The 121896-nt window shown below is 49.7% G+C and overlaps 8 protein-coding genes and 1 non-coding gene across 12 annotated transcripts; 6 read left to right on the forward strand and 3 right to left on the reverse strand.

The window, feature by feature from the left end:
- The first annotated feature begins 5095 nt into the window (after positions 1 to 5095).
- Positions 5096 to 17211, forward strand: BAHD1 (bromo adjacent homology domain containing 1). The gene is made up of 6 exons (XM_086613537.1): positions 5096 to 6731; positions 9982 to 10343; positions 12305 to 12464; positions 13529 to 13605; positions 15967 to 16058; positions 17022 to 17211. The coding sequence occupies exons 1-6, from the start codon at positions 5096 to 5098 to the stop codon at positions 17209 to 17211; spliced, it is 2517 nt and encodes an 838-aa protein (XP_086469663.1).
- Positions 17212 to 33724: 16513 nt separating this feature from the next.
- CHST14 (carbohydrate sulfotransferase 14) lies at positions 33725 to 34816 on the forward strand. The gene has a single exon (XM_086613927.1). It carries the CDS (start codon positions 33725 to 33727, stop codon positions 34814 to 34816), a length of 1092 nt encoding a protein of 363 aa, XP_086470053.1.
- A 13337-nt stretch (positions 34817 to 48153) lies between these two features.
- Positions 48154 to 76245, forward strand: LOC104371082 (protein-L-isoaspartate(D-aspartate) O-methyltransferase). 4 transcript variants are annotated; one of them, XM_086613035.1, is made up of 9 exons: positions 48154 to 48161; positions 71182 to 71317; positions 72176 to 72280; positions 72945 to 72976; positions 73481 to 73585; positions 74264 to 74384; positions 75024 to 75109; positions 75330 to 75499; positions 75823 to 76245. In XM_086613035.1, exons 2-9 carry the CDS (start codon positions 71203 to 71205, stop codon positions 75833 to 75835), a joined length of 747 nt encoding a protein of 248 aa, XP_086469161.1. In that variant the 5' UTR covers positions 48154 to 48161; positions 71182 to 71202; the 3' UTR covers positions 75836 to 76245. The 4 variants fall into 4 exon arrangements, with proteins under 4 accessions (XP_086469161.1, XP_086469160.1, XP_086469162.1 ...); XM_086613034.1 differs by lacking the exon at positions 48154 to 48161 and adding an exon at positions 71015 to 71042; XM_086613036.1 differs by lacking the exons at positions 48154 to 48161; positions 75823 to 76245 and adding an exon at positions 71015 to 71042 and having other exon boundaries at positions 75330 to 75503.
- On the reverse strand, positions 53763 to 54854 carry LOC104377304 (prolactin-releasing peptide receptor-like). The gene has a single exon (XM_009984078.2). The coding sequence runs from the start codon at positions 54852 to 54854 to the stop codon at positions 53763 to 53765; it is 1092 nt and encodes a 363-aa protein (XP_009982380.2).
- CCDC32 (coiled-coil domain containing 32) lies at positions 64642 to 70634 on the reverse strand. The gene is made up of 4 exons (XM_086613455.1): positions 70603 to 70634; positions 70008 to 70257; positions 67770 to 67926; positions 64642 to 66042 (listed from the first exon to the last, which is right to left on the reverse strand). Exons 2-4 carry the CDS (start codon positions 70246 to 70248, stop codon positions 65904 to 65906), a joined length of 537 nt encoding a protein of 178 aa, XP_086469581.1. The 5' UTR covers positions 70249 to 70257; positions 70603 to 70634; the 3' UTR covers positions 64642 to 65903.
- Positions 76246 to 76692: 447 nt separating the features above from the next.
- RPUSD2 (RNA pseudouridine synthase domain containing 2) lies at positions 76693 to 79624 on the forward strand. The gene is made up of 3 exons (XM_086612828.1): positions 76693 to 77253; positions 77746 to 78042; positions 78723 to 79624. Exons 1-3 carry the CDS (start codon positions 76693 to 76695, stop codon positions 79512 to 79514), a joined length of 1650 nt encoding a protein of 549 aa, XP_086468954.1. The 3' UTR covers positions 79515 to 79624.
- A 3443-nt stretch (positions 79625 to 83067) lies between these two features.
- On the reverse strand, positions 83068 to 83149 carry TRNAS-GCU (transfer RNA serine (anticodon GCU)). The gene has a single exon. It is a non-coding gene; the product is annotated as a tRNA-Ser (tRNA).
- A 2184-nt stretch (positions 83150 to 85333) lies between these two features.
- On the forward strand, positions 85334 to 111082 carry KNL1 (kinetochore scaffold 1). Its single transcript, XM_086613409.1, has 25 exons — positions 85334 to 85391; positions 85822 to 85861; positions 86104 to 86163; positions 87704 to 87765; positions 88257 to 88312; positions 88780 to 88819; positions 89939 to 89976; positions 90291 to 90343; positions 91834 to 96987; positions 97772 to 97916; positions 98894 to 98961; positions 99075 to 99173; positions 101650 to 101765; positions 102601 to 102691; positions 104246 to 104362; positions 104996 to 105083; positions 105653 to 105721; positions 106135 to 106174; positions 106292 to 106393; positions 106834 to 106934; positions 107232 to 107300; positions 107450 to 107559; positions 108146 to 108264; positions 109587 to 109709; positions 109819 to 111082. Exons 1-25 carry the CDS (start codon positions 85357 to 85359, stop codon positions 109922 to 109924), a joined length of 7101 nt encoding a protein of 2366 aa, XP_086469535.1. The 5' UTR covers positions 85334 to 85356; the 3' UTR covers positions 109925 to 111082.
- A 2736-nt stretch (positions 111083 to 113818) lies between these two features.
- On the forward strand, positions 113819 to 121263 carry RAD51 (RAD51 recombinase). Its single transcript, XM_009985134.2, has 9 exons — positions 113819 to 113913; positions 114872 to 115009; positions 116178 to 116295; positions 116831 to 116922; positions 117822 to 117916; positions 119117 to 119230; positions 119897 to 120026; positions 120290 to 120411; positions 120697 to 121263. The coding sequence occupies exons 1-9, from the start codon at positions 113827 to 113829 to the stop codon at positions 120818 to 120820; spliced, it is 1020 nt and encodes a 339-aa protein (XP_009983436.1). The 5' UTR covers positions 113819 to 113826; the 3' UTR covers positions 120821 to 121263.
- Positions 121264 to 121896: the final 633 nt, after the last annotated feature.

Below are 121896 nucleotides of genomic sequence, written 5' to 3' on the forward strand. Positions count from 1 at the left end.
TTGAGGAAGGAGACAGCGATTCCAACTAGCTTTAAAATACTCGGTGGGCTCTAGGTGTAGCTGGGTAGACTAAGCTGCTTTGTTGAACTTGTTTCGTTTCTGACAGTTAACATCTAAATGTCTTCTCACCATTAATCCAGTTCCTCAGCTGCAAGCAGTGCAATGGATAGTTCTGGCGTAACTACCCATTAGGTACTTCAGCTTTCTGGCTGAAACCAGGACAAGTATCTTCACTTTCAGTTCTTCAGATTAGTTTGTGATTTCTTGGAGGCTCCTGGGCACAGGTGGTTTTTCTTCTTTGCTTTGAGAAGCAATATGAAGGTGGAAGGAGGATGAAGAGTGCCGAGACTCTCCCTTCCCAGCTGGAATGAGTGTGGTACTCCAGTTTCCAGGCATGAGACACTTGACTGCCCGATGGTTTTGTTTTGAGCGGCGTTCAAAAGCTCCGCTTCTGCGTTAGGCTGGGAGAAGGAAAGGGATTGCCAGATCACAGGTAGGTCAGTAGCCTTAGCTGCTCTGCACCTTTTGCCAAGAAGGGAATGAAGCAGGAACATCCCTCTAGCAGAGCAATCCGTGCAATACAGGCGATTTTGTAGGCATGGAAAGTTCTTGGTAGGCCAGCGTGCTACAGATGACTTTTTTGTTCAACAGAGCGATCTAGGAAGACTGTTTGGTGCCTGTTGCTGGATGCGTGCCTGCCGTGTGGATGAGTTGCTGGTTTAGTAGGGGTTTTCCTTCATGCCTATCACAACATCTCTCCAAAACTGGCGGTGGGATCACTAGAGCAGTCTTGTAGCAAGCCCTTCTCAGCGCAAGGCGTGGGGTGGCTCATTCTGCACCTCTTTGTGACAAATCACAGAGAAGAGAAAAATGCACAAAATTCTGCAGGCTAAGAGTGACTTCTGTGGAGAGGTGGGAGAGTTTCTCCAAAGAGATGTTGAGGAACTGACCTAAAACATTGCTTTTGGCTTCTGTGGGGTATGGAGCCAACTGTGGGACCTTTTTTTGCCTTATCGGTCACAATGGTTTGTGATAAATTCTTGTTGAGTATGACTCCAGGATTCCTTACGGATGCTGAACCTGGTCATTCCCACCTCTGTTAGAGAGTATTATGTCAGAACAAGGACTTGGGAGAATAAACAACGCTCCAGCTTCTGCAAACCCCTCTGGGGTTGTGGCAGTTGTTTTGTCGTGATGATATCGTGTATAGAGACTGAATCTTTTTCACCATGCTTTGTGACTGATCCACTCAACATCAGTTTGTTTCTACCAGTAATACACTGGTAGTACTGAGCCAGCGCAGGGCAAATGGGGTTCAGTCGTGCGTTTGAAGACAAACAGAATTCACCTGACTTTGGACTTCAGGCTTTTAGCGGGGTGTGATCTGGAAGAAGGACCTTCCCTCGGTCTCCAGACTGAGTAGGTCAGGGAGAAACCTGGCTGAGGTTGTTTTTTGGGCATTTGTTTGTTTGTTTGCTTGTTTTTAGACAAAGAATCCATTGTGGAAATTTTTGAAAGTGCAAATCAGAAATTGCATTTCTGCATGTTGTCCTGTATTTCCACAGTAAACCTGGATTTCAGAAGGTTTGCAGTCCTGTGGAAGGGTTGCTGAGTGGTACTGGTGTTTCCCGTGGTGGCACTTAAAGGATTGACTTGACAATAATGCCAAAATGTGTGGGGTTGGCTTATTTTGTTTTTCCATAAGTTTCCAGATATTTAGTTCTTCATCTTTAGATAAGTGCTTCGTGGTACTAGAGCAGCTGACCTCAGAGCATGGGGACGAGAACGTAGAGACCCGATGCCAAGAAGGAAATCTATGCAGACGTAACCTTTTATTAAAAACCAATAAATAAAAAACCCCAGCTGCCCGCGATCGCTTGATTAGCGTTGAGCTTAAGAACTTGTCGTGTCAAAGGACTTGCACATCAAACGGATCGCATGGAATCTCGGTGCTCTTCCCGCTTTAATGTGTCTCTAACTCCATATCTCTGTTGTCATCTTCATGCGTTCAACCGGAGCGTTTCTCTCGACGTTCCCAGTTGCAGCCTGGGTCGGAGCGCTGGCTGTAAACGCGTTACGGCACGGCAAGACCTTGCTACCTGTTCCCATCTGGAAGATGGGTCTCACGTCCGGGCTTCGGAGAAGGAGGTGGATTCCTCACAGGTGTAGGAAACGTATGTAGAAAAAAAGAAAAAACAAAACCACAACCAAACCACAAACCCAGCAGTTTTCATTTCGGGTGGTGTAACTTAAAGCATTCCTATGGCTATTTCATTTAAGCGACTGTTTGTCTTGACGTTCCCTATGGGGTCAAACAGGGAAGACGGTCGCTGTGCTGTTAATGACTCTGCTCTTCTGTTGGAAAAATCCCCTTCAACCTCTAGCAGACTTTTTTTAACTTGACAGCAGATGTGGTGTGAACAGAGCTGTGCTTCAGGTATTGGATTTTTAATAGATGCTCTAACTCATTCGGCTACTGCGGGGCTCCAAAGCCCCAGCAAGCGATGGATGTGCAGCAAGTGGTGGAAGGTCACACTGCTGCGTTGGGAGAGCTGGAGGAGATGGGGATGGCTCATGCTGGGGTTTAAGGCAAGCCAGGACTCTGTATTTTGGGTTTGTCCCTCTCTGCTGAGCACTTCTGCCAGAGGCTCAATCTCTCGACAGGGACAACAGAAAATGGGATGAGAGTTGCGAGGAAAACACTGGTCCATGTAGCCTGGGAAGAGTTGTCCTCCCCAGGGCAGGGTTATACAGGATGCCTGGTCTGCCACTGCCAAACCCTGCCCTGTCTGATTTGTTTTTTAAATTATAGCTCTCTTGCAAACTCCAGAGGTGGTGTGTGGTCAGTTTGGCCTCTTGTGCAAGAAGAATTCCGATTTTTTGGGGGAAATTGTCTGTCTCGCTTGATAATCATCTTCCTAATTTCCAGAACCTGTTTTTTTTTATCAGAAAAACATGGTTATACATAAACGTTTGCTCCCCGCAGAGCACTCCCATTTGGGCACTAGCCGTGGGGGAGATCCCGGGTGTAACGGGGTGTAAGGGCTGTTACCCCAAAACGTGTCAGCGAGAGTCTGACATCTAGAAGAGCAACGTGCAAACCCCAGTGGTTTTCAGTTCCTAAGTTTCTTTTAGTTAATGCATATACAAGCAAGTCAATTAAAACACATTGGGCTTATTTCAAATAGATAATCTAATTATCAGCTTGATTAAACCATAGCAAATGAACAGTCCTTGTAATTCGCTAGCTTTGTTCTAATCACTGCAAAAGCAGGAGTAGCTGTAATTAAGAGCCTCAGGAGTGGCAGACCAGCGTCAATCGTGTCGGTTGAGGGGTGTTCCAGCAAACACCGGATTGCGGGGAAGATCGGATCGCTCCTAGGTTGCTAACACAAAGACCGACTCTTTGGTGCCAATAAAGGGAGTCTGACTAATTAATAAATGCCATTAAATGCAAGTAACTGTCCTTTTCTGCTGCTTCCAGTGCTCTGATACAGGCTTAATTGAATCTATTCTAACATCACTCAATTAGGCTGACTTTTTTTTTTACTGTTTATAGGTTAGTATCACCTACCTGTTGCCTTTCTTAGCGCTAGACCTACAGCTTCTCGTGGGAACGTGTGCTCCTTCAGACAGCAAAACTGGTTTCTCAGATGGCTGACACAAGCCTGTTGCAGGTCGCTTGCTGAAGTTGCAATGTAGGAGCGCAAAGGCACGGTTAGCCTTGTGCTGAAAATGGAACCGGAACACTAAAAATCAGGTGTGGTTTGCTGGATGAGTGGGGCAGCCAGCACGTGGCTGGAGGGGCTCTCTGGATGGTGCTACTCATCTTCTGTCGCTTGCTTACCAACTACTTGGAGGCCATTGAGTAGTAAGCTCCTACTCGTGCTGTGGTCAGAAAGCCTCAGATGGACTCGTTGCTCGACTAGGTGAGCGGACAACCTCGGTTACTGATTTTGAGGGTGAAGGCAATCCGTGGTTTTCTCCATTTCTTCTGGTTTTGATGCTTCCTGGCCCTGGAGACCTCTTGCAATGCGTTGCTTGGAGGGAGCCATCCTCCTCCTGGGGCTGTGCCTTGTGCCTTTGCAGGAAAAGTTTCCTCTTACGATAAATCGGAGCCGGACCATTTCTCTAACGTTCTCCCTGACTGGGAAAGTCCAGATGTGCTGAAGCTATCCAGTCTGCCAGCAGCTTTGTTGGGGCGCTGGGGCTTGGTTTGCTCAGCTGTGCCTTCAGTGAGGCTGTTCCTGTCCTGGGTGCAAATTCTTATTGCTTTTTTTTTTCTATTTTAGTGATTTGTGTTGGCTTTGGACAGTGACTTGACACAGCATTTAAGTGAAAAGTAGGAATAACATACAGATGAGTAGTTCTTTTTCCTCCCACAAAGGTATTTTTAGGGTGTCTCTGCCGAACGTGATGATTTGGTGGTTTAATGTCCACAACGTTTGTAAAATGCAACTGTAGGGAACTGCAGACAACAGCAGCGGGTAGCCAGGTCCTAACCTGCACAGGGATTTGCATGTATTTAATTTATTAACGTTGGCAGATCTCTGCTTAGTAGACCAAGTTTACTTTTCACATGGGTAGGTGGACTTTTTGTTTTTCTTTTGTCTAACTGGTTCAGAAAACGACACTGAAACAGCCTGCCTGTATCGACACGCAAGCAGTCAAATACCTGGCATTTCTCTCTGCCATGTGCCCTGGACCAGTGTCCAGGTCGGCTTTAGTAGGTTTGGTGAGAATTTTTAAGGTGTTAGAAACAGCATCGATGTAACAGGGAGAGTATGTGGAGCGGGAGCTGGGCAAAGCTTTCTGACCATACGCTGGTTTTCCCAGCTGCTGTGACATTGGCCATCACTGTCTTGCTTTTAGCTACTGTTGTGTTCTATGGCTTAACGTTAAACCACGTCTCATGGCATCCTGTCTCTTCATTGGCTTAACTGGCCGTCGCCCAAAAAGGCTCTACTGTGTATAGAAAGAAGCTTCCCCAAATATTTCCTAATTGGCAGTTGGTGCTTTGTGAGGAGCTGGGTCCCTCTCAGCGATATTGATAGATGTTTTCTTCTGTTCGTTCGCAGGATTGGACATTGATCCTATGACGCATGCCCGGAAGAAACAACTTTTCCTTCTGAAACATCCAGCTGGTTCTGCTGGCCGAGCTTCGTCGCCAACGGGCAGCGGGAGGATGGACAGGCCCGAGGCAGAGTGCGGCGAGCAGAGAGACGGAGATGCCACCGAGGCTCCGAACGGTCCGAGTGGGTTTGTAGGGACGAGCAAAAGCAAGAATTTGCACGAGGTGCGAAAGACGTACCCGCTGCGGAGGCGGCTGCTCCCCTCGGTGAACAAAAAGACCTGCAAGGTGCTCCTCACCAGGCTGGAGGATGTGGCCGGGTCTCTGTCGAAACAGACCCAGAGCTGTAAAAAAAAGGACCTTCCCAGTTGGATGGAGGGTTTGGGATCTACTTTGTTCTCCGAGCAAGTTCAGCCTGTGGGAGCAGGTAAGAGTGATTCATCTGGGGAAAAGTGCACAATAACTTATCCGGGGACAGAGCCAGACCTTGACGCTGCGCCGTCGGAGCCCAGGAAACGGCGGCTGGCCTCGCTGAACGCCGAGGCCGTCAACAATCTGCTTTTTGAGCGGGATGATGGCTTGTTATCCGGCAGGCGGTTCCGGAGGGACTCCGTTAAAACCGGTGGAGACTGTGCCGTTAAGAGCTTGCATTGCAAAGCTGGTGACAACTGTCCTGCGCTGGAAAAAAACGCTGTGAAAACAGGTAAAGGGAAAAACCGGCACGAGCCCGGCCAGAAATGCAATAGCTGTGACCATTCACTGGATGAGGTCTTTGACGATGGGACAAAGAGGGAGGACGGTGCCGTCTCCTATCATCCCACCCCAAAGAGACTGGCCAGCCTGAATGCCGTGGCCTTTCTGAAGCTGACCCATGAGAAGGACCAACCCCTGAAGCAGAGGAGTAAATCGGACGGAGAGGGCAAGTCCGAGAACCACTGTTCAAAATCCACGCTCAAGTGGGCCAAAGCCGGTCGGAAGAACTGCGTCAAATCCAAGAAGGAAACGGCTAGCTTGAAAATGGAAGGGCAGCACGGCTGGCGAGGACTTTCTCTGGGTGCTTTTGGGAAGGGGGAGCAGCGGGACTCCTCTCGACTCTACGGGGCGACAGAACCCGTCCCGTACGAGTCGCTGTCGAGCTCCTACGCTAGCACCGAGGGTTTCTACCACAGACTGCCTTTGCTCATGGGTGGACAAGCTTCCATGAAGCCGGAGTACGGAAGACCAGGAGAGAAATCCCCGACCCCCAAACAGGAATTTCATCAGCCCTCCTTTCCCGTGCAGCAGTTCCCTCCCTTGCCTGTGCCCGGAAATCACACGGATTGTGGATGTCTCTACGAATCCTCGGATCTGACTCCGCTGAACGGGTTTTACGTTTATTATGGCCAAAGTGGATACAGTGGCTACTCTCACTGCTCCGTTTACCCCAAGGACGAGCTTTCGCAATCCGCTACCTGCGAGGGGCTCTTGGTATCGCCCGGTTCCTTGCCGTCAGGCGCTCACTTCCAGCCACTCCACTGGTGTAACTCTCCGTACTGCTGCGGAGAAGGAACGGCGATTAACAGCTACAGCATCTGCGGAGTCGTGCGCGTGCCGGAGGGCAGGATGGGCAGCGTGCACGCAGGGCGGAACAGCTACCCCTACAAAATGCCTTTTGCAGCAGGTAAGGTGCAAAGTGCGAGCAGATGTCGTTCGGCGTTCCTAGGAGAGGAGGGCCGGTTCGGCGCGGCGGCTAACGAAGGTATCCGGTTGCCGGGAGGCGAGCTCCCTCTGCGCGTGGCGCGGATCCGCTCAGCAGCCCGGCTGCAGCTCGGAAAGAATCCGCCATCCACCTCCCTTTCCCCCCCCTCCCTGTTTTTAGCCCTGAGGGTTTTTCCCACTGGAAAGGTCTTATTGGTGCGGAAAGCGCAGAATGGATGGAAGGACTTGGGCAGTGAGAAGGTGACTCACGACTTGTCGTGCCGAAGCTCACCGCTTGGCTTTGATCCGCGTAAAACGGGCGGGTTGGAGTTCCTACGAGCTCTGCGAGGTTTCTCGCTGTGCCGCTCTGAGCAGAGGGTCTAAAGCACGTGGGGCCGAGTTACTCCCCCGTTCCCAAAAGCTCGCTCTGGGGACCACAGCATCCTTGCGGGATGAAGAAGCCGGCGTCGCCTCGCTCGGTAGGCTCTCACCGGTGCAGGCGGTCGGGGGGCCGCGGGCTTTCAAGGCGGTGGTGGTGAGACGTGGAGGTGTCACGGGTCCCTTCGAGTCTGCTCTTCGGACAGACGCTTGAGTTTCACCGCGGCGATAAGAGTGCCGGGTGTGATGCTGGTCTGGCCAGTGGTGGTCCCAGCTTTGATCCGAACCAGCACCTGAAAACGAGAACAAGTGGCGGCGTAAGAGGCGATGCAGTTGTTTGCCTGGCTGTCTCCTGTCCGCTGCCGGTGTTCAGTCTCTGTCCTCCAGCGCGCTTCGTCCCAGAGCTTTGCCTTTGCTATTGAAAAATATCTGTTGAGATATTTAAAACTGGATTGTGGTGTGGGGATCGTCAGACACCGGTTCCTTGTAGGAAAGCTGTGCTGCGCTGCCGTTTGCGAACGGCACGGTCTGCAGAGGAGGCTGCTGCTTCGGCTGTCGGGAGCGTGAGCATCGGTGTTTCCCTTCGCCGCGTGCTCGAGCCAAAAGGAGCCGTGACTTACCCAGTAAGACAGATTTCCAGGGAGATGGATGAGGTTTGGGTTCAGCCCTCGGTTTGAGCGAGGCTTTGTCATCTTCTGTTGTAGGAAACTGCCGAAACTCAGGAGCGTTTGGTTGAAGTATAATTTCCGTTTTCCCGAAATATCCCGCTGCCACGGTGCCGCTTCCTGCAGCAGCAGCTGGACGGTGTTCGCTGGTGGCTTCCAGCTTGCAACCGGTTCGTGTCTGAGTTTTCCGTGCGGTGCCCTGAGGCCACGTCAGTCTGCTTTGTTCCTGAAATTTTGCACGCTGGTGCCTCTGGCTCCCCGAAACCAGAAGGATGCAGGTGATGCAAACGTTTTTTGGGGAGCTCAGCCCTCCCTGCCAGCTTGGCCTGGCAGGGGCAGGTATTTACTAGCAGCGTGTCACCCCGCTGCTGATCCGATTCCCATCCTGTGAGCAACCTTGATTTACAAGCCGACAACACCGGAATGATTTAGACTTTTTGAGGATTGAAGCGTGTAAGGAAGTCTCCTGGAACATCAGTGGGGACTTATGCTTAGGAGTTGGTGTTTGCATATGTGTGTGCCTCTGAAATCCCATCCTTCCCTAGGATGGGTTATTTTAGGGAATTAAAGGCATGCTCTGGCTGCAAGCAGCAGGCTGCCATCGGAGAGCACCGGGATCCAGCTCGCTGCATCGTGTGTCTCCCGTTGTATCTGCCCTAGTTGGTGTGTTCGAGGCGTTCCTATGGAAATACCAGTGTTTGGTAGAAATCCAGGGATCAGGCTGTAGCCTCGGGCAGCCGTGCTCTGCCGTGCGCAGGAAAGGGGCATCGCTTTCCCCGTCCCGTTCGCAGCGTGCCATGTGAAAGCAGGGCAGCGGGGACGAGGTCGGAGGGGCTGCAAGGGATGCTTGCGAGGGCAGCTCTGCACCACCTTCCCAAACTTGAGTGGATACTTTTGCAAAGCTTCATCCTGCTTTAGCTCAAGCTTGAAAACTGCTTTTGTAAGCAAAATACTCGGGAGGTGATTCATGGCTCCGTGGGTCCTGCACTTGCCAAGCCAGGCAGGATACCTGAACTCGCATCCCGATGCCCGGCTCGCGGCGGGAGCTGCTGCGGCGTTGGCTGCTCGGGGTCAGCGATGCCTGCGACGGTCCGTCGCTTTGCCGCAGCCCTCTCGGGGAGGGTCAAGTGGGAGACAGGAGGCAATAATTTCCTGTTACTGCCGGGGGATCGCAGCAATTATTCAGCTGGAGCTTGGTGACTTCAGATGTTTTTTCACTTTTAGATTGATTTATTTTTTTTTTAGCAGCTCTGCAGCAGCGCAGTCCCACAGACGTGCTGGGACGTGCTCCACTCTGGAGGCATCTCCTGCAGGTTGCCCGAAGCTGCCCACTCGGTCACCCCGGAAAGCCCACTGTCAGATTTAGGGAGGAGGGATGTGTTGTGTGTTGGTCTGGGAGCTTTCCTGCTGCTCACGGTAGGTGATTCAGATCCCACTTGCTCTTGTGGGACACGTGGGCCTGGGTCGAGGGCTTGTTTCGTGACTCCCGGAGTGGTGCGAGATGTTCTGGGACGCTTTTGAGATGTTCTGGGACGCTTTTGAGATGTTCTGGGACGCTTTTGAGATGTTCTGGGACGCTTTTGAGATGTTCTGGGACGCTTTTGAGATGTTCTGGGACGCTTTTGAGAGGTGTCAGTGACTGGCTAACGTGTCGTGGTTACCGCGTCTGCTGTAGGGACGCGGTTTTGCTGAAGGCAGCAGCGTGCATCATCTTACATAGTTTTGCTCCACGTCGTTTCGTGTTTCTGGAGTTAATTCAGAGAATCTTCTTAATTTTCCCTGATTAGCAGAATTTGGCTTTTTGAAAGAAGCTGGCTGCTTCTGCTGGTGTGGTTTAATCCTTCCCGTCGTTTTGATAAGCCTTTTATTTCTTTTATACATATTGACAGGCTGGAACCGCTTTGGACACCGGCCAGCCTTGTGCGTGTTACTGGCTGGCACGACTTCGGGGGATTTCAGATGGGTTTGTTGTAGTGCGGTGTCGTCGGCAGCAGCATGTTGGAGCATCACAGGCTGAGAAATGTCTTTGCTTTCAGAATCCAGCGACGGCGCAAAACGAAGCGTCTTTACTGCTATAACACAATAAAGGGAATTTCGGGGGAAAGCGGTGGTAGTTTAGGACAGTCTTGATTGCGTAGTCATCTTGTATTCCAAATGACGTACGTGCCTCTCTTCTTCTCTTCCCGTTAGAAGGCTGCAAGTCTCTGGACCAGCTGAACCTCACAATCCCTGTGGCAGGGCACCCCGCGTCGCCTGCCCACCCGCTCTCAGGATGTCCTGTACCCAGCGTGCCACCGGCTGCAGAACCCGTTCCTCATCTGCAGACCCCCAACTCTGACCCTCAGACCATGGCCCGAGAATGTCCGCAGAGCTCGAAGCCTCCCAGCGGCTCCAAATCCGGTCTGCGAAATACTACGGGCTGTCTCCACGCCTCCGACAGCAAAGCGGCGGGAGGTCATTCCCACCCGAAGCAGCAACGCATCAGCAGGCGAAGAGCTACCAACGGCTGGATCCCCGTGGGCGCAGCCTGCGAGAAGGCTGTCTACGTCGTGGTAGGTGTCTGGGGAGTCCTGGTTTTCCTGGGTGTAGGGCTGTACCCGTTTGTGCATCTCCAGGGCACTGAGATCATGGAGGTTTGAGGGTGGTTTGGGTCTTGCTTCAAGGCGGAGATGGTCACTAGATGCCATCTAGAACCTCTTGGACAAACGAGTAGTGCCTTTTGGCTGCGCTTCGAGGCCGAGCTGCCGTTGGCTTTGTTTTTTCTCGCCTGCCTTGGTGTTGCCTTGCACAGCGTGACAGGTGGTTTGGAAAGGAAGGAGAACCTGCTGCTCCGGTGCTAGCGTCAGCTGAAACGCCGCGATGACGAACGCTTCTGGCTCCGGCGTTTGCGAGGGTGGCACCTGTTGAGCGCGCGAGAGAGAGTGTCCTCCAGCTTCTCCCAGCTGAGTTGGGGCAAACCTGTTTGAGCAAACGAGGGAGATTGCAGCCTCGTTACACGGAGCCGTTGTCTAAAGGTGGTTCTTCTCTCTCAGAGTGTCTGTAGCCCAGCAGGCATCTCCTGGAGAGCACAGAGGACTGAGGCAGTATCCTGGCTCCCAGCTGGAATTTTTCTAGCACCCAGTAACGTATGTGGTGGCAGGGCCAGTCACTTCTTCAACGATTTCTTGTCTGTACTTTCCTGTTAGTTGTCTTCAGGGGCAGAGACTGGCTCCTGCGAGATGGGAGATTTCCTGCCAGAAAATTCAATTAGCTGCAATAAAGTCCACTTCAATTGAGAGAGAAGGCAACATCCTTCGTGTTATTAAAACAAAAGAGCTGTGGACTTGAAATCTGGACCCACATGCCGTCTGGGAAGGTGGGACAGGGTGTTGAGCTGCGCGCAGTGAATGTTGGCAGCGAGGGGAGCCGTGGTCCGAGCGGTCCCTGTGCCGTCGCTCGATGCGGTGGTATAACCTGGAGCTGCCAAGAGCATTGGCCAGGACAGGTTTTGTAGCTTCAGCGCTGAGGGTTGTGCCCAGCACCAAGGGCTGTGCCAGGATGAAGCCCCTGAAAGCCAGAACAGGGTCTCTTGGGTCCGTCACTCAGACCGTGGCACTCTGGAAGGAGCAGCCCACCGTTAATCTCCTTAAGTCGCAGCGCTCCCGATTTTGCCTGGGAGATCTGGCAGGAGGTTAAACCCATCCTGGTCCGACATTCTGAAATGAGTTTGCAGAGCAAAAATAAAATAAAATAAAAATTCCCGGTTCATAGTCCAAAAAGCGATCATTTTGTGATGTTAGGGGGTACGAAGGAAACGTTGGCAATCTCATTAAGGAAAGCTTTATGCACGGCCTCCCTGCCTCTCCCTGCCCTGTTCATGTGAAATATTTCATGTTTTATTTGTTTTCTTACAATGTTTGTATTGGAGAAGCTCTTAGTATTCAAAACATGCCTAGTTTTCCGTGTCTTTGAGTATGAAGGAAATACACACCTACGGGGAGGCAGATAAAATGCTGATTTTTCTGAAGGTTGTTTTTTTTTTTGCATGCAGCATTGAAGGAGCAGTTGTTTCTTAATTCAAAATAAGGGTATTAATTGCAGAAATACGTGCTTTTGTGAGACTTGCTGTCCCGCTGGTGAGCTCCTCCTTACTGCCAGCTCTACGTAGGAGACGTAGTTGTGGTTTTCTTCATTTGAAAGCCATGGCCGCGTGCGACCTGCGAGCGCTTGGATGCTGTTCCGCAGTGAACTCCCTTTACCTGTGAATGCCCCGCGCGTAGAAAAAGTAATTTGTTTGATCTTTGTTCTTATGAACCAGCCTGGTGGGAATAGAGATGCCACGAGTGGTCTTATGCTGTATGACTTCTCCTGCGGAGCTGTTGGAGCAGAAGATCTTGGGTCTGAGTAGGCTGAGGCTGGTTTTCAGTTGGCAGTGGGACCGAAGGGGTCTAGGATTGGGGTTGCAAACAAGAAACTGTCTCTTTGCCCGTACGCTCAGGTCGCTTTGCTCTTTGTGTCTGTTCTGATGGCACAGAACGAACCAGAGCCGGCCGTTCGCAAGAGCTATCAGGCTGTGGAGAGGGACGGGGAGATCATCCGGGTACGAGACACCGTCCTCTTGAAATCGGGGCCCCGGAAGAAGTCCATGCCCTACGTTGCGAAGATATCGGCGCTGTGGGAAGACCCCAAAACAGGTACTGTGCCAAAGAGAACGTATCGCCTCTGTGCTCAACAGGGGAGGGTGAGCTGGAACCAGGGGAGTGATGGATCTCGGGAGAGCCGCGAGCTTGTTAGGGCACTCCACTGCTGCCAGGGCGGGTGATGAAGGGGAAGGGAATAGCTCCATGGTTGTCATCCAGATTGTTCCAGGAACTGAAATACTCTTTAATCACTAGCCTGGGATTGGTAATCAAAATCTTCCTGGTCGTGAAAGCACGTAATGTCTGCCAAGTGCCCATCTAAGCAACAGTCTCCTTTATTATTTCATTGGAGCAGACATCTCAGGAGCTGCTGTTTACACAAACGCTCTGTCCGACATCTGGGCTGGGAGCGGGTATGGAGCACCTGCAGGAGCTCTTGGTGGGACCCGAGTAGAGGCACTGACTGGAGGAATGTGGGTTTGATGTTAAGGTCTCGTGTCTGACTAGTGATACCTGAGCTGAGGAAGCTGTGCCAAACATTGCAAAGTACAGGTCTTGCTTAAAAATGAAAAGTTATGCATAAAAGAAGTGATCAGCACGTGGTGAGGCCCGTCTTGGTCGTGTCATCCTGTGGCAGCAGCTCTGGCATTAGCCTGGGAGTTAATGCTGCGAGTACCGAGCTTGGGGTGAGCATCTCTTCCAGCTCCCGGTCTGAACAGAGACTTTTCAGATGGAAACGTTCAGTTTTGTATTTTTTTTAGGTTTTGGGGTTTGTTTTTTTTTTTTTGGTGCCTCACTGACCTCTTTGTGAAGGTGTAACACCACCAGTAGAAGGGGGTGAAGGTGTAACACCACCACTAGAAGGGGGTGAAGGTGTAACACCACCAGTAGAAGGGGGTGAAGGTGTAACGGAATAGCAGCACGACCGCCTCCGTACAGCTTCGTGCTGTAACAAAAGGACACCTCGTCCAGCATGAAATATTTATCACGGCACAGCTGCCCCTGCGGGAACACCACGGGAGTGAAAGGGATGAAGCGGGAGGAGGAAGCTGCCCATCAGTGGGAAAACACTGCGAGAAAACCAAGACTTGACATAATTTTAATAAATCTTCTTGCAGGGGAGCTGATGATGAGCCTCCTGTGGTATTACAGACCGGAGCACACTCAGGGAGGCCGCAATCCCAGTATGCACCAGGTGAGCATCCGGATGCGAAACGCGGGGCGAGGGTATCCTGGTGCGTCCGTGTTTCTGCAGGAATTGGGGCTTAGCCTGAGTATCTCCCTGCGCTCCTGGGTGGCCTCGAGCTCAGGGAGCTGAGCTTCTGTTTTGAGTAAAACGGAGCTGTCTCTTGGCTGCGATGCAGCTGTTGCCAGATGTGTTGAGCGGTGGTGTCCTGTGTATGGGCTTTCCCCCAGTTTATTGTCACGTGCAGAAACTCCGGGCTGTAACAGAAGCTGCTGCGTTCTTTATGCGGCCGCCTCTGTTAAGCTTTAATGTTCCTCCCTTTAATCTGAGAAAAGCCTGGGCATTAAGTGGGAAAATGTTTTGACTGCTGCCTTAGGAGTGAGGAAGAGGGAGTTTGTACTGAATCAAGACCAGACGCCTTTCCAGGTGAACTGGAAAGAGCTCCATGCAAAAGCTCCCGCTGCAATTCTGCAGGACGTCAGAGTACCTATATCACCTGCTGCCTTTTTGTCATCCGTCCCTCAATCTGCCCCTGAAACTCCACAGACTTGCTTAATTGGCTGCATCATCCTTGCCCTGTATAGATTTACGCTGAGAATTAAGGGCTGGCTGGAGGATGTTGTGCCACTCTGACAGAGTTCGCTTTTTAAAAGGGAAAACGTGTGAATCATTACGGCTCCACGCCTTGGGCTGCTTCGCATGGGCTTGCGTGGGGTGACAGAACAAGCTGTTTTTAAACTGAGAATGGAGGATTTACTGCTGTTTTCAACTCCCTAAAATACTTGGTGCCTTTTTCTTTTTTTTTTTTTTTTTACCTTTTTTTAAGTAAAGGGGTGGGGTGGAGGGGTGAGAGCAGGACTAGGGAGCAGCCAGGGAGTTGCACCTGCCTGACTTGCAGTTTCTAACCCACCATGTGGTGCCTTACAGCTTTCTGGTCCGTAAGTGGAGGGTGACTGTATCTTTCGGTGTAGAGAGTGCCAGTCATCTGGCCAGGAGGAATTAAGACAGTTTTTTGCACACCTGCTTAATTACACAAGACCTCAAATGAGAGGGTGCTGTTTGGGCTGAGTAGCTGGGAAGGACTTGCCAAAGATGACTCAGATAGTTTTGATGTAAGGAGTGTAAGAGGAAAACCCCAACGTGCAGAAGCAAGGTGTGGCCTTCTCAGTTTCTCTGGTTAAGCATGTCCCCAAACGGTGACCCTTTTTTTGAGTCTTTCCTTCCAGCCTCCTTCCCCGGGGCTGTGAGCAGAACCAAAGCCTGCAGGTGACACTTCCACACTTGTGCAGAGCATCCTTATTCCCAGAGATCATCTCTGCTGATCTAACCACACCTGAAATTCTTCCAAATGGCTCCGTCTGGGTTGCCCCATATCTAACCAATCCTGCCTGCTGCAGAGCCAAATTTTCTAAATTACTCTGGGGAAAAAAGGCTATTGCTACTTCCCTCCCGAAACCAGCCTTTGTAATTGGATTGGGATGAGGAAAGGTTGGAGAAGGGATTCCTTTAGCTTTCATAGAGAGACAGATGAGAGAGACTGGTCGTGTGTCACAGGGTAGCAGTGAAGACAGCAAAGTGCTGTTCAACCTGCATTTAAATTCGTAGCTGTACAAATGAATTGGAAGGGTTTCCAGCACAGGAAAGGGAAAATGAATGAAGAACTTCCCGAGGAGCTCGGAGGAACGCGTGGGTGGGGAGTGCTCCGACCTGCTGCCTGCCGGAGCATCGCTCACTGGGTTTTACGGGTGCTGTCTGAAGGCTCCTTCCACACGGAGCCTGTGCACAAAGCCAGGTTTTGGATAAGCTGGAGCAAAGGCACCTCTTGCAGGGCTTTTCCTCTTTCTGAGCCTGATGAGCCCAGCCTTCCTCCCTCTCACCTGTCCCGTTGTCATTCCCAGGCATTGCAATAGTGCTTCCAAAATGCTGCTTTTATTTTTTTTTTTTCCAGCGTAGCTTTGCAAAAGCTCATCTCCTGGGATGCTTCCTAGCGGTGGCCCCGAGCTGTGTGTCATCCCCAGGAGCAAAGAGGAGGCTGAGTGGTGTAGCTGCCGAAGCACTTTTGTAACGTTGGCAGCACGTGTGGGGTTTGGACGCTTTGGCCTCACGAAGCGTGCTGGGCAGGGTTAAACAATGGGAGAACTCATAACACTTTGCTCACATGTTGCTGGATAAAATTCTGGTGCACGCTATAAATAGGTCTGAAAACACCTGCAAGGTGTCTGGGTTGTATGTTAGTGGCTCTCAAGAGTATCTGCTACGAGCATGCTTTGCTAGAGTCCTCTCTAAGGTGACTGGTGAAGGTGTGGAGCTGACCCTCCCTCCCTGGGGCTCCTGGCCAGCCGGGTGACCTCTTCCTCCCTTCTCTTGCAGAATGAGATCTTTGCGTCCCGGCATCAGGACGAAAACAGCGTTGCCTGCATCGAGGAGAAGTGCTACGTGCTGACCTTTGCAGAGTACTGCAGGTAGGTGGTGCTCTCAACTCGCTGCTGCTCCCCAGACCTCGGCTGGCTCCAGCTCTGGGCACTCTTTCCACTTCCAGCCATCACCCAGCAGAACCATCCCAGCCCTACAGACTTTGGTCTAGCTTTTGCTGTTAAGCTCTCACTGATGGAATTGAAGCTTCGTCAGTAAGAACTTCCCAGCATCCCTATTCAAGACCGCCATCCTTTGATGGATGGATGTGCAGGGCAGGATGAAGACAGGGGTTGAATGGACACACAAATCCATTGTGCAAAATAGTGCTTTAAATCTCTCATTCTTCCTGGCCCTCCTGCTCCTCGCCTGGGGCTCTGCTGTTTGAATTTCGAAAACCAAACTGGTTTACAAACTCTTTATAAGCTGAATTTTGCTCTTTCTTTTGAAAACTCAAAAAAAACCACCCCTCCAAAAAAACAAAACAAAAACAAAAACCCCATAACAACAAACAAAAATCCCCAAACCAAAAACCCACCAACCAAAGCTTTGGATTCAAACAGCTCATTTCCTTTCTAACAGCCCAGTCCTCTGGAAGTGTTATTGGCAGGAATTTTTTCGTGCTGTTGTGGGTCAGGTCACCTTTGAAGGATGTTCCCTGACGGCATCCCGAATTCTTTGTTTGCCTAAAAACCAGCCTGATGCATAAGCCTTTTCTGGGGCTAATTAAGAAAAAGGAGGCCAAAGCAGTGAAAGCGAGGTGGATTAATTGCCGTCGTCTTTTGTACTGTACGGAATCCACCGGTACAGAAATATAAACCTGTGCTGCTTCCCACAGCTCGGGGTGGGATCAAAGCAGCAGCTACTTCTGAGTTCTCCTCCACACTCCTCCTCTTCCCCTTCCCCCCCGATCCTGGGGCAGCCGTGGTTGTGCTTCCAGTGAGACAGACGGACACCAACAGCGGGAGGTGAGTCGAGTCCGCGCTGACCCTTGTCATGTAATTGCCTTGCAGATTTTGTGCCTTGGCAAAGCGTCGAGTCGAAGGGATCCCAGGCAGGAAAACCATTATGGTTCCTCCCTCGGAAGAGTACTCCACACCCCTGCACCGCAAGGTGCCCGAGGACACTGACCCCGAGCTGGTTTTCCTCTGTCGTCACGTCTACGACTTCAGACACGGGCGCATCTTGAAGAACCCGCAGTAGCACCGTTCCTCCGTCGGAGCGCGGCGAGGACGAGCGGCGGCGGCGAGCCGACGGCGGGTGGACGCTCCGGGACATCTGTGCGCTCCTGACGGCTTCCCTCGTGCTGCTCGGACTGCAGGGCGCGTGCAGGAGCAGATCCCTGCGGAGGAAGGCAGCCCTTGAAAGCACAGCACTTCATTAAAAGCATAAATGAAAATATATACGTATAAAATAAATATATGTATATAGATATAGGTACTTGCATATGTAAATCTATATCTATATATGTATCTAGAGATGCATATATTGGGAGGGTTTGCAGGGGATAAAAGCCAGTAAACTGAATGCAGAGCCATGGCTGGCGGGGGTGGCGGATGGGTGCAGGAGGGGTGCCCCTGGTGCATCGCACGAGCCGAGCCGTGACCGTCCCGTGGCGTCGGCGCCCTGATGTGAAGCGTGAGGACGGAGCCCGGTTCCTTGGCAGAGCGCAGGAGAGTCTCCTTTGTCCCGCGGGACAGACTGCGAGGGGTCCCGGTGGGTGAGAGCTGCTCCGGACCGCAGCCGTTGCGTTGGGAGCTGCCCGGAGGAGGAGGTGATCCCTGTTTTCCCTCATCCCGCTCTTCACCTTGCCCCACCATTCCGTGGTTTGCTGCCTGGACTGGGGCTCGGAGATGGCTCCGTGGCGGAGGCAGAGGGGGGCTGGAGGCTCTCTGCGACACGGAGCGCCGCGTGCCCATCGCGGGTGCCCCGGCTGGGCTCATGGCCCGGAAAGCACAGGAGCGCACAGAGTGGGCTCCGCTGGCGAGAATCCTGGTTTCCTTCTTTCCCGAGCGTTGCTCTTCCTCTCGTGGCTTAGGGGCCATAGGGATAGAAGTGGGTTTACTCTTTCCTCCCAGTTTGTTTTCCTGTAACGTCGTTTACAGTCGCTGTTTAATCCCGTGCATCTTCAGCGCGCAGAAGCTGGAGGCTGGGTGATGAAACGGCAAACCCTTTTCTGGAGTGTTTTTGGCCTTTTTTTTTTTTTTAAATTTTACCCCCCCTCTCCCTTTACGGGACCGTCCTGACCCCGGGCGTACTGTTGAAGCCATCAGCAGTGCCTTGCAGCCTCTTCCTCCTCCTGACTCATCCCAGCCACCTGGCAAGCTCACCAAAGTGGCTTGGCGGCTCCCGAAAGGAACGGAGCGTTGGGAAAGGTTTGCATGGCCTTTCGAGCCCCATGGATCTCGCCTCTTGCCTTACGCGTATCGATCCGAGATTTCACACCGGCCCTTCAGGTTCATCCCGAAGCAAACCAAAGGACAGCGTCGCGGTCCGCGGAGCGCCTCGCTCCGAGCTGGGAGCCCCTTTCTCCATTGCACTAACGTAAAGAAGGAGCATCGACGCCGTCTCGGCCCCCGTTCCTGCTGCCCGGAGTCGCTCGTTGAAACTCGGGATCTGCGGTTTTCCCATTTTTCGGGGCTTCTGAACTCGTGTTAAACGGTGGAAGCGTTCGTACTGCTTTAACGTTGTCCCGCGCTCCCCGCCGGCACGGTGGGAACGGAGCGCGTGTCGGCTCGCTCCGACGGCCGCGCACCCGCCTGGGCTGGAGAGGAAACCCCACGGCATCAAATCCGTTCTGTGGAAAGTTTGTGAAGGCAGGAGTTCTCCAGAGATCTGCTCTACGTACCAAAGAGGGGAACGTGTCCGGAAGACGATGGCTTGAGAGGAGCTGGTGACATCCGGCACCGCCGCGGTGGGCGATTCCTGCCACCGGCGGGTGATCCCGGCACGGCGTTGCAGAGGATGCTGGAAAAGCCGGAGTTATCCTTGCCTGCCCAGCCCAGGGGAGAGCACCCACCTCCGGGAGCTTCGACCCGAGGTGTGCAAGCAAGAGCTTGCGGGTGAAGCGTCTTATCTCATTTATACCTCAAGATGCTGTTGGTGTCAGAGCGGTTGCTCCGCGTTCTCCGTAACGGTCAGCTCGGGCACTGGGGGTCTCTTGGAGCGAGGCGGTCGGGCTGCTGGGCAGGTGGTGCCGTGTCGGGACGGGAGTCGGGAGCGCTTCTGGGGCTCTCGGAGGAAGGTGCAGGGAGGTGTCGGAGAAGGTGTTCTCTGTGCCCAGGAGGGGGTACGGAGTGGCCACCCTTGAGCAGGGAGGGAGGGCGCCGGAGAAGTGGGGCTGCGCCTACCTGGTGCCAAAGAGGGGCTTGGGCAGGGCAGTGCTGGAGGGGAGCGGATCAGCTCCAGCCTGCGGAACGGAAGGGGACGGGGAAGCCCTAAATGCCCACGTCTGACTCGGCAGGACCTCCCTGGGCACCCAGCCTGGCACAGGCGAGCTGCCCGCAGCCACTGCCTCCAGCCAAAGCGCCATCAGATACGGGATGCTTTGAGACCCACCCACCGGGCACACCCTGAACGTCGCTGCACATCAGGGAAGGGTTTGAGAAACCCACCACCCAGCCTTGGAACCCACAGGAAGGCGCTGACAGTCCTCCTTGTGCCCCCTCTCCCCCCAGCTCCCACCTTTGTCCTGGCTCCTCTCCGGGTAGAAGCGAAATCCTACTTGCCCTGGGTCCGGAGGGGACAAATCCCGACTCTTCCCGTGTTAGAATCTGCTTCAGGCCAAGAACATTGTTGGAGATTCCCGTGGTCGCTTATGCTGTTGTGCAGACAGCATGTAAATGAATCGAAATGTCTTATCCATAATGAAAATATTTCATGCTTTTTTAATCTATTAGATATGGAAATATTTTTTGAAACTGAAAATGCAGTCGGTAGAATTTAAATTGAAACGTAATACATGTAAAATATATTTTAGTTGATAATTTTGTAAAATGCACTTTTTTTGTGTCTCTTCCCTGGTTTCCCAGATCTGTATTTCAGTGTTTACAGATGGAATGAGAACATTCCCTATACCCTCCTTCTGTGAGAAAGATATATTAGAAGTAATTCTTAAAAAATAAATTTGAAAAATCGTATTGATTTAGAAAACCAGCCAGCGCTGCGCTCTTCTTCTCTTCCTCACCTGAACTTCCCGTTGGGGTGCAGGAATCAAAAGTGGTCGGAAGGTGCTGATGTGGGAGTGGAGTTGGGTGCATGGGGTGCCAGGGCGAGCGCTGCTCCAGCCTCCGGAGACAACGGAGGAGGTGGAAGGAGGATCGGTGGGGGGGAGGTGGCTTTTATTCTTTTCCAGTCTGCTCTTGACAGCTGTCGTCATGGGAATATTGAAGTCTGTGCCTTTCGGGCAGGGAAGCGTTTTGGAACGTCGCTTTTGGAAAAGCACCTCTCTTGGAGCGCTGTCCCTGGGAGCAGCTGGCAGCTCCCTTGGTGCCATTGGCACTGACGTCGGAGCGGCCCCGTGGCACCCAGCGCTGCGCACGCGCCCCGAGGATGGGTCCGGTGGCTGTGCGGTCTCCATGGACATCCCAAAAAGGTGAGGGGGAGCGGAGAGGTGTACAGTCACCGGCTTGAAAGGGTGCGGTGGGGCCAGGGGCTCCGTGAGGAGCGGGATCCGGGTTCCTCGATGGAAACGTCTGCGTTTGAGCTCGGGGTGCACGGCGGGTCTTGGGGTGCGCGGCCAAAGCCGCTGGCGCGTGCGAGCGGTGCAGAAGGATGGAAGCGCTCCGTGTGCTCGGCGAGGACGGCGTGCCCGCTCCCCATCCGGCGGCAGAGCCCTTTCCCACGTGGCAACGGCTCCTCCGGAGCCAGCCGGTGCTGCGCCGCTGCTCCCTCGGCAAAAAGGCTCTTCCGAGGTTTCCTCCGCGGCACGGAGCGAACCCGGGGAGCTCACCGCCTGCCAGGGAATCCGTCCTGCTCCGAACGGTGAAACGATTCCCATAAAGCTCCCCGCGTGCCTGGGAACCGTCCGCTCCAGCCTCGCTCCCTCGGCTGTAGTTCACTTTGTGTTTCGACGCCTGGTCTGTTCCTGCAGCGCTCGCCGAACGCTTAACGCCTTCTGGCTGCTTCCCAGCTGCTGGGAGAGGCTCCTCTCGGGCTTGCGTGATTCCCGGTCCCTGCTGAGATGGCGTTTGCCTTCCTGGGGCTGTGGCCTCCCTGCTGGCGGTGCCGGGGATGCTCGGCCAGGGAAGGGTCCCGCTGCCGGCTGCTCCGCTGGGGCATTGGGAGTTCACCCCGAAACCGCGGTGACCTCAGGAAGGGCTCGGTGCCCTCCTGTGCTGAGCATCCACGCATGGTGGGCACCGAGGGGTGGGGAGGGGCACGGCTCAGCTCCCAGCTGGCACTCGGAACGGGCCGTTTCTTTCCATAAGGCTGTGTGTTAATTAGAGCCAGACCCTCACACGCCTGCAGTGGGATAGGAGTTCTGGGGACAAAACCAGCAGGGAGGAAAAAGTAACGGCTGTTACTGGTGCTGAATTGGCTCCTGATTGTAGAGGGGGGGAGCGAGCGGCAAGCGCGGCTCGAGGGAGGGATGCGGGTGGGCTCGGCACGGCAACCGCATCCTTCCCGCGGCGCTCGCGTCCCAGCCTGTCGTCTGCTCGGCCCGGGAGCAGTTCTGCAGCAGTGGGCGCCGTTTTCCCGACCCCACAGCCTTGGATTTTTGCTGAAGAATCAATTTGAAATTTTCCAGTTGTATGTAACGCGACTCGGCTGCCCGGAGGCATCGGTAACGTGGGTGCCAGAAACGGAGCGGGAACGCGTGCCCGCTGCCTCTGGCTGGCTCCGGGATGTGCTCCCGTAAGGTTCAACTGAAAACAAATCCAAGAAAAAAACTTCTCTGTCCCAGCCCTTCCCACGTGGCGAGCATCGTCGGAAGGATAATCTGTGGCGGGCTGAAAAGTTGGGATTAACGTCAAACAAAATTGGATTTACTGTTGAAATGCGCTCCCCGAGGGAGCTGCGCTGAGTTGTATCCAGCTCTCCTGTAGCTGATGTTCGACAAACTCCGGCTCTCCTGCCGCACGGACCTTCTGCTGCCGCGCCGGCAGAGCCCCGCCGGCCACCCTCGGAGGTGCCACGCGCCGGCGGGCTCTCCCAGCTCCATCACCGACCTCAATCCCGCACCTCTTTGGCCGGCTGAGGGTCTCGTGGTGGCTCCAGGTCTGGTTTTGATGACCCCGCGGTCATCGCTAAGGTACTGGTAGAGCCGACCTGCTGCGTCGCCTCTCCCCTCGGTTCCGCGTGCAATTCCCGGGGGTGACGGTGCATGGATGGTCCTGCTGGATTCGCGGGGGGAAGGCGACACTTCGGGTGCTGGGACGGAGCAGTTGGGGCTGCAGGCACCTCCAGAGGCTTTGGAGAAAGTTTGGGCACTGGGACGAGCACCCTGGATGGGGGCAGATGTTCAAAAGCGCATCCAGAGCTTTGGGAATTCATTCCTTCGAGAAGCACCATCCGGTTTGTCCGCGTTATTGCCGGGGTTTCCCGCAGCCCGGAGTGCTGGTGTGGCTCTTCGTCCTGCGGCTCGATGCTTTATTTTGGAGTGGCTCCTATCTCCGGGGAAGATGCCAGCTGGGCTGCTGGCACGCGCTGCTGCGGGGGCTTTGCCAGCCTGGCTCCCCGCGTCCCCCAGCCCAGCACACCCGGAGCAGCCTTTGGGGCTGCCCCCCGGTTCCCGAAGCATCTTCCCACCCGGAGCAAAAGCCATGAGCTCCGGGTCACATTTAACTGCTGCTTTAATGCTGCTAATTGTAATTGGCCGTAATTGTGCCAAAATTCATCCTGGCCAAGATTTCACATGACGGAGCGCTCGGTCACTCTCCCATCTTGGTCCCTTCGGAGCGGCTGCCGGAAAGTGGCAGTGCCAGAGGAGGAGCACGTGTCCGCCCGAGGCTCAGCGCATCGGAGGGGCAGGATCAGCCCTGGGCAGAGCCGGTGCCACCAGAGAAAGGGACACGTGTCCCACATCAACCTGGTGTCCCCGCGGACCCAAAGGGTGGGCGATTCCCCTTCTCCATGGAAGGGCGATTGCCCTTCTCCACCCATGGATACGGGGAAAAGGCTTGGCCCACCGAGTTGGGGGTTTGGAGGGAAAATAACAGAGCAGATGCTTTCTCATCCCTCCGCGCCGATGTCGGCTCTGCCACCGCGAGGTAAGTGCCCTCCCAACGCTTCAGCCGCGTACCAGCAGCGACAGCGAGACACCAGCTCCGCTCGGCGCAGGCTCCATCCGACGGGAATGTGTCCCCAGCCTCCCAAAGCTGCTTTCCCTATTGCTCCCGCGCTGGCTGGTTTCGTTTGAAGCTGAATAAAAACGAGGTTAAGCTTTTAACCTCCATCTGCAGCTGCTGCTTCTGCCGGCTGCTGCATCCCTGTGCCTGCGCTGCCGGGACCGGAGCCTGAAACGTTTCCTCACCGCAGCCTCGGGATGTGGGAGCAGCAGAAAGCCACCGGTCACTTCGCACAGCGCCCTTTTTTTCCCAAAAACATCTAGATGTACGTTCCCAGAGACCATCTCCTGCCATAAAAGCCATCAGGAAGGTGATTCGCTCCCAGCCCCGGGGAAGGGAGCCGTGCTGGGAGCCAGTGTGGCGGGGCAGCTGGGATCACACTGCTCCAGCCTCCTGCACACCCTGGGAATTCAGCTCAACCAGCCCTTTGGAGGTGAATTCTCCCCATAACATCACCAGGGTGTTTCACCACAGGTCGATGGTCCATCCTTCCCAACAGCAGCCTGGAATGTGGGTCGGGAGCTCTGCTTGAAACCCCCCACCCCCTGCAAAGCTCTGGGGATGGCCACCAGCACCGGCGACTCTGGGGGCCACCGTGCTGCTTGCTGGCGCGAGCCGCTGCCAGGCAGCATGGGAAAACCGAGGATGGTGTGGAGGAAAAGGTGAGCAACGAGCCCAAAATCGGGGGCAGGGAGGAGAAACGGGGCCTCGCCGGGAAAGGCGCACAGCCGCGATCCGTACGTTCCATATGGGATGGGGAGCGCCGGTGAGACGTGATGGGTACCGACCCCGGGTACCAACCCCGGGTACCGGCCTCGGGGAGGTGATTAATGGCAGGAAATGCCGTAATGGTGATGTTGGGAAGGGGCCGACGTGCCGGCTCGTACGGAGCAGCCCAGTCGCTGGTGTGGGAGCGAGGGGCGCGTTCGTGGGACTTGTTGCTATAGAGATGAGATGGCTTTTCCGTCAGAGCCTCCAGTGAGAGCAGTTAATCCATTTTTAAGAGGAAAGGATATTTAATAAAGGAAACAATTTAAACTGGATTTACAAGATACGCTGAATGGAAGCACCATTTATTCTGTGGCTTCATATTTAATTTTAATATCTCTATAAACCTCTCCAGAGTGTTCTGCAAAAACAAGCTGGAGTTGGAGCGGGTTTGACCGCCCAGTAATTCTTAAAAGCAAATCAATTTAACAATGCTAGGGGAAAAAAAAAAAAAAAAAAAAGCACCTGCATCTCAGTGAATATTTTTTCGCTCTCCATAGCGGCAGGAGCACTGGAATATGCGTGTTAGAAATGGACAAACTGTTCTAATGGAGAGGTGTTTTGGAAAGGGTATCGAGCAAAAGCTTGGCAAAACAGGGTTGGCAGTGCCCAGCTCCAGCAGCAGCCGGTGCCTACGTCCCTGCAAACTCCATCCTATGTTAGTTGTGCAGGATTTTGGAGGAGAAGCAGCACGACAGCAAGAGATGATGCTCTGTGCAGGGCAGCCACCGTCCCTGGGGTCTCTGCAAATCCCTGGCAAAGGGCGGCCGCACATTCCCGCCACTGCCCAGTTGCCAGCCACGTTCTGCGGACGCAGCACGATCCCATCAAAAAGCCTTCAGAGCGTGAAGCCGGGAGGGATTTTTTTTTCATGCTCTTCGTTTGTTGATTTGTGTTTACCCAACAGGGGAAGCATCTGCCTACGGTGCTTAACAAATAAACCTGGAATACCAGGGTGAAATAGCTGTTACCTGGGTCCCAGCCGGCTCTGGTGTAGGATTAATCCGGTGTTTTGGCTGTCCGAGGCGTGTGCCACAAAGCCCAGCGCTGGCGACGCGGTGCTTTTCTGCACAGCCTTCCCAGTGAGCTGGCAGAGCAAAGGCGAAAAGAAACTGGTCCCACTGCAAACATCTGTTAAACATCGGCCGATTTGTTGGAAAGTTTTCTTCGTTGCTCTGAGTTTTCTCTGCACCCATCAATAATGTGGTTCATAATATCATAATTTCATCAATAATCCAGGTTTTTTTTCCATAGCCGTGCTCACTGCTATTCCCATGCTGCTGTTTGAGCAGGGCCGGGGCGACGGGGCTGGTTCTGTGCTGGGATGAGGGCAGGCACCTGCACGGAGAAGCCCGTAGGGAGCCGGGACGGGGGCGGCAGGTCCGGGGATGCGGCACCGGGCAGCATATCACCCTCGATAAATGAGATTACAGAAACTCAGCAGGATATTTTTCCCTTGGGCAGCGGTTTGTGACTCTTCCCAGAGTGTTACCACTTCACATGCTGGGAACGCCGTGGTTTTGAGAGCATCCAGTGCTCTGGGAAGAGCTGGTGAGAAAACTGCCGAAGCGCAGTGAAGGAGCAGGGCTGAATTCTTACTGCGCCGTGTAACCACAGGCTATAAAAAGGGGATTATGTGGCATATTAGTGCCAGTTATTTTACCATATGAGCCCTTTCCATGCGTGCAAAGGAGCACAGTCGGGTTTTGTTCTCGCCTCCCTGCGAGACGGAAGCTGGGCTGCGCCGTGGGGATCGATCTCCCAAAGGGATCTCCCTGCCTGGGGAACACGGGAATCACTTTAGTGTCCTCTGACAGCCACCCCGCGGGCACGGTGGGTCTGGAAACGGGGATCCGGGGTGGCAGCAGGGCTGTCTGTGCACCCACCCCCTTCCCAGAGATGTCATCCGGCTGCAGGGAGACACCGCTTGCTCCCAACTGATTGATTTGGGTTTTTCCTAATGTTCCAGGAAGTTGACTTGTAATGTAATTTTCCTCCTTTGCAAAGGGTGTCGTCAGAAACTGGGGAGGAGGAGAGGATTTCTTTGTTAAAGGGTCAAAACCACAGTCCTTAATCACCAAGTGTGAGAATTGCCACACCGGGATCAGATTCCTAACTAGTTTTCTTCTAAAACGTGGAAGGAATGGAACATTATTTATAGATGGGGGGGGTCCCTTTCCAGTGCTTCTCTGCAGAAAGATTCCTTCCTCCACGTTAAGGAAGCAAGAGGAGGCAAACTTACTTATTTTATTTCTCTTGATGTTTAAATTAATCCCTTTGGGACAGCTGTCAGGCTGGAATTCTTGCTCGAGTCGCTTCTGTTAGTTGATCTAATTAGCAACGGTGCATGTTTTATAATAATTTTTCGTGAAATTTGCTTACTCTTCCCTGTTTCCCTTTACCTAGATCCTGAGTTTCTTCCCTGATTTTCTTCTCTTGCTTTCAAAACCCACCCATATGCTGACACATTTAAGGCCTGAAAACATTGGAAATACCTTTCCAAATAAGCTGGATTTATGGAAACAGTTAATATTAATCATACATGTTTGTCATGTGTGATTATCGTACATAATCATCCCTGGAAGTGTTCAAGGCCAGGTTGGATGGGGCTTTGAGCAACCTGGTGTAGTGGAGGGTGTCCCTGCCCATGGCAGGGGGGTTGGAACTGGATGATCTTGAAGGTCCCTTCCGACCCAAACCATCCCATGATTCCTTTAAAAACAAAACCCACAAGAATCAACCTTTGCTTGCAGCATCTCGTTTTGGACCTAGACTCATCCTGTAGCCCTTTTTGGGGCAGTTCTTTGTGTCTCACCCCGCGGTGACAGCGACGTGGCTCTTCCCAGCGCTCCGAGGACGTAAGTGGAATGCTGCAGCCCAGGACTGGCTCGCTGGTCCAGGTTGGGCTGCGGTGGAGACGGGGATCTGCATTGCAAATGTTCAGTTACAGCTGCCATCTGGTGCTGGTTCCCTCCTTGCTTCAGCTGCCACCCTCCCCAGCCCCCCACACAGCACCCATAACACACCCATCACCTCTGAGACCTCGGGATTCCTTCAGGTGATCCCCGAGGAGCCGGAGCGGACGTGCCTGGGACCGCAGGAGTTCACAGCACTAATACTGCACTTAATGGAAACAAGCCCAGGTGAAACAGGTGGGTTGGGGGCTCATTTTGGGTGTTTTTCCTTTGCTTTCCAGGGCTCCTGCACGTGCCTCCCGCCGCGCTCAGGGATTGTCCTTGCAGCAGGTCAGGGAATGGCTCCTCTCCACGGGCTTGGTTGGGGTGACGGAGTGTTGCAGGGGGGACGGTGGAATCACGTGTGCGGCGTGATGCCCTGCCAAGACGACACTATTATTTTGGGATCTGCCAGACCGGACCCCACGCGGCCGGCACCGCTCCTCCAGGCAACCCCCTCTGATGCTGGACTGTCCTCTCGAGGCCAAGTTCCTCCTTATTTCCAGCCTCCGACCTCCCCCTCGAACGAACATCCCGGGACAAAGCATGGAGGATATTGCAAATCTAAACAGGGCTGAGTCAAACAGGTAATTAATTATCAGTCCCTTTCCACACACTGATTGGTGTCTTGTTTTGGGGTTTTTTTTGGGGGTTTTTTTTGCCTTGTAATGATGATTTCTGGTGTCAAGGACGCGATGCTGCATCAGAGCAGCTTCAGTCCTTGTTCTGCTGCCTGTGAAATTAAGTAAAAACCAGTCAGACAAATTCAGTAAACCAAAACTCAAAGATTTGTTGGTGCTGAGGAGAGGTCGTACGGAGAAGACAGGGCATGGTGCGGGGACCTGGGCTTCGGCTCCATCTGCTTTGCTGGAAAGAAGTTGCTTTACTTATCCTGGTGTTTGATTTTGTTTTATTAAGGAATGTAAATAATTCACTTCTGCTCAGACCTGGAAAAGCATTATTAGGAGCTGTGTAGCATCGCCCGTCCTTAATGGTTGTTTCTGCCAGCTCGTTGAGGCTTGGGAAGAATACTGGTAACGAAGGAGGGGTATTTCCAACCCTCCACCATGCTCGCATCAGTGAAAATAACGTGTTTCCATGGGACAGTCAACCCTTCCAAAATGATTTTCCTGGTGGAAACAACGCCTTGTCCAGCACACATACACTGGATCGCTAATCCAGTCCCGTCAGCTATGTAGGATGTGGCAAAGCCTAAACCCTGCAGCAATTCCCGTTTCCACGGATCAGTCCTGGCACCGCAGCACCTCCGCCGTGCGCGGGGAGTCGGTTACTGCTACCGCTCGCGCAGATCACTGCGACACCCCATCCCTGGAAGTGTTCAAGGCCAGGTTGGATGAGGCTTTGGGCAACCTGGTGTAGTGGAGGGTGTCCCTGCCCATGGCAGGGGGGTTGGAACTGGGTGATCTTTGAGGTCCCTTCCAACCCAAACCATTCTGTGATTCTATCACTGCCCAGAGCTTTCCGCGTTGTTTAGGGGTGCGAGGGGGTGATGAGGCTGGTGGGGATCCCCGGGAAGGACCTGCAGGACTCACAACTTCGTTACAGCCTCGCGGGAGCCGTTTGGGAGCCGCAGGCAACTGCTTGTTGTAAAGAGTAGCAGATATTCCTGGAATGTGTTAAGAGACTTGGAGACTCTCTTGCAACGCGGGTTTCATAGCTGTGTTGGATTCAACATGTGTCCGTATGGGAAAACGATGGGAAAACCGCAGCTGGCTGCCGACGCCGCTGGTGTTCGATGGCTGCAAATCCAGCAGCCAGAGGTAGCCCTGCTCGGAACGGGTTCGAAGGAATTAGAGGTTGGTCCGTGGATTTGCAGAGGATGAAGGGCAGAAGAAGGGACTCGTGGTTGTTACTGACTTATAAAACTGAATATGCTCAGCCTGGGAACGGCTTCTGCACGTTGACCTGGTTGTCTTGGGAAGACCTGGGAGCAGCTGCCGGCGGCAGCACCAGGAAAGCTCTGACTGATGGGACACTGTTAGCCGAACGCCGGCGCCTGCAGGATTTCTGAACTGTCTGTGACCTCCTGCCCAGCTGGAGCCCATCTGAGCGTGCACGGCTGGCTCCGGTGTGCCACGCGTAGTCCTCAGGGGGGTATAGCCGTGCAGCTTCTGCCAGCCATGCCAGCTGCCTTCCTGGCAAGCTCCGGGCAGCCTCTGTGCCGTGTCCCGCAGACTCGCCATCCTCACGATCCCCAGAGAGCTCCCCTTCTCCTCCCGGGCTTCAACATCCCACCCCCGTGCCAGGAAGGTGGGCAAAGCCAAGGTGGGATGAGCTGCTACGGCTTCCACGGGCCACGTAGGTGTGCAGCAGTTTTCCTTGCACCGAGGAACTGAAATTCCCGGAACGGCTTGGTTCCAAAGCAATTTCATAGTTATGCACAACGGAGCAGGGAAAAATGGCACCAAACTCAGCGTCAGGTCTTTGCAAGTTCAGCCAGCTGCATATCAATTAATTTGCAGTTGCAAGGTAAGCAGATCCTTCAGCACCACGTTTTCCCTGAAAATAGTGATTTTTTTTTTTGTTACGAGGGAGATAGGCTCAGTCTATCATCACAATCTCCTCTGAATTATTTAGCATATTCATCCAGCATGTTTGACTCGTTTAAAAAGGCCTTTTTCCCCAGAGATGAGAAACTCTGCCTGGCAGAGCGAGCTGACTGTGAAACGGCTTCCATGCTTATCCACTTGGGTAAGAGGCTCCATTATGCTAAATTATTGGATAATCTCTGGACACGCAGCTGAAACACCAGATCTCTTCTTCCTTTGCTTGTTTCACTTTTTGATCCGGAGCTGCTCAAATCCCTCCAAGGGGTTTCCTTTGCCTCGGTCAGGAGTCACTGTCCCATTGCTTCTTTGGAAAGTTGGCATCAGCTCCTTTTTCTTGCTAAGCTTTTCAAGGATCCTCACGCATTCTTCCTTTTTGCAGTTTCTCAGACCAAAATAAGTGTCTGATCTCACCCAAAACGGCCAGCAGAGCCGTGGGTAGGGCATGCAGCAGGGCTTGGGATGGCAACCAGTGTCCAACCTCCAAACTGGAAGGACAGGGGTGTCCCTCAGTCTTTCTCTCCATCCCCTCTAGGAATGGGCACTTTCCTTGTTACGCCACCCTTTCTGATGGCCAAGGCTGAATTCTGCAGCTTGCCTTCAACCTGAGTGTGCCCCGCAGACACGATGCTGGGAGACCAGCTCGATGTAATGCGTGTGGTGTTATAACGCGTACAGCAGTCACGCGTTTTACTGTGGCTTTTCTGCTCATGGGAGTTTGCAGCGAGGAAAACGCCGAAAGGATCGTTTGATGCCAGCTGGTGGTTCGGTGGGGAGGGAGGTGGTGACGCTGCGATGGTGCTCTTAAGGCAAAGGCAAGCGTTGGGGTTTGAAAGAGTCTTGAAACGTGCTGTGAGTTACAAAAATCCTCCTTATGTACCTGCAAGAAGTAATTGTGGGGGGAAGAGGCTGCTGCTACCCCCCTAGGTAGGCGAGGATCGCTCTGAGATTCATAGATTCATAGATTTCTAGGTTGGAAAAGACCTTAGAGATCATCGAGTCCAACCATCCCTAATCCCCATTAAACCATGTCCCCAAGTAGATCATCAATCAAGAGATCTGGCAAAACATCTCCAGGGGCAGGGCTCGGTGGGTTTCGCTTGTCCCATGGAGCTGCACACGCCCATGGGATGCAATTTGCTGTGACTTGGGGTTGGTGAATGGGCCTCTCTCTTCTGCACCATTTATAGGGGCTGTAGGATTCCCGGGGCTGAAAGGCGCAGTGTAAGTGCAGGCCACCATCTACCCGTAGACAGAGAGGACAGCTGGCTTGGGTTAATCTATTGGGCACGCTGCAGAGCCTGCCTGCTTTCCCAGGCACTCACAGCGGGGGAGGACCAAAAAGGTGGCTCCGTGCAGTTCCAAGTGCTGCTGGTGTGGGGGTCCAGCAGCAGATGTGTGCTGCCCGCGTTACGGGAGGCACGGATTTACACAGCCGCGGTGGGCTTCTTTTAAATGTGGAAAAGCAAAGGGACAGACTCTTAAATTTTACATTTAAGGGAGTTGGTACGCTTTATTTCGGACCACGTCGAAGGCAGTTTCTTAACACAATGCTCTACATGCTCTGGCAAGCTGCAGGGATAACATCAGTTTGCTGTGGCTAGTCGTGACGTGCCAGTCCGGGCCGGGCAGCCGGGCGATGACTCCTGCGGGAATACTTACCTGCATCAAAGTTCATCCCGAGTGCACCAGGCTGGTTAGGTGAAACGGCACATCTGGGAGCCTCTTCCCTCCCAGGCTCCCATCGGGATCAGCGAGAGGGTCGCCGACACGGTCATCACCCGCCTTCCGCTTCCACGTGCGTCCCCCGCGCCGTCGCTGTGCCTGTGGCAGAGCCAGCGTCCGTGTTTGCTCAGCCAAAACAAGCGGGGTTTGCCTGTAGCCACTTGGAATAAAGTGACAGAGGTAAACGTGGGGTTTGAAAGCACCTCGAGAAGGGCTGCGAGTCACAAAAACCCTCCTGGCAGATCTGTACAAACAAACTAAAACACTTCCACCGCTTGCGGTTTGCAGTGGCAACGTGTAGGCAAACCACAGCAGCCCGAAGTTGGGTTTCCTCAGTGACATTTTATTTTCTAAATGTGCCTTTTCCGAGGAAACAGATCTGTCTGTGACATATATTCCCACAGTTTCGCGCATTCTGAACATGAGGCTTCTTTTAACTGCTTTGAAAATCAAATTAATTAACATCCAGAGCGAGCAACAGGCGCGTTCAGTGTAACCACAGCTGGTTTTCTGTGGTGACGTGGGGTTTAGCCTTGTGAACGAGCAAACCAGCCCCCTGAACCGTGTATTTGCCTGGTTGTGTTGTTCCTATAGAGACTTTGCATCCTGCCAGATACCTGTGCTATTCAGACCAGTCTTTAAATCAAAGTTCCCTCGCATACCAAGGTGAAAAATAAACCCACTGACATCGTGGGCAGTCTTCTATGCCTACCAGTCTGGAATATATTTCCAGAACCTCTCTGTTGTCATATATAACTCTCCAGACCTATCGATATTAGGTGTGTATAGAAACAAAAGAGGACAAGCGGAGCCAGACTTAAGTGCCTTGTAAGAAATAAAAATTTCCCGTGGCTGCTTTGGCACCAGTATTCATGTCTGTCCAGTAAACTCCAGTAATGGGAGTCTTTTTCTCTAAGACAAGGGCTTTCCCAGCAGGCCTGACTCTCCTCCCAGTGCCACGGATTATCTACGCTGGTGTTGAGATCAAGCCCAGATCCTCTGAAATCAGAGCAGGAATCTGATAGTGTGCAGATTTACAGCTGTGCTGCTGGTGGCAGGGCAGAACGTACCATCTCTTCCTCGAGCTAATGCTGTATTTACATCAAAATAAAACTGTAAAATGTAAGATCTAGCTTCGGGCTCTCGCGCTTCGCTACAAACGCTTCGTCTGCCTTGGCTGACAAAACGCTCTTGGCTTTTGATCAAAGAAAACTAAGTGGAAGCTGTTTTTTTTTTTTCTCTTGATGCTAAGAAAGCTTTCGACAGAGTCCCTGCAAGATGAGTTAAGATGCACAAGCCCCACGGTACGCTCCGAAAACGCGGCGAAGGACAAACACGGCTCCCGATCGGTAACTCGTGTCTGCTTCTCCTCCGGGCTGCGACACCGGCGCGGCGATACGCGCGGCACAGGTGAGTTTGGCAAACACCCTACAGCCGTGTCGTTACACCCCGTGGCACCACACACAGTGCCGTTACACCCCGTGCCACTGCACACAGTGTCATTACACCCTGTGCCACCGCACACGGTGCCGTTACACATCGTGTCACTGCACCTGGTGCCGTTACACCCCGTGCCACTGCACACAGTGTCATTACACCCCGTGTCACTGCACACGGTGTTGTTACACCCCGTGCCACCGCGCACGGTGTTGTTACACCCCGTGCCACCGCGCACGGTGCCGTTACACCCCGTGCCACTGCACACAGTGTCATTACACCCCGTGTCACTGCACACGGTGTTGTTACACCCCGTGCCACCGCACACAGTGCCGTTACACCCCGTGCCACCGCGCACGGTGCCGTTACACCCGTGCCACCGCACACAGCCGCGGAAAGGCTGAGAACACCCGCTGGGGCGCGCCGGGCTTTAACCGTGCTGCGAGCGGCACTCTGTGACTCCGAGCGAGTCTCGGGGGGTGGCGGGGGTGGGGGGTGTCGTGTGTATTTTAAACTACATTTAAAATGTGGTTTTCGGTGCGTGCTGTGCCCACCGGACACCAGCCAAAGGCACTGCCCGGCCGCTCGCAGCCCTCCGCAACCCCCGCGGCTGCGGGATCGGGCTCCGCTGCGCCCACGGAGCCGCCCGAGGGGGCCGGGCCCCGGGGCAAGGCGGGGGAAGCGGCCCGGCCCCCCGTCCCCATCCCCATCCCCGGTCCCGGCACCGCCCGCCGCCCCGTCGGGAAGGCGGCGAGCGGCGCGCCGGGGCGGAGCCGCCGCGAACCAGCCGCCGCCCCCCCGCGGCCCGCGGCCCGCCCTCCGCGGCCGTCACTGCCGGCCGCCGCCGCACTCCGCATCCGTCTGCGTGGCACCCCGAGGGCGCCGGGAGCCCGGGCCGGCCGCCGCCGGGAAGCCCCCTCGGTGCCCGGCATGCGGCGCGGCGGCTGAGGCGGCGGCCCGCCCGCTCCGCCAGGCCATGCTGCCCCGGGCCCCGTTCCCCGCCGACGGGCGGCGGGCGGCCGCCTCGGGCCGCAGCCGGTCCCGCCCGCGGGGCGCGGGGGGCGGCACGGTGCTGCTGCCCTCCATGCTGATGTTCGGCGTCATCCTGGCGTCCAGCGGGCTGCTGCTGATGATCGAGAAGGGCATCCTGGCCGAGGTGAAGCCGCCGCCGCTGCACCCGGTGGCGGGGGGGCTCTCCCGGCGGGGCGGAGGCGGCGGCGGGGAGGATCCCGGCGAGCTGGAGTCCGAGGTGCTGCGGGACATCCGCAACCGCACCATCCGCGCCGTCTGCGGGCAGCCGGCCATGCCCCGCAGCATCTGGGAGCTGCCAGCCGGGCAGCGGCGGACGGTCCTCCGGCACCTCCTGGTCAGCGACAAGTACCGCTTCTTGTACTGCTACGTGCCCAAGGTGGCCTGCTCCAACTGGAAGCGCATCCTGAAGGTGCTGGACGGGGCGCTGGAGAGCGTCGACGTCAAGCTGAAGATGGACCACAAGAGCGACCTGGTGTTCCTGGGGGACATGAAGCCGGACGAGATCAGCTACCGCCTGAAGAACTACTACAAGTTCATCTTCGTGCGGAACCCCATGGAGAGGCTGCTGTCGGCCTACAGGAACAAATTTGGGGAGATCAAGGAGTACCAGCAGAAGTACGGGGTGGAGATCGTCAGGCGGTACCGGAAGAACGGGGGGAATTCGGCCGGCGACGACGTGACCTTCTCCGAGTTTCTCCGGTACCTGCTGGACGAGGAGGCGGAGAGGATGAACGAGCACTGGATGCCCATCTACAACCTGTGCCAGCCCTGCGCCGTGAGGTACGACTTCATCGGCTCCTACGAGCGGCTGAACGCCGACGCCGACTACGTCCTCCAGCGGGTCCGGTCGCCCTCCTTCGTCCGCTTCCCCGAGCGGCAGTCGTGGTACAAGCCCGTGACGGCAGAAACGCTCCATTACTACCTGTGCAACACCCAACGCCGGCTGATAAAAGAGCTGTTAATAAAATATATCCTGGATTTCTCCCTCTTTGCCTACCCCCTTCCCAACATAACCAGCGAGTTCTGTAGGCAATGAGTGGCTTGTCTCGGGATCCGGTGTAAATTCTGCTTACGCCGCAAGGATTTGCTCGTGCGCGTGGCTGCAGGGCCTGCGAAACGCGCTCTCCTATGCATTATTTCCCAATTTTATACTTTTCAGACACTCTTGATGTAAAATATTACGTATTGCCTTTGCTACTAGAGTACTTTTTGTAGCTCCGATTTTAACGTGTACATACGCCGCTGACTTGAGCACAATAGCTTTTCTATGTCTGTTTTGCTTTAAATTATTTTTTTACAGCACGACATGGAGAACATCCGTAAGGAAACTGAGAAATGGATATGTTTTTAAGTATTTTTCCTCTTTTTGGTGCGTGTGTTTTGCACTACGTAGTACGTGGCTGAATCACAAGCCGTGACTTAATGTCGCGGCTGACGTGCTAAAAATTGACGCTGTTAAAACTGGTCTGAGATTAGACAGGAGGTAGTTTTTTGGGTATGAGTAGAGAAGAGGCTTTTATAAAACCTGTTTATCCTTTATTTTCTCATCTGTCGGTGGTTGAATGAGGCTGGTCTCTTTCTGTGGCAGCACTAGTACCTCTTTTATTATTATTATTAGTTATTATTATTTACCATTGAAGTAAAACTAGTGATAACACTCACTTTTGTGGGATTTTAAGATTTGAAAGTACCGGCTATTTACCCAGCGTAACGTATCGGATGCGATATCAAGCCATAACAGTTTGCTCTTTTCTCTCTCAGAATTAAAGCCATACAGACTTCTGATCAGATCAAAACCCGTCCTGGCTGGTAGGACAAAAAAGCAACAAAACCCCCTCCACCCGCAGCGTGCCAGCGTGCCAGCTCGCGGCCTCGGTGAGCCGCTGCGTGCCCGCGTGCGTGCAAACCGCCCTGGAAAAATACTTTCTCCAGCCATGTTGGAAACAACGGCCGTTTGAGGGTTAGTTCTCCTTCTTTTGTAGGTGTACACACCGTTTTTGTAGCTACTGGTATTTAATGGTGACCATTACATTGTAAGAAGTTGGGAGATGGCGTATTTTTGTTCCTGGGAGGCTGCGTCCTCGTTTCTAATAAAGTTTTTATGTGAATTAGTGTGTCGCTTGGTACTTTTCCTTCCATGCCGGCGTTTATTTGAATTCTTGGAGAAGCCTTCCGCCCCTCGCGCTGAGCCACGGCGTCGAAGTGTGACAAAGAGGCAGCTCCTGCCTTGAATAGTTTGTGGCATCAGTGCCAGAGCAGCGGTATCGAGCGGAGAAGGGATGGCATCGGAGCCGGTTGCCGACACGGGCGGTTGGATGGAAGGTGGCAGTCGGCAGCAGAAGAGGTGCCGGAGTTGATGGAAAGCAGGAGGGATGGATTACAGGTGCTGTGGGGAGCGGGTGGTTTCCTGGGATTAGTCTCTCAAAAAGGGGGAAGGAAAATTAAGGTGTTTTCTTTAGGATTTGTGAAATTGCCTGGAAGGAAGGCGTGGAGCCGCATCCAAGCAAACTCAAAGCGGTGGGATGAAAAGTCCCACCTAGGGCACGGCTTTGGGTAACTTTAATAGATTTAATGTATCCGTGAGCTGTCCCGGTGGAACCACCGGCTCGCTCTGCCGAAGTCGGCAGCCAAGTGCCGCTTGAGTTGAGTGATTTTTACCTCTGAGAACAGGATGGTGGCTGAGTACGAGAGCACCGGCCGGCGCATCCGTGGGCTTCGGCTCCCGGCTGCATCCCGGGCTCTGCAGCCACCCACCCAGTATGAGAAACGGGTCAGAAACGGGCTCTGCTCTCGTGCCCAGGCTGAAACCTGCAAAGTTTCTGTCCCAGTGATTTCGGTGACGACGCAGGAATGTTTGGTGGACAAGCTGCAGATCCGTCTTGTTCTCCAGCCAAAGGCACCAGGTACCAGCTGGGAATCTGATTTTCATTCCGTAAAACAGACGCCGATGGTGGGATGGCCTGAGTTTTAATGAATTGAAATTTTGACAAAACAGACATACAAAATTTTAATTCGGGTCTCTCTAACTAGGAATAAGCTGTTCAGACTTCACTTTGCTTCCGTGGAGCTGAGGGAACGTTTCCTGCTTGTTTAGCGATTGGGTTTTTAATTAAATGTTTATTTCTCAGTAGTTGTAGAGGTTTGTGCCGCTTGTTTGTTTGTCTGCTGCAGCTTCTCTTCCCTCTATTAAATTTTTTGTCTCTTGTCCCCTTAATCTAATTTATTGCACGCAGAAGGATTTTGCTTCTCTTTGGCTGTCTCCTACTCCTTCCCTGGATATCATGGATCACCTTTTCCTCTTTAAATAAAAGCTAATGGCTCCCACCTCCTCGGACCCCCTCCCATAAGGAGGGTTTCAATGCAGGCAACACCTCATAGCTTGGGCAGAAGTTTGTCCCACACCTGGCAAAATTGTGTGCAGCGTGGGAAGGTCTCCCAAAAGCTGAAGTGGGGCATTATTTTTTCCTGTTCCTCTAAACCTTGTTTCTCTTACTTGATTGGGGCGACTGGGCTTTGATTTCCTTATCTCCTTGCTGCAATTCAGCAATTCAATGAAAAATCAACTAGGTCACCATTAGCAGTACTTCATTTTATCCGTGGCCAATAATACAATTTCCTGAGAAAGCTTTTGGCCAAGTAGAAAGAAAGAAAAAAAAAAACCTGTATAACTTCTTTTTTTTTTCTTTTCTCAGGTGTTTCTCCAGTGTGGAATAAATCAGGAGGAAATTCCAGAGGTGACAGACACCGAGCAGGACCCAGCCCTCCTCTGGGATTTCTGAGCAGCTCCAGTACAAGTGAGGAGGAAACCATCAAGTTAGAAACTGTTTTGGTCTAATCAAACCATTTTTTAACATTTGTTCCAGTTCGGTAGCTCCTTCTTCCACCTTTCTGTCTCCGCGCTTGCAATTACCCCGCAGAATAAAAAGGTAATCTTTTCTCTTGAATTACTAGATTTTATTGAGCCTCAAGACTGTACTGAATGTCCCAAACTTCCCCAAATAAACAACTTGAGGTTTTGGCACCGCAATTTTTCCTTTTGCTTTTCCTAATTTCGTGTGGATCAATCCTAGCCCTGACCCTGCCATTCTCCTGCATTCCCTGTAGCAGCGTGCCGGGCTATATGGAGACACTCCAGCAGTTTTATTCCACCTTGTAGGTCCCTCTGAACTATCTATTCTATATTCTATTCTATGTTCTATCCTCTTCTATATTCTTTCTATTCTATTCTATATTCTTCTACTTTCTATTCTATATTCTATATTCTATATTCTATATTCTATATTCTACTTTATTCTATATTCTATATTTATTCTATATTCTATGTTTATTCTATATTCTATATTCTACTTTCTAGTCTATTCTATATTCTATATTCTACTTTATTCTATATTCTATATTCTATATTTATTCTATATTCTGTTTATTCTATATTCTACTTTCTAGTCTATTCTGTATTCTGTATTCTAGATTCTAGATTCCGCATTCTATTCTATTGGATTCGATTCGATTCTATATTCTACTTTTTAATCTATTTTCTATTTTATTCTATTTTCTATTCCATATTTTATTCTCTATTCTATTCTGTTCTATTCCATTCTATTCTTTTTTTGCTTAACACATGCAGCACATGCCCTGCCTGGCCCTTCTACAACACAGAACCAAAGCACCCCTGGCACCCAGGGGTGCCCAGCGTTCCTGCCCGGGGTGTTCACAGTGCCCTGGGAAGCATTTTGTAGGGGCAATGGCACGTGGAGGGCGAGAGAGGCTCTGCTGATCTTAACTCCGGGGTTTTCCCATCTTGTTAAAAGATGGGCAGGAAGGTGATTTTGTTCCATCCCTCCAAACCTCCTCGGCCCTGCCAGCGCCGGCGTTATGTTAGAGCCCCGTTCAGCGAACAACTTCGGGGTGCACCCATGGCCTCACTGGCTGTTAAAAAGAATAACAGTGAAGGAACGGTGGGAAAAGGGCCGTCGTGCTCCCGAGGCTCCCGGTGAGACCGCAGCCCGGATGAGTGCCGGCGCCAGTGGGTTTCGCTGCACCTAAAGCTCCGTTTATTTTCCCTCGGGGATTTTGGAGGCGATGGTGAAGGCACGAAGCGCCGCGTTGCCGGTCGCATGAACAACTCGTGGGCGATGGGTCCTGCTACCCCAACGCCCTGCACCCAGCCCGGGCTGCTGCACGCCGTGCAGGGCATTGCGTGTGCCACGGCGTGTTTTACCGGGGCTGCTGCATGTTTTACCAGGGCTATTGCATATTTTACCAGGGCTATTACATGTTTTATCATGGCTATTGCATGTTTTACCAGGGCTATTGCATGTTTTATAGGGCTATTGGATGTTTTACCAGGGCTATTACATGTTTTACCATGGCTATTACACGTTTTACCATGGCTATTACATGTTTTATGAGGGCTATTGCATGTTTTACCAGGGCTATTACATGTTTTACCATGGCTATTGCACGTTTTACCATGGCTATTGCACGTTTTACCATGGCTATTACATGTTTTACCATGGCTATTACATGTTTTATAGGGCTATTGCATGTTTTACCAGGGCTATTACATGTTTTATAGGGCTATTGCATGTTTTACCGGGGCTATTACATGTTTTACCATGGCTATTACATGTCTTATAGGGCTATTGCATGTTTTACCAGGGCTATTACATGTTTTACCATGGCTATTACACGTTTTACCATGGCTATTACATGTTTTATAGGGCTATTGCATGTTTTACCAGGGCTATTACATGTTTTACCATGGCTATTACATGTTTTACCAGGGCTATTGCATGTTTTACTGGGGCTATTGCATGTTTTACCATGGCTATTACACATTTTACCATGGCTATTGCATGTTTTACCAGGGCTGCTGCATGTTTTACCAGGGCTGATGCATGTTTTACCAAGGCTATTGCATGTTTTATCATGGCTATTACATGTTTTATCGTGGCTATTGCATGTTTTATGAGGGCTATTGCATGTTTTACCGGGGCTATTACATGTTTTACCATGGCTATTACATGTTTTATCATGGCTATTGCATGTTTCACCAGGGCTGATGCATGTTTTACCAAGGCTATTGCATGTTTTATAGGGCTATTGCATGTTTTACCATGGCTATTACATGTTTTACCAGGGCTATTACATGCTTTACCAGGGCTATTACATGTTTTACTGGGGCTGCTCCATGTTTTACCAGGGCTACTGCATGTTTTATCATGGCTACTGCATGTTTTATCATGGCTATTGCATGTTTTATCATGGCTATTGCATGTTTTACCAGGGCTGCTGCATGTTTTATCATGGTTATTGGGTATTTTACAAAAGCCACGACACGTTTTATCAAGCTGCCATGTATTTTACTGGGATTGGTGCGTATTTTGCTGGGGCTCCTGTGTGTTTTACCGGGGTTATTCCATGTCTTGCCAGAGCCACTGTGTGTTTGCTGCCCGTTACTGGGCTTGCTACCCGTTTCTCCAGCCCACCGCATGCTCTGCCAGGTTCACCGCATGTTTTAGCGGGACAACCGCAGATTTTTCTAGGATTTTCTAGCACGTTTTCCCAGATCACTGCATTATTTTTTTTTTTTGACTTCCCCACTGCAAGTTTTGCCAAATTGCTGCATGTTTCCCAGCTCAGTGCATTTTTCCCAGGCGGTTTCCCCGGGATGCTGCACACACCATCCCTGCCACCTCTCTCACATCCCAGGGCTCGGATCCACCGGGATGCAAACGCGCTCCAAGCAAACACCATCCCCTCCTGTTGGCTCCCAGTTGCCGAACGCCAGGCTGTGTTACAGCAGTATTTTTCCGAGGGCGAGCGGAGCGCGGTGACTCGGCAGGGGAGGGGGGGGGGCTCTGCCAGCTGCTCCCTCTGATGCACACTCAGCCCCGGCAAAATTTCCCAGCCCGCAGGGATTGCCAGCAGGAAGCAATCTGGCAGACAACATGTTTAGAGGAGACGAATGTCTCGGAGCTGCTGAACCATTTAATTGCCAATAAATACAGCCCACGTGTAAATAATTATGGAGACGCAGAAACTGTGTCGTCTTTGGTGAAAGGAAGGAGCTGGCAGCCTGGAAACTCCCCGTGGCAAGTGTAGAAATGAAGATTTCTTGTTAGTACATGAGGAATGAGCATCCATAAAGCTGCCCGGCTGTCTCCTGGCATTGCTCGAGGTGGCCCCGGAGCGTGACGGTCTCTGCTGGGGTAAGGAGGGCCAGGCTGTGCCCTTGGCTGGCTTTGAGGGCAAATCTTAAAAATTCGTCTTTTTCTACTTCATTCCAGATCAAGCTTTGTCCAGGCTCTTGCTGCATCCCAGCGTGATTATTGAAATATCCATTTTTTCCCTATTTAAAAGGCCTGCCCGGATCTTTGCCCAAAATTTTGGACCTTCATCGGCATCACGTACGTGCTGGCAGCCAATACAGCTTCGGAGCGCCGGTAAAACCCGCAGCGACCTTCGTCACCCCGCCAAAACACAGGTGGCCCCATCTCCCAGTTTTCTCATGCCGCTGCCACAATTCTCTTCCAAATCCTCCTTTTTCAGGACTCTTAAGAAGATATGAACAGCACTGAGCTTGGTGCTGAGCTGACCCCACCACCTGTCATGCCAGTGCTGCTCTCGCATCGATCTCAGTCCACTTTTAGCTTAAACTTGGCCTGCCAGGGGCTAGAGGGGAGTGAAAAAGCTGAATTTTGGCAAGTTTGGGGGCTGGATGCTTTTTTTCCTTGTCTGTGCTTCAGGATCGGACCATAAGTGCTGCCTCTGGTCTGCGCCAGGATCGCTGCATGTCTCACCAGCCTGGTGCACCCTGGTTGGAAATCAGAGACCCGGAGCAGAGAAATGATGGATTTTGGCAAGATGAGCTTCATCCTGGCTCTGCCCCTTGGACATCGCTGCGGGTACATCTCTCTGGTTTAGATGCCTTCACCCTTGGGCATCCTCACTGCTGCCATCGGAGGTTTGGAATGGATTTTGCTGGATTTTAGGTGGTTACGAGAGAGAGGTGCAGCTCTCTAACCGCTCCCTGCAGCAGCTGCTTGGGCTTCCAGTGCCTCCCCAATGCCACCACCGCTTGCGCTGGGCATTACCCAGTCCACCACCCATCCCCATCCACCACCCCTCCGTCCGTCGCCCACAGTACCTGGAGCACCCAGGAAGACACGCAGCTCTTGTCGCCCACAAATAGGCATCTTGTAAAGCTGTTGGAATGTTCTAAGCTCTTCTCTTCGCACCCAAGGCCATGCGGGATGGTCTTTCCACCACAGGGAGGTGCACCATCACTTTTTGGCTGTCCTGGAGCCAGCTTTTGGCAGACCTCCCTCTTTGTTCTGGAGCTGAGTGGTGATTTAGTCAAATCTCCCCTCTCTTAGGTATGTCTAAATTTAACTTATCCTGGAGGTGGTTTGACTTTCTCTTCCTGCAAATCTTTTGGCCGAGCCCCAGCAGGTCTCCTTCCTCCTCAGCCGAGCCATTAGCGCGTCATTGACCCTGTGAGGGATAAAACACTTACTCCATGTAGCTCCAGCGTGAAGCCTTTTTGTCTGTGGAACAGTACAAACCCCCTGGGAACGCAGGAGGCGATAACCGTGTTTCCTCCTACAGATCTCCACATGAGACGAACAAATCCCGTTCCTTGCTGGTTCTCGAGCAGAGATGGGATTAACCGGTTATGAACCGCCGTAGGCGATGCTGGATTTGGTGCACCTGGTTTCTGAGCATCTCTTGGAGGTCTCTCTGGGTTAGTAAAGCAGAAATAGATGGGTGCTGAGATCCGTATGCGATGGCAGTCGGTTATCCCTGAGTTACTCCACATGCTTATATGGAAGGTGTTGCCTACCCCAGGTTTTCCTGAGTCCCCATCCCTCCCCAGCCTTTAGCTCTGTCTGAAATCCCGATTGCTTCCGAAGCTTTACTGGCAGTATCGGTGGGAGATGCTATTACGGTTTAGTTTCTCAGGATTTCGGAAGCAGTGGTGGCCCTTTCACAGCTCCTGCTGTCCGTGCGGGATATTGGCTTGCTGCCCAAAAGATGACCCTGATGATATCGAGGGAGAAAAAGGAGGTTTGGGATGGGCAACGAAGACGCGTTAGTGTTGACTTGCTAAGTGTGTTACTTGGTCTGCGACTTGCTTCTCGTCACCCTGCGGTGACCCAGGGAGTCAGGAGCTGGGTTGTGCCGTGACAGCCCCGATGTTTAACAGACATTTCAGGAATACCTACGTCGGTGGTTCCCAAAGGAAAGGCTGTGACTCCAGGGAGCTCCAGGTGATGGTGGCGGTGGCTGATCTAGCGCCCGCTGAGCTCGTTCATCCCCCTGCATCCCTATTCTGCAGCCCTACGCTGCGTAACAGCATCTCCTCAAAGGCTTTATAATTCAGTTTACCTCATGCCTGGAGGGGACACACCGGAGGACCAGGCCAGGTGGGTGGGGGACGCCAACCCAACCGTGTGTGTTTTGGGGCTGGCAGTGAGCTCAGCAACTTGCCCAGCAGCTTTCTCCAGGCGGGAGATGGGTGATGCCAAGCAATTGGAAGGCGGCTGGAGCTGGCAGCGGTTGGTGAGGCAGGCTGCCTGCAGCCCGACCCAGCCAGTGTCCTCCACCAGAAAGAATGAGTCATTTTTCCCCGGGGTAAATTACTTCTCATTTCTGCAGAAGCGGGATCGCTCCACTCCGCTGAGCCCCACAGGGTCTTGGCAAGGAGCAAATCACTGGAAGAGGAGCTTGACAGTGTGAGGTAGTTCAAAGCCAATTTGGCTGGGATGCCAGCTAAGGAGAAACAGGGCCAACTGGCTTCTTCAGGGGCAACCTTCTGGAAACTCCAGCCCTTTTACTGCCTGAGCCTCTTGCGTAGGACCCTCACAACCCTTTGAAACTGGGGACTGTAAAGAGAAGCAAAGTGTTATTCTTTATATATGACTCTTCCCTCTTCACCTGCACTAAATGGGGAGAAATGACTCCAAGAAGCAAGTGCCGGTGGCCAAGGAGTGAACATCCTGGCTGACGTTGCTGGTGGAATGAAGGCAGGACCTGAGGCTGTGACCTCCCTAGGTCAGGGATAAGACACACAAGGCCACGGAGATTTGTTTCTGGCAGAGCAAAATGACACGTTCAAGCCTAAACAACGATGGAACAGCCCTTCTCCTTGGGTGGAGCCCCAGTGAGAAGTCATCGCCATGATGGCCCCTTTCCTGGATCTCTCCTGTGGGCTTCTCAAAGCTCTCCATGGCACTGCTGCTATCCCAAAGGGGATGCTATCCCAAAATCAGTGCGTGGGGGACTGATGACGTCCTGCCAAAACAGTCTGTGCCTCCTAAAAAAGTGGGAGGAGGGACCATTGCTGAACCTGCTGACCGTATCAGGGAACACCAGCAAGGACCAGCCTATTAAGGTCAGCCACATGCATCCCAGCATGCACAGAAGGTGATTCATCTTTAGAAAGAAGCCGTTACTCCTTAGTTCTGCACAAATTGCTCGTGTGGGCTATTCCCAGGGGCTCCGGGAGCGAGCAAACCTCTGGAAGCCTGACAGCACCATGCTCGTCTGAGTGATACATTAAGCACCAGGACAAAGCAGGGTCAGCTCGTGTCTGTGCTGGGGCTCTTGTGGAAACTCTTCTCTGCTATTATGTGACCGTCTTGCAGCGATTCCCATCTCTCTAATAACTTAATGGAGCAGGGATGGGTTTATTTTTATTTCTCAGCAATCAATGTAATAGAAGCAAAGGCGATGAGGCACCTCGTTAGGCTTCCCATCTCTTCCCCGTCACTGACTGCTTCTTGTTCAAGCTCAGCCTTGTCTCCAAGGGACTCTGGCCATCAGACTTTCCCATTGACTTCTGCTGAGTCCCAGGTACTTTAGCATTATGAGGGAATGTATGGCATTCACTTCTGGGGTTTGGCTGGAGCTTGGAGCTTCAGCCCAAGCCAAAGAGATGGGGGAGAAGGGGAAAATGGTGTTTGGCTGCTCGTAGGTGGCTCTTCACCAGCACCGGCCGCTGACAGACCCTGCTAGGGCGACTCAAAAACCTGCACCCCCTGCTTCAGCTGACCCATCACTTGGCTTTTTTGGCATTCAGGGGAGCATCTCAGCCCTGCTCTGTGTCTTTGGACACAGCTGGCCGCGTGTCCCGCTGCCATAATGGACAATGGGCCAAGGCAAATAGCGTTTCCACCAGGAAGAGCATCACCAAAGAGCGTGACATCAAAGAGATGTTGGAATCTGCTGCCTGGCATATAGCTGGGGCTGCCTGCCCCGGACCTCCTCGGGGGCTCGGCAGCGCGCAGCACTCGTGGTTAGTAAGAAAGTCAAACTGGAGCTCAGAGATGGGAAGAGCTTTGATCCAAGACAAGGGCTGAGCAAACAGCCGTCAGCGGAGAAAGCCCAGGCAGGAGAGAGAAGGATCTGCCTAGTCCACCGCTGGTTTTGTACCAAACTCCTTGGGAAGGAGAAGGCGGATGTTTCAAGCCAGGCGTTCGAACCTCCGGCTGCCCCCATCTGCCCTGCCGCCCTCCCAACTGGCTCCCATGTTTCTTAATTCCCACGTTATTTCTTCCCTCCAGCTGGGGCCAGGAGCCCTCCGTAGAGGTGTGTAGATATTTCCCCTCTGCTGCTGCTCGCCTTAGTGATCATTTTTTATTTCAGAATAGTTAAGTTCGTCAATAAAGAAGACACCCCTTGGAAAGGTGACTGGGGAGAAGAGGTGCCTTTCTTCCAGGAAAAAAGTACCATAACTGGAGGCCTGAGCTGTAGTGGCTGCCATTTTAGCCAAAAGAAGTGAAAATAAGCCTGTTTAACTCGTGTGCATGTTGCAAACATACCTCTTCAGCTTGAACCGAGACCTGAGAAGAGAGAGATGGGCACAGCTCGTACAGCCCAGGAAATCTCTGCTCACAGAGAAATGCAAAAGCTGTTTTGCAAGACCTGTCCAGGAAATCAGTAATGAAGGGATCCCTGGCCAGGGTCGGATTATTATTCTTAATGAACCAGGAAACGATAAAAAAGTAAAATAAATCAACATTTCCTAAGCATTTTCCAGCCAAGTTCCTCCGCGAACAAAATTAGTCCAACGGTCCCGGTTCAGCAGAGGAGATTCTCTTTTATTGGCTGTTTGGTCAACTGCAGTCGCACTCGTCACTGGTGACATCAAGATGGAAAAAGCACAGCCAAAACCGGTGGAAAATCATAGAATCATAGAATCATAGAATGGTTAGGGCCGGAAGGGACCTTCAAAGGTCATCTAGTCCAACCCCCCTGCAAGGAACAGGGATATCTCCAACTAGATCAGGTTGCTCAGGGCCTCATCAATTACCAAGCTAATTTTGTTTGCTGCGCCTGATTGGGAGACAAAGGAGGAAATTTCCAAGAGGTGATTCAGTATAGGGAAAAAAAAAAATCAGGGATCCTTCAGGGATGTTTATAGCTAATGCTGCATCTCAGGTTGTTCCGAAAGGCAGGACAAAGGGTTTCATCATGGGCGGCTGCGGGAGAGACCCGGATGGTAATCAAATAATGGCAATAATACCTTCCATGCATGTAAGCTCTTTCAAATGATAATCTCTCAAGTGCTTTCTAAAGAAAATAAATACTGTTCTCTTCCTCTCAGAGCTGTAGACATCCAAACAGGCTGAGGCTCAGCAGCCTGGGCCCCGGCTGCACTTAAATCCCTCCGAAGGTTTCTCTCTAATATTTCCCCTTTTGGAGGTCTCTGATAAGCAGAACCCTGTTGATGGTACCCTTCCCCTGAAGAGAGCTCTCCAAATTTCTGAACAGCCCCAAAGCAGAGAGAGGTAAGAAGTGAGTGGGTTTGGGGGGCTGTGGAGGACGCGTGGTTGCTCTTCCGTGCCAGACGCTGAGATGTCCCTGCCTGAAGCCGATGCTGGGGTCTGTGCAGGATAAAAAGGATCGTGATTCGGGAGGCTGGTCCTTGGAGGTGCCCTCAAACAACTCAGCCTGGGAAGTGGCAGCATCCTGGGTACAAGAAGGTAAGGAAGAAGCCATCAAGTCATCAGAGGTGGGGAGGAGGTTGGAGGGCAAAACCAGACCAGCTCGAAACAGGCAGGCTACCGTCACATACCTTATCTATTAAAATCACTAATTATAATAAATGTAAGGTGCAAAAAGAAGATGGCAATCCACCTAAATGCAGTATCACCAGCTTCCAAGTCGATGACAACTCGAAACAGATGATCGCGATTGCTCCTGGGCCATGTTCCAGCAGATGGGAGAGCTACAGGCTCTAGAAGAAGAGAAGAGGACGGTGAGGGCTTTAATTTAAAGCCTATCCATAACAGAAATTAACTGTCCCTGAGACACGCAATCGAGAATCGATTGGGCATTTGCAAGGCGTGAAGACCCCCAACCCGGAGTCTTCATCAGTTTTACCAACTCAACCGAGAAAACCTTTAAGCAGGACGCGAATTGCAGAGCGCGCTGCGTCGGGAGGTCAGACCTTGCCTTCACGGCTCTCGTTGCTAATTAAAAAGACCCTTTAGCTGTTCAGCTTTTGGCTCATTCAGTACCTCTTCAGCTCCTGGCAACGTGCTGGCAGGAGCTCTGTGCGCGTCGTTGCTGAGCCCAAGAGCAGGGCCCAGCTGGCAGACCCTGGGTTATCAACCATCTTCCAGCCAACGAGAGAGTTTGCAGGGAGGAAACACACTTAGGCAGAATATTTGCTAAAGGCTTAATAACAGAGGATGGTTCAACAAAATTATCCCTTTTATACCCACCGGCTTCCGGTGGCGAAAGCCAGCGGAGGAAAGCTCTGCAGAACCAGCCATCAAACGTGGGTTTATCACCCGTTCATCTAATTTACTTTCATTAAGCAAACAAATTATGTTCTCCTCGATGTATCCAGTTTCTTTGAATCGGGGACGTGGCCACTGGATTTCTGAATTTATTCTCAGCATCTGCTCGGGCTTTAGCTCAGCCTCGCAAAACAGTGTTTGCCTGTTTCCTGCACGTAATTCGGGGACATGAGCAAAACATCTCAACGGGGAACCTGGGGGTGGGGATTTGTTCTCCTGGTGCTCCTTAGTTGCAGATTCTAGTCTAGTCTGACAAGGTGGAAGAGGAAACCTCATACTCCTTTAGATCAGTGCTCCAGCACTTAGAGAGATACATATATATTTTTTATGAAACACGGGAATGGTTTCAGATGGTGGGAAGGAACAGGTGGTGGGTCTCCTCTTTCAAGGCCGCCCACCTCATCGCATTAGTGCCTCTGAGTTGGGGTAATAAAAAGGACAAGAAGAGCTTTTTAGGGCCATTTAAGGGGTTTTAAGTAAGAATGAAGTAATAGAGCTTGTGATGGGAGAAAATTAAGAGAGAAAGAATGGGCACCGGATAACAGCCCGCGATTTCCTCCGGTGCCCTTGGTTCGAAGGAGAACTAACAGGCAAATAGTAAAACCCCCATCCTTTGAGGTCAGTGGGAGAAAATAGCCTGGACAAACCCTGCACGAGGGAAGGGTTGGGATCCTGCCCCTATTCCTTCCATTTTCTAGATGCACCTGGTGTTTGTAGTTATAAAATGTTTATAAAACGCAGACCCTACGATCTCTGCCCATTCAGTGAGTGCCTTCTGTAAAACCTGGAGTTTGGAAGAGGCTTGATTTGACTTTGAAACTGCAGGGATTTTTATCAGTCGGTGAAATTAATAAGAAAAGAAAAGGTACCCGCCAAAGAGGGACCTCTTCTTTTAATTTTGTTTGCTTGAACGAACAGTGGAATGTTATTTTCCTGCAAGAAACTTGTTGGGAATCAGCCTGCATTTCTCAGCAGCCTTTGGGAAGGAAGAGGTTTGCATCTCTGGCCACCTCCTTGTTCCCCGAAGATGAAGGTGAACGGTACGTAGAGCAGCAAACTTTGTGTGGTTTCCAAAACCCACAAAAACATTGACCCTTCGGTACTCTCAGGACTTGCTGGCATGGCCATGGCTATCACACAAGCCTATTTCTGGGTGAAAGAACACGACTGAGCAGCTTTTGTGCTCCAGTTCTTTTCCTTTCTCACAGTGGTTGAATCCATCACGCTCACGGAGGACAAGACCATGGGAGCACAGGCTGTCACCCCTCTGGGGGACATCACGGACGCGGGGATGAGCTTCGCATCGCGGCAGCCACCCATGACCCCATGGGCCACCACGGCTTCCTTAACCCCCAGATCTTAAACAAGACCTTGAACAGACCAAGTTTGGTCTGTAGACCTGCACATGGCTGAAAAAGCATCGTTCCCAGCTCCCCGCTCCATATGAAATCCCCCTTCCTGCCAGGATTTGGCAGGTCTTCCTCACCATGACCAGACCCTGCATCTTCTGTCCCTGCTGCTCCTGTCCCTTTTTGTGTTTCTTTTGTTTCCTGTTCAAGGAAAAAATAATTGAAGACGGTGGGGACAGCAGCAGCTCCAGCTGTATCTCCATTTCTTTCCAGCTGGATAATAGTTAAAGAGGGAGAAATCCTGGCACGTGCTCCCCAGGGCACCAGGATAAGGAAACAAGGGCTGGCGCCGGGGTGAATTCCTTGTTTAAGACTTCACATCGCAAACGCTCAGACTCTTTGGTCTGTCTTCTCTGCATCTTTAGCCAAAGGTCAAAAAGATTTTGGTTTGGCTCTTGTTTGCCCTGAGACTAAGCTGGAGGACATCCTGGCTCCCAAAGCCCCAGCAGCGTGAAATACCGTGCGCCGATGATCTTCTCCAGACCGCTTCATCCCAGAGGGGGAAATAATCCATATAAAGTCTGGAAAAGCTTCATCCTGCCTCGAAACACTGGCAAGAGCAGGGAAACATCCATCTGGTCCCAGATGCTCCAACCTCATTCACCCCAAGATGACTTTGACTTGGAGGGGGTATTAGCACCATGGGGTGCCAGCAGGACCCAAAACTCGTCCCCAGCTTCTTCCTTCGCTCGTCTTCAGAGCAGGAAAATAAAAATCCCCTATCAGCAGGCATGCCCAGGCTTTGCTAGCAAGGTCTTGGCATTGGGAGAAGGGGTGGCAGGCGGGGCATGCTGCAGGCCAGGGCTGGGCACAGGGGAGGAGATCCGCCCCCACCATTCCCCCGGCACCGAGCGAGGTGGAAGGGTCACCGAAGGGTTCAACTCGACTCGCAGGATGAGTGAAATGAGGATTTGGGGATTTTGTGGGACAGGCGAATGCTTTGGTTTCCCTCTGGGGCAGGTCGAGGTGGGGATGGGCTTGTCTGGGAGGGAGGGGAGGACCCAGAAGAGGGGATCGGGAGTGCGCCAACCCTGCGATTTGAAAGGAGAGAGGCAGGAAAAGCTGAATTGGGGAAGGGGATGGGAAAAGACACCCTGGTCCTCTACCCAAGCGAACTTCCCAGGGCACCTGAGGATCCGCAGAGCCCCCCTGAGCACCCACATGCACCGGGAACCCCCCTCTGACCACCCCACCGGTGCCCCACAGCATCTCGATATTGAACCATTTGGCTATTTCAAATCCAAGCCACACACCACACTAGTGTCAACATCCATCACAAGGTCGGATCGATACACCCCCGGCCGCTTGAGCTCCCTTTTGCAGCACGCTGTCTATTTTTTTTTTTCCTAGTTATTTACTTTTCTGCGTTTTTAAGGACTTGTGTGGGTTTTCCTCCCAGGCTTGGAGCCTGATTTTGCCTTGTGTAGCAGAAAGCTTTCAAGCCACGTGGCGAAATAAAACAAGCCACATGATGGAAGGATAGAGATGCAAGGAGCTCCACGTTTCGGTTTAAAACAGGAGTCAGAAAATGGAAGAGTTTGCATTCCTATTTGTGCTGTTTGACTGGAAAAGCAAGGTTTTAAGCAAAAATCCTCATATACTTGGGCTTTATTTTTGTGTTGATCCATAGGCAGCAGACGCACTTGGCAGAGAAACTGTAATCACCGTGTCCCGAAAAGCTCAACATCGCCAAGGAGCGGAAAGCACCTGGAGAACACGAGCTCAGCAGGTAACACCTCTGTCCGTCCTCTTCAGTTTGACAGGTTGAGGGAGGGGATTCTGTCCCTCTACTCTGCTGTCCTGACATCTCCCCCTGCAGTGCTGCGTTCAGCTCTGGGGTCCCCAACACAAGAGCTAGAAGGCTCCAGGGAGACCTTCCAGAACCTAATGGAGCTACAGGAAAGCTGGAGAGGGAATTTGACAAGCACATGCAGTGACAGGACACGGGGCAATGGCTTTAAACTGAAAGAGGGGAGATTTCGATGGGATCTAAGGAAGAAATTTTTTACATTGAGGGTGGTGAGGCACTGGCACAGGTTGCCCAGAGAAGCTGTGGCTGCCCCATCCCTGGAAGTGTTCAAGGCCAGGTTGGATGAGGCTTTGGGCAACCTGGTGTAGTGGAGGGTGTCCCTGCCCATGGCAGGGGGGTTGGAACGGGATGATCTTGAAGGTCCCTTCCAACTCTAACCATTCTGTGATTCTGTAGTTCAACTCTGAAAAAAAAACAGCTGACGTACCAGGAGTAAAAAAAAAGGCTTTTAAACATCGTTACCATTTTCTTTGCGAGGTTTTGCTGTCGCCTCCTGACGTTCTGCTATCGGTTTGGGTTCTACGTCGCTGATGGGCAAGTTTATCGCTCGAGAACGTGCCACGAGATTTGGGGTTGTGCCTTTTCCCATAACTCTGGCACTTCTCCTCCCTTCGCCCACAGCTTCTGAAACTTGCCCTGGCTCGCCGCTGCCGCCGGCAACAACCCAACCTCGCTACCTGGTAGCCCACAACCATCTCCTGGTCGTGTCCTCCCAGGTCAAAGCCTTCAGGCAGGGCAGGGCTGACCGGGCAGCGAGATGGCAGCAGCTCCCAGGCTGTCCTCGCCCCACACACCAATTATTTGCTATTGCAAATACACAGGGAATGGGTGGCGCTGGGGAGAAATCAAAGTGAATGAAAGCACATCTTGAGTCATCACCTCGGGTAAAAGAATAATGCATGTCCGACCTTTTCTCTCCAGGCAGAGCTGTTCCGTCGCAGAGCTCTCCCAAAACCTCAGCCAGCCTCGTTCCTCCAGCCCTGATCCCAGACTGACCCCCCCAGGATCTGCCGCCAGCGGCGACAGAGATGAACGCGTCCGAACGGGTTGGCCTCCTGGGATGTGATGAAGCTGCAGTGGAGGACAGCTTATTTTCGTTGGGCTCAAATCGGTACAAACACACAGCCTTGGGGTTTTTTTAATCCTTTATTAGAGGGATGGACGAGCAGTGCACCTCCTGCTTTGCTTTGCTCCTCCAGGACAAGCCCTGGCTCCGAGCACAACCCCGCGCGGGCGCGAGAAAGAAGCCAACAGAGTGAGCTGCTTCGCGGATACACGACGGAGAAGACGAGTGTCCCCATCACCCTGCGTTTGATGGGTCCCCCGTCTCCGCTGGTTGCACCACAGATGTCGACATGGTCCTTCTAGGACCACCACAAAGGTCCCAGTGGGAGGGCGAGCGGGCAGCAGCTCGTAGCCAGGTGTGACGAGGGTGGATCAGGATCCTGGAGGGTCCCACCAGCTGCGGCTGCACTGGTGGACGTCAAGCTGCTCTCTGAAAGCACGAGCAATGGCCACGAGCAATGGCCACACCATGGAGAGTGTTCATGCGGTGGTGAGGACACACTCCAGGAGGCCTTTGAAGTCCTGTCCCTGGAGGATAAAGAGCGGTGGGAGAGACATGGCTCAGCCCCACGGAGCACAGCAGCAGATGGTGAACCAAAGCATGGCCAAGACTCGGTGCTTACGGTGACACTGGTGCCTCTGGGCTGTCCCCAAAGGCTCCTCCTGGGAAACCAGAGGTTAAAACTGAGTTGGGCATCTGGTGATGGTGCCTTCTTGGTGCACCGCCTGCATGGAGCCAGCTGATGGGCCACAGATGCACCAGGCACCTGGAGACACCAAGCAGCATCCGACAGATAAACCCACCTTTCACCCTGCAGGTTCTGGGGGAGAGCAGCCTACCGCCAGGGCCCCCACCTCCACTCAATGACCTTGGACATGGACGTAGACGATTTTCAACTACCCTGAGAGCAGAGATTGAGACATCTGCCCCAGCAAGATGAGATCCTTCTAGGCGCCCCATCCCTTGGAGTCCTACTCGGCTACGAAGAACAGCACTAACTTCACTGATGTGCCTGGCTGCGTCTGCCTTGTTCGGCCACACGCTGGTGGCCGGAGACGTTGGGACCCTCCACTCTGCTCACACAGGTGGCTTCTTCAGAAAGTCCAGCAGGTTACAGAAGACTGAAGAATGCACATTTCTGAACGTACATCGTCCTTCCACCAACGAACCGCCGTTGAAAAGAGAAATCACGCAGCAATTCAACCGCCCCCCGTGTCGGAGGCAGCAAGCGCTGTCTGTTGCTTAGGAACAATCTTTATCCTACAAAATGAAGACGCACGCTCTCCAAAGAGTTCTTTCAGCGCGCCCGATGCGTGTCTGTCTTGCTCAGAAGCTGACCCGCCTCCTAAATAAACCGCGGGGAGAAGTCTTTGTGCTCCAGATACAGCCCACTACAGCCGGCCGTGAGTCGAGATGTGGGGTGTACGCCCCACGCCCAGCCATGGTGTGAGCTACAGGGCATGTACTCTACACCCAACCATGAATCGAGTCATAGGGCATATGCCCTACACCCAACCATGCCTCAAGATGCAGGGTACAGCTGTCTGTTGAATTGGGTCAGGTGGAAACCCCCACCGCTGCTCCAGCCTGTCCGTAGGTGGGACAGCAGGTGCCTCCTGCTTCGAGTCCCTCTGCCTTTGCCCGGCTGCGGTGTTTGTTGTTGCACCTGGTTGTTTTCCCCAAAGAACAAAACATCCTTCAGCTGCTCAGAAGAGCACGAAGCCCATCGGTCCGTTCTCTGGGGCTCGCTCTCCTTGCCAGGCACAAGGACCTTGCTGGGACCTCATCTGGGAACAGCAATGTGCCACCACAACCAGCCACCAGCTCCTGCGTCCAGTCTACAGCAAAGTGTCCAAAAGCAAATCTCATCTCTTGGGGTCCTTCAGTTAAGATAACCTGGTTTGCAGAGCTATCTTATCCGAGATGCCAACAGGAGCGTCTGCCAGGGTGGAGCAGGTAGTGACCCGAGAGGCCTTGCAGGACACAACGCCGGAGCTCTTCTTCTTGCGGTAGAAGTAGGTGCTGAAGTGGAACCAGAACTTGTCATGGAGGGAGGCGTAGATGAAAGGGTTGTAGCAGGCAGAGCTCATGGCCATCAGGTGACAGGAGACCTGGATGACATTGACGTACCTCTTGTCCAGGATGGTGAACTCCTCGTCGATGTCTCTGATGAAGTTCACCACCTGGAGGGGCAGCCAGCAGATAGCAAAGCACACCACTGAGACGGTGAGCACCCGGAAGGTCTTCTGCTTCGTTTGGGTCCATTTGTCTAGTCGGGGACAGGCAGCACCCGGGACGTTCCTCCTCTGCAGGTGGTAGGTGATGGCACAGAAGGAGACCAATACCGCCAAAAGCGGGAGCATGTAGGACAGCAGGAGCATCAAGCACGAGTACAGCAGCCGCGCTCTCTCCTCGTGCTTCCAAAACTCTTCGCAGATGATCATGTCGTGGCCGATGGTGTTGAGATCCAAGTAGTGGGTGTGCAGTGACGTGGGAAGAGAGGCCACGATGGAGAGTAACCAAATGCCAGCCACGAGGCAGATGCAGGACCTGCGGCTTATCCTCCTGCGAATAGGGTAAGCCACCACAACGTAGCGGTCGATGGCGATGGCGGTGAGGGACAGCACCGAGACGAAGACGGTGGCGGCCTGCATCAAGGTGACGAAGTAGCACATGAACACCCCGAAGAGCCAGCCCCGCTCCTCGAAGGCGTAGGAGGCGGTGAGGGGGACGCAGGCCAGGCACATGATGAAGTCGGCCGCCGCCAGGTTCCCGATGAGGAAATTGGTGGTGCAGTGCAGCTTCTTGGTGAGAGCGATGAGGAGGACGAGGAAGAGGTTCCCCGTGCACGCCACCGCTACCAGCGTGGCGTAGAGCGGGATGAAGAGGGGCTTCAGCTCCAGGAGGAGATCCAGGCCGGTGAAGAGAGGGGCTGAGCCGTTCTGCCAGGAGTCGTTGGGCAGCGGGCGGTGAGCCATGCCGTCGCTCCGGCGGCCGATGCCACCTCTCCACGCCTCGGAGTTGAACAGGGACGAGGCCGTTAGCCCTGAAAGGGAAAGAAACGGGCGTTGGTTGTAGCTCTGGGCAGAAGAACCGGTCCCCGGGCTCTGGGGCCTCTCGCACAGCCCCGTCGCGACGCACCGGCCAACTCAAAAGACGCTGTGACTTTTTAAGAGCGGGCACATCCTGCGGCAGGCGCAGCGGGGCTTCGGTACAGGGAAAACGGGCAACCTGGCTACGAGACGGTAAGTCGGATGGGACGGAGGCAGCAGCTTGGGATGCTCTGTGGAAAACCACCCGGGAGCTGAGCTGACATCAAGCAGGAACAAAAGGCACTCCGGGAATTTTTTTTCACTTCTCGTTTTTTCCCCGCCAACCTTGTCCCAATCTGCCGGCCCTGGCACTGCCCTCTGGCCCCCCGGCTCGGCAGAAGGGTCCTCTCCATCCCTCTCCCCTCTCTCCACCCCAGCCCACCCCACCGTTCCCCTGCCCCACAGGGTTATTTTACCCCAGTGGTTGTTCCCCCACCACCCCGGGTGGTTTTCTCCCACCTTCCCGTGGAGCGGCTCTGTCTACAAAACCACTGACGGCAGCACAGCGGGGATGACGTCAAACATATTCAAGCCAAAAGTGTAAGAAAACGAAGATTTACCCTCCAGGACGCTTCTCTCGCCCCCCGCGCTGTCAAATTTACCATTTCATCCCCCTCCCCAGGACCTGGCCAGTCTCCTTCCCCGCGGTGACGAGTCAAACCAGCACTAATTAAGTAGCCCGCGTAATTAACCGGGAGATATCGGGGTTTCCCACGCCGCACGCGCGCTGCGGACGCAGCCCCGGTCCCCGCGCCCTGCCCGGGCTGGGAACGCAACATCCCAACTTGCAGCCGCGGCGCCGGTACGATCCTTAATTTAAAGAATAAATCTTCAGCCTCCCCCCCCCCTGCCGGGGGTCGGGCCGGCCCCTCCCCTCCCCGCGCCGCCGAGCCCCCTCCCGCCCCGCGGCACATCGGCGCTGCCGGACCCCCCGGCTCCGGCCGGGACCGTGCCCGCCCCGGGGCGCGTACCTGGGCCCGGGGCCGGGGTGGGCGAGCGGCTCCCGGCCCGGCCGATGCTCCCGCCGAGGTGCGGAGCCCGCGTTTCGGTGCCGGGTGTTTGTTCCCCGGGAGATCCCGGCAGCCGCAGTTATTCCTCACCTCCGCTTTCGCTCGGGTTTTTATGAGGTTTGTTGTTTGGGTTTTGTTTGTTTGTTTGTTTGTTTCTCTTTGTTTTGCGCCGCTGCCTGAGCTTTTAAGCCCCGGAGGAACGGGACGTTTCCACCCGCCGCGCCCGGTGTTCCAGGGATTCGCGGGGACGCGCACGTCGCCCCCCCGCTGCCGAGCGGGGACCGGAGCGCGGCGGGGCGGCCCCGGGGCTGCTCCGCAGAGCCCCCGCCCGCCCTCGGGGCCGGCTCCAGGCGACCCCCCGTCGGGGGAGGAGGGACCCGCAGGCGACCCTCCCTCCGGCAGGGAGGGAACGGGGCGAGCGGGAGCGCTTGCAGCTCCCGGGCGCCCCGTCGAGGGTCCCGAGCCGGGGGAGCGAGCGGGTGGGGGGCGAGGGCAGCCCGGCCATAGGGTGGGGGTGGCCATGGGGTGCGGGCAGCCGCAGGACAAGGGTGGCCCATCTATAGGACGGTGGTGACCCACCGTGGGGTGAGCGTGGCCCAGCCGCAGGGCAAGGGCGGGGGGGTGAGGCTGGTCCAGCCGTGGGTTGATGGGCACCCAGCCATGGGGTGAGCATGGCCCAGCCAACGGGGGCCACCCGCCAGCCGTGGTGTGGGGCAGGGCCGTGGGGACAGCGTGTACCCCACGGAACTGAGCCCCCTGCGCACACCAGCACTAGCCCGTGCCCAAAACCAGACGGCTCCAGCGAGGGGATGGGGGAGGAATAGCATCCAGCCCCCAGCCAGGGGAGGGTGAATAAAAACGCTATTTTGCATTTTGTTTCCTGGTGAGAAGGACGCCCGGGGCTGGCTGGAACCCCCGGCCGGGAGCAACCCTGGGACCCAAGACCCGAGAGGTGCTGGGTGCTCCCAGCATCCGGCCCAGCCCCGCTTCCAACGACCGGGAATTGAGCAGAATTGGCCCAAAATGCAAACAGGAGCCAGGACCAGCCATCACACGACTGGTTTTCTCTCCACCAAGCCACCAGCTTTTCCCCTTCTCCCAGGAACACCTCAGGTCTCCTGTTACCACGGATGTGCTGGAGAACCTCGGTGCTCGCGGGACTGGCGCGGAGGCACACCAGGAATACGCGACCTTTTCCATCAACGGGCACTTACCTCCAAGGTAGCTTCAATATTGACATTTTTAAGAGCTTGGGGAAAAAAGCTTCATCACTGAAACACTTTGCACAGACACTCGAGAAAGCTGCTGCGACACGCGTTGGGCGTTCAGGGACACACAAGAATCAGGATTAGATTTTTATTTCTTGGCTGTTCCTTCCTGCGTGTGTTTACAAATAACGTAAATGTCTTTAAAAACCAGATAAACCCCATCTGTCTGTGTGCTGTCCGCTCTTGGAATGGAGCTGTTAGGATTTAAACTCCTTTGGGTCGCAGGTCTCCGTTCTGAAGCGAGCTGGGTGTACGGGCTCGGGGCACCACCCCGCCACGGCATCATCCAGCCACCACCAAAGGGGTCTTTTGCAAAAAAAAAAAAAAAAAAGGCAATTTTGGATTTAGGGCAAGCATGATCCACATGGTTGAAGTCACTAAAACCATTCCTCTCCCAAATTCAGCGTACGCGTGAGCGCTGCGCTGTACCCGGCTCAGCCCAGGTTGGCTGTATGGGCAGAGCCTCCGAGGGCATTGGAATTATTTTAACGAGCTTTCTGCTTTTTATCAGAGATTTTACATGCAGTCAGGCTGTCAGAGCAGCGCTTTAAACCAGGTTTGAGGTGGGGCAGCTCGGACAGCGCCCCTGCTCTGCTAAAATGGTGTGGTTAAACCCAGCGGAGCTGCTGGGGCAGTGTGGGGGGCTCTCAGCTGTGCCTAAAGCAGCCAAAGGTGCTTCCAGAGGTGACATTAATTCCCCAATTAGGTATAAAAGGTCACACCTGACTTTTTTTTCTCTGGTCTCTGCAGAGCTCAGCAGGCTGCTGGGGCTGAAGCGATTTGCTCAACTTAGAAATAGCGATTAAAGTGCTTCCCAGAGCTTAAAAAAAAAAATTCCAGTGGAGAAAAAAACCCAAATGAGTTTTTTTTTTCTGCTACGTGGGAGAGGAAAGAGCTGCCTTTGGTGGTGAAGGGGGTTTCCACCTCCTTGGTGTTATGGTATAAAGGTGCTTTTGTTCCCAAGGAGGAGCTCGATTACACGGATCCTGTGCTGCCTGTGGGGCGGAGGAGCGAGAAGGGGTTACCCAAAAATGTAAGTACTGAGTGCTGGAGCTGCTGGTCTGCCTGTGCTTCTCCTGGGAGCCACTGCCGGAAGGTGAGCTGGGGGTGTGTAGGGGGCAAAAAAATAACATGAATGTTTTTCTCAACAGCCTCCTGAGCCGCTTTGCAGGCACAGGAGCGTGCTTGTGGTGTTGCTTTGCTGGGAGGTGTTGCGTCGCTGGCCGCGTACCTGGCCCATACCCAACGACTTCAGGTAATTAAATGAGCAGAGAAATGGTCATGGCTGAGTCAAACGAGCGGGCTGGGCTGGATGGAGAGCCAGGCATGAGCTCCACCAGCCCTTCTCCCCGCTGTCGTCCTCGCCTTACGAAGAAAATCCAATTTCTGCTGAAATTGCGTGTTTGTAGGGCAGATGTTGTTGCATAAGGAAATTCCAGAGAATTCCTTGTTTGCTTTAAGCGACTCAGGGCCCTTCCCTGTCACCCCTAAACATGTGTCTCTGAGCTGGGGTTCTGCCTTTCCTCAGTGCTGCTGTTTGAAGGTGTCCATGGGCTTTTCTGTGGGAGCAGGGACGAGGGGTACCCGGGGGGAGCAGCATCGCTCCTGCTGGCGTGGGCAGCAGTGGCTTTGGCGAGGTGTAACCGAAGAGCCCATGGGGCGAAACACAGCGGTGGCATTCAGGAAACGCGGTGGGGAGTCACCAAACGTTGCTCCTGTGCCGGAGGCTGAAGCTTGCTGGTGACCAGTGCGAGTGCTGCTGTTGATGGGTCGCGTCTTTCCCTCTGTGGCATCCGCTCGGAGCGTGCATGGGCTGTGCTTTCTCCTCCATCCTCTTTCCCACCTTCTCGTGCAGCCTCTGCCACAGCAGAGGTGCTCTTTTCCACTCCGATTTTTCCTTTCGGAAGTGATTTCCAGCTTATTTCAAGTTAGCGAGTTGCCAGATGATCGATAGATACACGGATAAAGGCTTCAGAAACGGGGGCTTGGGAGAAATTAGTCTTAATTGGGCATTTATTACTGTAAAAGAGCTGCATGGTGTGATTAAAAAGAGGAAGCGGGTATTGCTTCGATATTGATTTCGGTGGCAAGATGAAGTTAATAATGTACCACTTCTAACGAGGTTTGAGTGGCAGACAATAATATCAGTGTCCACTGACTATAGTAATTATTTCGTTTCCATCCCGTTGTGCGAGAGCGTTATGACAAGCTTGGTGGTAACGAGAGCTGAAATTAAACCCGGGGCTAATTACCCTGTTGACCCAAGCGATGGGCTGAAGTTAAGACAGGGCAGATCGCAGGCTCAGCAAAGCAGCAGCTCATCCCCTGGCAGCAAAGCTGGGGGATCGTTTTTGGGATCATAACGTAATTTTCATGACTCCGCAGGTCCCAGCGCCTTTGGTTTGCCTCGGGAATGGCAGGAAGAGTTTGCTGGGGATTTGTGTTTGTGGTTTCTGGGAGGGTAGGACCTAGATCCTTGTCCCAGCCAGCCAGGGAGGGGGTTGATCTCAGAGATAGGGTAAAAACAAAGCTGAAAATGTTTGGAGGTGCAAGGGAGGGGGGGAACCTCCCTGACCAGCTCATGCAGCTGAATTCCCCGTGGACCCTCTAATGGTTTTAGGTCACTTACTGTCATTACTGTAGGGCAGCAGATTCCGAAGGCGCTGGGAGGGCAACAAGCATCCAGAAATGCACCCGGGGTTTGCAAAGTTGGTACAGGAAAAAAAAAAAAAGCAGCTGCTTTTCCCCCAATCACAGACACCATCTTTCAGCTAAAATACTGTTATGAATTTTTTATTAGAAGTGTCAGGACAAGCAAGTTTTAAACCTCTCAGCTATTCAGAAATACGCTGTTGTGAAAGTGCTTTGGAGCAGTTACTGCCCCTCGTGAAAAGATTGAGGTTTTGTAATTTTTATCTTTCCTTTTCTTCTTCTTCCTGTGGAAGGAAAAACAAATCTTTGCTTCTCCACAGGCATCGCTTGGAGGTCAGATGTATTAATTACTGAATGCCTCATAAAAAGGGAGTGTATAGGAACAGGGTTGCTTGTTACTGAACGTGGCCGGGGTACCTGGCTGCCAGATCCAAAGCTGGTCATTGCCCATCAGCTCTGTTTTCCTTGGAAACCTCTGATTCCACATGCAGGAACTTCTCATCTGTTCCTTCGTAGCTTACTTAAATAAGGGAAAATGAATCATCAACAACTGGAATTGTTTTGGTAACCGGAATGGAAATTGTCAGAGCAGTCCTGGGAGAAGCCCTGCAAAGTTCTCCCTGTTGGTGGGAGAAGGCTGTTGGTTTCCCTTGATCTGACGGACGTGGGTTGGGGTTGTTCACGCTGGCTGAGAGCGGCCTTCAGGGGCGAGGACTCAACCCCACCGAGTAACCAGTGGGAAGAAAATCATCTTTGTTTCTGTATCACAGTCTGGCTGAGAGCTGCTGTGAAGTTTTAAACAGCAGAACAATCTGACGAGGAGAGCTGAGGGCTCCTCAAACATCATTCGAGATGGGAGAGGGAGTTGGAACGTGACAGCGGCAGGACGTGTCGCGGGGTGGCCGGAACGGAGTACATCCACGCCGAGTCGGCTGGAGCCTTCGTCTGGATCCGGATGCAGTGCAGCCAGGGCAGTCCGACAGCAGCGCTGGGAGCTTTTCCCTCTGCCTGTGCTTATCCTGGAAAAACCTTTTCTGACCTGATCTTTACTGCTTCCAAAGACCTGGTAGGGTAAATCACTCTTATTCTGAAGCTCGTAGTGCCCTGCACCAGGAGTTTCCATCTCTGAGTGGATACAAGGGATGGATTTGAAAGCTGCAGCCCACCCTGCTGATCCCTGGTCCATGAGCCAGTGATGCTTCTTGAGGCATCTGCTATGACATCCTGGTGTCCATCCTAGCCCGTACAGGTGATGGCCAGGAATCAGAGTTTCCTGTGGTTTTTATCCTTCTCTTCGTGTGTTGGTCGCCAGGTTGGCTTTTAGAAATAACCACAGGTTCCAGCACCTGCAGGACATCGCCAGAGAGCAACCGGAGCGGGACCACCTGCAGGCACTTCTGAACACGTCAGTCTTCATCACCTTTTCTGCAGAATGGCAATCGCCGTGCAGACCTTCCTCCTGCAGCGGGCTGCAGCTTTTCCTACCCTGAGCTCCTAGAGAGCCTGTCAGTTAGAAAGCAGGACAGAATATTCTTGGCATCGTTCCGTGGTGCTGCCAGCTCGTGCTTCAGTGGGATTGGTTTTATCGGTTTAAGTACACGGTGAACCGTGGCTCTTCCTGGTGCGGGTGGGTGGGAGTTCTTGGGGAGGGTCAGGCTGCCTTCGTCAGCCCACGTGGAGCACAGACGAGAGGAGCCACCCTCGACAGGCACAGTCGTGCCACTGCCCATGCCCGTTTTCCCACGGATACGTGCGAACCTTAGCAGTGGGTTAAACTCATGCGTTGGCTTCTGCTCGATAGGTGGATTAATCCATTTATAGAATCATAGAATGGTTTGGGTTGGAAGGGACCTCAAAGATCATCCAGTTCCAACCCCGCTGCCATGGGCAGGGACACCCTCCACTACACCAGGTTGCCCAAAGCCTCATCCAACCTGGCCTTGAACACTTCCAGGGATGGGGTAGCCACAACTTCTCTGGACTGGAGATGGTGGATTATATTCTGCAGAGACATTAATCAGCCTCAGCCATTGCCAGACTATTTTTTTTTTTTCTTAGCCAGTCGCTGTTGGAGGTGCAGCTTTCAACAAAAAGGTGCTTCGAGGCACTGGTTTTCCAGCCCCCTTTCCCTCCTCCCGTGCCTTTCCTGCTGCCTGACGTGCCCCGTGAGCCTGGCTGTCCTTTCGGCTGGTGGCACCCGCCGCGATGGCCCTTGCGGTGCGCCCACGAGGCAGCATCGGGCTCTCTTAGGTTGTGCTTAGTTCTGCCCCATCTTGAAAATAAACCAGTGGCAGCTTGATGGTGGTGATGTGTCACAACGCCGGTGTGATCCATCTCTGGCAAGTTTGAGGGGGTAGAGAAATGCTGTTTCATGCAGAGAGAAGGGTCAAGTGTTGTCTGTAAAAGGTACAAACTGGAGCGGGGCTGATGTTTCTGTTGTCATTACTGGTTTCTCACACCTGAAAAATCGTCTCCTGTATTTGGCAGCAGGTCTGTGCTGGTGCACAACAGTCTGGACACGATGCTTTCAGACGCTGCTGCTGCGCACCCGTCTGCACCCACTGACTGTTTGTTTTTTCTCTGTTGCTACGCTGTTATCAACAGCTCCTTGTTTTGCTTAGCCTGGTGCATCTCCTGGCACGAGAGTTATTCCCACGTGTACGAAGGCTGGTGTTGCTCTATAAGTGAAACAAACAAAAAAAATCCCTAGTGAAGATGCTGCTTGTGCCAGCAAGTTTTTTTATTGATAGAAGCCAAACAGCTTCCTTTTCCTAGAATAAACCATAATAGCTCGGAGTAAAGCCCTTGCTAGGTAAGCTGTGAGTACATAAAGCAGCATGACGCATCTGGGCAGGGTTGTTGCACTTGATGGTGCTGCTACGTGTGGTTTGAGAGATCTTGTAAAGAAGTTCTTGGGGGTGTGAACAGAGGAGTTCTCGCTGCCATTTTGGGGGTTTAATGGGATCCATCCCAAATTGGATTTTGGCTGGGTCTGTACCCAAAGGGTGGACCACGTGAGAGCCCCCAGCTCATCCTTCTGAACCCCTCCGTAGGGTAGTGCCTTCCCTGCCTGTTGTCCCTCTCCTGGAGCAGCTCATGGTCAGACTACTCAGATGGAGATGTTTCTGTACAGTAAAAGTGTGGTTAGGTTAACACTAAATAAAAAATAGCTCGTGTGCTTATAAAATAGTTTTGGGGAATTTTTTTTTCTTTTTTTTTTTTTGTTCTGAAGAGGCCAGATCAGGTCTTTCAGTCCTGCTGTTGACATCCCAGTTAAGTTAGACTGTCAGCCAGCCTCCGGAGCAGGCCTGCAGATGGAGAGAGATGCAGATGGATGCTCGACCTGAATGTCAATCTAGAATTTAGAATTTAATTCTCTGCTGAAAAGATGCTGCTGCGGTGCCTCAGGACCTAATTTACCTCCTTGTGCTGACAGGACCGATCAACAGCCACAAGCAGAAAAAGGGCGTTTCTTCCTGACCCGTGTCCAGCATGACAGCGGAGCGGAGCCGTGCCACGCTGTCCCATGCTCATCCCGCTCTCCTGGCCACACCAAAGCTGGGAGAGCCAACCTCACAGCATGGGACACCATCCGACCCCGTGATGATGCAGATGCGGTGCTGCTCAGAGCGGGAGCTGGTGCACCCCTCGGGGACGGAGACGCCCGCTTGGAGCTGGATGCGGCTGTTCACGAAGGTCTCTGATGATCCATTGAAATCACCAGCATGAGTTCTCTTCTCCTCCTCCATCACAAAGCATTTGTTTGGCCTTCTGGCCTCCATCCTGCTTGGTACTGATTTATCCTGGTCTTTTTTTTTACTGAAAGTCCCTTGGGCCTGATGAAGACAGTCATGTAGACCGGGCGCAGCGGCAGGACTCTCTCCCTGCCATCCTGGCAGAGCGTGCAAAGGGTTGGAATAGCTGCTCTGCCCTGCAGGATCCTCCTGCACAAGAACCTGCTCGGAGCAGCTGGTGTTTTGGACAAATCGAGGCAGACAACCACCTCGTTCTTCCGTCATCTGGACAGACAGACATACACAACTAACCAGCAAAGGACCTGCGTGTGCCTGGCAGAGTATCGCTGCAAATCCAAAGTTGCTCGGCTAGTTCTGTGTTTGGGCAGCAATGCTGCCCCTGATCCTTTCCTTGGGCTTCGGAGCTGTTTTTAAAAATGAAATGGTGGGAGCTACTCTCTCCGAGGTCCCTCTTCTAGAGGAAACGCTAGGTTATGGGGATCTGGAACTGGAAGTGTTTCAGCACAGTTGTTTTTTTTAATACATTTCTTTCTCAGATAGACAAAGTAATATAAAGCATCTTCACAGTCACTGCTAATCACAAAAAAGAAATGTATTGACTATGAAATAGCCTTGGTACAGAGAGAGAAATTGCATCGTTCTGTTTGTACGTACCATTTCTGGTAAACACTGGGAGCATCTCTTATAGCTTGACATCACAGGGGAGAGAGACTGTAGCTATATGAGAAAGCCAACTTATTTTTAGAGATAAATGTCCCTTTTGATTTAAAAGATGACAAAACCCACCCTCCAACAAGATACGAGACTTGCAAGTTTTGTATCACTGACACACGGGTGATTCACCGTATTTCTCAAGTCTTCAAAAAACTCGTTTGTTCTAATGGAGAATTACGAGGGTGATGGGTGATTTTTTTTTTTTGGGGGGGGGTGGGGGTGGGAATGGTGAGCGTGGGGTGGCTGGTTGTACTGATAAAGCTCCTCGTGGAAACAAACACCGAGTCATGATGCCGAAGGAGAAGCACCAACAGAACAGCAGCTGTCAGTGAGTGAGGCAACAGCACCGTTTATAACTGCACAGAGACAGGAAACAAGGCAGGTGTGTCAAGAAGCTACTTTTAAAAATGTATTTTGATACAGGTACATAATGAACATGGTATGAAGGACGTATGTGCCTAACTACCTCTACAATTTCTGCCAGAATGAGCTTTATCTGACAGAAGATGTACGCTGCTTCCCTCTACTGACCTCCAGTGTCACTGCCTGGATGGAAAGCACAGGTTAAAGCACCACTGATCACAGATTCTTTGATGAGCAATGGGAAATAACTCCCTGCAGAATTAGACAGCATGAGAAACAATTAAATACTAAACCATATTTAAAGTCAGATAACGCTACGCAAGTCTGCGATGAAAACAAGTTTGGTTATTGCTCTTGGTTTCCCAGTACAGACTCTCATCTGACCTCCTTCTGGAGGAGATAAAGAACAGGTACAAAATGATCAACAAGAGGAGAAAAAAAAACCAAACCCACGCTCCCCCTCCAGTCTATTCCATGCTGGACAGTTTGGCTGATAAACTGGGATATTGCAGGAGGGTACATGACACAGAGGAATGTTAAATAGCTCCAGTGTCGATGATCCCATGGATGTAATGATTGCAATGAAAGCTTCCTTTAGGGTTCCAAATTCATGTGGGTGAAAAATACCCGTCTTCCTCCAGGCACAGCTCAGGGCCAACTCGGACATAACAGTGAAGATCTACAGAAAACACCACAGTGGGCTTTGGAGGAAAGAAAAAAAAAAAAAAAGCCCAATTGAGTAGCAAAAAAGGTAGAAGACAGGAAGAAAAACGGATTCAGTGGTTTTATCTGTTCTATTCTAGACCGTTTTCTGATGCTTCTGAACAACTGGGGGTTTTGTTTAATGTGTCTCCTGATGAATTACAAACAATTCACATTCAGACTGGAATGATCAGGTTGCTACAGGCTGGGAGAAGTTCAAGGTAAGGTTTCAGTTCCACGTACGCCGTGTCACAGGCGTTCCGCTCTTGTCCGTAACAAGTGCCAGTCGCTCTCTCTGGAGGCCCACAGCTGGGTTTTCTGTGTGCTGGAGTTTGGGTTTTTTGTTTGTTTTTTTTTCAATAACTGACAATTGGCACTTTTGCACTCCCCTCCACCCCCCTGTTATTACTGTCACTGGAGACAACTTCATCAGGGCTCGGACAAGAGGCAGCTCCATGGCTGGTGCGTAGCTCACTGCTCCACAGCTGGACGTTCTTCCTCAGTCTCCTGCTTCTCTGGCTGAGATTCCGGAGGGATGAGGCACTGTACCTCCTCGGTGCTGATTGCCACTTTATCAGGTTGCAGCCATCGCTTCAGATGCTCTAGGGTGCTGAGGGAAAGCAAAGACAAAGTGAAACGAGAGCAGCAAAGCCTCACAGGAATGTATGAAAAGTGTCAGGAAAACCCTCCGTAGCTATTTCTTTCACCTCTGTAGGTATTCCTGTTGCCACAGATAATGCCTATCATGAGACTGATCCGTGTGCCAGAGGAGCAAGCAGAACAGAATCTTCCATTCTACAAAGACATTCTGCTGCAGTTGGGTTTTTTAAACTACGGCTGGAAAAGTTTTATGCTCCAATTTTTCCTCAACGAAAAGAATCCTTAGCAGGTACATCAGCTTTTACGTTCTGGAAGCACTAGTCTGTCTCTGTAGCCAAAGACTACAATTCCATTTCCAGCTTTCTGGGCTGGAAGTAAAAATCCTACTGTTGAAACAAACAAAACTCACAATGGCCTAATTGTGACGAGGATTAGGAAATACAGGGGAGAAGGGAACAAAACCAAGCTGGGAAGCACATATAAAAATGATACCAAAAGATTAAAGAAGAAAAAGGCAGTACGTGTACATTCTGGAATGCTAACTGTACTAGGGATTCTATAGATGTTTATAAATATACACTAACATAACCATTGTTTTACAGTCTATCTCTCAATAACTGGTCCAACCAGAACGGATCTACCCCCTCTTTGTTTAAATGCTGGCTACAATCCTGGAAGTTTAATATGGTAATTCTTAAATGTGTGTGTCTATGCTCATCTTCTAGAAGTGTGATTCAAGTCATTCAATCCTGCCACAACAAAATTAACTTGCTCTTTCCCAAGAGCAGAATTTTGCTGGGTAATGTCCTTGTGCTTGAACGTTAAGGCTTGTTTCGTTACGTTGGTGGGTGAGACTCAAATATTTTGGCACCATTCAGGAGTGACCTGTAACTTCGTGGTCAAATTCTAGGGAGGAAAATTCTTTCATGGATAATATCCCCAGCCTTTACAAACAGAGCAGAAAGAGGACATAGGTCTACGAAAGCTTGTTTTAAATATAAATCACATTGAAGTTAACTGGTCAAAGAAAGAATCTAAAAACTCCTTATAAACAGATTATTTTTCACACTTAAACTCCCAAACTAGCTTAAGTAGATTTTCTTCAAGGGAGAAGAATAATCTTCTTTTCAGCTAGAAGCAATCAGGAGAAATGTCAGCTCAGAAGGAGAAATATGGAGAGCATTATAAGTGATTGGAAGTGTGAGATTGCTGAAGAAAAGGCCTCTCATCTCGCTTCATATGTCATCTGTGAAAGGGTAAGGGGTGAGAGAGCAGCAGCACTGTACGAGGGGCACGGAAGGGAGAGCCACTCAGGAAATCTGATCTCAGGACTGGTCCCAACCCTGTAAAGAACTCCAAATCCCAAGCAGTGCTTAACCCAGCCCTTACAAAGCTGCAGGGAACAGCCTGGGGTCACTTTTAAAGTTAAGCCTTAAAAAAAAAAAGCCATCTGAGACACATTAGACATCCCCTCCTCCACCTCCTTCCCTCCCTACCCCAGTGTCACAAAGGAAGTTATCAAGTGGGTTCCAGCTGTGTCCACGCTGGATCACCCCAGTCCGAGGGATGCAGCGAACAGCACTGGAAGTTCCAACCCTCTGTGCTCCGTGCATTCCCCTCTAGTGCGATGCAAATGGTGTTACTAACTGTCTGCAAAGCCTGGGTTTAGTTTTTGGGAAATAAAGTCTGTTTGCCAACACGGTGAGTGTAACCCCTTCTCATCGACTTGCTTGTTACCTCTCCTCAGAGTCACGTCCCTCTACGTAAAATTCCGACTCAAACTTCTCCTGCAGGAACCTGTCCCAGCATTCCTTCTTGGCCTGGGAGAGGGTGCGCAGCATGTCCTTGGAGGTCACCTCCTGAGACAAGCCTTTAATTCTCATCAGTCTTCTCTCTGTGAAGAGGCAAAGGAGAGGTCTTTGTTATCCTTATTGCTACTTTTCTTCCCTTTCAGAAAGAGGTGCCTGGACTTCTGTATCAAAAAAGTTAAATTAACTTTTCAAGACTAAGTCATATTTAAAAAGTCCTTTCGTACCCTGTACTTCAGGTCTGCATGACTGTATTTCTTGTTTGTATACAAAATGGTATTTTTAGGTGATGCTTCCGAAGGAAATAAGGTTCATGTAATCAGTCAACTCTGCCTGTTTTTGAGTTTTAACAACTTTCACACTTACAGTCCAGTTTCCATGAAATCACACAGGAGGGTTCGGATCCCACAGGCATTAAGTTCCCTGTGCAAACTGGCACGGAACATAAAACCCACTCGTTGTAGTGTGAATCTAAATAATGCCCAAACTGAGGAAAAGAAAAAAAGGGAGGCAGCAGTATTATTAGCTGGGTATCTCGTAACAGAACGTGATAGTGTGAGTTTCTCAGCCACAGGGGTTGATGGAAAGAGTCTCCTTACCGGACACAGGGTAATCCAACTACAATTCACAAAGCTACAAGGAAGGAAATTTCATTATTCCCTCTGGTCACAAAACACCGTTATGATAGTTTCCTCCTTAAACAGGATCAGGTATCGACTTGTAATCACACTTCTTACTGAAAAGCTGACCACCGTTGGTTGAACTGGGCCAGTTCACAAGGCTGTGGCCCACCTGGTAAGCTTTCTGGAGGTTGTCTCGTATCACAGAACTGAACTGTCACTGAAGTCTCTGGCCCTCGCAATTCAGAAGATTTGAATGATGTGATTTCCAATCACTCACCCTGGCCAGGTACAAACCTAGAACAGGGTTGTATTTCTGTTGACTTAGACAGAACGTACAAGAGAAGCTTTGCACTAGTGTGACGCTTTCATCCTGGCTGTGAGAAAACAGATGCAGATCTAGTCTGAAGCCTGCTGGTAAAAATTAATCCACTGGCATTTTCTGAACAAGCTGGAACTGCAGCAGTAATTAATACCAGAAGAGGAATTTGTGTCTTGTTGCTGCGGCACCCTTGATCTGGTACTAAAAGCTCGACTTAGTGTACTGTGAAATAATAGTCTGAACCAGCAGCCAAGGCAAGACGGAAGCTCCAAGAGAAAGAAAAGCTTAAAAAGCCACTCCTGCCACCCGCTCCCCCTGGCCTGCTCCTGCACGCAGCCTCCCACGCAAGCCAAGACAACCGCGTGTGTGGCTGCGCTGCAAACCACATTAGGAACTGACCCAAGATAAAAATAACTCCCCGGAAAGGAAGGAAGGGGAAAAAAGAACCATAAAGATGCAATGTTTTGCTACGAGTGGAGGGAGTCACGGTCCAACTGCTGGAGTGCAGGAGAAGCCCAAAGCTTCCTCCTAGCAGGCAAGAGGAGCATCCATCCTGGGACTGAACGCTGTTGTACAATGAGGCTCTGAAGGCAGAAGGAAACACTTAAAACAGGGGGAGTAATTCCATGACCTGAGAGCTACTGCAGTGCTTAGCAGTGCTAGGATGTCAGCTCCAGTACTGGTAACCGTATCACCCCTCATATCAAGTGCTTCTATCAGCTCCTGCACTGTTCACAACCAATTTGTGGCTTTACTGATCCTGCAGGAATTTAGAGACACAATCATGACCTGCGTCATCTGTCGTTTGGGAATACAGGCTCTAGCAGGAAAGCATTCCTTCCCATACCTTACCCCCTCCTCTCCAACCAGAAAACAGGTCACAGAAAGAAATTTCACTTTTCTTTTTCCAAGTGTCTCTCAAGACACCATCAAAGCACTGAGACAAATACTGGTAACACAAAAGCACACAGGTGCTGTGATGAGTCCAGAATGTATTTCTCCTCAAGTCAGCTACAGCAGAACTACATGCTGTTCAGAGGGAAAACTGCAGCATCCCTACTCCACTTATCTGGGGGGGAAAAAAAAACCAAATTATTTGGTTTATACTGGACAAAAGATTTCCTTTGTGTGGCATAGCTGAAGCAGCTATGACCGTGCTTCTCAGTTCCTGGCTGTCAGCAGGGACCTAGGCAGATGGAAAATCAAAGCCTTACCAGACACTCACCCAGGGATGCTAAATACACCTCCGAATCACTCAGGGGTGCCCAGGGCTTCAGACTGGTTTGGGAAGAGCCAACTGATCCACCACCCTGGCGTCCTCCATCGGCCCAGGAATCCGCGAAGGAGTCTGTAAAAGCATCGCCAGCATCCTTCTGGTCGGGATGTGGCAGGCACGAGCAGATTTCAGCCCAGAGCTCTTCGCTGGACCTGGTGACCACGGAGTCGGCGCTCTCCATCATCCTCATGGCGAAGCTCTGAGGCGGAGGGAACAAACGGTGAGCACCCAGCGGAAAGCCCTCTCTCCCAGGCCTCCCCGTCTACCCCGCTCTTCCCAGGTCACATCTCCAGCCGTTTCAGGGATCTCATCCCACCGGGAAGCGTGGCCTCCCTCCACAAAGCCATGATTTCCAAGGCCCCGGCGAGCCCCCCAGGCCCGCGGGACGCGGCTGGGAGCTAGGCCGCGCTGCCCCTGCCGGCATGACGCCCCCTCCGCCCTTCCCCCGGGGGTCCCTGTCACCACCGCTCCCCGCGGCCGCCCGAGCCCCTTCCCCGGGAGCGCGGCGGGGTCGCCCCGCACCCGCCTCGCCCACCGCCCGCACCGTAAACACGGGAAGCCGCGACAGCTTCTCACTCCGCGCCGATTGGCATCGCGGTCTGGCCAATCGCCGCGCTCCCCCGCCGGCGAGAGGGCGCTTATTGGTCCGCCGCCCAGCGGAGGGCGGGGAATCGGCGGGATGCGTGAGGGAGACTGAAGCCGCCCCGGCGCCATCTTGGCAAAGGGCGGAAGTTTTTCCTGCGCGGAGAAGGCGAGCGAACCGTTACACCTGGCAACGGGCTGCGGGGGCTCAGTGCGGCTGCGCGGTGGGTGCCGGGGGGCGCGGGCCCGGTGCCGGTACCGGCTCGGAGGGGCTGGGGCGGCCGCGGGCCGGCGGCCGTGCCCCCTCGGCCCCCTGTCCCCAGCGAGGCGGCGGCCACCCGCCGTCGGGCGAGCCGGGGAAGAAGCTGCTCCCCGGGAGTTCCTGTGGCTCCGGTGCCCGGGGTGCGCTCCCGCCTTCGTCGGCTCTGTCGCGACCTTCCCCGCCGCGGGCAGCCCGGCCCCGGTGCCCTCCGCCGGGGCCCCCCGGTGCCTTCCGCCCCTCCTGGCGGCTCACCCGGGTGTGAATCCCCTCTCTCCGCAGGCCGCTGCCCGTCTCCGTGGGATGAGCTGCCCGCTGCCCTGCGCCGCGCTTGCACTCATGGGACTGCTCTTCTCCAGAACCATGGCCTGGACTTCCAGCGGGAAGACGCACCCGGAGCTCGTCAACAACCTCTACAGTGAGTACCGGCGCGGGCCGCTCTTCGGAGCGCGTCCGAAAGCTGCCGATAGCGTCTGTCGGTGTAACGGCGTTGTGTGGTGGTAGGTTGTGGGATGTTGGGTTAACACTGCCCGAATTTCAGGATGTGTCCCCGTCTGAACTTGTTCTGTTTGTAGTTGGACACAAGGTGTTATGCCAGAAGGGGCAGGGAAGACTATCCACAGCCTGCCTTCGGCTCTCCTCCCTTTTAAAACGCTGCACAACGTGACGTTGCTCGGAGCTGGTGGGGGCTGAGCTCCTCGGCAGCCCCTGCTTGCCCTCCAGCGAGGCGCCCCGCGACTGGAGCAGCGCTCGGAGCTGCCGCTCCGCTCTGGACAGCGGGCTGCAACACGCTTAGAAACAGCTTTGGATGTCCCCTGCTGCTAAAGCTGATTTTTTTCCCTGTAAGAGTTCCCTCAGAGATGATGCGTGAAGGCACATTGAACGTTTCTGCAGTCATCGCTCTTAGTTTTCATTTACTCACCGTGCCAGCGCTCCTGAAACCTGAACCTGAGTCTCCGCTTTCAGGAGTGAAAGTGTGATGCTATTTATCTTTCATGACGTTTGACAGCCCCAGAAACGTCGTGGCTGTAAGTCACCATCCTCTGAGAGAGACTGGGCTGATGGCTGGGACCATAACGGGATTTCATTTGGTGTAGCAGAAGCTGAAAAGGATGTACTTCCCTCTGCGCTTTTGTTTTCTGTCCCTTCTCAGATCCCTTGCTGAGGTTGAATTCTCCCAGTTCCACTCACTCCCTGAACTGTACTCCCCTCTTCCAAATCTCTTCTTGCTGCAGGAGCGAGGATTTAAGCCCTTTCTGTTTTCCTTCTTCTCCAGAAAAAGGGATAATTAAATCCCAGCGAGTCTTTGATGTGCTGTTGGCTACTGACAGAGGTCACTACATCAAATATTTCCCGTACATGGATTCTCCTCAATCTATCGGTGAGTAACTTACGGGAAAATCATAGAATCGTAGAATCATTTGGTTGGAAGAGACCTTCAAGATCATCGAGTCCAACCATTCACCCTGCACTGTCAGGGTCCCTAAACCATGTTCCTCAACACCAAATCCACACGGTTTTTAAACACCTCCAGGGATGGGGACTCCGCCACCTTCGTTGCCCTTCTCTGAACCTGCTCCAGCACCTCAATGTCCTCTTGAAGTGAGGGGCCCCAAACTGGACACAGAAAATATCACACTCTTACGGTGTGTGCGTGGACTGTGCTCATCGCACTGACGGAGGGACGCAGCGCGGCTCGGCGGGTCCGAGTTCTCCGTGGCGGGCGCTCCCTCCCCACAGCAGCGGCTGGGTTTTAAGATAGGTCAGGTAGAGCAAACCCCATCTGTATTTCACCCACGAGATCCTGAGGGAAGAACGACACGGCTTTTCCGTGCTCGGAATGGTTGTTGATTGCTCCGAGTCCTGCGTAGGGAGCGGGAGCGAGCGCAGGCTGCGAGAGCTGCGGAGCGTTCCGCCGAGCAAAAGAGAAGAGTGGGTTTTGTATTTTGTAGAAGAAAGTGGGGGAGAATAAAGGAACTGTTCACACTGGTGGTTTTAGTTGCTGTGTCTTTATCACGTAACTTTTGTCCCTGTTTTCCTTTCAGGATACAAGGCTACGATCAGCGCACCGCATATGGTAAGTGAAACATCTCACTTTTAGCAGAAATGGGGGAAATTGTTTTTATTTTACCGGTTTTATTTAATTTTTTTTTTTAAATACTAAAGAAGAAAGGTAAAACAGATCCCGCAGACGTGATTATCGTGCTGTTTCTTTAGGCACTGTCTGTGTGAAGCTTTTTTATTTTTAACAAGAGTTTGCCCTAGACTCTTCAAGTTGCTTTAAAAGTGTGCTCAGATCAAGTTCTGTGCAGCTGAGGCTAACCATTAATGTTGTCCAGTTTTTGCATGAGGCCTTTTTTTCCTGCTGCTTCGCCTCTGGTTACTGAACCCCTTCCTAAATGCTGCTCTGCGAAAAGATCTTCCAGATCAAAGGCCTGAATTTCACTCGGAATGTGTCAGACAAAATACCGGGTGTGCTGCGTTTAAATCAGAGCAGATAACGCTTAGGACAAGGAAAAGTTTGAGGAGAGGAAGCTAAAACGGGATGTTTCACACCTCCTTGTACTTGTTGTCCACACAGCATGCCCACGCGCTGGAATTGCTGAAGGATCAGCTCGTGGAAGGTGGGAAAGCGCTGGATGTTGGATCTGGAAGTGGATATCTTACAGCTTGCTTCGCCAGGATGGTAAGCTCACAGGACTCCGTTTCTAGTGAGCAAGGGGCATCAGGACAGGTAGCTTGTCACAGCTGGCATGTGCTTCTTGGGGGAGAGAGGAGGAGGTGGGAGGAAGGGGTAAACTCTTCCCAGACCAGCTTGTAGTAGAACCAAATCCAGTCATTTTTGGAATCCAAATGGATGCTGTATGTGCCATGAGATGTTTCGGATGTTAACCCTGGTCAGATCGAGAGGAGTGTGTTCATCTGCTGTGCAAGTCTGTTGTAGGTTCTTTTTAGTTTGCTTCTTAAGTAGTCACAGTCTGTCTCTCTTGTTTTCTAAACTCCTGCAAGTATTTTCTGTGAAGTGCTAGAAAGCTGATCAAGTTACTCCTCTCAGGAGGTAAGTTAGTCAAGAACTGGCCTGGCCACAGAAGCTGCTAATTCTACCAAATAATTATTTCTTTGGAAATGAAGGATTACTAGGAACCCCTGTAGGCAGTGTCTGTGTATCCCTTGAGTAGCTAATACAACTGGGACTACTCAGCCTTTAAAACCAAGGGGGCAGGGTATTGCAGCTCCTGTCCAGAAACCCTACTCTTAAGTTTCTTCCTGGAAATTCTCCAGTCCCCACAGTAACTTGCCCTATAAATACATCTCCCTATGTATACAAGGTGTTAGCTGTTTGTCTGCTGGGTTTTTTTTTCAGATGGGCCCAACAGGGAAAGCTGTGGGCGTAGAGCACATTACAGAACTGGTACATGAATCCATCAGAAACGTCCAAGAAGATGATCCAACCTTGCTCAGCTCCGGCCGTGTAAAACTCGTGGGTGAGTGCTCTGGGATCCTGGTGCTTGTTCCCTCCTGGGAATGCAGTAGCTCTGGCTGCTTGCAGAGCTCTGCTTCTCGAAGCACTTGTTCCAGTGTGTGTTGATGCTTCCCACAGTGTTTTCAGAAACCACTGGCTAAGGAAGCAGCATGTGCTACGCTGACCTGAACGCTATGGTGTAAACAAGTAGTATTTAGTGTCACAGGCAGTCTTGTCATCGTACACCTTACTTTCAAGTGTGTAGTGACTGTCTTAATTCAGTAAGAGACGCTCTTCAGAAGGGAGTGGTCGTACCACATCTGGCTTGGAGTTTATCTGGATGGCTCTGGACACACTGTTTTGGTTTTCTGGGGGAGGATAACTTGAGCCAGCTCTTCCTTTATCTGGAATCTCAAGCCTGCACAAGTTGCTGTGTTGTTGAAAGGCTCTCCTGGCTTTGGCTGTTCCTTCTAGCATGGCTCACTTCCAGAAATCTCTCCCCCTTTTTAAAAAATAACCCAACAGAATTCAAATTCCCATGGCAATCTTGTTACAAAGTTCTCGTCATCTAGCTTTCAACTGGAAAGATATAGGAAGAATGATTTTTGTGTGGAGTTGTTGTCTGAACAAAATTCTCTTCTGCATGCTTTCCCTCTTGTAGTTGGAGATGGCAGGCAGGGATACCCCGAGGAGGCTCCTTACGATGCCATCCATGTTGGAGCGGCAGCAGCGACGGTACCAAAGGAGGTAAGAGTGGTCGTGCTGGATGTCTCTTGCTGTGGGCTGCCTGCATCAGTCGCTGTGAAAAACCTCATAATCACAGAACCACTCGATTCTTCTTTTTCGGTCTGTTTTACGTGGAGCTGGCAAGCTCCTGCTTCTCAAGGCGTCGTGAAGCTCACAGTGTGGCTCGTTCCTGTTGTCTCCTTCTGTTGGCTCTGCTGATTCCAATTTCTCTGCTTGCCAGTTGCTGAATGAGTTGAAGCCAGGAGGTCGGTTAATACTGCCCGTGGGTCCCGAAGGTGCCAACCAAGTTCTGATGCAGTACGACAAAACCAGCGACGGGCAGATCGTCGAAACGCAGCTGATGGGCGTGATCTACGTTCCTCTGACAGATAAGGAAAAGCAGTGGCCTCGGTAAAGATTTGCTCTCCCTTGAGGAGCGTTTCTTCCTCACAGCTGTCCCTGTGAGCTTGCTCTCCTTGACTGCTGGCTTTGCTGAGAGTCCTGGATCCCTAGCAGCTGCTGTGTGCAAAAGAGAGAAGAAAGAGGCTTGGCAGTGGTAGGGCACAGCAGGAGAGCGGGATGTATTTTCTGTTAGATAGGATTTCTGAAGACTCAAGCTGTTTTCTTTTTTCTTTTTTTGGAGCCTGTGCGCTTTCACGAACACCGTAGCTGTGTTGATTCTGTCGATGAACCGAAGGCCGCGGATAGTAACTGTTGGTTTTTCTTTGCCTCAGGGATGAATTCTGACAGATGGATGGATACCTCTAAGGTGACCTCAGAAAGCTCACGCACGGGACTTAGGACTGTAGCTGGTCTGTACGGTTTTGCTTTTCGAACGGAAGCTTTATCAGCGGACGCGCTTGCCAAGGCACGCGCTGGTTCCGGCGGGATGGAGAAAGGGCTGTTCCTCCCGCAGCAGGAGCAGGGGAGGCTCTGAGGCCATGTCCGCTTCCAGACAGTAACTCCGGCTGCCCTCTCCCATCAGTTAGAAGTAACATCTATTCACAGAGAATCCCAGAAGCAGGCAGGAATACTTAAACCTTCACTAAAAACACTCTCTAACACCGACTACTCTGCCTAACGCTTGAAGAAAATAAGACACAATTACTGTTTCAGAGTGGCGACAAAGTCAAAAGTTTTAATTTGTCAAAGTTTAATTACGACAGTGTGTCCTCTTCCTGTCTTGCATCAACTCCTTTCAAGGCCGGTGGCAGCACCGGGAATGGCGGGTTGGAATCCCGCTCTCCTGCCCTTTCCCTGATGCGCCCTTCCTTCCCGCGGGCGCGCTTGAAGGGTCTTTTCCGGAGCGGCGGTGCCTCGCGGTGCCGCTGCCGTCCCGGGAGTAACGGCGCTCCCGCTCCGCGCCGCCGCCTTCCCGCGCCGCCACGGGGAGGGCGGGAAGCGCGGGAGGGAGGGGGCGTGGCCTCGCGGCGATTGGCTGCCGCGCAGGAGCGCGTCACGCCGTGCGGCGCGCCGGCGCGCTGCGGGCGGCGCGGCTGTTCGCGGTGGCGCGGAGCGGGGCCCGGCCGGCGCGCCCGCACTTTCCCCGCGGCGGCGGCGTGGCGGAGCCGGGCCCCGGTCCCGGTCCCGGTCCGAGCGGCGGCATGGCGGAGCCGGGCCCCGGTCCCGGTCCGAGCGGCGGCGTGGCGGAGCCGGGTCCCGCTCCCGGTCCGAGCGGCGGCGTGGCGGAGCCGGGTCCCGGTCCCGGTCCGAGCGGCGGCGTGGCGGAGCCGGGTCCCGGTCCCGGTCCGAGCGGCGGCGTGGCGGAGCCGGGTCCCGGTCCCGGCCCGAGCGGCGGCGTGGCGGAGCCGGGTCCCGGCCCGAGCGGCGGCGACAACGAAGCGGCGCCGGCCCCCAAGAAGCGGCGGCTGGCCGCCGGCGAGCGGTACGTTCCGCCGCCGCGGAAGCTGAGCGCGGGGGTGAGCTTCGGGGCGGCTCACTTCGCCGAGACGTCCTACTACTTCGAGGGAGGGCTGCGCAAGGTGCGGCCCTACTACTTCGACTTCCGCACCTACTGCAAGGGGCGCTGGGTGGGCCGCAGCCTCCTGCACGTCTTCAGTACCGAGTTCCGCGCCCAACCGCTCGCCTACTACCGCGCCGCCGCCCGCGCCGGCCGCCTCCGCCTCAACGAGGAGCCCGTGCGAGACCTCGACATCGTGCTCAAGGTGGGTACCCACCCCCAGTCACCCCCCCCCCACCCCGCTCCCGGTGCTGCCGGGCGCCCCCGGAGGGCTCCTGGTAACGAGGGCGGTGTGGCAGGCCGGTACCCCGGCATGGGAGACCCCCTGCTCGGCCCCAGCAATGAGCATCGCCCGTGCGGTGAGATAACCCCACGCTGGGGCCAAAGCCTGCGGTGTTCAAGGGGATTCGGGTCTCCCAGGGAAAGCTTACCCCGGTGGGGTCGGGAGTATGCGGATGCCGTGGCCCCGCGCAGAGCCAGGGTGCCCCACAGCTTCCGAATCGCCCCCCGGAGAGCCGGCTGGGCACGGAGGTGTCGCTTGTTTGAACGTTGATGACCGGAGGAGTTGTGCTAAATCCTGGGTTCCCGGAGAAAGCTGCTTTCATTCCCCTCTCCCAATATCAAGCCCGCGCTGTGCGTGGCCGGATGGAGCGGTTACGCAGGCTGGATTCCCACCAGTTGTCCATCTGTCTTGCAGAATAACGATTTCCTCAGGAATACGGTGCATCGCCACGAGCCGCCGGTCACTGCCCAGCCTATCCAGATCTTGGCAGAGGACGACGAGGTGGTGGTTGTGGACAAACCCTCCTCTTTGCCAGTGCATCCCTGCGGCAGGTTTCGTCACAACACTGTCATCTTCATCCTCGGCAAAGAGCACGACCTGAAGGAGCTGCACACCATTCACCGGCTCGATCGCATGACCTCGGGGGTGCTTATGTTTGCCAAGACCGCGGAGGTGTCCAAGAGGATCGATGAGCAGGTTCGGGAGAGGCAGGTGAGAGCCAAGTAGTTTCTGGAGTCTCTTGCACAGTATTGTCTTGAAACAGGTTAGGTCCAAAGTCAGCTAAATTTTTGGTCTAAGTGAGTACAAATTCCCAAAACGTCTTGTGGTTGTCTTACGGTATCAAGCATGAGAGGCATCAGGAGAAAAAGACTGACCAAAATTTAATTGATTTTGGTAATAATAGGTTGAAAGGGATCTCCTGCCCCAGGGGACTGTGCGGACTGTCTGGGATTGTGCAAAACAGTCAGAGAGCAGTTCTATTTGTAAGCAGAAACGTGCCTGTTATCTAACACTTTTTTAATTTTAGATGTTTTTCTCGTTTTTCTAGTGGCTCTTGACCTCAGCAGAACTGTAGCTGTAGGGCACAAGTTTCCAGGATTTGCTTCAAGGCTGTACTCTGAGAGATGACTCTGGAGTTTAATATGAGGAAAATAGGCCAGGCCCTTGTGTTCTTGATTTCCCAACTAGGTGGGGAAAGCATGGGAGAAATTTGGCTTTAAATAGCTGCTTTTATTTATTTTCCTCTCTCCAAAATTTGGGCAGTATGTTGCCTACAATCGTGTTTCACTGAAGAGAAAGAGAGGAGTAGCTAGGACGGGACTCAAGTGTAATCAGGACAGAGACAGTTTTCTGTTCCGTTTTCTGAGAGTTACTCTTGTGTCTCCCCATAGCTGGAAAAGGAGTACGTCTGTCGTGTGGTGGGGGAGTTTCCAGAACACGAAGTGGTCTGTGAAGAGCCCATACTGGTTGTTTCTTACAAAGTGGGAGTGTGCCGCGTGGACCCCAAAGGGAAATTCTGCAAAACCATCTTCCAGAGGCTCAGTTACAACGGCAAGACCAGCGTGGTCAAGTGCCTTCCGCGTACGGGCCGCACGCACCAGATCCGGGTCCATTTGCAGTTCTTGGGGCACCCCATTGTCAACGACCCCATCTATAACATGGAAGCCTGGGGCCCTGACAGGGGCAAAGGTGGCAAGATCGATAAAACGGATGAAGAACTCCTGAAGGCGCTGGTAGAGGAGCATCGTTCCAAACAGAGCCTGGATATCTTGGGTATTTCGGAGGAGGACTTGAACTCTGATGCTGAAAACAAAGTCTGTGGGGATTCAAGTGACTGCCCAAAGTCCACCCAGGCTGATCCCATAAATGAGAACTCCTGCCCTGCCAAGGACACTAAAGATCCCCAGAGAAATGACGTAGCAGCTTGTCCACCGAGCTCTGATTCTAGCCTGGAAACGCTTGGAAAAACTACAGAACTGGGTTCATGTGAGAATCAAGAGGGGCAAACGGAACAAAAGAGCTCGGAAGAGAAGGACCCTTTGTGTGTGGAGTGTAAAATCACACGGCGGGACCCGTCTCCCAGGGAGCTGGTGATGTACCTCCATGCCTTGCGCTACAAGGGAGCGGAGTTTGAGTATTGCTCCAAGATGCCCGAGTGGGCAATGGAAGACTGGGAGGAATGACCGAGGACATCTGACACCTACGGGCGTCGCTGGCCAGGAAAGCATCTTTTAAAGACCTGAGATGTACTTTTTTATAGTGTGGTTGAGGTGAACAAACTGCCGGTGACTTGAGATGGGGTGGGAGGGATTGTTGGGGCTGGAGAACTGTCCGGGCTGCCAACAGGTGCTGGAAAAGATGAGCAGGAAGATGGGGGCTATAACACTAGAATTACTGTCCCTGGAAGCATTCGAGGCCAGGTCGGATGAGGCTTTGAGCCACTTGATCTAGAGGAAGGTGTCCCTGCCCATGGCAGGGGGTTGGAACTGGATGGTCTTTGAGGTCCCTTCCAACCCAAACTGTTCCACGTCGCCCTTTAGTGAACTGGCACTGCTGGGCAACAAACACCACTCGGCACCAGCAGCTTTGCCTTTCACCTCAACGTGTTCTGGGTCTGCACCTCAACGTGTTCTGGGTCTGCACCTCAACCTGTTCTGGGTCTGCTGTCAGTTATCCACACGGATAATTAAGTGCGTGCACTCAAAAGTCACTCAAAAAACTCGTTTTTCTTCTGGCCTGCTGTGTGATGTTCTTGTGTCTTACAGTAAGAACTGCTGGAGTGTCATTCAGTGTGCTGGATGTCGTGTCATGCACAAAACTGTTTTTACTGTATTTTGTTGTCAGACTGGTTTTAAAACTCAAACATTGTCACTGAGAATGCCGTAAGGTAAAATGGGAGCACTGGGAAGCTGATCCGCTTTGTGCTCACTGTTTGCCAGCAAGGTGGATTTTGCTTTGAAATTGCTCTTTCAGAACTGGTTAAAATAAGGACTTAATTATTAGCTAGTAAGTTATAGTTAGTAACTTATAATTAGTTAAGTTAGTTAACTCTAGGGATGGATCTCTTTACATTTGGCCTGGTTTTGGAGGTACTAGTTCCCAGATTTTGTCTTTATGGGATATATAGGAGACCGATTTAGTCAAAAGCTTTGGAAACAAAAGCGTTTATGAACCAGAAGACTTTATTTTTAAATACATTTTATATTAATATGTTTCCAGGATGATAAATAGCACTGTAATTCTTATTTTCATCTGGGTTTATATGGTGCTTCTTGGCCTCTGGGATGGTTATTATAATAATTCTGCTGTCTCAAGTTATTTTTTATCTATTTTTTTTGTCTTTTCCATATGTGTCACCAGTGGCAATGACCAGCTCCAGTGACTGCTGCAGACAATCAGAATCTTTACCTGGGAAGAGCCGTGTTGTTTCAAGCCTGTTTGCAGACAGTGGGCTCTCATCCTGTCGCTCCATATCCATGTCTCTCCACACCCATCCCTACATAGGGTGCAGGCACAGCGTTCCACACTTGTCAGATACTAAATAAACCTTTTAGAAAGGTGAAGAAAGGAATCCAGAGGAGCTGATGCTACTCAGCAAGTGTGGCAACATCTTTGCTGGAGTGTGGTCCGGTCTCAGATGATCTCTCAGGTGATCTAGCTGTTTCTCAGCCCATCAAGACATGGTTTTTATGCAGGTCTTTTATTATTAATTTGCCCAGTTCACACAGGTTACTGGAGAACTCCCTGCTTCACCGTGTCTGTGAGCGGGATGCTGGGCACCTCAGGTTGGCCAGGCACGCAGGAATGACTTGCATTCCTCCTTGGCAGGGCTCCTAGAATCACTTGTTGATGGTGTTACCAGGATCAGGACTTGCGTACCAAAACGGAATTAAACTGGTGCTTACTTCTTCCAGTAGCCCAAGTAGCCAAGTGATTTCTTTCTCTCCTGGATCGTCCCTCTGATGTGGTGAACGTTTCCATAAAAGTTTTAAATGAGACTTTGAGGTGTCCCAGGTTATATTGTCTGGGTTTTTGGGGGGTTTTGTGGTTTTGTTTTGTTTTGTTTTTTCTCTGTAAGAAATGAGCACCTGAAGGGGATTTTCCTGACTTGTGCCAATGGATGGAGACTGGATGTCTGAAGGGCCTGACATGGAAGTGGAGCTCAGCGCTGTGTTTTTCCTTTTTCTGGCTCTGCATAATGGCTGTGGTTACTGTCTTTTCATTATCACACCTTGCTGGTCAAGGAACCTTGGGGCTTCTGTTTTCAAGACGCTTTGAACAGTGAAAATTTAAGGTTGATTTCACAAGGGGCCTGCCACCCATTGCATCGTATTCCGTTTTATTTCAGGTCAGGGCTGGTGTCCAGCCCATGTGTGCTCTAAACATGCAGAAGAAGTTGGAGTTTGATGTTTTGCTAATAGAGAAAGTGTTGCTATTAGAGATGTCTCATGATAAATTCCCATCTAAGGTGAGGTCTGAGGTAAATGCTGTGTCCTAACTGTGGGCGTAAAGTTATCTGTACAGAGTGCAAGTCCTGGAAGGAGTCCTTTCTCCAGTAGGTAGTATTTATTGTATGTCTTTTTGTGCTGCAGCAAGGATGTGTGTCTTCTGGCAAACCCTGGTGGGAACTTTGCTGTGCCATACCCACTCGTTGTGTAGGATCGACTCAGAATTAACCCCTAAACCATCACCAAGATGCCCATCTTCCACACGACTGCCCTTTTCCAGCTGTGTTTTAACTGGTCTGTTATGGGTGCCGTCTGTGAGGCTCCAGAGGCATCATCTGGCCCTTCTCTGCACGGGATTTAGTACAATCTGATCTCCACAAGGATTGAAGTGTAGTTAAATCCGCCGCAGCACGTGCCTGGAGGGCACACGGGGCTGGTCCGGCACACGGCGTACTAGAGCTGTGATGCCTTCCACCCGTGGAGCTGGGTGGTCCCTTGGGAGCTCTGTGTTCCATTAATTTCTGTGTCCCATGGGGTGTGGTGGGATCTCTTGTGTTCCATTAATTTCTGTGTCTCGTGGGATCTCTGTGTTTCATTAACTTCTGCTTCCAGACTTTTTTAAAAAGTTAACTATTGATGGATTAGGCAGAGAGGAGCAGCTCTCCTGCATCTCTTCAATCCTTTATGCTTTAATCGTATTAAATCGTCATAAATCGATTGTATAAATCGATTTAATCGATTTAATCGTCATAAAAACGATGACAAGCCAAGCGACGTGCAGTAATTACTTTTCTGAAGCAAACTTGGAGGTGATTTTCGGCGAGGCGCCGGGATCGCTTTGGCTGGAGCTCCCTCAGCCCCTGAGCTTGCAAAGGTTTTACCCAAATAGGACACTTTGTTGGGATTGTCAGGAGGGATTCGGGAATTGTGCCCAGGTCGCGGCTCTGGAACGCGGCCGCTCCTCCCCGACGGAGACCGGGCAGCTCCGCCAGCCCCGCAGGCATCCAACCCCCCGGGGCACTGTCCGGGCACCACGGCGGCTGCCCCGGGCGGCAGCTTCGCTTCCCCTTCTTCCCAGAAAGGCCGAGCTGTCGGCCCGGGGAGGCCGGGGCAGAACCTTGCGGAGCGTCCGGCCGCACCCCCGCGGCCTCCGGGCCGCCGCGGGAGGGTGGGAGGGCGGAAGCCCGGCGGGCCGCGCCCTGAGCCGCCGGCAGCGAGCGGCGCAGCGTCCTCGGAGCTGGGGTTAAAAAAACAAAAAAAGAGGAAAAAAAAAAAAAGTGTAACTCGCCGACGAGGATGGGATTCGAACCCACGCGTGCAGAGCACAATGGATTAGCAGTCCATCGCCTTAACCACTCGGCCACCTCGTCACGACGAAACCCTCTTTCCCCGAGCCTATAGGGAAGTAGGCCGAGCGCGCCTGGCATCTCCCGCCCGTCGCTCCCTCTCCGGAATGGCGGCGGCTGGCCGGCCCTTTGTTGGCACAGCGCGGAGCGAAGCCACCGCGCGGGGACCGAGCAACCCTGCGCGGGCCGGCGTCTGCCGCGCCAGCCTCCTCGCTGCGGCTGCGGGGCGCGCTGGTGAAGGAGAGGGGGGGGATACCGAAAGGGCGGTCTCCGGGCTGACTCCGCGGAGGTCGCCATGTTGTACGGAGCGCTGAAAGGGGGGCCGGCATGCTGTACGGCGACGGCCGTAGAGCGCCGCTCCGCTGTCGTCACGACGGCGGTTTGGCGCGAGGCGCAGGCGCGCCAAGCGGCGGTTGGGTTTGAACCGCGAAGCGGCGGCGGCGGCGGGCCTGAGGGCCGGGACCGGGGCCGGGACCGGGACCGGGGCGGGAGGTGAGAGCGGCTGCGGACGAGTCCCGGCGGGGAGAAAGCGAGAAGAGGCCGGGCCGGGGCAGCGCGGGAGCTCCTGAGGCGGCGGCCGTTGCCTGTCGGTGGGGCGGATCCTGCGGGTTAGCGGCGGGTGAGGGACGGGGAGACAAAGGGCGGGAGGAGCAGGTCGGTCCCGGTGGGAGGAGAGGCCTCCTCGCGAGCCTGGCGCCGTCAGGGGCGAGCGGGAAAGAGGGCGGAGGGGCGCCGAGCTCGGGCCTGAGGAGATTTCGTGGGGGCGGCCTCGGGGCGTGAGGGGGATCTCCCGCTGTACTGACCGAAAAACGCAGGCGCGATCCAGGCGAGGTCATTCCCCTTGGGAAAACGCCGGTGGAAGTGCTGCCGAGGTGTAGGTCAGCGCTCGGGCTGTCAGCCCGCCGGGGCCCGGGGGAAGAGCGCGGGGTCGGGAGGGGACAGCTCCAGAGCGAAAGGGGTCGTGAGGAGAGGCCGGACAGGATCGTGCTCTCACTGGGAGGAAGGTTGGGAACATATAGATCTGGGAATCTGGCTCGTGCCTACGTATGGAGCCAGAAGGAATCAGACTCTAATCTTGCTGCACAACCTGAAGCGGACGTGGAGCCCTCAGATGACTGCGCCAAAACCAAAGACGCCGTGTTTGCCTTTCCCTTCCTTTTCCATCATCGAGAACCTTCATCCCCAAACTCTGACAGCAAAGATCAGTGTGGTCTGTCTGTGCTCCGGCTTCTAAACCAGAGGGAGAATAAACCTCTCTAGTTCACATAATGAGAAATTAACTGCCTTTGACAGTGTCGGTGAGATACTCTTCATCCTGAAAATCCTAGGGAGGGATTTTCAGGGGGAGGACTGGGGTGAGCATCTGGTCAGGAGTGAGTCGGAAAAACTATGGAGCGGTTCTTTGTGTTCAGATGTGGAGCTGGGAGGTACTTAGCTACCGAGTATAAGAAAAAGAGGAAAAAAGAGATGGTTTTTCATAAACAGAATAACAAAGCGTTTCAACTCGCTGCCGTGTGCTTGTATGTCAGAGAGATGGAGATAAGTTCAACTAGAGTGACCACTGCACACATTGACTGGGACGTGAGCTCCAGACTAACAGACCTCCTAATGGCAGACTCCTTCCAGAGCAAACACGGCTTTCTATAGCCGTGCTCCGTTCTTTGGCCCTTCTCCAGACACCCGTGTGCACGGCCGCCTGTTAGATCCCTTCGTTGGTGTGTTCAGGCAGCTCCAGTACAGCAGTTGTGCCCGGAGCGTTGGGGCTGCTGGCCGGGGAGCCGTGGTGGGGGGTGCCTGCCTGAGAGCACACCTCAGTTTTGTGGCCTCAGAGCTGCAGGCATATGATATTCTTGGGGCAGGGGGAGAATTAGTGATTGAAAAATTGTCTTGTGTGCCTGAGCAAACCAGCACAGTTTGCGGTGTGTAAGGTTTGATCACGTTTATCTCCAACAGTCACCAGAATCGTAACTTTAAATAAAAGGACAAGTAACCAGTGAGACTCAAAACTGTGGGCACAGTTGGTTTATAACGTGATATATGGATAGGAAATTGCGAACCCGAGGGGCCTGTTAAACTTCAGTGCTTTCCTGTGACTAGAGAAAGATGGAGAGGAAAATCATAGCATCTAAGGCTGGTGTCTGGTTGTGGTTGTATGCAATTTTTTTGCTGAGGTTCATTAATATTTTTTGATTTCAGCACCGTGTTTTATAGGAGAAGCATATCCTTCAGAAATGGACAAGATTTATGTAGACCCTAACATGGAAAAGTAAGTTGAAGCTTTGTAAGAATCTTATTGTGGTATAAATATTGTCATTTAGAGGCACATTACCTTCATCCTGTCTGCACTTCAGTATCTCTCAAATGAAAAGTATTTTCCACTGGGAAGAAGAAGAACAGGGAGTTTCTTTGATCGTGTGCAGGAAAGCTCTGAGGAAATCTCATAGCAGTGGATTGTCTGGAGACTAACTGACCGTGGGGGCTGGAGGGCAATCCGCTGAATTTTCCAAAGCTTATTTTTGGGAGCTAATGCTGGAATGAGTTATCTATTCCAAGCAAGCTTGTTTACTTAATTTCACTCTTGTAAAAATACTGGGGAAATAAGTTTATTGACTTGAAAAACGTGGCAGTGCTGCTGAAGAAATACATCTCGCATCAAGTGTGTGCCCTAATTCTCGTTTCCCTTTTCTCCCTTCCAGTGATAATACGGAGCACATCAGAGGGAAGCGACTGTCCTCTGTGAGTAACTTAGGGCGTTTCTCAAAAGAAAAGAGTGTGAGTGAGTGAAGGAAAGAAAGGGAAGCTGTGAAGAGGAACTTGTTTTCTCCTCACTTTGAAGAAAAGCATTCCAAAAGCAAAGAAAGAGCCTATTGGATTGATATTGTTGACGAGGGCACTGGTGGCTCTTACAAATACTCTCCAGCAGGTAACCAGTTCTTGTAGTTGGAGCTGATCTTCTCAACTGCTGTATTTTCTTTTAGATTCTAAAGGCTCCGCGAAATCCTCTCGATGATCTGGGAAATGGGAACGAATTGACACAGGTAGGTCCATTAAGTCCTTTCTTGCCCGTGCTCTTAACTTCTCCAGTTTGTTCCTCAACGTGTCGCCGATTAAAGTGTGCCACTAGAACGATGCAGGTGTAAAAACTCTTGTAATAACTGCTTAGGAGGATCATGTTTGGAGTGCTAAATACCATAAGAAATCCACCGAGTTTTTCTTATACTTCTGTCATACACTAGAATGTTTCTTCTGTCAAGAAAAGAGGAATGAGCAGAGATTAATAGGCATAACTTGCTCCTCCTCTAGTCTGTTTGACTTGAAGCTTGATCCACCAGTGTACAAACTGGTATAGTCAGTAAGATGGTTTTACATCTGAAGAAAAACCAGCCTGCCAATTTATTTAAAGTAAAAGCTAAAAAAATAAGCCTTTTCTTCCAGAAATACGTACAGAATATGTTTCATGTTTATAGTGTCTGTTGTTTCTTAGAAATTGTAACTATAAGCCTGTTCAGTTTGCATTTCTTTTTAAATTCCATTTCTGCCTAGGGTGTGTTCTATGGACTAACGTTCTACTTGCATCATCTATTTGTGGGATTTATCTGCTGCTGGTTACAGAACCTGAAAACTCATTTTTAGCATGTAAGGCTTTCAGTGAAAAAGCCTCTAATAGTTTCTTTAGAACACGAAAGATGAGCCTGAAATATCTGTGCACGACACAGGTATTTCAAAACTGGGTTGAGTGTGAAGAGCGACTCGCAGTCTTCGTTTAAACTGTAATACCTGTTAACAGTGCTGCTAACGAGCAGTGTAAGACTGTCGTGTACACCAGTGCGACATCATCCGTTCCTGCTTGTGTGGCTGACATGACTTAAAGAAAAAAATTAGGTGTTTTACAGGCTTTGTTAGTCACGTGCATGTACCAGGTAGTGCCTGGTATGTTAGTACTTTGGGTTTTCTTCAGCAATGAGTGTTCCACTGTCCTGAGACTGAGCTTATTGCAGACAACTGCCCAGCAGTGGAATGGTGAATTAACTTTCCAGTGCATGTAATACTGCATCATTACATACCCTGTGTCATTGCATTAGTCTGATCATGTAGTCAGGGACGCCATTTAAACATTTCGGTAGGAAAATGGTGGCTTTGACTCTACCATGAATCCTTCCCTTTCTCCCGTAAAGACAAACCATTATTACTATTTTTTTTCAATGGAAAACTAAAGAAAAAACATCCTACAACTCTCTTGCTAAGCAACTACATGTATTTTCCCTGGTATACCAGACAACACGCCAGACAAAAATCCTTGTAACTGCTATTCTGGTTCTTGTCTTTGAACCCAGGAGTTCTCACAAAGTCATCTTTACATCCTGTTTCTTATGAGATGAGTGTCTTTATGTCAGGAGAAGTTGTAGGACTATAAAGTAGTTTAAGGATGTTGGTAAATACCTGTTGTACATTATTATTATTTTGAAAAGGGTGTGGGTTTTGGTTTGGCTTTGTGTTTCGTGAAAAGCTACGCTTATTGTGGCTTACGGGATAAGCACAGTTCTCTGTGTATCAAAGTGTTGTGTTCTCTGTTGTCAGGATATCAACATAGAAAAACGTAGGAAAAGCTCTCGCCGTGTCAGCTTTGCGAACACCATAAAGTAAGTTTGAGCTGAAGGATGCGGATCTGCATCCTTTATTTAAGCATAAAAGGAGGCTGTAGGTAATAATCTGGTATCCCCTAGAACAGCTGTTTGCACGTTTGTGAGTATTCTGTGAAGGCAAACCAGTGGCTGTTGTTATACTGAGTTCATTTGGAGCCCTAAGAGAGCCATTATTCATTTTCTCTTCCTAGCTAGAAAAAAAAACCCAAACCCAGAGTTCAGTGAATTTAATATAATGAGGAATTTTTGTTTCTTATTAATTTTTTTAATGATTTCCGTATTAAGTATGATAATGGCATCTTCCTGCTGGAAAATACGGTTGGGTTCAGTAAGCTTCCAGCTTTTGATATCTCATTTCAGAACATATCAGGTGGAAAAGATTGTCCTTAGGACTGGTTTGGGTTTTTTACTTTATTTTTTTTTTATTTGCTTCAAAACAGATTGTCTTGTATTTTTCAAAAACTGAGTTGTTTTATTTTTTTTCTTAGCTGCAGAGTCTTCCAGCGAGATCTTAAGAATAACACGGCAGAGGGAGAAAGTACAGGTAAAACTCCTTTCCCTCTTACTGATCGGATTTGCAGACTGTTAGCAACAAGACTTTAGCTCAAATGGAAGAAGTCAGGCCTGTCAGTCACGGGTGAGGAACAATATGGTCAGCAGTTTATCATGGAGTGGCTGAAAACCCGTTAGTTACTGGTGCTGTGGACCTTGTGGCTCAGAAAAGGAATGGTTTTCTTAGACAAAATGCACCTAGAACAAAATCTGCCTTGGGGATTTAGATCAAAAGAAGGCTGAGCAGAATGTCCTGTTCGCTCTGTCAAGGATTACCTAGGAAGGATGTGAAAAGCTAATGTGTTTTCGAGTACTTTACTTCCCTGGGTTTTTGCCACAATAAGAAGGCACATCAAGAGTGAGAACTCCAGAACATTCTTTTCTGTGCAGTTTACTCTTGCCTCCAAATGTTTTGATCATGCTTCTCATTGCAATGTTTAATTTTCTTCCTATTTTTAGAGTGTGCAGCGGATACGAGGAATGATGTCCTGCTTAATCAGTAAGTTTGAATAAAATTCCCATGACTATAGAGTTCTGTCCTGCAAACACGTTTCTTCAAATGACGTGCAGCCATCAAAATGTTACTCCTCAAAGATATCCAGCATTTAGATATAAAATTGGTCAGTGCTTTTGATTGGTGAAAGAAGAGATACAGCGAAAAAAGTATATAACTCTGTTGGTCACTCACAAAAGGGTAGCAGTTTGTAAGAAATTGAACAATTTGTGCCTTCAAACTGCTTCCTTCCAAAGCTGATTGCTTGGGAATGTCCTCCAGGAAAGACCTACCAGATTCCATATCTGACAGACATAGTCTTCGATATAAATTACCATCACTTTTTCCCTCAGAGGTAGATAAAGTGTTAGTCTGGCCTCAAAGTTCTTGTCTAGATAAAACATGATGATGGAATTTTTAAAATTAAAATTAAAATGACCTGGTAAGTAAAGGATTTAGCCAGTTCCTATGTGTGAAAGGGGATTTCTTACATTTAAATGTATAGCAAGGAAACAGCTTGTGTTCAACTGTAGTTAACTCATGCTTTTAAAGGTACCAACCCAGTATAGTAACATATATATGCGTGTGTGCGTATGTGTGAGCACATATATATAAAAATAAAAATCAGTACTCTAGCTAAGGTTTCTTGGTCTTGAAAGAGCAATAAATAGAACAGTGGAGAGAGCAGAAGGCATTAAAAATCAGATGGAAAACTGCACAAGCTGGTGGCTGTATCTGGCTTTTTGTTTTACAGAGATATGATTTCAGGCTTTAGCAACAGAGCTTCCGTTTCCCAGAGAGAAGGGAATAACTGACAGTGGAAAGTCTGAGTTAAAAAAGAAAATGGAATTGATCTTTTCTCTTTTTTCACTTGTCACTGAGGAATTAAAATGCCATCTGTGTGTTGAACAATGGCTTGTGGCATGTTAAGATGAGAGAATCTCCTGGGAAAATCAGGTTGCAACTCAAATTAGAATCTCTTGAAGACACACAAGTAGTGTCTGGTACCTGCTGCCCTGTCCCATATGAGCTATGCAACAGGATTCTCTGCCTTTTCACTACATTGCTGAAGCCTCCTCTCTTGAAATCTTTTAACAAACTATCTACCTAAACTACCTTTTGTAGAAATGAAGAACCTGAAGCTGCTCCGTGTGAGATCACTGGTGAGTTTGGAAATAGATTTAATAACAAAGTGACTGTCTCTGTTCTAACGTTCCTAGAACAATCTCCCTGGCTGAAACAACTACTGCATGCATGGGCTTTGTCCCATAAAGCTGTTACAAGCGTTGTGTTGCAGAAGGATGAGTACCTCTTCCACATGCTGAAAGGAGTACTGAAAATATTTTTCAGGATGTGTTTGGGTTTAATTGCGCTTGCTTAGTGGTATTTGTAAAAGGAGTGCATAAACCTTCAGCTCAGTGGATAAAATAATAAGAAAACAGCACAACAAATGAAGTCTTTTCTTTTCTTTCAACAGGGATGAACACTTTGCTTCACGCCCCTATCCAGGCAGTGGTGCAGCAGACTGAGGTGTGTGAAGGCTTTTATTTTTTTGGTGCTGAAAATATCAGTGTCTAAAATATATTCCAGTCATTTGTGTAGTAAAGATGGAAAGCGTAACTTGACTGCCTGAAAAATAAATCCTTGTATTCACATAAAATTCTCCTGAAAGCAAATCTGTGTTTTGAAGTATTTCCCTAATCTGATAGGCATTATAGCTCAGTATTGATAACTCTTGCTTCGTGAATCCCTTGCTAACTTTTCCATACCTGAGCTAGTTCCTCTGTTCTTTTCACTTCTTATCTAAGGATGTGCAAAGGAGCTTATGCTTCAGATAGGTCTGGTTACGTATTTTTCTCTCATGTATTGCTCTCTGCTTGTGTGTTTTTTCATCTGTGGGCAGAATGGATATTCACAAACGTACTCTGCTCCTGCTGTTAAAAAGCTTTAGAAAAATTGCAGTGATTAGCATGAAAAGGTAGCTGAATTTCCTCAGCTGAATCAAGTGATAAAACACGAAATTCTTAAGACCTTCGCAGACACAACTGCAACAGAAATCCTGAACTGTGTTGCACTTCAGTGAGGATGTTATGGCACCGTGTCGTTAAACAAAGCGATTGTCGAAACATCTCCCTTACTGCAGTGGCTTCTGACTTCTGAGTTTAAAGATACGGCTTATAAACAGAGCTTAGCTCTTGTTATTCAGTGTTAAAAAAAAAAAAAACAGCCAAAACAAAACAGTTAAAATCTGCTGTGGGTGAGATGATGTGCACCGCGAAGCTGTAAAGGTCAGGTTGGAACTCTGTCTCTCCTGGGTTTGGGTAATGTATACAGCTGTGCTGCTTTTAGTAGATTTTATTTCTTGCATTTATAAAATAGCATATGTCATTTGAAGTAAACATGAAGCTGTTTACTTCATGGAAACATCAAGATACTCATTATATTTGATAAAATATACTATTATATCTTGCTACTGGCTGATTTTTTTTCCGCAGCTGTAAAACTGTGAATCCTCTCTATTTCAGAGACTAACATCTCCCTAGTCAGTGGGGGAAAAAGTCTGTTAAAACACCCAACTTTGTGCTGCTGCTTTGCAACACACGCAGGATAGGTTGGGCGAGGTTTTTGCCTGCAGTCGTGGTGGGGCGGGAGGAAGGCAGGAACCAGCTGTAGGGATGTGGAAAATACTGATCCCTAGGACTCGGGGATTGTTCCACGATTACCAGGATATGTCTAGGCAGGAATTCTTAGCCCAACAGTAAAACTGAGACACGTTCTTTCAAAAAAAGCCACTTAACTGTGATATGCTCTAATAATTAAGTCAGTGTCCTTTCCATGAAAGGATTGAAATCAATAATTCTTTTTTTAAAAAAAAAAAAAAAGATATAAAGATAGAGCTATAACCTTGGGACTGCCATAGCTGGCTTTTGTTTTAAATAAAACAAACCATTGTATCATTCATTGTATCGTTTGTTTTAAGTGTCAGTAATTGTAATTTCTTCCTGTTTTTTTTTTTTCAGTGGCGTGATGCGGACAGCACCATTCAAAGAACAAATAGGCATGATGCCACCGTCATCTTTTCCGATGAAAATGAAATGGATATGACAGCTAGCCACACTGCAGTGATCACACGTAACCTGAGAAACAACCAGGCTGAGGAAACCGAGAAGATAGATATCACGTCGTTTCTGGCTGGGTTAAACTCTAGCAGTGGAAAGGCAGAAATGAGCAAAGAATTTCGTTTTTTCTCTGACCCTACAAACCATTCGTGCCCGTCTTTTGAACAGGAGCAAGATGCTACTACTGTAAAAAAAATAAATTTCAATGAATTTTTGATGAGCTTGAAGTCAAACAAAAAGGCACTCAGTCCTACTGAGGGACCTGAAAAAGAGAATGTGTTTTTTGACCCTTCACAAGTCTCAGGAGACATGGCGCGAGCGCCGGTGGAGTTTGCGTATTCCCATGAGCCACTGGACGCCTGCAATGTAACAAAAGTCTTTGGAGGGCAAGAGGATGGAATGGAAATGACCAGATGCCAGGCATCTGACGGCACAGCCGTGTTTCCTGGTGCTTGTGACGCTCCACCACAGCAGTTACCGTGTGCGGATGTTACCGAGGCGTTTGTAGATGAGGGGATGGACATGACAACTAGTCACACCGCAAAGATGTCTTTTCCCGTCTCCACTGTTGGGAATCAAAGCCTGAACTTCAAAAAGGATTTCCCATCCACAGAGTTAGATAATTCGATGTTAAAGAGAGCGTCTAATCAGCACTTCATCGTTCAGCAGGACCCTCCACTTTGCACAGACAAAAAACCAGGAAATGTTGAAGACAGACGAGATCCTACAGCACTGCGAGCAGTTAAACAAGAGGCCAGAACAATGTCTGTCATCCCAGGAGCCATTTCATCTGCGACTGTCTTCCGAGGTGATAAAAGTGGTGTTTTTTCTAAATGTGATGACATGGAAATCACTGGAAATTATACGGATGTAATCTACAGCGACAGCGCCGAAGACATGAGCAGTTCACATCGCAAACCTTTTGAAGAGCCACTTACTACAAACGCTTTGCTAGCAGAAAACAGGCCTCCAGCATGTGGTGACAGGGACATTACGAAGAATCTAACGTCTTTAGACAATCGAGCTTCTGTCTCCTGCAAAAACAGTGCGCTTGAACCGTCTTCGGGCTCAGACGAACCAACCAAAGAAGTGACCCACGACCACAGCACTCCTTCAGGGAATGCTGGTTTTGGTTCATGCACAAATTCAGCGTCTACTGGTGTTTCTAAGAGCAGACTTCAGCACAGGCTAGCAAACTCTCAACTTGTTTCTCTGCCAGGTGAGAAGACAGTAATATTCTCAGGAGAAGATATGGACTTGACTAGAACCTGTGTTGTCAAGGATGACGGAAAGAATGTTGACAATGAATCTCCTGCTGGAGTGTTCACCTCTGTCACTTGCAAACCTCATTTTCTTGATAACAGATCCACATCTCCCAATTTAAATGAGCAGGAGGAAATGGAAATAACCAAATGCCACGCTGTTGTCATTGATGATCAAAGCAATGGGATAACTGCAGAAGCAAAACACATGCCTTGTAAAATAATTCCAAGAAAGAGGCAGAACAAAAACGTTGGTGAAGGTGCAAGTTCTTTAGATATGGACAAGGAAAACCTTGAGGTGATCAGTATCGATGGGACTATTAAAAGAAGCCAGGCTATGGAAATGAACGCTACAGATGGTGAGATGATAATGGTTGATAAGAAGCTTGGAAAAACAAACTTTCAGGCAAGTGGTCCGAGTTCCTGTGCAAAGAGCATGCGTTCATTACAAGAGCAAAAGAGAGAAGTCTCTGAGAATATTGTCCCCGACACTGGTGCATTCGTGTCTTTGCAAAGTCAAAAAGTTGTTACATCTCAACCTCTGGGAAAAAAACTTCTAAACGCTTCAGTTTCCTGCACAAGCGACAAAACAGGCAGGTTTTCAGGTGATGGAAACATGGACATGACCAAAACTCATCCTGCTGCCTTTGATGTTGCTCCTGTTAGGACAGTACCAGAATATGAGAGTCATCACAACCAACATAACGTAATACCCAAGCAGCTGCAAAACCAGTCCTTCCGTTTTCCTGGTAGTGCTGGTGTAGATGTCAGTCAGGGTGCAGTGATCGAATGTGGGGATTTGAGAATGAACGCAGACAAGCAAACTGTTACTCCTTTGCCCCCAAATGGTTCATTTATTTCCAGTAATGAGCCTGTTCCCTCTGGAACGAAAGGAAATGACCAGCTTGGAACAATATTAGGAATGAAAGCAGATTGCCAAAACTCAGACAGGCAAGAGAATACCCGTCCTATGAAGGTAGTAACCAAAGTATTGTCAACTCGAGTAGATTCCGAGGGAGACTCTTGCATTGGTAGAACAGCTTCTGCAGAAGAGGACCTGGAAAATCCTGAGGCAGTTGATGGGCTGCGCTCGAGGCGTGCGGAAGAGCCATTACGAGCCAGTGTGTCTGAACCACGGAAGGGAAGTTCCCAGTTGCCTTCGTTTTTAGAAAAATCTGTTGTGTTTCCCTCTGGTGAAAACATGGACTTGACTGGAAACTGTGCGGCGGTGGTTCCTGATGACAACAGCAGTGCTGGTTTGTCAGCAAGACAAGGATATTCCTTGGTACCTGGCAAGAAAACGTTAGCCATGGCTGGTTTAAAACATTCACCTTTTGCAGATGAGAAAACTACCATATTTTCAGAAGATGCTGATATGGACATCACCAGGAGTCATACAGTTTCAGCAGACAACAAAATAATTTTGCAGCCTAAAAGTCCCAACGATGACATATCCTTGATTTCTGGAGATAAAACTTGTGTTTTTACTTACAATAATGACATGGAAATAAGCAGACTGGATCCCGTTGCAATTGATAAATCCATGGAAAAGGCTGCATCTCAAGGGATGCTTAACGTAGCTAAAAGGACTGGAAGGAAAAGCTTGAAGGGAGCAACAGGGGAAAAGACTCTTTTATTTTCACCGAACGATGAGAATAATGACATGGAGATCACAGAGAGCCACACGGCTGCCATCGGCCATGAAATTGTCTCGCAAAATGAGGAATGGCTTCATTCCGTCTCTTCAGCTCATCCTGTTGGACCTGTTCTGTTCCCAAGTAGCCAGGCTGCCATGGACGTGACCAAGTCTTGCTCTGCTGATAGAATTGCTGTCCAAGTTGCGTGTGATGATAAACCAAACTTGGATATGGAGGTTGGACAGCAAGGGGTTCCAAACAGAGAAGCGACCAGGTTTGCCATGGATGATATGGAGATCACTAAAACTCATCACGTAGCTTTGGAAGAAAGTTCTCTGCGAGGTGGGCACCCCAAACAGTCTGTTCCTTCAGCCTCCACCATTATGTCTGCAAGTGAGCAGGCTGACCCGGCCATGGCTGCGCCCCGCTCTGTTGGCGAAAGCGCGGACGGAGTCTTCCGCAAGGACAGAACACGCCTGGCGAGGCAGGTGGGACAGGGGCCCGTTTCACCTAACAAAACTGTCATTTTTGCCTCAGCCGAGGAGATGGAGATCACTAGAGCCCACGCAGCTGTATTGAGTGGGGACATGGATGTACAGGGCAGAGAGCCCGTCCCAGCCATTTCTGCAGGTCCTGCCGATAAAACCGTTGTGTTTTCCCACGACCAAGACGATATGGAAATAACTGCGTCTCATACTGTTGCTGTTAATAACAATGTCAGTGGATTTAAGAACCAAGAAGTGCCACAGAAAAGCACTCAGCAACTGGACTGCTTGTCTTCTTGCAGAGGTGAAACAGATTCCCCGCATACAGAACACCCGAATGGTGAACGTCACACCAAATCTAAGGATAAGCCCAGCGTTCCCTGTTCTGCTTCATCAGCCTCAGCCTTTCCTAGTGACAAAGGAGCTCTCCAAGTCCTCAATGGCACACCACCAGATTCCATTTATTCTGTCTCACTTCCAGAAAAGACTACGGGTGTGCAGGCACCACAGGATCTTGACCTTCCCACAGGTAATTCTGTCCCTGTAAACAGTCAGCAGGATCTCAGCCAGCCAGAAAAACAGAAATCAAAGAGAGTCTCTTTCAAGCTTCCAAGTAACAGGACTAGGGATTGCAGTGAAGAAAGTGGCCATTTGGTGTCCTGTGTTTCACTTCCCATCCAGCAACCAGATTCTTTGACGGGATCTCCGGATGCACGTAGTACTCAGGGAAACCAGGTATTGAAAGATGATTTATCTAGACATGAACATTTAGTTACAGATTCAGGCTTGGCTGGCACAAGCCTTGTTCCAGTTTCTAACAAGGAATCAAAGGAAAATGAGGGGCTGTCAGCGGAAGAGGAGACACCTCCAAAAGACTTTCAAATAAACTCTGAACAAACTAAGCAGCTTTTGGTCGGTGGCAGTCCAAGAGATCAAGTAGATCCCACTCTTGCACCTGAATTATCAGGTATTTTAAACATTTGTTCAAAACTGGAAAACATTAGAAGGAAATCTGCAGTTTTCTCCGTTTCTGAAACGGCTTTTTCCGATCAGTTGTGCAAATCACCACCTCAGTCAGAGGATATCTTGAGGTTAGGAAAAAATACTGTAAATGCACCAAATAATGCATTTTCTACCAAAGGGCAAGAGAGCACGTGTCTCGAATCTGGAGCTGCTCCCATAGATGCAAATTTAGGCATAGCACTTAAGGATAAATTTCAAGGAATAAATGTCCCTCTAGGTATCTTCCAGCCTAAATTACCAAGCAGAAGAAACCCTTCTGTTTCTGGTGTACAAGACATAAATGCCAAACCTTCAGACAAAGGAGAAGCACCAGTTTCAAAAGTAAGTGTAAACGCTGGTGAAACCCCAGCTAACAAGAAGTCTTGTTGGCAGAACTTCAGCCCTTCTCAGTTTATAGCAGAAGAATTTCTTCCTGTCTGCCTAGAAGAAATGGATTCAAATGAATCCGTAAGCTCTGAGCTCATGGAAGATGCTTGCCATGAGATAAGCAAAAACCAAATCTCCCACAGTGAAAAGAATCAATTTGAAGAGACACAAACTTGCAACAGCACAAAAAGAACTTTGGAGCAAGCTGAGGAGGATCTTCAAAGTCCAAAGAAGGTCAAGAGAGATGAAAACTTGGATGGTGAGGCCTCTGGAGACTTGCAGGTGAGCCTAACCACTCATTATAAGGATTCGGTGAACACTAACAGGACTTTTGTTTAAATTTTGGGATGTAAGCAGATCCAGTGGTAGGCTTTCTTGTTTCTCTTAACCACCAGTTTGCTGTCGTTTTGCTGTGGTGTCCCCTGTATTTTTCATTGTTTTGCCAAAACAGAAGAATCGGGTTGATGTGTGCAACTTTCCTGAACCATGCAAAACAGACAGAATAAGGGATCTGCCAATTTTCAATCATTCTCTCCGTGGTATCTTTTTCATTCTTTCTTGACTAAACACTCTTAGTCCTTGGAACTAAATATTGGCTAGTTGTTGCTTAAGTACAACGATAAGAGCAAGGCTTAAAGCGATTATTTAAAATCCTAACATGGATATTTAGTTTAAATTGGCTTTTTTTTATAGACAGCACAAATTGCTGTTGAATCAAGGAAATCTATGCAGCTGTGGAACGTTCTTCTGACCTTAAAAATAAGTTTGTACATTGTCAGTAAAAGCTTCCTAGTTCCAAAAGCTGGAAGTGTGTGCTGGGGTGGCTACTGCTTTGGTTGAGAAACAAAGGAAGGATTTTGGAGCTGTACTTCCCTATACTTCAGGGAATGGCTTAAGTAGCCATAGGCTGGTTTGTCACGCTGATCAGATGGAAAACGTGCCGATACTAAAAATGAAACAATTCTGAACTTCAAGAAACAGCTACAATAAACTGCTGATCAACTTACTCTTGTATTATTTCATATAAGTCTTTTAATTGTTGTTTTTTAAAACTTGCTAATATTAGGTTACTTTTGGTGCTGTGTCTCAAAGCCAAGGAGAAGATCATGAAGGTGAAGATCCTCCAAACCTATCAGCTAAAAGCCCTGACTGTACTCCTGCCAGCACCAGCAGCTCTCTGGATTCTGTTAAGGCTGACACAGAATTAACCAGTAAGACTTCTTTTGGGGTAATGTCTCAAACACTTGTAGTCTTTACGCTTAACTAAGGCAGAGCCCCACCCATGGTATGTGTTTCCTTTGGGAAAGGGCTTTGAATGCCCGTGTCCCAGCTTCCCACCCAGCCGGTCAACACGCTTCTGCGTTCTGGCGCAGAGTCTGAGCCATTCAGGGAAGACTGAGGATAGGAAGACAAAGGAGCAGAATTTAAGTACAGCTTTATTTTCAAGAGCAAGTTGGGCTGATGAGGCAGGTTAGCTACCTTAGCACAGAGCAAAGCCCCAGCTCAAACTCTGCTGGCCCAAAGATGATTTTAGGCTGGTTCTGTGCAGAATGACCCTGAATGTCTCACCCCTGTGCTCTTGGAAAAAGACAGAGTGCATTGCAGGGACAGGCCCTAAGCAGATTCAGCCCCCGGGTTTAATTAGCTCTTGATAATAAGCTGATACTTAACAATGAGGCAGAAATGTGCCAATCATCTGATAAGTGCTATCTTGCCTCCGTTTACCAAACCAATTCCAGTTTTGGCCTCTTGCTTCCATGAAAGCACATGCCCTTTAGAAGCTGGGCTCTTTCCTTTGAGTGAGAAACTAGCCCCTCGTGGCTCAGAACTCACTTTGACAGCTTGGTCTCTGCCTACAAAGGATGCCCTCTGTGAGCTGGCTGGAGTCTCTTGCTCAGTCTTGTTGCTTGTTAGTATGTTACTATGGCTTTCCTCCCATAGAAAAGGGAACTCTCTCGTTTCGTTACCGCTCTGACACGGATTTTATTTTACATTGGATTCTTAATCAAGTCCTCCTTATTTGTCCCAAGTATTTATTTCCTCAGTGACTTCATTCAGCACTGGAAACACACATAAAGGTCAAACTCTACATTAAAATTGCTTTTTTTCTAGAGCTAAGGAGCTTAGGTTCATATTTCTGCAAGAATATGATTAACCCCAGCAATAATCCCTTGGTTTTTTTGGCTAGTTCAGCGGAGCAGTCAGATGGAGTCTCAGCTTCTCACAGACAGCATTTGTGAAGACAACTTACGGGAGGTATGTAAGTAGCTGAAAGATGCTCACTTCTTGTCCTAGCAGGAAAAGTGCTTGTGTGCACATACAAGCACTCTTGCTTGTACTTATCTGCACTTTTTTCCTAACCTTTACAGAAATTTCAGGATGGCGTTATCACAGTTGGGGAATTTTTTACGCTTCTTCAAGTCCACGTTCCGATTCAGAAGCCCCGGCATAGCCACCTTCCAGCCAATGTGAGTATCTGTCCTTTGATGTGCATGATATAATTGACCTTAAATTGTATTCCTTGGGGTTTTGGTTTGGTTCGTTTGGGTTTTTTTAAAACTTTTTATCAACTAACCGTTCTGTATTAAAGGCCTTTAAATGAGTTAAGCCAGAAATCAGTTCTGCTTTGACAAGTGTGTTAGACACTGCGTGCTTCCTCTTGTCTCTTGGCTTGTTCACCTCCGATTTTTTCCCCTCAGTACTGAAAAATAGAATAGATTTCAATCTCTTCACAAAATATCATGTATTCAGGATGTTCTTGGATAAGTATGGTAATTCTTCCTTTTTTAACTTAAGGATGGTAAGTTTGAAAGTAAGAATTAGGAGCTCAGTCTAACCTTTTGACTTTATCTTCTTTCTATGTGCATCAGCCACTGAAATCAGAATCCTGAAATGCTACTCTGCCTCCCACTACCTGGTCTACTCTCTTCTTCAGAAGTGCTTCACCATGACATTATTATGCTTTATTTATTCCCCTTAAGTCTGTTCTGCCTGATCCCACTTTCAGCATCCTCATCCTGAAATGTTTCTGCCAAATTCTGGCAGACATGGGAACAACTGTTTTTTTCCATGCAGGCAGGTACCACTCATTGGTAGTAACTTGATGCTGAGCAGGGCAATAATCTGACTTTGCAACCATCCTGGAAGCAGGGCCTTGTGATTTGTTTTCAGTAAAGGCACCTGATTTTCATTTATAAGCCTTCTTAAGACTAGTGTTTCAGCCTGGCTTATTTGCACACGTTTGTGTAGCCAGCTGAATTTCTAACTGGATGCTGGGGCTGGACTCTGTTGTCTGTCTGGATTTCACAAATAATCTTTTTGAGGAACTGTACCTACGCAATGAAGTAGTGTGAATAAGCTGCTTAATTTCCTGTACATCGGTATTACACTGAAATGGAAAAGTTTCAATCTCACAAACAGAGAAATCTTGTTTGTAAGATTGCAATGCTTAGCATTTATTTCGTAAAATATTTGGGGATTTAGTTCCAATACTTCCGTTTCCTGTTGCTTACTACAGTTTCTGCTGGCACAGTGAACAATGCACTGGGGCAATGGGAAAGCCATCCTGGAAAGTGGAAAACCTAAGCAGTGTCTGTGTAATTTTGACACTGGTTTGGGAGTTTCTTCTATGCCAGGACTTATTCCAGAGAATAAGACTGGCTGGAGAACTCTCCAGTAGTCTGTTCAATGTTAAATAAGTTCTAATGAGATTTGATCTTCCTTCTTTCAAATGGGTGGTGTGACACCTGTTTTGGTAGGAATTTTTAATATCTCTTTATGATAGTAAGTGTCAGAGTGAAGTAGTCAGAAAAGGCATGGTCAAGATCATGTTCTTCACATGGTACAGCTGTGAAAATCCTTTACTTGTGAAATTTATTCTAGTACTTCAGATTAGTTGAAAACTGGCTGCTGCATAACCAAGTCTTACTGCTGTAAGATGGCACCTTGTCAGGGCAAATATGGCAGCAGAAGATTCACATCAGAAATTTAGGTGTCTTCTTGGGACTACGGACTGCAGCTGTGGACTTTGTTTTGGTAATGTGCAGAATTTGTGGGGCACACGTTGTGTCGTGGTGATCTGTCATCCTTCATTGCCTCTTGGCTGACTGAGTAAAATTTCCATGTGTCAGCTTAGCAAGCACAAGGAGAAAGTCTGGCTGTTTTAAAGTTCTTTAAAACTGGCATGAAAAAAAGAACGAAAAGTGATTAAAAATAATCACAACTCAATTAATTTGATTTCTGTGGATTAAATTGCTTCCTTTATGACATTTAAATCCTTCTGTTTTTGTTTAAAATGCTGTACTATCTTAGTTTCAGTTTAGTTTGCACTTTCAGTTTGCAAATTTATTCCTGCTGAGCTGTCTCTAAATATTCACCAGGCTTACAAAACTCTGGTACTATTCATCAGTGACTGATCTCTGATAAAAAAACCACCACCACCACCTCTGAGGTGCTTCACTCTACAGGTGGCTTGCTGAAATACCCCCGTCGTGTTTATTTGATGTGCCTAAGGCTTGTTGAAAATTGGGAACTTTGATTCTGAGTCACGCACAGCTGTCTTGTTTTAGTCTCGTTTTCCAAGTCTTTGTCTGAAAGGAATTTAACCTCTTTCAATTTTTTTTTTTTTTTTTGGAGCTCTAGCGATGAGGCGTATGTCCCAAAAGGAAGTCCATGCTCAAATGTGAGGACACATGGGGCATAAAACTGGAATGAGCTCTGACTAACTTGTCTCAGAGTGAAACAGGACAAGTCCAGAATGAAAACAGTCATTGAAGTATGTCAGGCTGCCTCCATTAGGGTTTGTTTGGGTTTTTTTTCCTGTTCTGCAGAACAGGCCTTCTGCTGGTTTCTGTACAGAAATTGATTGGAAGTTGCTGTTTCTGAAAAACATGCTTTTTTTTTTTTTTCCTTTTTCTCACCATGTTTCCCTCTGGTTTTCCCCAGTGTGCAGCCAGTGCACCACCTACTGCAGAAGAGCTCCTTTACAGCCAGTACATTTACCGGCCCAAGCTGCGTATTTACGAAGAGGACTGCCAGGCCCTGTCTCAGATGATAGAGGAGTGAGTGTTTTTTCTGTCCCACAGTGTGTTAGTCATTTTGTTGTTCAGCTCACGTTGCATGCAAAGTGGCTGGAAGAAAGTTCATGTATTACATATGGGAAAAATAAAAAATGATAGTTAATTTATTCTGTTAGCCAGTTCATTATAGATTTAGATGGTGTAGAGCTAACTCTTGGGGAGGAGTTGGAGTTATGGAGATAATTAAAGTTTGATTTATTTTTTTTCCCCCTCAGGTAATTTATCTTTTACTAATAGAGCGTTTCAGTTGCACATCAGAAGAGTTAGAGTAAAACTTTTCAAATTGTATCAAAAATGATGAAACATACAAAGCACAATCGTGACAGGTTACAGTCTGTTGTTCATTCCAGTTTTCCAGTGTTTATTAGATTGAAATACAGTTAATCATGATTTCTTTTCTTACCTGAAGGACACTTCTGGTCTGATTCACTATGCCTTTTACAATTTACGTGCAAAATCAGGTTTTATGATAAAATTCAAAATCAGCAATAAGATTTTTCCTGACCTCTTTAGCACCACTTCCTATTTCTTTGGCTCTTGAGCTTTCCACTTCCTGTTCAGACCTGCCCTCAACAAAAAAAATGCAGGAAAGGAGCTTGGTGTTATGTGCTGGAGCTTAACAACCACTTAACAAACATGGCCCTCGTTAATCAAGGCTTTAGAGAGTCTCTAAAATGTGAGACCCAGCTAAATGAAAATATTGACATTTCTATGTTTTCATTAGAAAAGGGGAATGAATGGTATAAATATCAACGTGCTTCTTATCTGCTCGGTGCAGTTGCAACAAGTCTTTGAACTTTTTTTTTCTGCATTGCAGGTTAAAACCTTATGCAGATGTCCAGGATCAACTGCTGGTGAATGTGAATAAGAGTTTGTGGGAAGTAATGAGAACCTGCTCTGATGAAGAGGTAATACTGCACGAAGAGATAATTTTCTTTCTTAATTAATGAAGAAGTAGGGTTAATTTATGTGTTCAAATAAAACAAGAACCAGAATGGTCACAGAATAACAGTAGGCAGGTGGGTGATGCAAGGCAAAATATTTTCTGAAGGGAAAACTGCCATGAGAACTTCCAGTACGTCAGAAGAATGCAAGGATGTGTGCCCTTTAAAATATATTAAAGGGAATATGTTGCTATAAAACAGAAAAACTTGAAAATTCAACTTGATAATTCAGGTTAGTTAAGGGCAGAAAAGAGAAGAGAAACTTTAGAGGGGCCTAAGCAAAAAGTGCCATTTTGGAAGGAAAAAATGTACTGCTTTTACTGTAGAGACTCTGTTGCTTCGTTGGTGGAGCAGAATTGTCCCTTAACTTCAATGCTTATTTAGTTCAGAAAGACATGTGATGTTGCAAGACGTATAATGAACAGAAAATAAGTTTCATTACACAAAGATAAAACTGCATACAGGGTTTGGAACGCAACAATGGTGTCACATGCCAAACAAAAGATGAAGCCAGAGGGCATTTAAAGGAGCATGCTAATGATAATGGCCACAAAAAATCCTGCCAAAGACATTTGCATTTTAAAACGAGAAGCATTACAAAAGTATCCTAGCCAGAACTGAGAAGAGAGATCAAGAGATTCTGTTTATTGTGGTTTTAATGCCAAGAATAAAGATCTGTTCAATGAAAATAAAGAGTCAAAATTGAGGAGACAGTATTTTTCATAGTTCATACTTAGCTTGATACAGGATATCACTGAGGCTGGGTTTATTAACTAGATTGCGGAAGAATTACACTTATGAATGATGGAAGCACCCAGAAGCCTTGGCTGAGAATAACAAATTGGAAAGCTGATTAAGCAAAACTCTACACACTGCAACTAGAACGAAACCACCTAGTGGGAAGAGGCAGGTGGCAAATATTGTAGAAAAAAGCTTTTTGTACATTCCTCTGCAGCTTCTGGATTGACAGCTGTCAGAGAAACCATTGAGCTGCAGGATTTGTAGCTATGTTCTGTTAAAAGGGGTTGTAAGTTTACTTCTTGTGGTTTGGGTGCTGTCTGGATGTCCATGAGCATTTCAGTTAGCCTCCTCGGCCCCGGTGGGGCAAGGGGAGGGACCCCTGAGCCCTGGTGGGGCAAGGGGAGGGACCCCTGGGCTCTGGTGGGGTTCTATATTTAGAATGTCTCAAACAACTGCGATGAGAGACGTTCGAGGTGCTTAATGAAGGTGCTCTGGGTTTTGGTAAAAGCATCTCTTCAGTTGGGTGTGCAGCTCCCTGTTTGAGTAAAGATCCTGTTGGATCTTTGCGAAGAAAATCAGTTACTTTAGTAGGTGGCTGTGCTTGAATTACCAGGGCTTGTCCAGTCGTTGATTTGCAAGCGTCACATAACACTGCTGCTAGAGAAATGGGATGTTGGGAGGAGCAGAGAAGGGAGAAAAAGTCAAAAGGGTCAGTTGAGCAATATTTTGTTGCACATTCCCATTCACTTTCTCTTCTGTGTTTTCCATTCGTTGCAGCTGAAGAGCTTTGGAGCAGAACTGAACAAAATGAAATCCTATTTCACCAAGGAGAGTAAAATCTTGGCTCACAACGAGAAGGTGACGTTGTACAGCAAATTGCTGCAGAGCGCGCAGGTAACGTGCCACAAGGCTGCAGAGGTTTGGCTTTAAAAAAAGGAACTTCTGCTGAATTTCATCATCTTTCACTGTCAAGTTTATGAGCCTGACTGTTGTAAGTGTGCATTCTCTTGGGATTTTCCTTTTTATTAAACGTGCTGCCTGTTCGTTTATATGCAAGTATAAACCAAACTGGGGCAGTGACTTTCTTGCACTCGTGCTATGGGAACCTTCTGCCCCAGGGTTTTGGCAATTAAAGTAACAGAGTGAATGGGAATAGTAACAGGAAATCAGAAATTAGCTCTTTATACGGTAGTAATGTCAATATTAGTAACTGACAAGGAAATGTGCAACTCAGGCACTGTGGTAGGTACCAGCAATTTGTATGTGTTAAAAGCTCCAGGAATTTATTTATTTCCGTGTCTTTTTTCCCTTCAAAAGAAAAGTCATTAGGAAGATGCCTTGTTATGTATCCAGTACTTTCTTACCCAGGGCTGCTGCCTTAGTGGTTGTCAGTCTGCCTCTTCGTTCTAACGACAGCTTATATCAGCTTAATTAGTTTCTTGGCAAGCACAGACCCACTAGTGGTCCCAGAAGACAATCCAGCTTTCTAAAAAATGTCATTGATTGAGTACAATTTTCCTGTCTTAGGAACAACACAGAGAGCTACAGTCAAGGGTAGAAAAGGTGGATGAATTGCTCGAGGAGGCAGAGAGCTGTCTTGCTGCTCTGGAAGCAGGTAGGTGTTTCCAAACCGGTGCCCGATACGCTGATTTCTCTGGTTTCCTGCAGAGCTGCTGTTTAAATGGTCGGTTCAAGGTTCTGTGTTTGGAGGTTGCTTGGAATTTTACAGTTCCTTTGTTGCAAGTATTGGGCCTAAACGCCTCCACTTCTGTCTGCAGTCTTGTCTTACAGGAATCACTTACGGATCATGTGAAGATTAGGACTGCACTGTTTCCAGTATCGTAGCTGGATGGTTTCAAATTTGTTCAGCTGTGTTCACACGAGCTGCAGGCAGTACTTTGCACTGCTGCATAACGATGCTCTCTGTGTTTTCACTTCTTCTCTTCCAGTGCCTTAAGCAGGAATCAAATTGCACAGTAGCAGCTTTGAAACAGTGCGATAGAAGGACTTTTCCTTGTTATCTGTTACTTTTTGAGGTTTTTGGTAGATACTCTTCTGGCTTTTTGTACGTTTTAATTCGTTAGCTTTGAAATACTAAGATCTATAGAACCCGTAGACAACTAAAATGTAATCTAAGTATTGAATCTGTGTGTTCTGCAGAGGCCTGATACTTCTTTCCCACAGATTCTGAGTGCGAAGAATGGGAAGCAGACTCCAGTGATGAAATGGCAGAAGAGGAAGACCTAGAGGAAGGTAATGGTACCAGCCGAATGACACTTCTTGTTTTTCAAATTCTAGAGAGGGTGGTACTCAACCTCCACCCTGATATATTAATTCTGATACGGATGCAAACACTACTGCTTTCTTTTCTGCATTGGATATGGCTAATTACGTAGATGTTAAAGCATGAAAAGGACTGGTTTTCACCTGGAAAATGGCATTTAGAACTTGGTACAGTTTGACCTGAAGAGTGTGTGCTGGCTATCATATTCAGCACTTCAGTTGTTCAATAATTACTGACCTTTGTTGACCACATATCTATATCCAAGTAGAAGTGACAGCCATCACGTTGAGATCTTTCAAGCTGTGAAGAACAGGGATTGCACCGTGAGTTAGGGCTTTCTTTGAGTCTCTTTTCTCTCATAGCTTTGTTCCCTTTCTCTTAGAATTGGAAAGCCTCGAAGCCCAAGAGGAGGAACTTCAAAGGTAAGACGACAAAGAGGATCTAAAGACCTTGAATACCACGTGCACACTCAGGTTTTACAGGCTCGGTGTTTTTTTCGTTGATGTGCTACATCTCACGTGGTTGGTTTATCTTCGCAGAGAACTGTCGGAGCTGGAGACTGAGAAGGAGCAAATGCTTGCTCAGATGCACCAGCTAGAGCAAGAAGAAAAAAGCTGCCAGGAACTCCTGGAGAGATACGAGTAAGGAAGATACTTGCAGGTTTTATTTTTATCAGCTAGTTCTGGGGCCTCACATTCATCTATAAATGTTTTTGGGTTTGTTTTTCCTTGTTACTTGATTTGGGAAATCTTTGGATGCCCATCTCCTCGCAGCCTAGGGTAAGCAATACAGCCACAATGAGCTTCCGTGTGTGATGCACTGTTTTCTACGATCAACTTTGCAGTGACACCTTGCATTCAGACTTTCTATATCCATCTCTCCTCCAATTCCAAAATGAACATTTACCTAAAATGAATACTATTATGCTTGCATTCCAAACAGATTCTCACGTTCTGTCTGAAAGTGAAAATGGCATTGGTGTGTTCTGTGGTAATAGCTTAATGTTCTGATTGTTGTCCTTCAGATAATTGTGTTGGTTGGTTGAAACGTGGAGTGATGGTGTTTTTCCCCCCCTTTTTAGCTTCACTGAGTGGGAGATTACTGAATGGAGTGAACAGCAGGCAGTCTTTAATTTCCTTTATGATTCTATTGAACTCACAGTTGTGTTTGGACCCCCAATAGGTAAGTCACAAAATCGGTAGGTCTCCATTTCATGAATTTGAAAGGTTAAATGCTGACATAATAGAAACCTGAAGATTCTATATTTGTGAAGCTCTGCTGAAAGGAAATAGAAAACATACTGCAGCAGGGGCGTGTGAGCTGAGAGAGGTGGCTTTGAACACATTTATCAGTGCTTTCTGTGAAAATTCAGAGAAGCATATAATGAATGTCTGTTTCTGAAGAAGAAGAGCTCTAACTCCAGAACTAAGTGTGGAAATAACTACTGCTTGGGGTTTTTTTTTTTCCTTTCCTTCTCAGATGGTGATGTTTTCGGTGAAGACCCTTCCAGAAAGATAGTTTGCTTGAACTTTGAATCTCTCTTGGATGGTAAGAGAGTAGTATTTTGAGTAGCTTGAAAGTAGCTGCCCTGATTACCTGCTCTTGGGGAGACATCTGCAAATTTGTGTTATCTGCTAACACGTTACTACATGGCTTTTAAAAGTTTTCTGGCAACGTGCTTTGCTTTTGTGTTACAGAGGAAAAAGCTCCACCCTCCTCATGTTTAGTCCAAAGACTCATCTTCCAGTTTCTTGAAAGTCAGGGATGCTGGCAGGAAAAGTGTCCCACACTGCACCACTTGCCCCAGGTAATGTCCCAGGAAAGCCTATAAGACTCTGGAAAAACATTAAATCTTTTCTATCACAGAGAATAGGTCTGATACTGAGAACAAGGCCATCTTAGTGAATGCTTCATCCATGCAAATCAAAATCTGCTTCACGAATGAATATTTTGAGATGTGAGGGGAAGTACCTGTCCCTGAAGGCAAGAGTCCTAAAAGCTGTGGCTTCTTCCTTGTTTGCTGCATTAATGTCTACCTGTCTTACCGATTTCTTTAAATCCTTTTTTTTTTTCTTCTGCTAGTAGAAATTTAAATAATTGAGTCAAATGCCATTCTGCTTCCTAAAGAATTAATGGATTGAATTGCCAAGCCAAACTTGGTGTTCCTGTGTATCTGTGTACCCCTGTTGACAAAGCTGAAGGGAGAAACTTACAGCAAATAATATATATTTGCTGTTATGCTTGTACAATTTCATTTTCACATCCAAACTGAGATAGCAGTTAAACTATTTTTTTTTTGTATGCTTTCTAGGATTAGCTGCGTTTTCACATGCCACATAGTTTACCAGCCGGAGTGCCAATGTGATTGATTGCTTTTCTGATTGCCCACTTAGGTTCTTCGTGATGTCTCTTTGGTGGTGAGTCGTTGCAAGATCTTAGGAGAGGAGATCGAGTTTCTGGAGCGATGGGGTGGAAAATTTAATCTTCTGAAGACAAATATCGATGACACAAAGTGAGTAACCTCAGATGGAGTTTACACCAGTGTTTCTAGATCATCAGAAAAAAAAACACTGAAATATTTTCAGTTTGGTTTTCTTGAAATTAAGATTTTGTGCAACCGTTTTTAACAACCATCTATTTTATTTTAATACAATTGCCCTATAATATCCGAATACACGGAAATTAAGCTGTTCATGGATTCAGCCACTTCTTTACTATCGTGTAATCCCTCCTTCCTGCTACTTTCCTGTTTGACTTGCCTCTCTCACTCCAAACTTCAGGCCAGAGTGCAGCGATGCCGAGGAAACAGAGCCAAGAGTTTACCTGTAGCTTAGTGCTTTGTTTCTTTTCGTCTTCTGTTTGCTTCAGTCAAGCAGAATCAGTCGCTGAAGGACGAATGCACTTAAACTAAAGATGATTTGTCATTAGTTTTCATTTCCTCATACTGCTTCCCGATTCCATGGTATGTCCCAATGGAACAAGATAAATACTATTCCACCTTATCCTTCCGTTATTGATGTATATCCTTAACGAAGCAATGCCCAATTAGCCTTGCTCTGCATGCTTTGATGTAGTTCCCATAGGTTACTCTAATTTCTTAGCATCCTTTGCAAGAGTGGTGTTCTACTACATGCCAAAAATCCCACAAAATCTGTATTTAGTTAAGTTAACAAACCAGAAGCAAAGGCAGCCTGTGCTCAGGAAGCTGCAAATTGTTGGGGATTTACCTGGAAAAGACCTGGTTTATGCTGGTTCTAGTTTACGCTATCCCAAAGCGCCTCCTTCCTGGGCAGGATGCCCTTGATGATGGTCTTACCCGTGTTTGCAATAAAACTCAACTGGCCTTCCTGCACGTTGTTAGAGACAAGAATACTGTGCTAGAGAGAAATTCGGCCTGATTTAAATACAGCTGGATTCATGAAACAATCTTAGAACTTTGGAATTGGAGGTAAATCAGTCCTACTTAGAACTTCCCAAAACTTTAGCTACCTAGGAATATCTTATGTTAACTAGAAGACCTGGTTTTGATTATCAATCTATATTCTCCCCTAATTTTTTTAACGTTGTGTAAATTATGTGGGTATTAACTTTTTCTGTGAGGGGAGTCGCGGTTTTGCATCCTCACTCAGTGTTGGAGTGCTGATCGTATTGGAGTGGAAAGGTTCTTTCAGCCTTATTTATGAAGTTACTATTAGTTGATGCCAGAACTCTAGAAGTTATTGAACTTGTTTCCTCAATTACAAATTTGTTTTCACTTCTGGAACCTAGTTCAAAGGTGGTAACAGCACACTGGAATATTTTCTATTGATCTTTTTGTGTTTATTTCACATACAGAGTGAAGCTTTTGTTCTCCGCTTCCACAGCTTTTGCCAAGTTTGAGTTGACCCTCTCTCTATCTGCCAGCTACCCATCTGCTTCACTGCCTTTTACTGTCCAAAAACAAATTGGGAATATTGGGTGAGTTGAACAGAAAGAACCGCTCCATATGACTTAAGTTTCAAAGCTGGGATGGGGAATTAAATGTTCTGTATCCCCTCAAACGTGTGATGATTTTATTTTTTCCCAGGGAGGAGGAGATTTCTGCTGTTCTCTCCAAGGTACCAATTGGTGACCACTATCTGAGAAGAATAGTCAGCTTGATCCATCAAAATCTGCTCCAGGATCCCAGATGATTCACCAGATCCCCAGGCAGGACTGGAGAAGTCAGGCTGAATGTTCTTTGATTTTAGCCTTGTAAGAATTGAAGCTGCCTCTCGCCAGAACGGGAGCGCCGTTAGCTCCTCAGCTCGTTAGTCGTCTTGTCTGATAACTGGTTGATAATCCAGGGTTCTTGGTGTAGGCCACGAGTTTCTATAAAAGCAGAGGTCTCTAAAGAGGAGAAAGAGGAATTTCTTATATCTTCTATAAATCCAGTCTGCCTTTTGTCTTCTTTCAGCCACCAGTGCTCTTGGCCCCCTTGTCCAGCCTTTCCTGGCACGGATATTCTTCTGACGTTGCGTGTTAACTTTGTTCTGGGTTGATTTACAGAGCTCTCGTATAAAACAATGATGAGTATTTTCTAAATTAACGTGACTGGAATTTACTTTCGCTATCGTTACTTCACTGCTTTGTAGCATTTTGACCGTATCACATCACGTTTGATTTTTATCAGTTTCCTGGAACCCCTCCCAAACCCAGAAACTTCCTGCTTCCGATTAACCCCAAAACCTGTCATCATTAACCAGGTGGCCATACTTTTGTCATGAAGACTAAAGATCCCTGTGCCTGACTATAGACTTTGGGTGCACCAGGCTCAAAGCCATCAGGTTCCACCCGTGTGATCCTCTTCAACCAGGAGTTAGTTCTGATATTCAGTGTCTTCGTCCGGGACAATCTGTCTCTCAGTTCTGCAACCTTGTCAGAGTTTGTAATGTGTTAGAATTTTAGTGAGGAGCCCCAGCTATTTAAATTTAGGCAGTGTCTTTGCAGTTTTGTATATATTTTGTAAATGATGTAGGTTGAGCTGTTGGAACCGATCTAACCCTGATTGAGTTCTTCGTGTGGAAGCGCCCGCCACTTCTCAGCTGCCCGTTCTGTAGGCAGGTGCAAATTTTTGTATCTGCAAAACATGCTGAGTTTAAAAATGTTTTGTGTGTTTAAGTGTTTGTATGTTTTTGTCTTTTTATAAATTTTCCTTCTATTTGGAAGGTGGAAGTTCGTTAGACGTTTGGATTATTGCTCTTCCTTCTTGAAGCTGTTGTTATTGGCTGTTCTAGTTAAACTCGTCACGGAAAATTTGCCTTCTGCTGTTGAAATAACTTTGTCAGCTCTTTGGGAGGACTTTTTGTGATCTGAACATCATTCCTGGGCATCATCCAGCTTGGGCATTTTTTGTTTGTCTGGTTTAGTTTTCTTTCAGCATATTTACAAGCTAAAGAATCCGGTAACTAGCAAGACTGAAGTGAGGATTTGGTGAAATTCATTATATTGCTCTGGATTTTGGAACAAAGCACTACCAAGCCACGCATTTGCAGTAGGAAAAGGGGATTAGCCAGAAATTAAGCAGTTCCAGGGTTGTATTTAATTTATGTTTGCCCTTGGCACTTGTATTTCAAGTCTATGGTCCCTCTCCTGACTTAAATCCACTCATTACATATTTTAAAACTTCACAAATAAAACTGCTGGAGTTAAAGCAGATGAGCTGTGTGCAAGCCTAAGCTGCTAAATGCATCTGATAGATTCCGTGTCTACTGGTTAATTTGGATTTACCTGCTGTATCTTCAGAGTGGCATATTTGGAAATCATTTTCCATCTAAGGATGAACAGGAAAGTCAAACGATTTACGCCCTTGGACCCCGTGGGGTAGCGAGCTCGTCGTGATGGGGTCAGGGAGGAAACAGGCTGTTGTCCCCTGGGAACAATCCACGTCCAGATCTCCACCTCTTTTCCCTTGTTCTTGCCCGTGTGGTGGAGGACAATTAACTCAGTAATTATGTGCACCACGTACACCCTCGCAGGTCCAAACGCACAAAGTCTTCACCTCAATTTTCTTTTCTAACTGGTCAGGATGGGGTATGATGTGTGTACCAAGGGAACCCCACTGGTGTCTTGTCTTCCTCTGTGCTGTGAGATTCCCAGTTAAGTCCTTAAAAAGCCTTTTTTAAGCCAGTTATGGAAACATTCTCATCTGCTTAATGCTGGGCTGATGCCTCGTTACCAGCTCCTGTCCTTTATCTTTGGGTGATGCTCCCGAGAGCTTGGCAGCACCAAAGTGGCTTTAATAAACGTTTTGATGAAAAGCATAAAAACTCTGCTGAGGTTTCTAATGCGCCTGGCCCTTCATGATGATGATGATGATGATGATGCTTTGTCTGGTGTCAGAAGAGTTTCTCCTCCACACCTGCGATAACGTGGTTCTGCTCCGTTTTTGTCCTGGTGCTCAGGGCTGATAACAGAGCTGGGGGTGGGAGAAATTCCTTGTAAATCTTGCTCAGCTGGAAAAATGAAAAACACTGGTGAAATGTGGAGTTTGCTATTTAGCACCACCCTCGCTTGCCACACACAAGGCCATCTTACCTAGTATTTTGCTTCCAAGGGTGACCAGGGCAGAAAAGCTGGAAAAAACTTTTCCTACAGGTGGAGAGGTGTCCCTGGGATCCCCCTGTCCCACCTTCCACTCCTCCACTACCTCGTCAGTGAAATCGCTACGTATAAAACGTGCTACATGTAAAATAATTTCGATATTTGAACAGAGGCTTTTATGTATGGGAAGAGCTTTCACTGCTCAACTGGGGGTCTTGTGTAGCTAATTTATTTTTATGGGAAAAAAAAAAAAAAACAAACCTAAAAAACTTCTTCCCCCTCCAATTTCATTATCCTTCTTCCACCATGGGACTCCAGCTGTGTCTGAATTTCCAGCTGTTCCTTCGTAGGTACTGGCATGAGCTATGGCACAGTAGGAAAGAGGGGTTTGTTGCTCGGAAACGGACTCTCGCCTGTAGAATGGCTTAATTTGGGTTATGCTTATCTAAAAAAATAAAATAAAAACATTAAAAAAATTAAAAATTAAATAGAATACGACAAGAAAGACCGCCCTGCCCACGGCGGGGCTCCGCGCTCGATCTTTACGAGCAGACCACCGCGGTCTACATTCCACGCAGGAGCGAGCTGTAGTGGCGGCGCGCCCCCGCGCACGCGCGCTCCCGTTGGCGGGCAGCGGCCCCTTTAAGACGCCGCGCCGGGGCGGCGCGGTCACGTGACGCGGTGGCGGGCTCCTCCGAACCGGCGGCGGGCGCGAGCGCAACGGGAGGCCGCGCGCGGGGCGGGGCGGGCCGGGCCGCCGCCTGAGGCGGGCTCGTGAGGGGAAAACGCGGAATAAACCACTAAAATCGGGTAACGGGAGAGTGTCCGCCGCGGGAGAACTCTGGAATTCCGGGAAGCGGCGGGCCGGGGGCGGTGTGGCGCGTCCCGTCCCGTCCCGTCGCCGCCGCGGGCGGTGCGGCGCCGAACGGGCCCGCTCGGGCAGCAGGCCGGGCCCTGCCGCCCGCTCCCGGCTCTGCGGGGGCCGTTCGTGCCGGGGGGGGCCCGGGGTGACCCCCCCCGGGCGGCGCGATGCCGAGGGGCGCGTGAATTCCCGCGTTCCCGTCGTTTTCCCGACTGTTCCTGCCTCCATCGTGCCCCTCTCCTCGGTGTTTCCCGGTTTCAGGCGCTACATCTTCTGATGCGGCCGCCCGACTGGCTGATTGCTAAAAAACGCTGCTAACAGCAAATTAATTTTTTAATTTGTACACCCCTAGGTGCTGTGGAGCCTCCGTTCAGCCTCTTGCTGCTCCTCACCAGGTAACAGGAGAGTTTTTTTGGGTTGTTTTTTTTTGTTTCTGGTGTTTAATGCTCTCCAGGAAAGCACACAGAGGGAGCTTCTGGCAGGAGTCACCTACCAGGAGCTGGGAGATGCGGGAGGGGAGATGGTGGCCATTACCTGCTGCTTTGGGCGACCTGCTGGGATCTTCTGAGCTCCTTTGCCCGTCTCTGCCTACGTTGCATCACGGAGCCGTTTGGTTTTCTGCTGGCAGGGCGGTGCCGAGCACCCGGGGCGATGGCCGTGCAGATGCAGCTCGAAGGCAGCGCAGACACGTCAGCAGAGGAGGAGAGCTTTGGGCCACAGCTCATCGCCAGGCTGGAGGTAGGTGGGGAGTGAGCTCCAAACTAAGTTGTCGAGAAATTCGCTGTCTTCGGCCTCAGACGCAGTGGTATCTGCAAATTGGGTTACTGCATTCTTGTGTTTTGTCAAAAAAAAAGAAAAAAACAAACAAAAAACCCAATACGCTAACAGTTATGTTTTATAGAATCATGGAATGGTTTGGGTTGGAAGGGACCTCAAAGATCATCTAGTTCCAACCCCCCTGCCATGGGCAGGGACACCCTCCACTACACCAGGTTGCCCAAAGCCTCATCCAACCTGGCCTTGAACACTGCCAGGGATGGGGCAGCCACAACTTCTCTGGGCAACCTGTGCCAGTGCCTCACCACCCTCAGAGTGAAAAATTTCTTCCTTATCCCTAATCAAAATCTCCCCTCTTTCAGTTTAAATCCATTGCCCCTTGTCCTATCACTACACACCCTTGTAAAAAGCCCCTCTCCAGCTTTCCTGTAGCCTCTTCAGGTACTGGAAGGCTGCTATGAGATCACCCCAGAGCCTTCTCTTCTCCAGGCTGAACAGCCCCAACTCTCTCAGCCTGTCTCCATAGCAGAGGTGCTCCAGTCCTTGGATCATCTCTGTGGCCTCCTCTACACCCGCTCCAGCAGCTCCATGACCTTATGTTATGTTGCCTTGCTGTGTACCCTTTCCTAACAGGTATTGATCATCTCCAATATCTGCTAAACCAAATAGAGAATGGCATCTTCTGCCTGCTCTCTGCCATCTATATAGTTAATAGTTTATGCAGACGTTGCAATGGTAAAAGGATTTTATTTTTTATGTTTTTTTGTGCAAAAATGAATAGGGAGGTAACATTCAGTATGCTCTCTTGTAATAACAGAGCTTGATCCAGATCTGATGAAGCCAATTGAAGGTGTTCAGTGGACGTTAGATTAAGATATTTATGTCTCAGTGTGTCCTTTTTTTCTCCCCTCCCTTTCAGCAATGTGGTATAAATGCAAATGATGTGAAGAAATTAGAAGAAGCTGGATTTCACACAGTCGAGGCTGTTGCCTATGCACCGAAGAAGGAGCTACTAAATATTAAAGGCATCAGCGAAGCCAAAGCTGACAAAATCTTGGTAAGGATGCTATGGGGAAGCTTTAACCCAAGATATTCAAGAAGTTTTATTTCTGCTGGCTTAAAGTATTCTGGTGATTTTGGAAGGTCTCTGTTAGCGATATGCTGAGAAGGGCAGTAGAGATGATTAGAGGTATGACATGACTTTTGATGAGAAGAGACAAAAAACCACCAGCTTTGACCAGCTTCAAGAAGCGAAGAGGAAGGGGCTACTAGAAAAGTCTGTAAAAATGGTGGAAGGCACGGAGAACACGCCCTAGATGGCTCTTATTTCCAGCTCAGCGATTCTCACGATAAGAAGGCTCGTGATAAGCAAGTCATGAGCTTGTGGTGATTAAATAAGCCTAAAGCAAAGAAAGTCGTTTTTCATACGGGCGTAGTGAAGTTCTGGAACTCCATGTCCCAAGACATCTGTAACACCAACTGGTGTAAAAAAGGGCTCAGGGTGATGCTTGTGGGGCGCGGCTGAGATCAGGAAGCTCGCTAGCTGAACCCAGAGGAGCTGCCAGATAGAGGGTCAGTCTCTTGGTTCCTGATCTGTTACGCTCTTTCCCTCAGCATCTGCTGCGGGCCGTTGTCAAAGCACAGGATACTGTGCTGCAAACAGCTGGACTGACCCGGTGCAGCTGCTCTTCTCTTGTTTCTCGTGAATTGTGCACCTCAGGTGCCCACCGTGAGACCCGGGGTTTGCTACTGGGGACTGAGAGTGAAGTCTGAGCTGTAATCGCACAGCATCTTCCAGTTCAGAACGCGGAGTTTCGGCCAAACTAGCTCTCATCCGTCGAAATCTGACCTAGCACGATGTTCAGCTCCAATACTTTTCTTACTTTGCGTGTTTATTCACTGTTAGGAACAGCATTCCTGACAGGCTGTGCGCCCATCCGAAGTGTTTCAAGTTTCACAGGGACAGAACTGAACTAAAAGGCATCAGGCAAGGGGGGGAAGATTTCCATAAAATACGTAAAATGGATGTCGAAGCTTTTTTCTTTGATTGGAATTTCAGTTCTTTTCAGAGATACCAACTAATATAGGGTCTGTAAAATAAAACATATGCATCAAATTACATAGGTGCTTCTCCATTTCACAAAATAGAAAACGACAGTATTGATTAGTGGGGGTAAACGAATGAGATGAACACTCCTTGCACTGCTTAGTTTGGTTTTCTTTAGGCTGAAGCAGCTAAACTGGTTCCCATGGGTTTCACCACAGCAACGGAATTCCACCAGCGAAGGTCAGAGATCATCCAGATCACCACTGGGTCCAAAGAACTTGATAAACTTCTTCAAGGTGATAACGTTATTTCTCTTTATCCGTTAGCCTTCTCTGCCTGTTTGCTTTTTTCTATGAACATGATCCTTGGACAAAAACACACGACACGCACGAGTTCTGGTTGAATGAAAAGGTTCTGCTCTCTCGTATCACACTTGATTTTCTTTTAAAAGCTGTTGAAATAGTTTTAAATCCTTTTAGTCGTGATGCTGTACCCAGAGCGGTTCATTTGGGATGTTTCTAGTTTATTTTCTTCTAGTCTATGACCTGTTTCAAGAAAACAAAACCGGGTATCGTCATCTCCCCATTCCTATTTGTAATCAAAACCACAAAACTAGTCCCGTCAGCTTGTCAAAAATACACTTACCCCAACTTCTGATCTGCAACATGAACAAACCTCAGCATGAGAACTGGTTTTTCCAATGAGAGTTTTGAAACTTTTAACCAAATTAAGTGTTTAACTGAGTCTCTGTAAACGTAACGCTTTATACATGGTCTTTGTTTGAAGTATGTGGCCTTTTAAAAAATTATTTTATTATTATTTTCCCTTCAGGAGGAATAGAAACAGGATCCATAACAGAGTTATTCGGGGAGTTTCGTACTGGAAAAACCCAGTTGTGTCATACCCTGGCAGTAACCTGTCAAGTGAGTAGTCTACTTGGTTAAAATCAAGTATTCAGACAAAACAGCTCTTGGATATTTGCTGGTTTTTACTCTTCTCACCCAGTACAAACGTGATGCTTGTAAACAGCTGCAAAGAATGTGAGTATTTGCAGCACCCTTGGTTGTGCTTGCGGCTTGCTGGGATCTTTTGTTTCATGCTCCATCTGCCTACTAGGATTACTTTACCAGCAGTTAAGTTTGTGATGGTTTTTGCCTGTGTTTGACATGTTCTGTAGCTTTTTCTTTTGTTTGTGGGTTGTTTTTTTAACTCTCAGTGTTCTGACAACAGGATTTGACACGCTAGCCTTGTAGCGTAATTCCAGATCTTAGATGCAGAGATCTGTCTTCAGGTGCCCTAGGCTGCTGAGAACCTGTGTTGTCACCCAAAGTATTGAGAAGAGAGGAGAAACTGTGTTGGGCTCAAGGAGTTTCTTCGACTAACTGCTTTTTTTTTCCCTGATGTATCTGAAGGTTACTTCATTTTATTTTCGTAAAAGCCTTCAGCTGGCTCTTGCTATCAAACAGTAGATCAGTTTCGAGTAACCTTTTTTCTAATCTTAATTTAAACAAATTCTAGTGTTTATTACTTTCTAGAGGTTGCTGTTTCATAGAATATTAGGAACTTTGGGCTTAATTTGGTCATTTAGTTAACACCCTTACGCACCCAAACTTGCCAGCTCAGAGTTAAGCACCTGTCCCCTTGTGTCAGTATCAGAGATGGAAAACGGGAATCTTTCTGCTCGCTTTTCCCAGATAAATGCGACTTCAATCACAGTAGCTCGCCGTGTTATTTCTGTATGGTATCAGCAGAGGGCACAAGGCAACGACTGGATTATTTGTCAGTGCTTTATTTCATGTTGGCTCATTTGCTTTTCCCTTAGCTTCCCATTGACCGAGGCGGTGGCGAAGGAAAAGCCATGTATATTGACACGGAGGGGACCTTCCGGCCGGAACGTCTGCTCGCTGTGGCTGAAAGGTCTGTGCTGGGGCCAGAGGTAAACTGACAGTAGCTGAGGAAAGGAATCATTTACTTCTGGGACAACTTAGCTAACAAGGATCACTGTGTAAACTAGCCCGTCTCCTTAATTCCGTGGGGCTGTTGCAGTAAGAACTATTCCTAAAAAAAAAAAAAACAACCAAACAAACCTTTTTCTGTGTTCTAGTTGTCTGTCTACCTACATGCATGTTAGGCTGCTTCGTTAGCTGTATTTTATAATCAGTTTTTAGTTTTGGATATGACAGCAGCTAACGTCGTCGGCCCCTGGAATGTGATGTCTTCACTACTTACTAGTGTCTCTTTGAAGTTCAGTTTTGCTGTTAGTGAAATACATTCCCAGATTTTTCCTAAATTCTCCCAATAGCATTACCTGGAAGCAAAGATTCTTATGTAAAATATCATCACAACAGCAGCTGGAACGTTCTTTTTAGGAAATGTGAGAGCATCCCCTGCCCAGTTGAAAAGCTGTTTTGTCATTTCCTGCCTCTCTCTCGGAACGTTCTGATGTGGTTTTTTTTATACCAATTGGAAAGTAAAAGTTAATTGCCCAAATGAAAATTCTGCTGTCTACACAGAGATTCTGGTCAGACTTAAAAGCCTGAACCACTGGTTCTGTACCTTAGAAAAAGGAGCTACTTCTTGTAATTTTTTTTTTAGACTTTCTCAAAATTAAAATTGCTTCTGTGGGGCTTAATTCTCTGTGATCGTTGTTTCAATTAAATATCCAGGAATGTGTGCAACTCCATGAGCTTGGGTTGAAGTAGTTTTTGTTTATCAGTTGCTGAAATTGTGTCAGCTTGAACAGAAAAGTAGCCCCACACTTGGGGAGGGGGCGTGAAGCACATCACACCTGACTGAAGTGGGAGAGGAATTTTAAAGATGCGGGATTACTCAGGTTGGAGTTTGGAGCTAAGCTTCAGATTAACGATTTCAGTGGTATGATGGTTTTGAAAGGTATTTCCACCTAGATACTGATCAGAACTTTCCTGTTGGCATGTCTGCTTTGTCTTACCGTGCTACATAGCTAACAGCCTGTTTGGGGCAGAAAATAAAGTTTTAATTCGGTTTACGGAGGCTGGGCTCTGTGCCTTTTGCCCCACCTTCAGCCACTGATGCCGACACCGTGGCACTTAAAGATTTTTTCCTTTTTTTTTTTTTTTCCCCCACTGATTTCTCCAGGTATGGCTTGTCTGGCAGCGATGTCCTCGACAACGTGGCGTACGCTCGCGGTTTTAACACGGATCATCAGACCCAGCTCCTGTACCAGGCATCTGCGATGATGGCTGAGTCCCGGTGAGGAGGCTGGTGTAGATGGAATGATTTGTGTGATAACTTGCTTTCTCCAGCGCTCAGCTCCCATCAGATCAGGTTTTGTGACAAACTGGATTGTGCTTTGGCACATCCGGATAAGGAGCTTGGCGTGTCAGCAGGTGGTCATCAGTCCCCACCTCGTGCTCCTGGAGGGGTGGGTGGCAGCGACTGACCGCGTCTGCGACAACTGGTGTTATTTGACAAAGTGCCACCCTGAGCAACGATTTTAAAGAAAGTTTATAATTACTTTCAGAAATAAAGAGTGTCGATGTAGAGCACGCTAAGCACTGAGGAAACCTGCGCAGACAGCTGTAGTCTGAAAATAAGATTTATGGACACCTTTGGAAGAAGGTGGTGGTATGGGGTGTGTGGGAATCTGTCCACAGGATATCTGGCGTCAAAACATTACATTCTGGGCTAGTTTGTAAGAGTACAATAAATCTAAATTTTTCATCATGCAGCAACTCCCTTTGTGTTTACTGGGTTTTATTGTTTGGTGAGTAGTCTGAATGTTACGTGTCAAGTCGCCGTTGATAAAAATAATAATTCTGCCAGCTGGCAGGCCGAGAGGAGCTCGCATCCACGTCTGTGGGCAGCCTGGCAATCTGCCTGGAAGGGTTGGTGAGACCCTTGTGCTTATTTCTCCAGGTACGCGCTGCTGATCGTGGACAGCGCCACGGCCCTGTATCGGACGGACTACTCCGGGAGAGGGGAGCTGTCAGCTCGGCAGATGCATCTGGCCAGATTTCTGCGGATGCTGCTTCGGCTTGCAGATGAGGTAAACGATGAATTTTGCTTTAATTTCTGAAGGACTGGTCATCAATATTCTCTCTCTCTTGTAAAACTTAGCAATTTTGTACAAATGGCTTTGTGCCCGCTCAACGCCTGCGTCCATTTTGTGTTGAGAGGCAGGACAGAGGAATGTGGACAGCTGACGGGGCAGCAGAAGTGCACGTGTCCTTTTTTGGGGTTTGTTTTACCCGCCTTTGTTCAGATTGTGGAAAATAAATGGGTTTTTGTTTGTCGCTTTTCTCCTTCCAGTTCGGCGTGGCGGTTGTGATCACTAACCAAGTGGTGGCACAGGTAGACGGAGCGGCCATGTTTGCTGCAGATCCCAAAAAGCCCATCGGAGGGAATATCATAGCACATGCTTCCACCACCAGGTGAGAGAACAGATGGTCCTTCCAGTAGCCTTGTTTGGGAAGGTTGTGTGAAACTCACCAAGTCCCTTTACGTTCTGGGTTTCTGCATGGTCTCTCAGTGGCAAGTCCAGGCTGCTTCTCAGCAAGTGGCTGTTGTTCATCTGCAGCAAACCCTACACATCACCTTCAGAAGTCCTTGCAGCTCCGCGGTGCGGCGTGTTCGTGTACTGACATGATGTTTTAATGATGATGATAACGAAAGTAGGCTGGACGCCCTTACCTGGTTTGTTTCCTTCTCCCCGTTAGGCTGTATCTGCGAAAAGGCCGAGGTGAAACCAGAATTTGTAAAATCTATGACTCTCCTTGCCTTCCCGAGGCCGAAGCGATGTTTGCTATCAACGCCGACGGAGTGGGAGACGCTAAAGACTGACGGCTCCGTTTCATTTCCCGTGTAACCCAAGACTAGGTGTCTGTAAAAGGCTCCTTTCTCCGTGGCACCTTGCAGATGCTTTCCCAACACAAATGCTGGAGAGGAATCTCTTGTATTTCAGCAGAGGAGTCCATCAGAAGTCCACTTTGAGACACGTCTGGAGGGGTTGCTTGGAAGAGATCTACCCTCTTGGGCTTTAGTCACATGTTAGATTAACGTGGTTTCTTGAGAACGTTTTCAGAGGACTGTAGCCTTTGTATTTTCCTCACGGTGTCGCTCCAGCTGGATTCTACCGGTGGCCATAGCACAGTAAAAAAAATCCAAGAGTATGTGGCCGTAGTTCATAACTTGGAGAATTCAAAGAAGCATTAGTGGGTTTGTCAAATAAGAAAAGTGATGACTTAAATACTTAATGGATTGCTTTAATTATAAAATAAAGCAGAATGATATTCCACAATATCATTGTGATACGATAGAATTTGAGGATATTGCTGGGATTGATGATGATCACAATCCATAATCTTTATGTTCGTTTTGGTTTGGATGCTGCAAGATGCTGGTTTTTGGGAACTGTTAGTTTAGATTTCAGTTACCTTTTTTTTGTATTTCATTAATTCTCTGTGGAAACCTGCTTTTAATAAAAAGGACCATGAAAATACTGACGACATTACAGGTTTCTGGGATTCAGCCAGGCTTAATTCAGACTGAGGCATTTTTTTATCTTCAAGTAGGAAGAAGGTGCATAAATCTTCTATGGATGTCAGTCTGGATTTTTTTTTTTCTCTCCCCTAACGCTGACAAAACGCATCGTCTCCTCCTGGATTTGAGATGTGCAGTGCCACTCTGCTCTAAGTACCCTGTAGATGTCTTTTAAGAGATTTTTGGGGTTAAAAAGCTTCTTTTATACTATGCACTATTTTTATATAAGCTGTGCAATTGTGAACTACTCTAGACTTGATTAAAGAGAATAATACCACAGTGGTGGCTGGCAGCAGAAAGCATTTTCCTCGTTCTTTAGCACAATTTTCCTGGGACAAATAATGGGGAATACAGTCAGTGGGATCCAGCCGTCTCCG

The sequence above is a fragment of the Tauraco erythrolophus genome, chromosome 6, assembly GCF_009769465.1.
Source record: "Tauraco erythrolophus isolate bTauEry1 chromosome 6, bTauEry1.pri, whole genome shotgun sequence".
NCBI lineage: Eukaryota > Metazoa > Chordata > Aves > Musophagiformes > Musophagidae > Tauraco > Tauraco erythrolophus.

Excerpts from the sequence above, each read along its gene's own strand:
- LOC104377304 (XM_009984078.2), bottom strand. The coding sequence starts at position 54,854 with ATGGCTCACCGCCCGCTGCCCAACGACTCCTGGCAGAACGGCTCAGCC.
- RAD51 (XM_009985134.2), top strand. The coding sequence starts at position 113,827 with ATGGCCGTGCAGATGCAGCTCGAAGGCAGCGCAGACACGTCAGCAGAG. Across the intron at positions 116,296-116,830 it reads ACTTGATAAACTTCTTCAAG|GAGGAATAGAAACAGGATCC; the intron begins GTGATAACGTTA and ends TTTTCCCTTCAG. Across the intron at positions 120,027-120,289 it reads TGCTTCGGCTTGCAGATGAG|TTCGGCGTGGCGGTTGTGAT; the intron begins GTAAACGATGAA and ends TTCTCCTTCCAG.
- RPUSD2 (XM_086612828.1), top strand. The coding sequence starts at position 76,693 with ATGGCGGAGCCGGGCCCCGGTCCCGGTCCGAGCGGCGGCGTGGCGGAG. Across the intron at positions 77,254-77,745 it reads ACCTCGACATCGTGCTCAAG|AATAACGATTTCCTCAGGAA; the intron begins GTGGGTACCCAC and ends TCTGTCTTGCAG. Across the intron at positions 78,043-78,722 it reads AGCAGGTTCGGGAGAGGCAG|CTGGAAAAGGAGTACGTCTG; the intron begins GTGAGAGCCAAG and ends GTCTCCCCATAG.
- LOC104371082 (XM_086613035.1), top strand. The coding sequence starts at position 71,203 with ATGAGCTGCCCGCTGCCCTGCGCCGCGCTTGCACTCATGGGACTGCTC. Across the intron at positions 71,318-72,175 it reads GCTCGTCAACAACCTCTACA|AAAAAGGGATAATTAAATCC; the intron begins GTGAGTACCGGC and ends CTTCTTCTCCAG. Across the intron at positions 72,977-73,480 it reads CGATCAGCGCACCGCATATG|CATGCCCACGCGCTGGAATT; the intron begins GTAAGTGAAACA and ends TTGTCCACACAG.
- KNL1 (XM_086613409.1), top strand. The coding sequence starts at position 85,357 with ATGGACAAGATTTATGTAGACCCTAACATGGAAAA. Across the intron at positions 85,862-86,103 it reads GAGGGAAGCGACTGTCCTCT|ATTCTAAAGGCTCCGCGAAA; the intron begins GTGAGTAACTTA and ends ATTTTCTTTTAG. Across the intron at positions 109,710-109,818 it reads AAACAAATTGGGAATATTGG|GGAGGAGGAGATTTCTGCTG; the intron begins GTGAGTTGAACA and ends ATTTTTTCCCAG.
- BAHD1 (XM_086613537.1), top strand. The coding sequence starts at position 5,096 with ATGACGCATGCCCGGAAGAAACAACTTTTCCTTCTGAAACATCCAGCT. Across the intron at positions 10,344-12,304 it reads AGAAGGCTGTCTACGTCGTG|AACGAACCAGAGCCGGCCGT; the intron begins GTAGGTGTCTGG and ends CTGATGGCACAG. Across the intron at positions 16,059-17,021 it reads ACCTTTGCAGAGTACTGCAG|ATTTTGTGCCTTGGCAAAGC; the intron begins GTAGGTGGTGCT and ends ATTGCCTTGCAG.
- CCDC32 (XM_086613455.1), bottom strand. The coding sequence starts at position 70,248 with ATGAGGATGATGGAGAGCGCCGACTCCGTGGTCACCAGGTCCAGCGAA. Across the intron at positions 67,927-70,007 it reads GGTGTATTTAGCATCCCTGG|AGAGAAGACTGATGAGAATT; the intron begins GTGAGTGTCTGG and ends GCCTCTTCACAG. Across the intron at positions 66,043-67,769 it reads GGACGTGACTCTGAGGAGAG|CACCCTAGAGCATCTGAAGC; the intron begins GTAACAAGCAAG and ends GCTTTCCCTCAG.
- CHST14 (XM_086613927.1), top strand. The coding sequence starts at position 33,725 with ATGCTGCCCCGGGCCCCGTTCCCCGCCGACGGGCGGCGGGCGGCCGCC.